Below are 143329 nucleotides of genomic sequence, written 5' to 3'. Positions count from 1 at the left end.
TGCCATGACGGATCCGTTTTCTAGTGTGTCAGATGGTGTAGGAGAAAACGGATCCGTCCCCATTGACTTGAATTAGGGGCCACGCCGGATCAGTCTTGCTCCGCATCCCAGGACGGAAAGAAAACTACAACATGTTGCGGTTTGCTCTCCGGTCTGGGAACGCAACTAAACGGAACGGAATGCATTTTGGAGCGCTCCGTTCTGTTCAGTTCAGTTTTGTCCCCATTGACAATGAATGGGGACAAAACGGAAGTGTTTATTTCCGGTACTGAGACCCTATGACGGATCTCAATACCGGAAAAACGCTAGTGTGAAAGTAGCCTTACGTTCGTGGGCATGAGCCCTTATAGACCGTTTCCTTCTCCGTTCAGGTCTAAAGCTCAGTCCAGAATTCTGCTGGTTTCCTGCTACCAGAGAGCAGTGCATTGTGGGAGCTGAGATGACAGTTTAGGTCAGGGGTGGAGCAGTCTATTTCCAAGGTCAAGCAGCAGAATTTTGAATGCAGCTCTGGATGTGACTGAAGAGAACTACATGTAATAAGAAAGCAAATTTCCTCAACATTTTATGCAGATATTGGCTGAAAACATCTAATGTGTATGGGGGCCTCCCGGGGGCTTAAGGATCGGACAGATGGTGTTCAAGTGCTCGATCCTTTTGTTTCCCGTTTTCGTTTCAGGACACATGCATGCTTGGGCATGCTGAGCGAGCATGCATGTGCACGGGGGAATTGCACCAATTGCATTGCAGTTTAATGGAATCAATTGTTCCCTGTTATCAGACATTTAAGACTGGGTAGAGCGCCTTCATTATAGGCACCCGCCTTGTATCTCTTCTTAAAGGGCTTTCCACCATATCTCTTCTTAAAGGGCTTTCCACCATATCTCTTCTTAAAGGGTTTTCCACCATATCTCTTCTTAAAGGGCTAGCCACCATATCTCTTCTTAAAGGGCTAGCCACCATATCTCTTCTTAAAGGGCTAGCCACCATATCTCTTCTTAAAGGGCTAGCCACCATATCTCTTCTTAAAGGGCTTTCCACCATATCTCTTCTTAAAGGGCTTTCCACCATATCTCTTCTTAAAGGGTTTTCCACCATATCTCTTCTTAAAGGGTTAGCCACCATATCTCTTCTTAAAGGGCCAGCGACCATATCTCTTCTTAAAGGGCTTTCCACCATATCTCTTCTTAAAGGGTTTTCCACCATATCTCTTCTTAAAGGGTTAGCCACCATATCTCTTCTTAAAGGGCTTTCCACCATATCTCTTTTTAAAGGGCTTTCCACCATATCTCTTACTAAAGGGCTTATCCACCATATCTCTTCTTAAAGGGCTTTTCACCATATCTCTTCTTAAAGGGTTAGCCACCATATCTCTTCTTAAAGGGCCAGCGACCATATCTCTTCTTAAAGGGCTATCCACCATATATCTTTTTTTTTTTTATCTCTTCTTAAAGGGTTAGCCACCATATCCTTTCTTAAAGGGCCAGCGACCATATCTCTTCTCATAGGGTTAGCCACCATATCTGTTATTAAAGGGCCAGCAACCATATCTCTTCTTAAAGGGCTAGCCATCTTAACTCAAACAGAACTGTCTCTCTAAACACATATACTGAGGTCAATGGGGATCACTGACAAAGATAGCCTTTTACAATGATCTTTGTTTCCTCTCTGCGTTGCCGGAGGATTCGCCTAATTTATGATGACGAGTAGTTTTTACTCCTCTTTTATGCCTTTTGTTCAGGCGTAAATGATAGTAAACTTGCTGGAGCCAAAGTCCTGGGCCCCACTACTCTGAAGTGGCGAGGATGGCGTAAAAAAACTAAAACGTCCACGGACATTTAAAAAGTCGCAAAAAGTGGTCTTCAGTCGAAAACTGGCGTAAAAGCTATAATAAATGACCCCCTAAATATATATATTTTATGAGCCTTAACCCTTCCGTCCTGCAGCGAGGGATAAGCGTGGCCACTTTCCTGTGCCTGCGATTACCCGGCGCTGTGTCATTAGCAGGGATCTATTGATTGATTGTTTAGCCGCAGCTATTAGGAATCATGCAGGGTAATTGACAGCGATTGGCGTCCTGCCTGAGGGAGCAGTCGGATGTAATTCTTCACAATTACCTCAAATGATTCATGTAAAAGGTGTGAGATCTGCAGTGACGCCGCGGAAAGGTTCAGGATTACCGTATATTACCGGGATGTCTCAGGAAACGCAAGAGTTCTCCACCTGTCCTGCAGAAAGAGCCCCGGTTATAATGTCTACACAATACAGCGCCACAAGACACTGTAATGTGCAAAATATCGCCATAGAGTGCTCACATAATAGTGTAACACAGTGAGCACGTAATACCGTACTAGAGTGCAAGCACAATGATGATTCCATATAGTGCCTACATAATGGTGCCATACTGGGGCACACTTACTTTTGCTTTTTACGCCGTCCTTAGTTCCCCCTTGCGCTCCCGTAAGATTAGTCTAATTTGTAAAGGGACGCGCCCTTTGTCATAAATTTGGCGCATCTGTGGCAGTCCTTGCAACTGGCATCGTTTTTTGCTAACATTTATGCCTGTTTCCTGGTGTAAATATAAATAAATTTGCAGAGGCTGGAGTTCTGGGTCCGACATAGCCCCCCAGCCTGCCCAACTGGCGGACACGGCATAAAAGCCGCCTGTGTGACAAAATATTGACGCTCGGCCGGTTAAAAAAGGGGACTTGCATCTATTTTACACCTAAAATAGTTGCAAGTCCCTTAGTAAATGAGCCCCACTGTGTCTTCAGAATAATGCCGTACTATATCTCCATAACAGTGCTATACAGGTCCTACATAATGGTGCCGTATAGTGCCTACATAATAGTGCCAAATAGTGCCTACATAATAGTGCCATACAGTGCCTACATAATGGTGCCATACAGTGCCTACATAATGGTGCCATATAGTGCCTACATAATGGTGCCATACAGTGCCTACATAATGGTGCCGTATAGTGCCTACATAATAGTGCCATATAGTGCCTACATAATAGTGCCATATAGTGCCTACATAATAGTGCCTACATAATGGTGCCATACAGTGCCTACATAATAGTGCCTACATAATGGTGCCATACAGTGCCTACATAATAGTGCCTACATAATGGTGCCATATAGTGCCTACATAATGGTGCCGTATAGTGCCTACATAATAGTGCCATATAGTGCCTACATAATAGTGCCATATAGTGCCTACATAATAGTACCTACATAATGGTGCCATATAGTGCCTACATAATAGTGCCTACATAATGGTGCCATATAGTGCCTACATAATAGTGCCATATAGTGCCTACATAATAGTGCCATATAGTGCCTACATAATGGTGCCATATAGTGCCTACATAGTAGTGCCATATAGTGCCTACATAGTAGTGCCATATAGTGCCTACATAATGGTGCCATATAGTGCCTACATAGTAGTGCCATATAGTGCCTACATAATGGTGCCATATAGTGCCTACATAGTAGTGCCATATAGTGCCTACATAATAGTGCCATATAGTGCCTACATAGTAGTGCCATATAGTGCCTACATAGTAGTGCCATATAGTGCCTACATAGTAGTGCCATATAGTGCCTACATAATGGTGCCATATATTCACAAATAATTCCATACTATATATACATAATGGTTCCATACATTATCTACATAATAGTGCCATACAATGCATACATATCAATGCCATACAGTGCTTATGTAATGGAGCCTTCCAGGGTCTACGTAATGGTGCGAAGAAAATAAATGTGGGGTTTAGTGAGCACATCCCAGTGCGCAGGTGCACATCGCCATGGCTGGCAGCACAAACACAATGCAACAGCACTCTGCAAACACAAATAACAAAGTAAATACAATAGTGCCGTACTCACTGTAGAAAAGGTAAAATGCTAATGCTGCGTTATAAAATGTGAGATTCTTGGCAAATACATTTTGTACAAAATTATTTGTGCCTGTCCGCCAACGACAAGGCGAGCTCTTTAGGACAGGAAGCTACACTAAATACCATCTCCACTGGTGCCATACCGGCCTCCATTAAATTCAGGGGATGCAGGCTGCACACGCATGCCGAGCCCACAATATATTGTACCTCTTTGGTGCCTCACTGGCCTCCATTATGTTCAGGGAGAGCAGGTTCCACAGGTACGTAGCATTCCTTGAAATTAATGGTGGCCAGTATGGGACCAGGGAATGTAGTATTTAGTCGTAGGTTCCTGTCCTATAGAGAGTGCCTTGACGCCGGCGGACAGGCACAAATAATTTTGTACAAGATTTTGTACAAAGTATTTGCCAAGATTCTACATAAAAGTGTCATAGATTGTCTACATAATAGTGCCTTGAACTAAGCACACAATAGTGCCTTGCAGTCATATATTAGGTATGTATAGGTATACAGGTACTGGTTGAGCAGGTGGCGGCACTGCTACTGTACTGGCATAAAGAGGTAAAAACCCTAAACAGCAGATTCACATTTTTTTGTTTAGTAAAGACTAAATTAAGAAACATAAGTGTTGATCGCCACCTAGTGGTAAGACTATGTAACAGTCCTATATCCCCTATGATCATAAAGCTATGGCGTGTTCTACATTACTTCTCCCTAGAGCCCCGCCTGTCCTACACGGTAACCACACACGCATACATGTATGCTCCACAGAGTTTCAAATAACGGAAATTTTGCCACTGAACATCTGATTTTTCTATATAATAATAAGCCGCTACCTAGTGTATTTTATATATTTTTTTATGTGGATTAGACCTGTCAATTAAAAGTTATAAGAACTGATCAAATAAAGCAGTTCCCAGATAGGGCCACACAAATAACAGTGCCCATATAGTGTCACACAGTGCCAAAATAGTGCCATACAGTGCCTAAATAGTGTCTGACAGTGCCCATATAGTGTCACACAGTGCCAAAATAGTGCCATACAGTGCCTAAATAGTGTCTGACAGTGCCCATATAGTGTCACACAGTGCCAAAATAGTGCCATACAGTGCCTAAATAGTGTCTGACAGTGCCCATATAGTGTCACACAGTGCCCAAATAGTGTCCCACAGTGCCCACATAGTGTCACACAGTGCCCAAATAGTGTCCCACAGTGCCCACATTGTGTCACACAGTGCCCAAATAGTGTCCCACAGTGCCCACATAGTGTCACACAGTGCCCAAATAGTGTCCCACAGTGCCCACATAGTGTCACACAGTGCCCAAATAGTGTCCCACAGTGCCCACATAGTGTCACACAGTGCCCAAATAGTGTCACACAGTGCCCACATAGTGTCCCACAGTGCCAAAATAGTGCCATAGTGCCCAAATAGTGTCACACAGTGCCCAAATAGTGTCACAGTGCCCACAGTGCCCTCCGACCTGACAATGTCTATGGGAATTAGGGCCGGTTGGCCTCTGTGCCTTAGGTTCACATGGAGTATTTTCTATGCAGAAAAAAAACATGTTTTTATCATTTTTTTGGTGTGATTTTGGAGAAGATCTTCATTCCTGCCCATTTTAAATAGGAATTCCAGAATCTGTGTCAAGAATGGACATTGAAAACAACAGGAGACGCTTTCTGCACAGATTTGGACAGGTTTTCCGCACGGAGTTCGCTCTGAAACCCACATTTAAAATCCTGTGTCTGAACATACCCCTACACAGTAATGCAATTCATTCTGAAGTTCACAAAAGCTCCACTAGATGGCGATGAAGTAAAGGGAATGCTGTGTTTCCATCACATATGGATTCATATGAGTGATCCCTTTAAATTTGTAATCTATTCAGTGTTTATGAAATAAGTGGCGCCTCCCGCGGTGCGAACAATAAAGTGACATGAAAATATGAGTATGCCGAGTACGCTCCCAGCGTGTGCGATGGAGGTAGACTGTCCGAATTAATTCCAGGCATGGAGACAATTAGAAGCGGTCCAAGACTTGCAGCGTCAGATAAGACATCGTTAGTGAGGGGTATCATTTATAATTTCGTGTTCTCCACACGCTGTTTTGTTTAACCTAATAATGGCGCTACTGAGTGCACACAGGAGCGGCAGATACAGTAAGGGCTCATGCACACAAACGTTATTTGCATACCGTATACCATTCATTTCAATGGGTCCTCAAAAGATGCGGACAGCACTCTGTGTGCTGTCTGCATCCGTTGCTCCGCAAAAATTATGAGGCATGTCCTACTCTTGTCCGTTTTGCAGACAAGAATAGGCATTTCTATAATGGGCCTCCTGTTCCGTTCCGCAAGTTGTGGAAGGCACACGGGCGGCATACGTTTTTTGTGGATCCCCAATTTGTGGACCGCAAAAAACTGTGCGGTCGTGTGCATGAGCCCTGACTGCTGGGCAGATGGCATTCATATAACGGTAAAACGGACGAATCAATATCCCCACCATATACAGTACCGCCACATTACCCCAAGGGTGCCGCCATGTACTTCTCATACAGAAAGCCTATGCTCTACGTATAGAATGCAGCCACATACCGCATTCATATAGAGCTGCCACATACCCCACACATATAGTGCAGCCACATACCGCATTCATATAGAGCTTCCACATACCCCAAACATATAGTGCTGCCACATACTGCATACATATAGAGCTGCCACATACCCCACACATATAGTGCTGCCACATACTGCATTCATATAGAGCTGCCACATACCCCACACATATAGTGCTGCCACATACTGCATACATATAGAGCTGCCACATACCCCACACATATAGTGCTGCCACATACTGCATTCATATAGAGCTGCCACATACCCCACACATATAGTGCTGCCACATACTGCATACATATAGAGCTGCCACATACCGCATTCATATAGAGCTGCCACATACCCCACACATATAGTGCAGCCACATACCGCACACATATAGTGCAGCCACATACCGCATTCATATAGAGCTTCCACATACCCCACACATATAGTGCTGCCACATACTGCATACATATAGAGCTGCCACAAACCCCACACATATAGTGCAGCCACATACCGCACACATATAGTGCAGCCACATACTGCATACATATAGAGCTGCCACATACCCCACACATATAGTGCAGCCACATACCGCACACATATAGTGCTGCCACATACTGCATTCATATAGAGCTGCCACATACCCCACACATATAGTGCTGCCACATACTGCATACATATAGAGCTGCCACATACCGCATTCATATAGAGCTGCCACATACCCCACACATATAGTGCAGCCACATACCGCACACATATAGTGCAGCCACATACCGCATTCATATAGAGCTTCCACATACCCCACACATATAGTGCTGCCACATACTGCATACATATAGAGCTGCCACAAACCCCACACATATAGTGCAGCCACATACCGCACACATATAGTGCAGCCACATACTGCATACATATAGAGCTGCCACATACCCCACACATATAGTGCTGCCACATACTGCATACATATAGAGCTGCCACATACCGCATTCATATAGAGCTGCCACATACCCCACACATATAGTGCAGCCACATACCGCACACATATAGTGCAGCCACATACCGCATTCATATAGAGCTTCCACATACCCCACACCTATAGTGCTGCCACATACTGCATACATATAGAGCTGCCACAAACCCCACACATATAGTGCAGCCACATACCCCACACATATAGTGCTGCCATATAGGCTAGTTTCACATTAGCGGTTTCAATTCCACTATTGAGATCCGTCATAGGGGGGAAACGCTTCCGTTTTGTCCCCATTCATTGTCAATGGGGACAAAACTGAACCGAACGAAACTGAGTGCACCAAAATGCATTCTGTTCCGTTTGGTTGTGTCCCCATCGCGGGCAGAAAAACGCTGCAAGCAAGACACACATTGTGTGTCAGGACAGATCCGTTTTCTCTGACACAATAGAAAATGGATCCGTCCCCCATTGACTTTCAATGGTGTTCATGACGGATCCGTCATGGCTATAGAAGACATAATACAACCGGATCCGTTCATGACGGATGCATGCGGTTGTATTATTGTAACGGAAGCGTTTTAGCAGATCCATGACGGATCCGCAAAAAACGCTAATGTGAAAGTAGCCTGACCTGATTCATATAGTGTAGCCACATACCCGCACACATAGTGCAGCCATATACCTCATTCATATAGTGCCGCCACATACATTCAGCATCACTGCCTATCTAGACCAGCTGGGTGATACGCTATGTGTAATGGCGTCTGACTGATAAATCTGCCTGGTCATACAGGGATCCCGCCGCTGTCACATCTGCAGGCATCAGTCATGTGAGGCTCCAATCGCCCACCTGACGTCAAGATTTCCAGGCACGTAACGCAGCCTGATGGATCTTCAGAGGTAAGTACCTGAGGCTACTGTGGAGACATGTAGAGCAATACTGCTATAAAACAGCCCAGCGTATGGGGCAGGCACTGATAGGGCAATGTATGGGGAGGGGAAGGGGTTAACTGAGGAATGTATAGAGAGGGTTAAAAGCGCAATAATAGGGGGAAAATTCAAGGGGGTTTTTATATCCAAAAACCCTCCAGAAATCTGCCTGCACACATGGAGGGGCAGGAAAGTCACCCACAGAGCTGGGGGTCTATTCAGCTGGAGACCCTTCCCCCCGGTGCTGGGGTCTATCGGGCACTCTTTGATTGGCAGTATTGTTTGTGGAGCACCGTCCCTGACTGCGCTGATATTGACTTGCTCCACAGTTTTGGGGATGTACTGTCGCTGATTGGGGGCAGGGACTTGATAGAACTGTATTCACATTGGTTATAAGGCTCTTGATTTGCTTGCACTGTTTTTGGTAAGCATAGCGGCACTGATTTTGGGGTGCACCGACTTTCTGGAACTGTTTTGGGGGTATCCTGGCACTGATTAAGGGGAACTGACTTGCTGACACTATTTTTTGGAGGCATAGTGGCACTGATTATGGGGGCAAGGATATCATGGCACTGATTATCGGGGCACTCACTTTCTGGCACTGTTTTTTTGGGAAGGTGTACTGGCACAGATTACAGACACTGTTTTGGGCACAGTGTCACACATTATTTTGGCACTCACCTGGAACCTTTTGGGGGTGTCCTGGCACTGATTATGGGCACTGACTTGTATGCACTCTGTGGGCACACAGTGTCACTAATTATTTTGGCACTCACCTTCTGGAACTTTTTGGGGGTGTTCTGGCACTGATTATGGGCACTGACTTGCTTGCACTGTTTTGGGCACACAGTGGCACAGTTTACTGAGGCACTTACCTTCTGGAGCTTTCTGGGGGTGTCTGGCACTAATTATGGGGGTACTGATTTGTTGACACTTTTCTAGGGGCAAAATGGCATCGGTTCTGGAGACTAGATCTGTGTTTGTTGATTGCTGGGACTCACATGGATCCCCATAATGGGAGCGACTGTTCCCTGTCCCTTTGGAGTACTGGTATTACTGGTCCAGATGTGCTCATTTCTGATCTATGGCAGTGAATAGGATATACTGAAATCACCAGCTAAAGTTAAATATCGTAAATGACAGCACTTATGTAACCCCTTCACTGCTGTCATTACTGGATTCAGTGGGGGCCAATGTGATGGGACCTCACTATGCTTGCTGACTGTTTCCAATATCAACCATCATAACTGGGAAACCATTACATGCTCCAGCAGCCTGTAGTTCCTCTGTCTGCAGCCTCTCCATAAATGTTGAGAAACCTCCTCAGTCCATGAAAAAGATCTGTCAAGAGTAATATACTAAGTAGAAGAAGGAGGAGGGGAGAGGAGGGAAATGCAGGTGCAGTATCTCAGTGTGGCTGATGCTGTGAGAGGGGAGAGGAGGGAAATGCAGCTGCAGTATCTCAGTGTGTCTCATACTTTGAGAGGGGAGCGGAGGGAGATGCGTCTGTAGTATCTCAGAGTGGCTGATGCTGTGAGGGGGGAGCGGAGGGAGTGGCGGCTGCAGTATCTCAGAGTGGCTCATACTTTGAGAGGGGAGAGGAGGGAGATACGGCTGCAGTATCTTAGTGTGGCTTATACTGTGAGAGGGGAGAGGAGGGAGATGCGTCTGCAGTATCTCAGTGTGGCTTATACTGTGAGAGGGGAGAGGAGGGAGATGCGTCTGCAGTACCCCTCAGTGTGGCTCATGCTGTGAGAAGGGAGAGGGGGGAGATGCAGCTGCAAAGAGACGGGAGAGGACTTCTGATTGGTTAGAACACACATCACTCCAGGAAGAGCCTGCCCACGGGAAAAATGAAAGCCATTTCTCCACCATCCTCCTATTTTTTGACCTTCTAGTTTCAGCAGGGGTGGGGGGAAATGAAGTATGGAAGCTCCCGCCGCTCCACCATCTTCTGCTCATACGATTACCTAAAAACAGGAACTTATCCCACAGGAAGGAGCAATCATCCAAACTGCTTGAAGGCACGTAAGGCGGCTCATAGGTCACAGCAACCACTTAAATGTACGGTCAGAAGGGTCAGTGATGAGAGGAACAGGAGGGGTCTTCACTGAGGAGCGTGCTCCGCTTGCCTCGCGTCTTGGGCTTTTCCTCTTCGGGCTCTAATGGCGCAGTTATCACTGAAAGGTCAACCATGAGTCCCATCAATAAGAAGATGCTGCGGCTGCTGGTGACGATTGCTCTGCCTTCCTCGGGGATGACAGGATTGGAATCTCGTATCTTGAACCAGTCACTTCACGTCTCTGCTGTTCCTCTCCGAGACGTCTACTACATTCATATCTCAGCAGCGTGCAAGATGGCCACCCCCATCACTAAAATTGTTGATTGCACTACACATGATTCTATGAGCAAGATGTGTAGTCATTCCAGACCCAATCTTAAAAGTGGAAAATTCCTTTAAGTGGAAATCTTTCTTTAAGGGTAAGTTCAGATTGCTGGATTTCTGATGCACTTTTTCATGCTCTAGTGTAATAATAAATATAGGTAAAAAAAAAAAAAGTTTCCTAAAGTTGTGTTCTTTTGTTCAGAAATTTTGGCGAGTCCTAAAGAGGTTATGAGAGGCCACCACCATCAACAAAAGCTATCAGGGTTGCCTTTTAAGTTTTGCAATTGGTCCTGTTATACCCAAAGGCCTTGCAGCCATATAGGAATAGGATGTCCGACCATGAAGGGCAACCTGGGGTGGAGTTGTGGGGAGGCCTGACATTGGGGTAAAATGGGGTGGACTTGACATTGGGCTGCGGAGTGTCTGACCTTCTGACCTGGGGTGGAATGTAGGGGTCTGACATTGGGGTGGGGGGTGGTTGACCTGGTGTTGTGTGGGGTCGAACATTGGGGTGGGGGGTGTATGACCTGGGTTGGAGTTATAGAGGGCCTGACAGTGGGCGCGGGGGGTGGCTGACCTGGGGTAGAATGTAGGGGGCCTGACATTGGAGTGGGGGCTAGATTACCTGGGGTGGAGTTGTAAGAGGCAAGGCATTTGGAGGGGGGATGTTGGGGGTAGTGGAGTTGTGGGGGGCCTGACATTGGAGTGGGGGGAGCTGACCTGGGGTGGACTTGTGGGAGGCCTGACATTGGGGCGGGGGATAGCTGACCGGGGGTGGAGTTCTGGGGGGCCTGACATTGGGGTGGAGGGTGGCTGACCTGGGGTGGACTTATGGGGGACCTGACACTGGGGTGGAGGGTGGCTGTCCTGGGGTGGAATTTTGGGGGGCCTGAAATTGGGGTGGAGGGTGGCTGACCTGGGGTGGAGTTTTGGGGGGCCTGACATTGGGGTGGAGGGTGGCTGACCTGGGGTGGAGTTTTGGGGGGCCTGACATTGGGGTGGAGGGTGGCTGACCTGGGGTGGAGTTTTTGGGGGCCTGACATTGGGGTGGAGGGTGGCTGACCTGGGGTGGACTTGTGGGGGGGGGGGGGACATTGGGGTGGAGGGTGGCTAATCTGGGGTGGAGTTTTGGGGGGGCATGACATTGGGGTGGAGGGTGGCTGACCTGGGGTGGAGTTTTGGGGGGCCTGACATTGGGATGGAGGGTGGCTGACCTGGGGTGGAGTTTTGGGGGGCCTGACATTGGGGTGGAGGGTGGCTGACCTGGGGTGGACTTGTGGGGGGGGGGGCGGACATTGGGGTGGAGGGTGACTGACCTGGGGTGGAGTTTTGGGGGGCCTGACATTGGGGTGGAGGTTGGCTGACCTGGGGTGGACTTGAGGAGGGCCTGACATTGGGGTGGAGGGTGGCTGACCTGGGGTGGACTTGTGGGGGGGGGGCGGACATTGGGGTGGAGGGTGGCTGACCTGGGGTGGAGTTCTGGGGGGCCTGACATTGCGGTGGAGGGTGGCTGACCTGGGGTGGAATTTTGGGGGGCCTGACATTGGGGTGGAGGGTGGCTGACCTGGGGTGGAATTTTGGGGGGCCTGACATTGGGGTGGAGGGTGGCTGACCTGGGGTGGAGTTTTGGGGGTCCTGATATTGGGGTGGAGGGTGGCTGACCTGGGGTGGAGTTTTTGGGGGCCTGACATTGGGGTGGAGGGTGGCTGACCTGGGGTGGACTTGTGGGGGGGGGGGGACATTGGGGTGGAGGGTGGCTAATCTGGGGTGGAGTTTTGGGGGGGCATGACATTGGGGTGGAGGGTGGCTGACCTGGGGTGGAGTTTTGGGGGGCCTGACATTGGGATGGAGGGTGGCTGACCTGGGGTGGACTTGTGGGGGGGGGGGGGGGGGGGGCGGACATTGGGGTGGAGGGTGACTGACCTGGGGTGGAGTTTTGGGGGGCCTGACATTGGGGTGGAGGTTGGCTGACCTGGGGTGGACTTGAGGAGGGCCTGACATTGGGGTGGAGGGTGGCTGACCTGGGGTGGACTTGTGGGGGGGGGGGGGGGCGGACATTGGGGTGGAGGGTGGCTGACCTGGGGTGGAGTTCTGGGGGGCCTGACATTGCGGTGGAGGGTGGCTGACCTGGGGTGGAATTTTGGGGGGCCTGACATTGGGGTGGAGGGTGGCTGACCTGGGGTGGAATTTTGGGGGGCCTGACATTGGGGTGGAGGATGGCTGACCTGGGGTGGAGTTTTAGGGGGCATGACACTGGGATGCTGCTGACCTGGTGTCTCTGGGCATCTGCCTAGAGGACCTTCTCCAGCACAGTACTCGTGTACCAGTAGGAAGTCCAGACCTTTTGCACGCTCCCTTACACTTGTGTTGGGGGAGCAGTCACGGGTTAGATAGCGTGTTTAGGGTGAGGGGTCGCTGTGTCGCCCCAGTTCTCTCCGTCTCTTCTGCACCGCCAGTAATTACTCATCTGGATATTATAAAGGATTTCCCAGCTCTGGTATGCCGGTGATATCCGCATTATAAATAGACGCAGGGAGATAAGCGGCAATTATTTTTGGTTTGCTCTACATTTTAATTTGCAGTCAGGATCCATTTTTGCATGATTGCCGTCCTTCCCTGAGCGAGAAACCCAGAGCTTTGATCTGAGGCAGAATGAGTCACATTCCACACGGTGCGGAGGATAATGACTCATCATGGCACATGCATCCTCTGCCGGGCGAGAGCTGCGCCCCAGACCCCTTCATCCCGCTCCCAAAATACTACTTTCTGTAATTAAAGAGCAAGCCCCTCTAAATCCCCAGATCTGAGAGATATCTCTTCCTGGGAAAGCATTTTGCATGCTGTTACGGCAGCCATATTGGTAGTCACTCAGATATGGACGTGCTGCATGCAGTGACACCATTTTTATGCTCTATTCACATCCAGAGCTGCAGTCACGCTTGCTTCTAGGTTGTTAGTTCTCATGCTAGGCTCTCCCCTGCTTGTTCAGTCTCTGTAGAGTGCTATGAGGTATGCAGTGCTTGCTCCACATACTGTATACTAACCCCCCACAATGCACTTCACCAGGGCAGCCGTGGCAGCGAGCAGAATTCTACTTGCAGCTCTGGATGCGACTAGAGTATTATTTTATGTGAAATCATTTTAAGGGTTTTCTGTACATGAAGTTTAAACCCTGTATAGATATTCCACTTTTCTATATATTTGACTCCATGTTCAAAATCTCTGCTTGCTGTCAATCAACAGCAGCATTCTTGTTTTCACCCAGAGGCTACAAACCTGTACAGACCCAGAGCTTCACCTAGCTGAGGGTTTGCTACAATGATATCCAGTCTAGACAATCCCCTGTGTGCTGTACAATCTGATGCATTTTTACCTGCACTGATACATTGTAGCGAACAATCAGGAACGGAGAGATAGGTGCTGCCCATGTGTTCAGGATCACTTTGTACCAACCTGTCCGCTAGGTGAAGTGCTAGGGTTAAAGGGTTCTGTGTATGGAAACCGTAACTGCAGCTATTTGCTGACAGCAAGCAGAGATCTTGAATAGGGTGAGAAACTGAAACACAAAGGGGGACATTTATCAATAATGGCGTAATTTGCGCCCAAAAAAACACTAACCTTACAAATCAAAAGTGGTGATTTGTTTCACCTCTTATATTAAAAGGCGCGCGCCGCTTTTTGCCGCTTTTATAAAACGTGACTTTTTAAAATAAAAATGAATTATTTTAACACCAATAAAATATGACTTTTTTTAAACAGAAATGCGCCATGTCAGCCAACACTGCCCGACCGCACTTGGGACTTGTTCTAAAACATATTTGAGACTCTTGAAGGGTGATGAATGAGGCGCAATATGCGCCAATTTGATAGCCCCGCCCACTTTGACATTTATAACTCATTTCTGGCGTGATGCATTCTTTATGGTGAAAATTCTGGAGAAAACTGTGGATATATTTGGTGCAAATCAAAACATTTTTATCTATTTTTTTGGTGCATTTTACGCTTTAATTCTGGTGCAACATGCTTAGTAAATGTCCCCCAAAGTTGCGTAGAGTTGCCCTGTGCACAGCTGGAGGCTGTCGGGGACGGTCGAGGACTGACTCTCCTACATGACCCTGTATTGTGCACATGGTGCCGCCAGCCACGGGGGGGGAGATGCAGCACGTCCCCGCCATCCACTGCAGCAGAAGTTTATTCCGCTCGCGGGCTCCAGGGATCTTCGTGGCCGGGTGATGGGGGCGCCCGCAGCTCAATTACTTTTTCTTTTTGCCTTTTCTTCTAGATAAATTTAGCAGAACGTGAGAGTCATTTTTCACGCTGGGTGTGAGTCATTCTCGTGCCTCAGACGTCAGTCTTAAAATCCCGTCTGCTTCCTCTGCGGCATCCTCCAGAATACAAAATACCTCCGCCGTGCCTCAGGACCGAGCGCTCGATACAATCACCCTGGCGCAGTAAACACTTCCATTGACTATCACTATGTGGTGTAACTGAGGTCTACCGTGTCTGCACAGGGGCGCTGCGAGACTGCACTCCTACTATGTATATGGGGGTCTCCACACTCCCCCCCAGTGCCAGATGATGGGGGGGGGGGGGGGGGGTAAGGATTGTGCATGTTGTATTTCAGCTCGCTTCATCATGTGGGAGATAAGTTGCTGTCAGAGGTGTTTGCGGGAGACTGGGGTGTTTGACTCTCGCCATTGAGAACACGCATACACGCGTGGCCGAGCTGAACATGCATGTGTATGGGGAAGTCAGGAAGAACAGATGTCAGCCATTCTTAAGTGTAGGGAGAGAATTACTGACATCATCAGTGCAGTGACATCAGAATAGTGACACCTTTCTAATGTGACATCATCAGTGCAGTGACATCATCACTATAGTGACATTTCTTAATGTGACATCATCAGTGCAGCGATCATCAGAGTAGTGACACCTTTTAATGTGACATCATCAGTGCAGCGATCATCAGAATAGTGACACCTTTTGATGTGACATCATCAGTGCAGCGATCATCAGAATAGTGACACCTTTTGATGTGACATCATCAGTGCAGTGATCATTAGAATAGTGACACCTTTTAATGTGACATCATCAGTGCAGTGATCATCAGAATAGTGACACCTTTTGATGTGACATCATCAGTGCAGCGATCATCAGAGTAGTGACACCTTTTGATGTGACATCATCAGTGCAATGATCATCAGAGTAGTGACACCTTTTAATGTGACATCATCAATGCAGTGATCACCAGAATAGTGACACCTTTTAATGTGACATCATCAGTGCAGTGATCATTAGAATAGTGACACCTTTTGATGTGACATCATCAGTGCAGCGATCATCAGAGTAGTGACACCTTTTGATGTGACATCATCAATGCAGTGATCACCAGAATAGTGACACCTTTTAATGTGACATCATCAGTGCAGTGATCATCAGAATAGTGACACCTTTTGATGTGACATCATCAGTGCAGTGATCATTAGAATAGTGACATCTTTTAATGTGACATCATCAGTGCAGTGATCATCAGAATAGTGACACCTTTTGATGTGACATCATCAGTGCAGTGATCATCAGAATAGTGACACCTTTTAATGTGACATCATCAGTGCAGTGATCATCAGAATAGTGACACCTTTTAATGTGACATCATCAGTGCAATGATCATCAGAGTAGTGACACCTTTTGATGTGACATCATCAATGCAGTGATCACCAGAATAGTGACACCTTTTAATGTGACATCATCAGTGCAGTGATCATCAGAATAGTGACACCTTTTAATGTGACATCATCAGTGCAATGATCATCAGAGTAGTGACACCTTTTGATGTGACATCATCAATGCAGTGATCACCAGAATAGTGACACCTTTTAATGTGACATCATCAGTGCAGTGATCATCAGAATAGTGGCACCTTTTAATGTGACATCATCAGTGCAGTGATCAGAGTAGTGACACCTTATAATGTGACATCATCAGTGCAAGGATCATCAGAGTAGTGACACCTTTTGATGTGACATCATCAATGCAGTGATCACCAGAATAGTGACACCTTTTAATGTGACATCATCAGTGCAGTGATCATCAGAATAGTGACACCTTTTGATGTGACATCATCAGTGCAGTGATCATTAGAATAGTGACACCTTTTAATGTGACATCATCAGTGCAGTGATCATCAGAATAGTGACACCTTTTGATGTGACATCATCAGTGCAGTGATCATTAGAATAGTGACACCTTTTAATGTGACATCATCAGTGCAGTGATCATCAGAATAGTGACACCTTTTAATGTGACATCATCAGTGCAATGATCATCAGAGTAGTGACACCTTTTGATGTGACATCATCAATGCAGTGATCACCAGAATAGTGACACCTTTTAATGTGACATCATCAGTGCAGTGATCATCAGAATAGTGACACCTTTTAATGTGACATCATCAGTGCAATGATCATCAGAGTAGTGACACCTTTTGATTTGACATCATCAATGCAGTGATCACCAGAATAGTGACACCTTTTAATGTGACATCATCAGTGCAGTGATCAGAGTAGTGACACCTTATAATGTGACATCATCAGTGCAATGATCATCAGAGTAGTGACACCTTTTGATGTGACATCATCAATGCAGTGATCACCAGAATAGTGACACCTTTTAATGTGACATCATCAGTGCAGTGATCATCAGAATAGTGACACCTTTTAATTTGACATCATCAGTGCAGTGATCATCAGAATAGTGACACCTTTTAATGTGACATCATCAGTGCAGTGATCAGAGTAGTGACACCTTATAATGTGACATCATCAGTGCAATGATCATCAGAATAGTGACACCTTTTAATGTGACATCATCAGTGCAGTGATCATCAGAATAGTGACACCTTTTAATGTGACATCATCAGTGCAGTGATCATCAGAATAGTGACACCTTTTAATGTGACATCATCAGTGCAGTGATCATCAGAATAGTGACACCTTTTAATGTGACATCATCAGTGCAGTGATCATCAGAATAGTGACACCTTTTAATGTGACATCATCAGTGCAGTGTGCTGCAGTTTCCCTAATTGACAGGTAGCTTGGGGGGTGTCGCTGAGCAGAGGAGACGTGTGCTTCCCAGAGATCAGATCCTCCCTCCATTCACAAAGTGATCATACCCTATCGATATGTTATAACATTATGAGATAGGAATATCCCTTTAAATGAATCTGGGAAACTTGTTTGACAACCACATTACAATGCACCCATCTTTCCTATAGATCTGCAAGGCAGATCTGACTACATGTACCGTCATAGAGTGAGTGCAGATGACCTTCAGCACCTTGTGATTGATGAATTTAGGGCTACAAATAGATGTTCATCTGCAGGTGACAGTCTGACTTAAAGGTCATCTGGGAAAATGACATTTCAAGGAATAATTTGCTTTCGCCTCATCCTTTAGCACAAACGAAAACAGAATATTGGCAAAAACGTTAACATTTAAAGTAACTCGCAGAAAACTAGAAAAAAGAAAATATGTATTTAAAGTGATGCGCTAAATGGTTACTAATTAGTATTATATTTTTTCACGCAATTTTGAAAAGTTAAAAGAAGACTAAACTCTGGATACACTTCTAAGATCAACCCCTGATTACACCTTCAACCAATGCTAGCACCAAAGAAAAATATACTGCTCCTATTTACAAGAATATAACTACTATAATACTGCTCCTATTTACAAGAATATAACTACTATAATACTGCTCCTATGTACAAGAATATAACTACTATAATACTGCTCCTATGTACAAGAATATAACTACTATAATACTGCTCCTATGTACAAGTATATAACTACTATAATACTGCCTCCTATGTACAAGAATATAACTACTATAATACTGCTCCTATGTACAAGAATATAACTACTATAATACTGCTCCTATGTACAAGAATATAACTACTATAATACTGCCTCCTATGTACAAGAATATAACTACTATAATACTGCTCCTATGTACAAGAATATAACTACTATAATACTGCTCCTATGTACAGGAATATAACTACTATAATACTGCTCCTATGTCCAAGAATATAACTACTATAATACTGCTCCTATGTACAAGAATATAACTACTATAATACTGCTCATATGTACAAGACTATAACTACTATAATACTGCCTCCTATGTACAAGAATATAACTACTATAATACTGCCTCCTATGTACAAGAACATAACTACTATAATACTGCTCCTATTTACAAGAATATAACTACTATAATACTGCTCCTATGTACAAGAATATAACTGCTATAATACTGCTCCTATGTACAGGAATATAACTACTATAATACTGCTCCTATGTACAAGTATATAACTACTATAATACTGCCTCCTATGTACAAGAATATAACTACTATAATACTGCCCCCATGTACAAGAATATAACTACTATAATACTGCCTCCTATGTACAAGTATATAACTACTATAATACTGCTCCTATGTACAAGACTATAACTACTATAATACTGCTCCTATGTACAAGAATATAACTACTATAATACTGCTCCTATGTACAAGAATATAACTACTATAATACTGCTCCTATGTACAAGAATATAACTACTATAATACTGCCTCCTGTGTACAGGAATATAACTACTATAATACTGCTCCTATGTACAAGAATATAACTACTATAATACTGCTCCTAGGTACAAGAATATAACTACTATAATACTGCTCGTATTTACTAGAATATAACTACTATAATACTGCTCCTAGGTACAAGAATATAACTACTATAATACTGCCTCTATGTACAAGAATATAACTACTATAATACTGCTCCCTATGTACAAGAATATAATGACTATAATACTGCTCATATGCAGGGCCGTCTTTAATATTGATTGGACCCTGGGCAAAAATTTACTTGGGCCCCCTGGATCCTGCCTTCCCACACCCTAGCAGGCAATCACGCCCTCCACCACAACACACACACAAAAAATCCACACACCTGGTAGAGTCCAGTGAATGACTGTAAATACTTCCAGTTCTGAAGACTCCAGCGGCTCAGGATCAGTGCTCTGGGCAGCTGGGCTCAGGCTGGAAGTGGGCACCGCTCTGCAGGAAGGAGACCAGGGCTCGGCTCACCCTACTGTTACAGTGCACCCCAGCACCCCACAGTATTCAGTATAGCACCCTATAGTATACAGCACCACACAGTATGCAGTTTAGCACCCCACACTATACAGTACCCCACAGTATATAGTAGAGCAGTATAGCAGCCCACAGTATACAGCACCTCACGGTATACAACACCTCACTGTATACAGCACCCCAAACTATACACGATACAGCCCCCCACACTATACAGTACAGCAGTATAGCACTCCACACTATACCGCACCCTCAGTATACAGCACCCACACTATACAGTACAGCAGTATAGCACTCCCCCCCACTATACAGGCCCCCCCACACTATACAGGCCCCCCACAGTATACAGCCCACCACACAGTATACAGCCCACCACACAGTATAGAGGCCCCCACACAGTATACAGGCCACCCCCCCCCCCACAGTACACAGCCCACCACACAATATACAGCCCATTACATAATATATAGCCCACCACACAATATACAGCCCACCACACAGTATACAGCCCACCACACAGTATACAGCACCCCACTATACAGTAGTTTACAGTATATTAACATAACAGCCCCTGTCACCTTTTTCTGATGTAATCTTTACACAAAAAAAGCTCCACAGTTAACTTCTGTAGGACCTGTGATGACCTCATAGCCATGTGACCAGTAATTGCTAGGTTACTGGTCACATGGTAATGATGTCATTAAGGTCCTAGATCAAAACTCATTAAGGTCCTAGAATTAAGATCATTAACACAGTACGATCATGATGCCTGTGTAGCCACAGCCTGACACCCGGGGAAGTAGCTAGCAGGGCTCAAGAGGCAGCTGCCTTGGGCCCCCCAGGAGCAACTGGGCCCAGGGCAGCTGCCCCTTTTGCCCCTTGGTAAAGACGGCCCTGCTCATATGTACAAGTATATAACTACTATAATACTGCCTCTATGTACAAGAATATAACTACTATAATACTGCTCCTATGTACAAGAATATAACCACTATAATACTGCCTCTATGTACAAGAATATAACTACTATAATACTGCTCATATGTACAAGTATATAACTACTATAATACTGCCTCTATGTACAAGAATATAACTACTATAATACTGCTCCCACGTACAAGAATATAACTACTATAATACTGCTCCTATGTACAAGAATATAACTACTATAATACTGCCTCCTATGGACAAGAATATAACTACTATAATACTGCCTCCTATGTACAAGAATATAACTACTATAATACTTCTCCTATGTACAGGAATATAACTACTATAATACTGCTCCTATGTACAAGAATATAACTACTATAATACTGCCTCGTATGTACAAGAATATAACTACTATAATACTGCCTCCTATGTACAAGAATATAACTACTATAATACTGCTCCTATGTACAAGAATATAACTACTATAATACTGCCTCCTATGTACAAGAATATAACTACTATAATACTGCTCCTATGTATAATAATATAACTACTATAATACTGCCTCCTATGTACAAGAATATAACTACTATAATACTGCTCCCACGTACAAGAATATAACTACTATAATACTGCTCCTATGTACAAGAATATAACTACTATAATACTGCTCCTATGTACAAGAACATAACTACTATAATACTGCTCCTATGTACAAGAATATAACTACTATAATACTGCTCCTATGTACAAGAATATAACTACTATAATACTGCTTCTATGTACAAGAATATAACTACTATAATACTGCTCCTATGTACAAGAATATAACTACTATAATACTGCTCCTATGTACAAGAATATAACTACTATAATACTGCTCCTATGTACAAGAATATAACTACTATAATACTGCTTCTATGTACAATAATATAACTGCTATAATACTGCCCCCTATGTACAAGAATATAACTGCTATAATACTGCCTCCTATGTACAAGAATATAACTGCTATAATACTGCCTCCTATGTACAAGAATATAACTACTATAATACTGCCTCCTATGTACAAGAATATATCTACTATAATACTGCCCCTATATACAAGAATATAACTACTATGAAGGGTAAAGCGGCCAGGAGAGCTCACTCGACCCTTATCTGACATCCGCTTGTACTACAAAGCCTCCCAAATTAATAGAGGACTTGAACTACTAGAAGATCAGCCAACGTCATTGTGCTCACATCTAGAATCTACCCTCCTCACCTATAGGGAAAAGCTCACCCTATTGGGTATTCGCCTTGCGCGTTCAACTCTGTCAATGTATCCCCATTATGGAAAGCAATGTTGACAGAATGGTCCAAGCTGTATATAACTAAGGAATTGAGATCCCCACATGCACGCCTCCCCTTACCCCTATTACAAGCTCATCTTCACACTGATAAATTAGCTCCCTCAGGCATATGGACGACCCTCCAGGGACACACCCTGGGAAGGATCTGCAGACCCAGCGGAGAACTGGATTGAGATCCTATTCCAGATTTGCCCCAAATGGAGAAGGCCTCTTTTCTTAACCTAATAGGCTTTAGAAACGATATTCGGAGGCTTTGTCTCTCCCCGCAGCGGTTCCCCTACCTGGCTGAAAGGAAAGTTAGGCAGCAAACCTCCTGCTCGTAAAGCATTGTCTTCCATGTATAAGGTACTACTCTCTTCCACACCCCCAGCCCTTCCTCACTTAGGCGCCTGGGAACAAGAGCTCTCCACTACGTTCACCGCGCCGGAGAAGGCGTCGATACTAGCTAACTCCCACGGCTTCTCACGCTGCATCACAATCCAGGAAAACTCATTCAAACTCACTACGCGGTGGTACAAAACCCCGGTTTTCCTACATAGATTAAATCCGGATATACCGGAGGTGTGCTGGAGATGTGGAACAGAACCAGGTTCACTGCTACATATTTGGTGAGACTGCCACAAAATGCGCCCCTTTTGGTCCCAAATCGAGCGACTCATTAACCAGTTCTGTACCACATGAACACTGGTACGGCTGGATCCTAAGCTGGTCCTGCTCTGGTGCCCCAATTCCTCTCTTACCCCCTCTAGCAATAGCCTCCCAACGATGCTCATTACTTCAGCAAGGCTTCTAATTCCAATACTCTGGAAATGTGAATCACCTCCTCTTATTGATTCTTGGATAGAGAAAACAGACAAACCTTATAGATTCGAGGAACTCGCATTCTGGGAAAAATGTGACAGACAGAAATTTTTAGATATCTGGCAACCTTGGAAACAGTTTAGAAAATGTCCTTGAATTGCTAGCGATCAGCCCCCCCCCCCCCCCCCCTTCCGTGTCTTGTCTTCCCTTGTCTGAATTGTTTTTACAAACACTAGCATTTAGCTCTCAGGTAACTCCTTATGACATGGATATATACTAGCGATATTGTCTATCTCCTCTGGCACGAATCCTGATTCTGCTCTGTTTTCGCTTTACATGAGGAAAATAAGTGCTGTTATATATTGTATCTGACACCTTTGTCATCAGAATATGTGATACATAATGCCATGAATGTTATGGAATTAATTGTTACCTATGCTGAATGTCAACTTATTCTCTAATAAAAAGAAAATTGGCAAAGAATATAATTACTATAATACTGCTCCTATGTATAAGAATATAATTACTATAATACTGCTCCTATGTATAAGAATATAACTGCTATAATACTGCTCCTATGTACAAGACTATAACTACTATAATACTGCTCCTATGTACAAGAATATAACTACTATAATACTGCCTCCTATGTACAAGAATATAACTACTATAATACTGCTCCTATGTACAAGAATATACCTACTATAATACTGCTCCTATGTATAAGAATATAACAACTATAATACTGCTCCTATGTACAAGAATATAACTACTATAATACTGCCTCCTATGTACAAGAATATAACTACTATAATACTGCCTCCTATGTACAAGAATATAACTACTATAATACTGCTCCTATGTACAAGAATATAACTACTATAATACTGCTCCTGTGTACAATAATATAACTACTATAATACTGCTCCTGTGTACAATAATATAACTACTATAATACTGCCTCCTATGTACAAGAATATAACTACTATAATACTGCTCCTATGTACAAGAATATAACTACTATAATACTGCTCCTATGTCCAAGAATATAACTACTATAATACTGCTCCTATGTACAGGAATATAACTACTATAATACTGCTCCTATGTACAAGAATATAACTACTATAATACTGCTCCTATGTACAGGAATATAACTACTATAATACTGCTCCTATGTACAGGAATATAACTACTATAATACTGCTCCTATGTTCAAGAATATAACTACTATAATACTGCTCCTATGTACAAGAATATAACTACTATAATACTGCTCCTATGTCTAAGAATATAACTACTATATTACTGCTCCTATGTACAAGAATATAACTACTATAATACTGCTCTTATGTACAAGAATATAACTACTTTAATACTGCTCCTATGTACAAGAATATAAATACTATAATACTGCCTCCTATGTACAAGAATATAACTACTATAATACTGCTCCTATGTCCAAGAATATAACTACTATATTACTGCTCCTATGTACAAGAATATAACTACTATAATACTGCTCCTATGTACAAGAATATAACTACTATAATACTGCCTCCAATGTACAGGAATATAACTACTATAATACTGCTCCTATGTACAAGAATATAACTACTATAATACTGCCTCCTATGTACAAGAGTATAACTACTATAATACTGCTCCTATGTACAAGAATATACCTACTATAATACTGCTCCTATGTATAAGAATATAACAACTATAATACTGCTCCTATGTACAAGAATATAACTACTATAATACTGCCTCCTATGTACAAGAATATAACTACTATAATACTGCCTCCTATGTACAAGAATATAACTACTATAATACCGCCTCCTATGTACAAGAATATAACTACTATAATACTGCTCCAATGTACAAGAATATAACTACTATAATACTGCTCCTATGTCCAAGAATATAACTACTATAATACTGCTCCTATGTACAGGAATATAACTACTATAATACTGCTCCTATGTACAAGAATATAACTACTATAATACTGCTCCTATGTACAGGAATATAACTACTATAATACTGCTCCTATGTACAAGAATATAACTACTATAATACTGCTCCTATGTACAAGAATATAACTACTATAATACTGCTCCTATGTACAAGAATATAACTACTATAATACTGCTCCTATGTACAAGAATATAACTACTATAATACTGCTCCTATGTCTAAGAATATAACTACTATATTACTGCTCCTATGTACAAGAATATAACTACTATTATACTGCTCTTATGTACAAGAATATAACTACTTTAATACTGCTCCTATGTACAAGAATATAAATACTATAATACTGCCTCCTATGTACAAGAATATAACTACTATAATACTGCTCCTATGTCCAAGAATATAACTACTATATTACTGCTCCTATGTACAAGAATATAACTACTATAATACTGCTCCTATGTACAAGAATATAACTACTATAATACTGCCTCCAATGTACAGGAATATAACTACTATAATACTGCTCCTATGTACAAGAATATAACTACTATAATACTGCCTCCTATGTACAAGAGTATAACTACTATAATACTGCTCCTATGTACAAGAATATAACTACTATAATACTGCTCCTATGTACAGGAATATAACTACTATAATACTGCTCCTATGTACAAGAATATAACTACTATAATACTGCCTCCTATGTACAAGAATATAACTACTATATTACTGCCTCCTATGTAAAAGAATATAACTACTATAATACTGCTCCTATGTCCAAGAATATAACTACTATATTACTGCTCCTATGTACTAGAATATAACTACTATAATACTGCTCTTATGTACAAGAATATAACTACTTTCCCTCTCCCCGTCCCTTTTTGTCATAGTTATGGAAACGCTGCTATGCAAGATTAGACAAGACCCCGCAATTGAAGGCATCAAGATGGGCTCTTGTATGCATACCACCGCAGCATTTGCCGATGATCTATTGATTATGACCACCAACCCCACGATTTCTTTCCCACGGCTCCATTATCTGTTCGAAGAGTTCGGGTGGATATCTAACTTCAAGATTAATTATAGCAAATCCATGGCCCTGAATGTTTCATGCAAATCATATGTAGTCAAGGACCTTAAACGCGCCACCTCCTTTGCTTGGGCCCCCCGTGATATTAAGTTTCTAGGGATACGAATCTCGGCTAACCAAGATGACCTATTTAGTCTGAACTATGGCCCCCTACTCAAAGATATTAGAACACATCTACAGTCCCTTAAACTCCCCTTCATCTCCTGGATGGGAAGGAAGAACTTCCTTAAAGCCTTCATTGTACCCAAACTTCTATATTTAATTCAGACACTACCAATTTGGCTACCCCGCTCCTTTTTTATGGAAATACGCCGTGTGTTCTCTTTGTTCATGTGGGCGGGCAAGTCCTCCAGGATAGCGTACTCAATATTGACAAGAGAAAAGAGATTTGGGGGCTTTGGTATGCCCGACATCCAAACTTATTACACAGCGTCGCTCCTGAACAGGTGCTTTTCTCTCCTCTCACGCCAACCCCCGAATCTTTGCGTACAACTGGAACGTGCTCTTCTCACCTACAAAGAAGGACTTATCCTATGGGGAATCCGCACATGCACCCCGAATAACACGTTTGCCTCTCCCATTTGGAAAGGTATGTTGGTGGAATGGGCCAAACTGTATAAATCCCGAGACATCAGATTCCCTAATATCCACCTCCCCCTACATCTACTACAGAACTATATCCACCCCGATATACTCAGACCCTCCGGAGTCTGGAGCATACTATCTGACCTTACCTTACAAGATATAGCTTCCACGTCTGGGGACTTGGCATGGGACAAGATTCAGGTTCTGCCAAAGGTTAAAGCCCTCTCCTTCCTTTCTATTGGGGCCTTTGGCCGAGATGTTAAAGCCCTCAAGCTACCTCCCCCCACTGATGATACACCTACTTGGCTAGAAAAGAAGCTTTGTGTTCCCGAGTTACCGAAAAAGCCCCTCTCGACACTCTACAGGGAGCTGCTCTCTTCTACTCATCCAGCACTGCACTTTATGTCTGCCTGGGACAAGGAGCTCGCAATCCAACTGACTGAGCCGGAGAAGGCCTTTATCTTAGCCCATTCACATGGCTTCAACCGATGCATCAAAATTCAGGAGAATTCCTACAAGTTACTGACCCGCTGGTACAAAACGCCAGAATTCCTACATAGGCTAAACCCTGATATTCCATCGCAGTGCTGGAGGTGTGGAACAGAAGTCGGCTCTTTGTCACATATATGGTGGTCTTGTAGTAAAATTCGCCCCTTTTGGTCTCAAATAGAGAACACAATTAACCGGATATGTGCCTCTAAGGTACGTCTGGATGCAAAACTAGTACTCCTCTGGTGTCCCAACGATTCCCTTACTCCTGCCAAAGCTGACCTCCCAACCATGCTTCTTACTGCAGCGCGTTTGTTGGTACCCCTCCTCTGGAAGAATGACTCACCACCCTCAATGTTAATGTGGACCGAGAAAACAGATCAACTGTTTAGATTTGAGGAATTAGCCCATTGGGAAACTCGCACACGTTCCAAATTTCTCAAACTGTGGCGACCATGGGAGAAATACCGCAACCCCGAGTGAATTGGAAGAACTCCCTCTCCTCCTCTACCCACCCAATTCTACCCCTTCTCCCAACCCCCCACCCTCCAATCTTGTCTGTGTCTTTTCTTTCATTCGTTGTTACTAAATTGTTTATACTCACTATGTTAGTAGATCTGATATGGTCTGTGAGAATATTGGCACCCATTATGCTGCTGCCATCTGCGAATGGCTTTATATTGATGCATGATTTTTTGTCCAGACCATATGCACTCTCAATAAAAAGAGTTTTGGTTAAGAATATAACTACTTTAATACTGCTCCTATGTACAAGAATATAACTACTATAATACTGCCTCCTATGTACAGGAATATAACTACTATAATACTGCTCCTATGTACAAGAATATAACTACTATAATACTGCTCCTATGTACAAGAATATAACTACTATAATACTGCTCCTATGTACAAGAATATAACTACTATAATACTGCTCCTATGTACAAGAATATAACTACTATAATACTGCTCCTATGTACAAGAATATAACTACTATAATACTGCTCCTATGTACAAGAATATAACTACTATAATACTGCTCCTATGTACAAGAATATAACTACTATAATACTGCCTCCTATGTACAAGAATATAACTACTATAATACTGCCTCCTATGTACAAGAATATAACTACTATAATACTGCTCCTATGTACAAGAATATAACTACTATAATACTGCTCCTATGTACAAGAATATAACTACTATAATACTGCTCCTATGTACAAGAATATAACTACTATAATACTGCTCCTATGTACAAGAATATAACTACTATAATACTGCTCCTATGTACAAGAATATAACTACTATAATACTGCTCCTATGTACAAGAATATAACTACTATAATACTGCTCCTATGTACAAGAATATAACTACTATAATACTGCTCCTATGTACAAGAATATAACTACTATAATACTGCTCCTATGTACAAGAATATAACTACTATAATACTGCTCCTATGTACAAGAATATAACTACTATAATACTGCTCCTATGTACAAGAATATAACTACTATAATACTGCTCCTATGTACAAGAATATAACTACTATAATACTGCTCCTATGTACAAGAATATAACTACTATAATACTGCTCCTATGTACAAGAATATAACTACTATAATACTGCTCCTATGTACAAGAATATAACTACTATAATACTGCCTCCTATGTACAAGAATATAACTACTATAATACTGCCTCCTATGTACAAGAATATAACTACTATAATACTGCTCCTATGTACAAGAATATAACTACTATAATACTGCTCCTATGTACAAGAATATAACTACTATAATACTGCTCCTATGTACAAGAATATAACTACTATAATACTGCTCCTATGTACAAGAATATAACTACTATAATACTGCTCCTATGTACAAGAATATAACTACTATAATACTGCTCCTATGTACAAGAATATAACTACTATAATACTGCTCCTATGTACAAGAATATAACTACTATAATACTGCCTCCTATGTACAAGAATATAACTACTATAATACTGCTCCTATGTACAAGAATATAACTACTATAATACTGCTCCTATGTACAAGAATATAACTACTATAATACTGCTCCTATGTACAAGAATATAACTACTATAATACTGCTCCTATGTACAAGAATATAACTACTATAATACTGCTCCTATGTACAAGAATATAACTACTATAATACTGCTCCTATGTACAAGAATATAACTACTATAATACTGCTCCTATGTACAAGAATATAACTACTATAATACTGCTCCTATGTACAAGAATATAACTACTATAATACTGCTCCTATGTACAAGAATATAACTACTATAATACTGCTCCTATGTACAAGAATATAACTACTATAATACTGCTCCTATGTACAAGAATATAACTACTATAATACTGCTCCTATGTACAAGAATATAACTACTATAATACTGCTCCTATGTACAAGAATATAACTACTATAATACTGCTCCTATGTACAAGAATATAACTACTATAATACTGCTCCTATGTACAAGAATATAACTACTATAATACTGCTCCTATGTACAAGAATATAACTACTATAATACTGCTCCTATGTACAAGAATATAACTACTATAATACTGCTCCTATGTACAAGAATATAACTACTATAATACTGCTCCTATGTACAAGAATATAACTACTATAATACTGCTCCTATGTACAAGAATATAACTACTATAATACTGCTCCTATGTACAAGAATATAACTACTATAATACTGCTCCTATGTACAAGAATATAACTACTATAATACTGCTCCTATGTACAAGAATATAACTACTATAATACTGCTCCTATGTACAAGAATATAACTACTATAATACTGCTCCTATGTACAAGAATATAACTACTATAATACTGCTCCTATGTACAAGAATATAACTACTATAATACTGCTCCTATGTACAAGAATATAACTACTATAATACTGCTCCTATGTACAAGAATATAACTACTATAATACTGCTCCTATGTACAAGAATATAACTACTATAATACTGCTCCTATGTACAAGAATATAACTACTATAATACTGCTCCTATGTACAAGAATATAACTACTATAATACTGCTCCTATGTACAAGAATATAACTACTATAATACTGCTCCTATGTACAAGAATATAACTACTATAATACTGCTCCTATGTACAAGAATATAACTACTATAATACTGCTCCTATGTACAAGAATATAACTACTATAATACTGCTCCTATGTACAAGAATATAACTACTATAATACTGCTCCTATGTACAAGAATATAACTACTATAATACTGCTCCTATGTACAAGAATATAACTACTATAATACTGCTCCTATGTACAAGAATATAACTACTATAATACTGCTCCTATGTACAAGAATATAACTACTATAATACTGCCTCCTATGTACAAGAATATAACTACTATAATACTGCTCCTATGTACAAGAATATAACTACTATAATACTGCTCCTATGTACAAGAATATAACTACTATAATACTGCTCCTATGTACAAGAATATAACTACTATAATACTGCTCCTATGTACAAGAATATAACTACTATAATACTGCTCCTATGTACAAGAATATAACTACTATAATACTGCTCCTATGTACAAGAATATAACTACTATAATACTGCTCCTATGTACAAGAATATAACTACTATAATACTGCTCCTATGTACAAGAATATAACTACTATAATACTGCTCCTATGTACAAGAATATAACTACTATAATACTGCTCCTATGTACAAGAATATAACTACTATAATACTGCTCCTATGTACAAGAATATAACTACTATAATACTGCTCCTATGTACAAGAATATAACTACTATAATACTGCTCCTATGTACAAGAATATAACTACTATAATACTGCTCCTATGTACAAGAATATAACTACTATAATACTGCTCCTATGTACAAGAATATAACTACTATAATACTGCTCCTATGTACAAGAATATAACTACTATAATACTGCCTCCTATGTACAAGAATATAACTACTATAATACTGCTCCTATGTACAAGAATATAACTACTATAATACTGCCTCCTATGTACAAGAATATAACTACTATAATACTGCTCCTATGTACAAGAATATAACTACTATAATACTGCTCCTATGTACAAGAATATAACTACTATAATACTGCTCCTATGTACAAGAATATAACTACTATAATACTGCCTCCTATGTACAAGAATATAACTACTATAATACTGCTCCTATGTACAAGAATATAACTACTATAATACTGCTCCTATGTACAAGAATATAACTACTATAATACTGCTCCTATGTACAAGAATATAACTACTATAATACTGCTCCTATGTACAAGAATATAACTACTATAATACTGCCTCCTATGTACAAGAATATAACTACTATAATACTGCTCCTATGTACAAGAATATAACTACTATAATACTGCCTCCTATGTACAAGAATATAACTACTATAATACTGCTCCTATGTACAAGAATATAACTACTATAATACTGCTCCTATGTACAAGAATATAACTACTATAATACTGCCTCCTATGTACAAGAATATAACTACTATAATACTGCTCCTATGTACAAGAATATAACTACTATAATACTGCTCCTATGTACAAGAATATAACTACTATAATACTGCTCCTATGTACAAATACTACTATAATACTGCTCCTATGTACAAGAATATAACTACTATAATACTGCTCCTATGTACAAGAATATAACTACTATAATACTGCCTCCTATGTACAAGAATATAACTACTATAATACTGCTCCTATGTACAAGAATATAACTACTATAATACTGCTCCTATGTACAAGAATATAACTACTATAATACTGCTCCTATGTACAAGAATATAACTACTATAATACTGCTCCTATGTACAAGAATATAACTACTATAATACTGCTCCTATGTACAAGAATATAACTACTATAATACTGCTCCTATGTACAAGAATATAACTACTATAATACTGCCTCCTATGTACAAGAATATAACTACTATAATACTGCTCCTATGTACAAGAATATAACTACTATAATACTGCCTCCTATGTACAAGAATATAACTACTATAATACTGCCTCCTATGTACAAGAATATAACTACTATAATACTACCCCTATGTACAAGAATATAACTACTATAATACTGCTCCTATGTACAAGAATATAACTACTATAATACTGCCTCCTATGTACAAGAATATAACTACTATAATACTGCTCCTATGTACAAGAATATAACTACTATAATACTGCCTCCTATGTACAAGAATATAACTACTATAATACTGCTCCTATGTACAAGAATAAAACTATTTACAGATTATAGAAAGTAATGAGTTCCCTGTGGGGCTTTTATAACAGACCTTCCCTTTAACTTTGCCCCCATTACAGTTCATGAATACCCCTGAAGGGCTGTATATTAGATGCCAGTTCACTCGGCGGGATGATTCCGTCTGCTGCCCCCATCCTCTACTGCATCAAGTTTAGTCGTCGCCTGGCACGGTAGCATGGAGAATGCGTGCACTGATGCTTTGCTTTTCGTCTGCTGGTGGCGGAGGGCTTTGTGCCCCCATTGGCTGCTTGCATTTCACGCTGCCCAGGATCACACAAAACCCTGATTGTAGCTCGGCAGAGCAGTGATTGGAGAGACTGCGAGAGTCATTGACAGAGACAGGAGCAGAGGCAGCAGCATCGCAAGGTATTTACTGCTAGACTTTTCTGGGAGGGGGGGGGGGGGTAAGACTATTTGGGGACAGTTAGAGGCTCGGTATGTCAATTCTACATACATATATCTTCATCCCTTAGCAAAGGGCCAACATACCTGTCATAGGGACTTATGATGGTCATTTTCAATCAAAATGACTATATTACTCTCCAGTATCAGCAGAGCTTGTGCCAGACAATAAACTCAGCTCTGCTACATACAGCCTGAGAAGTTACAATGTAGACAGAGCCCAGGTCCATTGCATGTGAGTCCTCCAGTGTAATGTCTAACAGAGGGGGTTATAATGGTCTAGTTGGATGTGACTTGCTATAGTCGACTGCAGTTTGATGCCTGTTAATCCCCCTTCCGCCATACCGTGCTCTAGAAGATGGGAGAGCTGTTTGCCGGGGGTTTCACACTATGGAGCTCTTGGTCACTGGAGGTCATATTCACGTTCAATTCAGCAGCTTAGATCCACAATATAAGGGGCAAGGAAGCCGTAATAAAGCCCCAAAGACGCAAACTTTCTTCAAAGTCGCGTCCACGTAAAAATTTTATGGGGAAATCGCATCGTCCGGACGATGACTAGAAACATTGCAAATGGTTTATATGACATTTTCAGCTTATTTCTCTTGGAAAAGCCAAGTAAAGATGACACCTATGCTGTGCTGTGGAAAGCTGGGCTCTCAGTAGGGTAGTCAGAGCCCCGCCCACCTTTCTAAATTTGCTACAATTTGGTAAACAGCCAAAGTTGTAACAATGTTGCAGTTCTCTGTGCATCACTTAACCCCTCCTGCAGATCTATTATATGTGACTACAGCTGTATACATCACAGGGTATGGTTTAGTTCCTGCAGACTCCACAGGTGCATGCTCAGCCTATAGGTCTGTCAGCAGTACCTAAAGATAATTACTGTGAGGTCACGTAAGCGTTTCTTTAAGACTTACCCAGTGTAATACAAACTTATTATTACCCACAAGCAGCAATTTTTCCATAATACTCCATGTGGTTGTTACAGTTTTAGAATCCTTTATCGGTTTCACAGTGTGTAGTTCTGCTGTTTGACCAGCAGATGGCACTGCTGCAATTTAACAGTGGAGAAGTCTCAATGTACAGACCATTCCATCATGCTTCCATATATGTGCACAATGTCTACTGTATTTCCAATGGCACAAACAAAACAGATAACCATAATGATCTTGCCCTGATCTATAACCATAATGAACTAGCAGAAGTCTAAACCACCCCAGTAAGATAAAATTACACAGCCCTAGAGGGATGGAGATCAGAAAGTAGGGGGGGGGGGGCTCATCGTGCACCTGGATGGGGTCTATAAGGATTTTTTTCGTTTCCTTACTTGTGGACTTGTATCTTATAGGGCTCCAGAAAGATGGATGAGCGGCAAAACTGGTTCCATTTGGGTCTGTGCATCTACAATGACTCTAATTTGACTGGCACTGGTACTCCATCTGCAGGTATTTTATATTTGGTGCCTTAAAGGGGTCTTCTGCTCCTTAATTAGCAACATAACACTGCTGGGACCCCCAGGGATACAGAACTCCAAATCCCCTACTTCCCTTCACACAGTCATTATATAATCCAATAGTTTTTGCCTGCAGCCACCACTAGGGGGAGCTCATTGCATGCAGATGAATACAGGTCAGTACACCTCTGAGCTCCCTCTAGTGGTGGCTAGAGGTAGAACAAATTTGATCATTGAACTCTATGTCTAGGCAGAGGATTTGGAACTGTATATTATAAAGATATAATATCAGATGAATCAGCAAGAATTACGGACCCTATTTAAATAGATAGACTTATTTCCCAGTATAAATGCCGCTCCTTCCCCCGGCTGTCTAAGCTCGGACCCCTCTCTGCAATCTGTGATCTGCATCTGATTTCTCGCAGAGATTAAAGAACCAGGGGTGAGAAACCGCAAGATGATGGCATCCAATTTTCCTCAATCCTCGTATGACGCTGTCTCTGCGCCTCCCTCATTAAGTCTTCCAGAAATCTCAGAGCCTGTCTGTAATTAGCTGCAGCACTGGAGACGATGCAGATATTATCCAGTAACACAAGGGTTAAGGAGACAGATGTCTATTAGTGCTGTCAGCAGGCAGCCTTCCATATTGAGCATATACCGTATATATCTGCAAAGCATCCCCAAAAGTCTTCAGACTCTCACTTTTTTCACATTTTATGTTGCTCTTTGTGCTAAAATAAAAAAATAAAAAATAAACATTAGAAAAAAACTAAAATCTTGCATTGACATAAGTATTCAGCCCCTTTATTCAGGACTTAGCTGAAGCCCCTTTTATTCCAGCCTCCAGTCTTCTTGGGGATGAGGCCACAAGGTTTGCACGTCTCGATTTGGGGATTTTTTGCCTTTCTACCCTGCAGATCCTCTCCAGCTCTGTCAGGTTGGATGGGGGCCGTCGGTGGACAGCCATCTTCAGGGCTCTCCAGAGATGTTCTGTTGGGTTCAGGGCTCTGGCCGGGCCACTCAAGGACATTCCCAGAGTTGTCCCTCAGCCGCTCCTGTGTGGTCTTGGTTGTGTGCTTAGGCTCATTGACTTGTTGGAAGGTGAACCTTCAGCCCAGTCTGAGGTCCACAGCTCTGGAACAGGTTTTCATCAAGAGTATCTCTGCACTCTGCTCCATTCAGCTTTCCCTCCACCCTGACCGGTCTCCCTGTCCCTCTAGACGCTGCCATCGCCATGCTTCACGGTAGGGATAGTATTGGGCAGGTGATGAGCAGGGCTTGGTTTCCTCCAGACACTTAGAATTGAGGCCAAAAAGTTCAATCTTGGTTTCATCAGACCAGAGAATCTGGTTTCTCACAGTCTGTAGAGCTCAGAGACAGGAGTGTGTGGAGACGTAGATCTGGAAAAGGGTAGAAAAGATTACCGCTGCACTGAAAGTTTCCAAGAGCACAGTGGCCTCCATAACTCTTATGGAACAAGTTTGTAACAACCAGGACTCTTCCTAGAGTTGGCCGCCCCACCAAACTAAGCAATCTGGGGAGAGCTGCCCAATGGTCACTATGACTGAGCTCCAAAGACCCTGGGCTTTTTTTTTTTTAATAAACCCCAGATGGATTTGCAAGTGTCTTTTACTGAGGAGAGGCTTCTTTCTGACCACTCTGCCATAAAGCCCAGGCTGCAGTGATGCTTGACCTTCTTGAAGTTTCTGCCATCTGCACACAGGGTCTTTGGAGCTCAGTCATAGTGACCATTGGGCATCTCTCCCCAGATTGCTTAGTTTGGTGGGACGGCCAGCTCTAGGAAGAGTCCTGGTTGTTACAAAACTTGCTCCCTAAGAGTTATGGAGGCCACTGTGCTCTTGGAAACTTTCAGAGCAGCGGTAATCTTTTCTACCCTTTTCCAGATCTACGTCTCCACACACTCCCGTCTCTGAGCTCTACAGGCAGTTCTTTCCTCTTCACGGCTTGGTTTTTTAAATGCCAGCTCGTAGATCTTATATAGACAGGGCCGTGTCTTTCCAAATGATGTCCAGTCCACTGAATATGCCACAGGTGAAGAAACATCTCAGAGATGATCCAGAGAAATGGGAGGCCCCAGAGTTAAATGTCAAGTGCCACAGCAAAGGGGCTGAATACTTATGTCCGGGCAAAATTGTAGTTTTTCCTCTTTAATGAATTAGCAAAAATGTATAAATTCTGTTCATTTTTATTTTCCTCACTTTTAACTGGGTTGATCAGCAACACAGAGTATTTCAGGGGATCAGGGCAGTGACCTGTAAGGTCGGTGTTCCCCCCAGTACTAATGTAGGGAGATTATTTCAGCCAGAGCCGCGCTATATGTCCGGCCAGACGTGTCTTTCTTGGGTCATCCTGCGACTTAATCGTGCAGAACGCTCGGTGCAGGATGAGTCAGCGGCTGCGTGCGTCTGATCCCTCCGTGTTGACAGCCCGCGGTACGTCTCCCGCAGACATACCGCAGGCTGCGCACCACCATAAAACGGTCAAATGAAGAGGATAAGGAGATTCTTATTAATACATATTACCAGCCGCTCCTCTCAGGCGATACGGAAAATGTCTACGGAGGGGGAGGGACGACGAGCCACATCCACTTAACTGGAACTTGATGATGGGGGACGCAAAAAATCTCAGTTTAACCCCTCCATCCCCTAATAGCGACATTCCTGCATGGCAGTTCAAAGTTAGGCCGAAACCTTCAGAGCAGGACGTGCCGTAGTCCCGGACCTCCTCCTGTACGTGGGACGGATCAACTGTCGGTCAGAAACATCACACCTATTAAACCAGACATACTGCCTGGTTGAGTAAAATTATTTCCAGCAGGATCATCCCTATCGGGCAGTACGTTCAGTTTAACTGGGTTGATCCTGCCGACAAATGCTCTTTCAATGAGCGCTACTCAAAAAGTCCCTTTAGTGCACATAAAAAAATGTAAAAGACGTTTGTGAATCTGTTACTTCTCTGCTGAGACACGAGCAATTGGAAGTTACAGGCCCAAAGCCTGAAGCTGCACTACTGAGAGACTCTGCCTGGTGATTACAGGTATAGTGTTGTCATGGACACCATGTGTGGCTCCAGATCCCCATCAGTGTCCGTGACGGCCATGATTCAGGACAGGAGGATGTAGATATAGATGGAAATCGCCTCACGAGGTCACCATGACAACCCTGCGCCTGACAGGAGCATCCATTCCTCCTTGCCCCCTTATTTTTAGGGTAGTGAGGCCTAATCTGCTCTGGAGCCCCATGGTTTCTGTCTGCACTGGGCCTTTACAGGCTCCATGTGAGGTGATGTCGGCCATTTTCATGCCCACCGGCTGGTGAAGCAGATGACGGGCACAGGACGACCATAAGACATCGCTCATTTGCATATAGATTGGGTTAGGGTCCGCGGGTCACAATGTCCTTTCATTAACCCCGAGGTCTGCGTCTTAATGGAGTTCACTGCCATGACAGATCCTGCAGATGGAGAGGAATTCACCAGACAGAGCCCCCAATCAAATAATCCTGTACAGCCGGTATAAGTTATACATCTTCCTGTATATAGTGATATGGACCATGCTAGTATAACCTGGGCATCTCCTGTATATAATTATATATGTACAGCCGGTATAAGTTATACATCTTCCTGTATATAGTGATATGGACCATGCTGGTATAACCTGGGTATCTCCTGTATATAATTATATATGTACAGCTGGTATAAGTTATACATCTTCTTGTATATAGTGATATGGAGCATGCTGGTATAACCTGGGCATCTCCTGTATATAATTATATATGTACAGCCGGTATAAGTTATACATCTTCCTGTATATAGTGATATGAACCATGCTGGTATAACCTGGGCATCTCCTGTATATAATTATACATGTACAGCTGGTATAAGTTATACATCTTCCTGTATATAGTGATATGGACCATGCTGGTATAACCTGGGCATCTCCTGTATATAATTATATATGCACAGCTGGTATAAGTTATACATCTTCCTGTATATAGTGATATGGAGCATGCTGGTATAACCTGGGCATCTCCTGTATATAATTATATATGTACAGCCGGTATAAGTTATACATCTTCCTGTATATAGTGATATGGACCATGCTGGTATAACCTGGGCATCTCCTGTATATAATTATATATGTACAGCCGGTATAAGTTATACATCTTCCTGTATATAGTGATATGGACCATGCTGGTATAACCTGGGTATCTCCTGTATATAATTATATATGTACAGCTGGTATAAGTTATACATCCTCTTGTATATAGTGATATGGACCATGCTGGTATAACCTGGGCATCTCCTGTATATAATTATATATGTACAGCTGGTATAAGTTATACATCCTCTTGTATATAGTGATATGGACCATGCTGGTATAACCTGGGCATCTCCTGTATATAATTATATATGTACAGCTGGTATAAGTTATACATCTTCTTGCATATAGTGTTATGGACCATGCTGGTATAACCTGGGTATCTCCTGTATATAATTATATATGTACAGCTGGTATAAGTTATACATCCTCTTGTATATAGTGATATGGACCATGCTGGTATAACCTGGGCATCTCCTGTATATAATTATATATGTACAGCTGGTATAAGTTATACATCTTCCTGTATATAGCGATATGGAGCATGCTGGTATAACCTGGGCATCTCCTGTATATAATTATATATGTACAGCTGGTATAAGGTATACATCTTCCTGTATATAGTGATATGGAGCATGCTGGTATAACCTGGGCATCTCCTGTATATAATTATATATGTACAGCCGGTATAAGTTATACATCTTCTTGTATATAGTGATATGGAGCATGCTGGTATAACCTGGGCATCTCCTGTATATAATTATATATGTACAGCTGGTATAAGTTATACATCTTCTTGTATATAGTGATATGGAGCATGCTGGTATAACCTGGGCATCTCCTGTATATAATTATATATGTACAGCTGGTATAAGTTATACATCTTCTTGTATATAGTGATATGGACCATGCTGGTATAACCTGGGCATCTCCTGTATATAATTATATATGTACAGCCGGTATAAGTTATACATCTTCTTGTATATAGTGATATGGAGCATGCTGGTATAACCTGGGCATCGCCTGTATATAATTATATATGTACAGCTGGTATAAGTTATACATCTTCCTGTATATAGTGATATGGAGCATGCTGGTATAACCTGGGCATCTCCTGTATATAATGATATATGTACAGCTGGTATAAGTTATACATCTTCTTGTATATAGTGATATGGACCATGCTGGTATAACCTGGGTATCTCCTGTATATAATTATACATGTACAGCTGGTATAAGTTATACATCTTCCTGTATATAGTGATATGGACCATGCTGGTATAACCTGGGCATCTCCTGTATATAATTATATATTTACAGCTGGTATAAGTTATACATCTTCTTGTATATAGTGATATGGACCATGCTGGTATAACCTGGGCATCTCCTGTATATAATTATATATTTACAGCTGGTATAAGTTATACATCTTCTTGTATATAGTGATATGGACCATGCTGGTATAACCTGGGCATCTCCTGTATATAATTATACATGTACAGCCGGTATAAGTTATACATCTTCTTGTATATAGTGATATGGAGCATGCTGGTATAACCTGGGTATCTCCTGTATATAATTATATATGTACAGCTGGTATAAGTTATACATCTTCTTGTATATAGTGATATGGACCATGCTGGTATAACCTGGGTATCTCCTGTATATAATTATACATGTACAGCCGGTATAAGTTATACATCTTCCTGTATATAGTGATATGGACCATGCTGGTATAACCTGGGCATCTCCTGTATATAATTATATATGTACAGCTGGTATAAGTTATACATCTTCCTGTATACAGTGATATGGAGCATGCTGGTATAACCTGGGCATCTCCTGTATATAATTATACATGTACAGCCGGTATAAGTTATACATCTTCTTGTATATAGTGATATGGAGCATGATGGTATAACCTGGGTATCTCCTGTATATAATTATATATGTACAGCTGGTATAAGTTATACATCTTCTTGTATATAGTGATATGGACCATGCTGGTATAACCTGGGCATCTCCTGTATATAATTATATATGTACAGCTGGTATAACCTGGGCATCTCCTGTATATAATTATACATGTACAGCTGGTATAAGTTATACATCTTCCTGTATATAGTGATATGGAGCATGCTGGTATAACCTGGGCATCTCCTGTATATAATTATATATGTACAGCCGGTATAAGTTATACATCTCCCTGTATATAGTGATATGGACCATGCTGGTATAACCTGGGTATCTCCTGTATATAATTATATATGTACAGCTGGTATAAGTTATACATCTTCCTGTACAGTACAGACCAAACGTTTGGACACACCTTCTCATTCAAAGAGTTTTCTTTATTTTCATGACTTTGAAAATTGTAGATTCACACTGAAGGCATCAAAACTATGAATTAACACATGTGGAATTATATACATAACAAAAAAGTGTGAAACAACTGAAAATATGTCATATTCTAGGTTCTTCAAAGTAGCCACCTTTTGCTTTGATTACTGCTTTGCACACTCTTGGCATTCTCTTGATGCGCTTCGAGAGGTAGTCACCTGAAATGGTCTTCCAACAGTCTTGAAGGAGTTCCCAGAGATGCTTAGCACTTGTTGGCCCTTTTGCCTTCACTCTGCGGTCCAGCTCACCCCAAACCATCTCGATTGGGTTCAGGTCCGGTGACTGTGGAGGCCAGGTCATCTGGCGCAGCACCCCATCACTCTCCTTCATGGTCAAATAGCCCTTACACAGCCTGGAGGTGTGTTTGGGGTCATTGTTCTGTTGAAAAATAAATGATGGTCCAACTAAACGCAAACCGGATGGAATAGCATTCCGCTGCAAGATGCTGTGGTAGCCATGCTGGTTCAGTATGCCTTCAGTTTTGAATAAATCCCCAACAGTGTCACCAGCAAAGCACCCCCACACCATCACACCTCCTCCTCCATGCTTCACGGTGGGAACCAGGCATGTAGAGTCCATCCGTTCACCTTTTCTGCGTCGCACAAAGACACGGTGGTTGGAACCAAAGATCTCAAATTTGGACTCATCAGACCAAAGCACAGATTTCCACTGGTCTAATGTCCATTCCTTGTGTTCTTTAGCCCAAACAAGTCTCTTCTGCTTGTTGCCTGTCCTTAGCAGTGGTTTCCTAGCAGATATTCTACCATGAAGGCCTGATTCACAGTCTCCTCTTAACAGTTGTTCTAGAGATGTGTCTGCTGCTAGAACTCTGTGTGGCACTGACCTGGTCTCTAATCTGAGCTGCTGTTAACCTGCGATTTCTGAGGCTGGTGACTCGGATGAACTTATCCTCCGCAGCAGAGGTGACTCTTGGTCTTCCTTTCCTGGGGCGGTCCGCATGTGGGCCAGTTTCTTTGTAGTGCTTGATGGTTTTTGTGACTGCACTTGGGGACACTTTCAAGGTTTTCCCAATTTTTCGGACTGACTGACCTTCATTTCTTAAAGGGTTTCTACCACTTCAGTTTGACCAAATTAGCTTTCAGACACTAGCGATCTGCTAGTGTCTGATCTCCATAACCATGCAATTCTCAGACCTTTGTTTGGAGCCGTTTCATAAAAAAACTAACTTTTATTCCTATGCAAATGAGCCTCTAGGTGCTATGGGGGTGTCTTTTCAGCACCTAGAGGCTCGGTCTACTCACACTGTATGCCCGCCCATCTCGTCTTGAATGCCTGCCTCCATCTCAGCCATCGGACGAATTCTCGCGCCTGCGCCGTTCACTTCTGTCATCGGCGCAGGCGCAGTGAGTAAATGATACGCTCCTGGTGCCGGATTCCTCACTGCGCCTGCGCCGACTACGCCACAGTGAGGAAGCCGGCATCAGGAGAGCGGCCTTCACTCACTGCGCCTGTGCCGAAGACAGAAGTGAACGGCGCAGGCGCGTGAATTCTTCCGATGGCTGTGATGGAGGCAGGCATTCAAGACTAGATGGGCGGGCATACAGTGTGAGTAGACCGAGCCTCTAGGTGCTGAAAAGACACCCCCATAGCATCTAGAGGCTCATTTGCATAGGAATAAAAGTTAGTTTTTTAATGAAACGGCTCCACACAAAGGTCTAAGAATTGCATGGTTATGGAGATCAGACACTAGCATATCGCTAGTGTCTGAAAGCTAATTCGGTCAAACTGAAGTGGTAGAAACCCTTTAAAGTAATGATGGCCACTCGTTTTTCTTTACTTAGCTGCTTTTTTCTTGCCATAATACAAATTCTAACAGTCTATTCAGTAGGACTATCAGCTGTGTATCCACCTGACTTCTCCACAACGCAACTGATGGTCCCAACCCCATTTATAAGGCAAGAAATCCCACTTATTAAACCTGACAGGGCACACCTGTGAAGTGAAGACCATTTCAGGTGACTACCTCTTGAAGCTCATCAAGAGAATGCCAAGAGTGTGCAAAGCAGTAATCAAAGCAAACGGTGGCTACTTTGAAGAACCTAGAATATGACATATTTTCAGTTGTTTCACACTTTTTTGTTATGTATATAATTCCACATGTGGTAATTCATAGTTTTGATGCCTTCAGTGTGAATCTACAATTTTCATAGTCATGAAAATAAAGAAAACTCTTTGAATGAGAAGGTGTGTCCAAACTTTTGGTCTGTACTGTGTATATGTACAACAGAAAAATAATGAAAATTTACTTAAAATCAGCTAATTAAAATCAGAAATTGCTTTTGAATTATGGTTCAACAAAATAACTTTATAAAACAAACTACTCTGGACAAAAATGATGGTTCCCTAGAAAAGACTGAAAATAATTTGACCCTAGGAACATGTCAATCAGCATCACCGGTGTCTTCAAACTTGTAATCAGTCAGTCTGCCTATTTAGAGGGTGAAAAGTGGTCACTGTGCTGTTTTGGTATCATGGTGGGCAGGCTCTGACTGGCCCACCAGGGAGGTGGGGGATTCCTTGGTAGGCCCCCAGTCTCCTGCATCGGGAGATAAGACAAAGCAGTAATTATTTATCTTTTCTCAGGAGAGATAATTATTGTAACCACAAGGTGGCAGTATCACACAGTGATGCAGCCTCCTACTGGTGTACATTGTACAGGAGGCCCTGCAGTATCTTCTTAACCTCCCGGCTGCTGGCAGTGAAGGAGGAGAGAACATGTCTGGCCATCCTCCTGCTGTCAGGAATCTGTGGCTGCTGGAGAGAAGGACTCCTCTGTGGTGCTGGGCTGATTTCTCAGGTGTGTGACAGTAGTGATCTGTAGAAGAATGTAAGGGGGAAATAGGGGATTTTGGCGGGATTCTGAAATAGGGGAGTGGCATTGGCGGGATTCTGCCCTAAGTCCCCCCAATGCCTCTGCTTTAGGTGCACCCCGATTAGTGCCCCAGTTCCAGATGCCCCCCAATGCCCCCACTCTAAATGCACCCCTAATGTTACCCCTTATCCAGTTGAACCCCTAATACCTCTTCTCCAGGATCACTACTATTACCCTGCCTCAGGCGACCCTAATGCCTCTGCTTTAGGCTACTTTCACACTAGCGTTCGATCGGATCCGTCTGCATTATATTGGCAAAAAAAAAGTGTGAAATTAGCCTGAGCGGATCCGTCCAGACTTTTACATTGAAAGTCAATGGGGGACGGATCCGCTTGAAGATTGAGCCATATTGTGGCATCTTCAAACGGATCCGTCCCCATTGACTTACATTGTAAGTCTGGATGGATCCGCACGCCTCCGCACGGCCAGCAGTTTTCCGCCTGCTGAGCGGAGCGGAGGCTGAACGCCGCCAGACTGATGCAGTCTGAGCGGATCCGCATCCATTCAGACTGCATCAGGTTTGGACGGAAGCGTTCGGGTCCGCTCGTGAGCCCCTTCAAACGGAACTCACGAGCGGACAGCCGAACGCTAGTGTGAAACTAGCCTTAGGTGCACCCCTATTATTGCCACAGCTCAAGATGCCCCCACTCTAAATGCACCGCTAATATTACCTCTTCTCCAGTTACCCCTGCTCCAGGATCCCCACTGTTACCCGTATTTACTATTTACAGGCATCACTGCTGCCATGTTAAGATATACTGGTGATGGAGTGGTGGAGGATTTAAAGGAGTTGTCCAGGTTTTCAAGTTATCCTCTCCACACCATCGAGCATAACTATATGATTAGTGGGGTCTGATTCTGCGACCCCCACGGATCCCAGGAACGGGTCCTATTCCCCTTTTTGATGGTCGGACAGGCCACACATATGCCCTGCTGCTCCATCTATTCTCTCTGGGACCACTGGAAATAGCCAGCGCTGTACTCCGCCATCTCCAGCGAACCCATAGAGAATGGATGGGGAGGCAGGGCATATGCTCCACCTGCCACTCGATCCAGAAGGGGGATTAGTGGGGGCTCCAGCGTTCAGACCCCCACGGATCACTTAGTTATCCCAGATCCTGTGGATAGTGGATAACTAGAAAAGTGGACACCGGCCCTTTAACAGGCGAGCATTTCTATTTTAGTTTGACACATATTTTGGGCCAGATTTTTTATTATTATTACATTTTTTTTACACCCAAAGAAAACCTTTAAGGATAGGGAATGTGAAAAGGTCCAACAGCTATGACACGACAGGTGATAAGTGTCTGATTGGTGGGGGTCTGACTTCTGGGACCCCCATGATCCAGGAAACGTGGTCTTAGACCCTTGTTCACATAGATTGGCGGTAATGTAATGTCTCAGGACCCCTTTTTTCATGATCAGTGGGTGTTCCAGCAGTCAGACCCCAGCAATCTGATACTTCTCACCGATCCTGTAGATAGACGAGAGGTCATTATGGTCGGACAACCCTTGTAAATATACTGTAGATTATGTGCAATCTGAGGAGGTTACGATTTAGTAAATTTCATGGCAGACATTTATGCTTAAAGGGTTTGTCTCACTTCAGTAAATGGCATTTATCATGCAGTTAATACAAGGCACTTACTAATGTTTTGTGATTGTCCATGTTGCCTCCTTTCCATCACATTATACACAGCGCGTATCCGCGGTTATTACCACCGTGTAATCCAGCAGCGGTGGCCGTGCTTACACACTATAGGGAAAGGCTGGAAGTGCCTTGTCTGATGTGCTTATGTGACTTGTCAAAAAGCTCCAGTTTTGTCTCATGTATCCAAAGGACGTTCTTCCGGAAGCTTTTTGGCTTGTCAATATGCATTTGGCAAGTTTCAGTCTTGTTTTTGTATTGTTCGCTTTAAACAGTGGTTTCCTCCTTGGTCGTCTTTCATTAATTTCACATTGGCTACGAACATGGCGGATGGAGCAGCCTGACACTGATGTACGTCGACCTCAGAGTTCACCTCTAATCTCTTTGGAAGTTGTTCATTTTATCCGTCTCTTCTATTTGTCATCAATTTTCCTCTTGCGGCCACGTCCAGGGAGGTTGGTTACAGTCCAGTAGACCTCAAACTTTTGTATAATATGTGCAATTGTTGTAATAGGATCATCCAGCAGTTTGGAGATGGTCTTATAGTCTTTACCTTTAATATGTTTGTCTGTCATTTTCATTCTAATCTCTCCTTAGCTTTCTTTGGCCCATGTTCAGTGCAGTACCCACCGTGATGCTAAACAGCACAGTGACCACTTTTCACCCTGTAAATAGGCAGACTGACTGATTACAAGTATGAAGACACCTGTGATGCTGATTACAGGACACACCTTACTTTAACATGTCCCTAGGGTCGAATGATTTTTGAACATTGGTGCCTAGCAGCGCTGGGGTCCTAGGTTCGAATCCGACCAAGGGCAACATCTGCACGGAGTTTGTATGTTCTCCCCGTGTTTGCGTGGGTTTCCTCCGGGTTCTCCGATTTCCTCCCACAACCCAAAGACATACTGATAGGGACCTTAGATTGTGAGCCCCATTGGGGACAGTTGGATGCTAATGTCTGTAAAAGCGCTGTGAAATATAGTAGTGCTATATAAGTGCATAAAATAAATAAATAAATCAAAAAAATATATATATCTTTTTTTAGGGGTACCTTCATTTTTGTCCAGACCAGATTCATTAGTTTGCTTTTTTTATTTTTTATTATTCTGTTGAACCAGAATTCAAAAGCAGTGTCTGATTTCCATTAGCTGATTTTCAGTACATTTTTATTTATTATTACTTTTGTCAGTTTTGAGTTATTTCAGTGACCATTGTAGGTTTTTCTTTCTTTAACGGAAGGGTACCAAGAATTTTGTGCACGTGTGTGTACATACAGTATGTATATATATATATCTCTATATACACAGCTACAGGATCACATTTTACAGTTGCCATGACAACCGATGGAACGTGCCTGTAGAGAGTCTCACAGTGTGGACGGAGGAGAACGTCCTGGTGCTGCCCAGCCCACAATGGAAATTCATACCACGGCAGAAAATAGGAATTTACCCAACAGGAGAAGCAACGTGAGGGCTGGAAACCAAACCCCAATTTAATATAATTGTGTGTATAATAATAGAGGGGGATAATATTTATTTATTTATATTATTATACAAGTGTATAAAATAAATAAATAATGCCCCATGGAGGGGGGGGGGGGAGAGACGGACGCACATGACTGCGCCAAATCAGCTCTATTTATAGTCAAATGGGCCCATCCTCAAAACCGTAGATACCTCTTTGCATATTTTTTTTCCCCCATGGAGCATTGCCAAGTGTTGGGACACAACCAGTCTCCTTAAAGGGGTTGTCTCATCATGGACAATGGGGGCATATCGCTAGGATATGCCCCCATTGTCTTATAGGTGCGGGTCCTCACCTACATCGAGAAAGGAGCCCCGCAAGGTGGTGGCTTGAGGACTCCACTACCAAGCCGGCTCCCCATAAAAGTAAATGGGAGCGTATCGCGCATGCGCGGCCCCCGCTCCCATTCATTTCTATGAGGCCGACGGAAATAGCCGAGCCAGCGCTCGGCTATTTTCGCCGGCCCCATAGAAAATGAATAGAGAGCGGATGCGCATGGGCAGTGCGCCCTCCTATACTTGCGAGGCTCCGTTCTCGATATAGGTGTGGATCCCACACCTATAAGACAATGGGGGCATATCCTAGCGATATGCCCCCATTGTCCATGATGAGACAACCTCTTTAAGCAGTACCTTCCCTAAAATAAGCCCTACTTGATAGATTTTGCTACTGAGACATGCAGTTGTTGGAAGTACTTGGCCTGCCCATAATGAGGGATAATTCCCGGAAGGTTTGGGTCAAAAGGTATTTCCGAAAGTGCATGTCTGAGCCGCCTTCCAACACCACGAGCTGGGACCTTCCCCCATTATAATCAGCACTGCTTACAGACACCGGCAAATAGTTCTAGATCCTGGCACCTATAAAGACATTGTAAAATCCATGTTTGTTGGAAAGGCTTCTTGAAAAAAAAAAAAACGGATGACAGAGCATCCTGCTGCGCGGACCCCCAGCGATCAGCTGTAATCTGCAGGAGAACCTGGCAACAGGTCTTCAGTTACCCTGCAGCGCCTCTACAGGGGAAATGAAGTATTACTACGGAAATCAATGGGCTGTCCCTGTAATGTACGGACCCCCCCTCATCCTGCTATTGAATAGCGGCCAAGACCCCCCCCCCCCCCCTCTATTAATTCAGAATTTCCAAATAGGAAATTTTAAATTAGGAGAATAGGACAATCCCTTTAAGCCAAGAAGCTGAACCTCTGAATACTGATCTAATATGGAGACCTCCAGGGATGGTGGTAGGAGCACCTTCACTGCCCTAGATGACCAGGTAAGCTTCTATTAACCCCTTCACTGACACACACCACCCGGGATGTCAACAGAAGTTTGAACTAATCCCCCTCACCATCCTGAATCACTAGGGATGTTACCATTAAAGTTTTCATTAACCTAGACCCCCAGTGACACTGATACCAGTTGGCCATTACACCTAGAGGCTCAGTTCTCTCTGCTCTCTGCATTTTGATTGGCAGGGCCAGGTGTGATCACTTTTACACTGCCTGGTCCTGTCAATCAAAGGGCAGAGGGTGCAGAGCCTCTAGGTGTAATGGTAACGCCCCCGTTGCTCCTAGAGGCTAATTTGCATATGTTAAATCATCATTTTTCTCAGCAATGCGGGCACATATGAACATGGGACCAACACAGATGCCTTCAGCTGCCAAGTGCACATATAACAGGTCAGCCAGTGTCATAGATACAAAACTGCTGACAGATGCCCTTTAAGTCATAGGCGTAATTAACCCCGAATTTCATCAGCACCTAACGACCAACTTCCTGTGAGATGTGTAAATGTGAAACATAAATAGAAGTTTTAGTTAATCTTATTCCCAAGTTCTGATGAGATAGCATCGCCTGTTTGCCTGGCCCCGCTTATCTTTTATGAGCGGTAAGCCTCAGTGCACCATCAGGTGATATGGAAGAGGATTTTTCACTTGTTTTTTTATATTGAAGAGGTCAACAAACATAACCTTGCCTGAGAGCCGCAGGATTTATAACATACCGCCACAATGAGATATATCCGACCATAAAAACGACTTCATGTAGGAAATTCACTGCCAGGATTCCGGCTTCCCTTCCTTTTACACAAGGAGACGATTGTAAAAACCTAAGCATTAAAGGGGTTGTCCGATTTTTACTATTCATGACCTATCCTCAGGATAGATAATCAATGTCAGATCGGCGGGGGTCCAACTCCCGGAACCTCCGCCAATCAGCTGTTTGTAGAGAAAGCATCGCTGCCACCTCTGCTCTGTTTACCTGCTCGCCGCAGCAACTGCGTTGGTGAGGGGGTGTAATTACAAGTATGGCGTCCCCATTCACCTCTACTTCTATTCACTTGAACAGAAAGGAGCCGCCCCATAGAAGTGAATTTAAAATGTTAAATTTTTTAAAATACACGGATAGGAATACCAGACTAATTCACCGAAGTATCACGCAGTATTATAGTAGTTATATTCTTGCACGTAGGAGGCAGTATTATAGAAGTTATATTCTTGTACATAGGAGCAGTATTATAGTAGATATATTCTTGTACATAGGAGCAGTATTATAGTAGTTATATTCTTGTACATAGGAGCAGTATTATAGTAGTTATATTCTTGTACATAGGAGGCAGTATTATAGTAGTTATATTCTTGTACATAAGCAGTATTATAGTAGTTATATTCTTGTACATAGGAGCAGTATTATAGTAGTTATATTCTTGTACATAGGAGGCAGTATTATAGTAGTTATATTCTTGTACACAGGAGGCAGTATTATAGTAGTTATATTCTTGTACATAGGAGCAGTATTATAGTAGTTATATTCTTGTACATAGGAGCAGTATTATAGTAGTTATATTCTTGTACATAGGAGCAGTAATATAGTAGTTATATTCTTGTACATAGGAGGCAGTATTATAGTAGTTATATTCTTGTACATAGGAGCAGTATTATAGTAGTTATATTCTTGTACATAGGAGCAGTATTATAGTAGTTATATTCTTGTACATAGGAGCAGTATTATAGCAGTTATAGTCTTGTACATAGGAGCAGTATTATAGTAGTTATATTCCTGTACATAGGGGCAGTGTTATAGTAGTTATATTCTTGTACATAGGAGCAGTATTATAGTAGTGATATTCTTGTACATAGGAGGCAGTATTATAGTAGTTATATTCTTGTACATAGGAGCAGTATTATAGTAGTTATATTCTTGTACATAGGAGGCAGTATTATAGCAGTTATAGTCTTGTACATAGGAGCAGTATTATAGTAGTTATATTCCTGTACATAGGGGCAGTGTTATAGTAGTTATATTCTTGTACATAGGAGCAGTATTATAGTAGTGATATTCTTGTACATAGGAGGCAGTATTATAGTAGTTATATTCTTGTACATAGGAGCAGTATTATAGTAGTGATATTCTTGTACATAGGAGCAGTATTATAGTAGTTATATTCTTGTACATAGGAGGCAGTATTATAGTAGTTATATTCTTGTACATAGGAGCAGTATTATAGTAGTTATATTCTTGTACATAGAAGCAGTATTATAGTAGTTATATTCTTGTACATAGGAGCAGTATTATATTAGTTATATTCCTGTACATAGGAGCAGTATTATAGTAGTTATATTCTTGTACATAGGAGCAGTATTATAGTAGTTATATACTTGTACATAGGAGCAGTATTATAGTAGTTATATTCTTGTACATAGGAGGCAGTATTATAGTAGTTATATTCTTGTACATAGGAGCAGTATTATAGTAGTGATATTCTTGTACATAGGAGGCAGTATTATAGTAGTTATATTCTTGTACATAGGAGCAGTATTATAGTAGTGATATTCTTGTACATAGGAGCAGTATTATAGTAGTGATATTCTTGTACATAGGAGCAGTATTATAGTAGTTATATTCTTGTACATAGGAGGCAGTATTATAGTAGTTATATTCTTGTACATAGGAGCTAGTATTATAGTAGTTATATTCTTGTACATAGGAGGCAGTATTATAGTAGTTATATTCTTGTACATAGGAGCAGTATTATAGTAGTTATATACTTGTACATAGGAGCAGTATTATAGTAGTTATATTCTTGTACATAGGAGCAGTATTATAGTAGTTATATTCTTGTACATAGGAGCAGTATTATAGTAGTTATATTCTTGTACATAGGAGACAGTATTATAGTAGTTATATTCTTGTACATAGGAGGCAGTATTATAGTAGTTATATTCTTGTACATAGGAGGCAGTATTATAGTAGTTATATTCTTGTACATAGGAGCAGTATTATAGTAGTTATATTCTTGTACATAGGAGCAGTATTATAGTAGTTATATTCTTGTACATAGGAGCAGTATTATAGTAGTTATATTCTTGTACATAGGAGCAGTATTATAGTAGTTATATTCCTTGTACATAGGAGCAGTATTATAGTAGTTATATTCTTGTACATAGGAGCAGTATTATAGTAGTTATATTCTTGTACATAGGAGGCAGTATTATAGTAGTTATATTCTTGTACATAGGGGCAGTATTATAGTAGTTATATTCTTGTACATAGGAGGCAGTATTATAGTAGTTATACTCTTGTACATAGGAGCAGTATTATAGCAGTTATATTCTTGTACATAGGAGCAGTATTATAGTAGTTATATTCTTGTAAATGGGAGCAGTATTATAGTAGTTATATTCTTGTACATAGGAGCAGTATTATAGTAGTTATATTCTTGTACATAGGAGGCAGTATTATAGTAGTTATATTCTTGTACATAGGGGCAGTATTATAGTAGTTATATACATAGGAGGCAGTATTATAGTAGTTATACTCTTGTACATAGGAGCAGTATTATAGTAGTAATATTCTTGTACATAGGAGCAGTATTATAGTAGTGATATTCTTGTACATAGGAGCAGTATTATAGTAGTTATATTCTTGTACATAGGAGCAGTATTATATTAGTTATATTCCTGTACATAGGAGCAGTATTATAGTAGTTATATTCTTGTACATAGGAGCAGTATTATAGTAGTTATATACTTGTACATAGGAGCAGTATTATAGTAGTTATATTCTTGTACATAGGAGGCAGTATTATAGTAGTTATATTCTTGTACATAGGAGGCAGTATTATAGTAGATATACTCTTGTACATAGGAGCAGTATTATATTAGTTATATTCCTGTACATAGGAGCAGTATTATAGTAGTTATATTCTTGTACATAGGAGCAGTATTATAGTAGTTATATACTTGTACATAGGAGCAGTATTATAGTAGTTATATTCTTGTACATAGGAGGCAGTATTATAGTAGTTATATTTTTGTACATAGGAGCAGTATTATAGTAGTGATATTCTTGTACATAGGAGGCAGTATTATAGTAGTTATATTCTTGTACATAGGAGCAGTATTATAGTAGTGATATTCTTGTACATAGGAGCAGTATTATAGTAGTGATATTCTTGTACATAGGAGCAGTATTATAGTAGTTATATTCTTGTACATAGGAGGCAGTATTATAGTAGTTATATTCTTGTACATAGGAGCTAGTATTATAGTAGTTATATTCTTGTACATAGGAGGCAGTATTATAGTAGTTATATTCTTGTACATAGGAGCAGTATTATAGTAGTTATATCTTGTACATAGGAGCAGTATTATAGTAGTATATTCTTGTACATAGGAGCAGTATTATAGTAGTTATATTCTTGTACATAGGAGCAGTATTATAGTAGTTATATTCTTGTACATAGGAGCAGTATTATAGTAGTTATATTCTTGTACATAGGAGGCAGTATTATAGTAGTTATATTCTTGTACATAGGAGGCAGTATTATAGTAGTTATATTCTTGTACATAGGAGCAGTATTATAGTAGTTATATTCTTGTACATAGGAGCAGTATTATAGTAGTTATATTCTTGTACATAGGAGCAGTATTATAGTAGTTATATTCTTGTACATAGGAGCAGTATTATAGTAGTTATATTCATGTACATAGGAGCAGTATTATAGTAGTTATATTCTTGTACATAGGAGCAGTATTATAGTAGTTATATTCTTGTACATAGGAGGCAGTATTATAGTAGTTATATTCTTGTACATAGGAGGCAGTATTATTGTACATAGGGGCAGTATTATAGTAGTTATATTCTTGTACATAGGAGGCAGTATTATAGTAGTTATACTCTTGTACATAGGAGCAGTATTATAGCAGTTATATTCTTGTACATAGGAGCAGTATTATAGTAGTTATATTCTTGTAAATGGGAGCAGTATTATAGTAGTTATATTCTTGTACATAGGAGCAGTATTATAGTAGTTATATTCTTGTACATAGGAGGCAGTATTATAGTAGTTATATTCTTGTACATAGGGGCAGTATTATAGTAGTTATATACATAGGAGGCAGTATTATAGTAGTTATACTCTTGTACATAGGAGCAGTATTATAGTAGTAATATTCTTGTACATAGGAGCAGTATTATAGTAGTTATATTCTTGTACATAGGAGGCAGTATTATAGTAGTGTCATGGTCTTACCTCCTTGCTGTTCCCTTCGTTTGACATGTGCTGGCGGCCATCTTGGTTTCTGGGTTTTCTTGTAGCCTCCCACCCTGCGGCTCCTCCTTCCCACTGGGAGGAGCTGGATGCCCAGCTCATATATATAGGAGGTCTGTGGCTTCAGTTCCTTGCTTGGTCCTCCTGTGTTCACATGCTTCCAAGACTGCTGCTGCTTCTGGTTTCTGATCCTGGCCTCGTCTGACTACCCCGTTGGTTCCTGATTCCGGCTTCGTCTGACTACCCCGTTGGTTCCTGATTCCGGCTTCGTCTGACTACCCCGTTGGTTCCTGTTCCTGGCTTCGTCTGACTACCCTTCTGGTTCCTGACCTCTGTCTCCGCAAGACCCTGCTTCGGTTTAGCCATCCGTTCGGACTTTGCTTACGGCTTGCTCTTCAATAAAACCTTCTTATTTTCCACTTATCTCTTGTTGTACGTCTGGTTCATGGTTCCATGACATTAGGACCAAGCCATGAATTCTGACGGTACAGGGCCACCCTCGCTACCTACGCTGGTTGCCAGACTTGATCAGCAGGATCACCTGTTGGGTCGGTTCGCTGTGGCGTTGCAAACCCTGCTTGAACGCACGGCTCATTTAGCTTCCGTTGCCGATGGGTCGGTTGTCGCTCCTGGGCCCGCTCCTACTGCCGCTCCGGTTGTTGCGCCAGAGTCTACCCTGACACCTGTTGCTGCGCCTGTGGTGTTTCAGGGTATGACCGGTTCTGCCCCCCTTCCACAGCGCTTTGGGGGAGAGCCAACTCAGTGCCGAGGTTTCCTTAACCAGGTGGGCATTTACTTCGAGTTGCTGCCACATGCCTTTCCTACTGAGAGATCAAGGGTGGGCTTCTTGATCTCGCTGCTCTCGGACAAGGCCTTGGCCTGGGCCAGCCCTTTATGGGAGAACAACAATCCGGTGGTTGCCGAGTTTTCCGGTTTTGTTGCTTCTCTTCGGAAGGTATTCGATGTGCCGGCTCGTGCTGCCTCTGCTGCGAAGCTCCTTATGTCCATCAGACAGGGTTCACGATCCGTAGCTGAATACGCCATTGAGTTTCGTACCCTGGCAGCAGAGGTGGGCTGGAATAATGAGGCTCTGGTCGCTGCTTTCTCTCATGGTCTCTCGGATGCCTTGAAGGATGAGGTTGCAGCTAAGGACCTACCAGTGGAGCTCGAGTCTCTTATTTCTTTCCTGATTTTGATTGACACCAGACTCAGGGAGAGACCTTCCTTTAAGGAGAGCCTGCGGAGGTCTCCTAACAGATTGGCGCCTACGTTTGCTGTCCCACCCGTGCCTCCCTCTCCTCCCACGCCTCCTGGGGATGACTTGTCTGGGGGTGAACCCATGCAGCGGGGGTTTGCTCGCCTGTCTGAGGGGGAGAGGGTACTCCGGAGACGCGAGGGCCGATGCATGTACTGTGGTCTCGGTGGGCATTTTCGGTTGGCATGTCCGAACCGTCCGGGAGAACGCTCGCACCTGAGGTCCTGTCGGGGGCAGATCTTGGGTGGAGTCTCCTCGTCCCCGGTTTCCCGTGTTGACAAACCACTGATCACGGTTGTCCTCTCCTGGGTCGGGGGCTCGGTGACGACCCAGGCGTTGGTGGACTCTGGTGCTGGTGGTTTGTTCATTGATAGAGTGTTCGTTGCCGCCAATTCCATTCCTCTGCAGCCTCGAGGTTCCCCACTGGCTCTTGAGGCGATAGACGGCAGACCCCTTCTGCCGCCACACGTGACTCATGAGACCCTTCCAGTGGGGATAGCCATTGGTGCCGTTCACAGAGAGTCGGTCTGTCTCCAGGTTATTTCGTCTCCACACTACTCGGTGGTCTTGGGGTACCCCTGGCTCCAGAAGCATAATCCGACTTTCGATTGGAGATCGGTCGAGATCCTCTCGTGGTCACCGCAGTGTGGGGCTAGTTGCATCCATGGGCCTGTCAAGTTGCTGTGTACTTCCTCGGACTCTCTGTTGCCTCCTGAATACGAAGAGTACCGGGATGTATTCGATAAGGTGCGCGCGGTTGCCCTACCTCCGCACCGCCCATACGATTGTGCCATAGAGTTACAATCCGGTGCCGTTCCTCCTCGTGGCAAAGTCTATCCACTGTCGGTAGCGGAGAATGAGGCCATGGAGGAGTACGTGAGGGAGGCGCTTTCACGCGGACACATTCGCAAATCCTCGTCCCCGGCAGGGGCTGGATTTTTCTTTGTGAAAAAGAAGGGCGGCGAGTTGAGGCCTTGCATCGATTACAGGGGTCTCAATCGCATCACGATCAAGAACGCTTACCCGATACCCTTGATTTCCGAGCTGTTCGATCGCCTCAAAGGGGCCACGGTCTTTACCAAACTCGACCTGAGGGCGGCATATAACCTGGTAAGGATCAAGGCGGGCGATGAGTGGAAGACCGCGTTTAACACCAGGACCGGTCATTATGAATCCTTGGTTATGCCCTTTGGGTTGTGCAATGCGCCCGCAGTCTTCCAGGAATTCATCAACGATGTTTTCCGTGACCTGTTGCAGCAGTGTGTGGTGGTCTATTTGGATGACATCTTGGTATATTCTGCATCCATGGAGGCCCACATTCTGGATGTCAGACGAGTGTTGCAACGCTTACGAGAGAACAAGCTGTTCGGTAAGCTTGAGAAATGCGAATTTCACCGATCCCAGGTAACCTTCTTAGGTTACATCATTTCCGCTGAGGGGTTCTCCATGGATCCTGAGAAGGTTTCGGCTGTCTTACAGTGGCCCCAGCCCAGTGGGCTTCGTGCCCTGCAGCGCTTTTTGGGCTTCGCCAATTATTATCGGAAGTTCATCAGGGACTTTTCCATGCTAGCCAAGCCTCTCACGGATCTGACCAGGAAGGGCAGTAATCCTCAGGTCTGGCCGCTCGAGGCCATCCGAGCTTTTGAGGCTCTAAAGTCCGCCTTTGTGTCGGCTCCGATTCTGTCGCATCCCAACCCTGGGTTGCCTTTTGTCCTCGAGGTGGACGCGTCTGAGACGGGAGTAGGCGCCCTCCTGTCTCAGCGTAGAACACCAGAGGGTCCTCTGCTTCCTTGTGGGTTTTACTCCCGGAAACTGTCTTCCGCGGAGTGCAACTATCAGATTGGTGACAGGGAGTTATTGGCCATCGTGCAGGCCCTTAAAGAATGGAGGCACTTGCTCGAGGGCTCGGTGGTTCCGGTTCTCATCCTGACGGACCACAAGAATCTGACCTACCTCTCTGAGGCCAAGAGATTGACACCACGTCAGGCCAGATGGGCTCTGTTCTTGTCACGTTTTAATTACGTGGTCTCCTACCTACCCGGCTCCAAGAACATCAGAGCGGATGCCTTATCACGGCAGTACTCCGAGCTGTCCGGGGAGGAGTCGATTCCGACTACGGTCATACCCCCGAATCAGATCCTGGCCGCTATTCGCACCAGCCTGACTTCTCCTCTGGGTGAGCAGATTTTGGCGGCTCAATCTGGTGCTCCCTCTGGGAGACCCAACGGCAGATGTTTTGTGCCTGAGGAGTTGCGCACTCGGTTGTTGCGAACCTACCATAACTCCAAGGCCGCGGGGCACCCTGGAAAGAATCAGCTGTCCTGGGCGGTTTCACGTCTGTTCTGGTGGCCTTCTCTACGTTCCGACATCGCCGCATATGTAGCGGCATGCTCCGTTTGTGCCCAGAGTAAGTCCCCTCGGCACCTTCCGTTGGGCCTTTTGCAACCCATAGCCACCGGGGAGCGTCCATGGTCACACCTGGGGATGGATTTCATTGTGGACCTCCCTGCATCCCGAGGCCATACGGTCATTCTCATGATTGTGGATCGGTTTTCCAAAATGTGCCACTGTGTTCCTCTCAAGAAGTTACCCTCTGCACAAGAGTTGGCCTCGATTTTTGCCAGGGAGGTCTTCCGGTTGCACGGTTTGCCCAAGGAGATTGTGTCGGATCGGGGGAGTCAGTTTGTGTCCAGGTTCTGGCGCGCCTTTTGCTCCCAGTTGGGGATTCATCTCTCTTTCTCCTCGGCCTACCACCCTCAGTCCAATGGGGCCGCAGAACGATCCAATCAGGCCTTGGAGCAATTCCTTCGTTGCTATGTCTCCGATCACCAAGACAATTGGGTTGACCTCCTGCCTTGGGCTGAGTTTGCCAGGAACACGGCGGTGAACTCTTCCTCTGGGACGTCTCCCTTCATGGCCAATTATGGGTTCCAACCTGCCGTGTTACCGGAGGTATTCTCTCCCCAGGATATTCCGGCTGTGGAGGATCACCTTTCCGTCCTACGTGCTTCTTGGGTACAGATCCAGAGGTCCCTTGAGGTCTCTGCGCAGCGCCAGAAACTCCAGGCTGATCGCAGACGAGCGCCCGCTCCTTCCTACCAGGTCGGAGACCGCGTATGGTTGTCCACCCGCAACCTCAACCTTCGAGTGCCCACTCCCAAGCTGGCGCCTCGCTTTGTTGGTCCCTTCCGAGTGCTTCGCAGGGTAAACCCGGTAGCCTATGCCCTTGCGCTTCCTCCTGGCATGCGGATCTCCAACGTGTTTCATGTCTCCCTGTTGAAGCCACTGGTGTGTAATCGTTTCACTTCCTCGATTCCTCGGCCTCGTCCGGTCCAAGTGGGCAATCGTGAGGAGTATGAGGTGAGCAATATCCTGGACTCACGCCTGGTCCGCGGCCGGGTGCAGTTTTTGGTCCATTGGCGTGGTTATGGTCCAGAGGAGCGTTCCTGGGTTCCCTCCGCAGATGTCCATGCTCCTGCTTTGCTCCGAGCCTTCCACGCACGCTTCCCTCAGAAACCGTTCCTTACTCCGCGGAGGAGGGGCCCTTGAGGGGGAGGTACTGTCATGGTCTTACCTCCTTGCTGTTCCCTTCGTTTGACATGTGCTGGCGGCCATCTTGGTTTCTGGGTTTTCTTGTAGCCTCCCACCCTGCGGCTCCTCCTTCCCACTGGGAGGAGCTGGATGCCCAGCTCATATATATAGGAGGTCTGTGGCTTCAGTTCCTTGCTTGGTCCTCCTGTGTTCACATGCTTCCAAGACTGCTGCTGCTTCTGGTTTCTGATCCTGGCCTCGTCTGACTACCCCGTTGGTTCCTGATTCCGGCTTCGTCTGACTACCCCGTTGGTTCCTGATTCCGGCTTCGTCTGACTACCCCGTTGGTTCCTGTTCCTGGCTTCGTCTGACTACCCTTCTGGTTCCTGACCTCTGTCTCCGCAAGACCCTGCTTCGGTTTAGCCATCCGTTCGGACTTTGCTTACGGCTTGCTCTTCAATAAAACCTTCTTATTTTCCACTTATCTCTTGTTGTACGTCTGGTTCATGGTTCCATGACAAGTAGTTATACTCTTGTACATAGGAGCAGTATTATATTAGTTATATTCCTGTACATAGGAGCAGTATTATAGTAGTTATATTCTTGTACATAGGAGCAGTATTATAGTAGTTATATACTTGTACATAGGAGCAGTATTATAGTAGTTATATTCTTGTACATAGGAGGCAGTATTATAGTAGTTATATTCTTTTACATAGGAGCAGTATTATAGTAGTGATATTCTTGTACATAGGAGGCAGTATTATAGTAGTTATATTCTTGTACATAGGAGCAGTATTATAGTAGTGATATTCTTGTACATAGGATGCAGTATTATAGTAGTTATATTCTTGTACATAGGAGGCAGTATTATAGTAGTTATATTCTTGTACATAGGAGGCAGTAATATAGTAGTTATATTCTTGTACATAGGAGCAGTATTATAGTAGTTATATTCTTGTACATAGGAGCAGTATTATAGTAGTTATATTCTTGTACATAGGAGCAGTATTATAGTAGTTATATTCTTGTACATAGGAGCAGTATTATAGTAGTTATATTCTTGTACATAGGAGCAGTATTATAGTAGTTATCCTGTAAGGTAGGTATATTATTGATGTAGTTATTACAGTAAGTTCTTGTAGCCATACGGTTGGACTCTATGGTGTGGTACATAATTGATGTATGATGTGATGTGCACAGAGTTGTCCATGTTTTTAGGTATGACATGCAGTGCATATTGTTGGATGTGAATAGTTAATCCCTCCTGTATGTGCCCCAGGTCCGGATGTTTTTCACAAGGCATGTTCCTTTATCTTTTTCGTTATGTGATGTAACCATGGTAACAGCAGAATGCTCTCCGAACCAGGTTAAATTTTCTGTTGCCATTCATGTCAGCTCAATATGTCACCTCACAAAATTTCATCTAAAAAAGACAACTTTTCAATCACTTGAACAATGTTGATTTTGTAATATTAACCCCGAGGGATCCTCTGCAGAAAGTGGGGGACCTGAGCACCAGGCAGAATAATGTTTGGAGATGGGCAGAGTTTCCCTTTAATGGTACCTAGTGCTGGAATATAGCATGGTAGAAAGGGGCAATTGGAAGAAGCTTCCAACAGCTAGCAAATCCCACCACTATGTGTGACATGGCCGCGAGAGGGGTCATCTCCGGACCACCCACAGGCCTTATATTGTCAACATAGGAAAAGCTAGGAAGACGCCTAAAGGGGAGAATTTCCCCGATTTATTCTGCAGCGTATGATAGAGACGCCCTCGCTTGTTCTCCCTGCTCAGTGATAACAGATGATATACAATGATATGCTCATAAGATCGGACGCTCGGACACATATTGATCTCCTCGAGGACAGGGATCAATGTCTGTCAGACGCAGGTAATTCTTTGTGTGAAGGAATATGAATAAAAGTCATGTCTTTTGACAAATACCATAAATTACACAATTATACTGTGAGTAAGAGTGGAGAAACGGAGCCCCTGTGGTCACCAATGACAGGACACATTCAGCTTCATGTCAAACACTGAACTTAGCAGAGGTGAAAGAGTGTTCACTTCATCTGCAAAAGGGTGTGAATCCAGTCACTGTGTATATACATGACATTACTTATTCTGTATTATACTCCAGAGCTGCACTCACTATTCTGCTGGTGCAGTCACTGTGTACATACATTACATTACTTATCCTGTACTGATACTGAGTTACATCCTGTATTATACTCCAGAGCTGTGCTCACTATTCTGCTGGTGCAGTCACTGTGTACATACATTACATTACTTATCCTGTACCCTTTACATCCTGTATTATACTCCAGAGCTGCACTCACTATTCTGCTGGTGCAGTAACTGTGTACATACATTACATTACTTATCCTGTACTGATCCTGAGTTACATCCTGTATTATACTCCAGAGCTGCACTCACTATTCTGCTGGTGCAGTCACTGTGTACATACATTACATTACTTAACCTGTACTGATCCTGAGTTACATCCTGTATTATACTCCAGAGCTGCACTCACTATTCTGCTGGTGCAGTCACTGTGTACATACATTACATTACTTATCCTGTACTGTACCGTTACACAGGTACCATACTCTTACCGATCTGACCGTGCCGCAGCTCCATTTCATTACTCTGCTCTCACTGTGTTACATCATTGCCTCTGCTGCAAGCAATGGAAGCAGAAATCTGCTCTGACCGGACAGATGTGAACGTCCCTTGTGAGGCCTGACCTTTAATAACATTTAATGAGTGAAGGTTCCCTCTAGATATCAGCGCGTTCCCCTCAAGCGCTGCGCACACGCCCCGTACAGATGTCTCTGTGTAATATGTGAACATCAACAAGGAGGTAATTAGGCAATTCACAGGAAAGTATCGCAGGAGAAGCCGGCCGCCTGTCTGCAGAACGTGCGTTCTGTTACCAGCACTCGGCAGGCGGATTGTGGGCTGCAGCGGTAATCGCGGGCAGGCGGTATGTGGGTATACTAGCTAAACTAGTCTCTGGGGAGGTTATGGTGATGCCCAACCTCCTGCCAACCAGTACGTCACCCATGTATCAGTGCGGTTTAATTGAAGCTGGCGCGGCGCTCACTTGGTCCCTGCAGGTAAATCTCTAACACCCTGGAGTCATGTTTGTGGTCATACATCGTAGGGACAATATGGCGTTACATGGCAGTCATTCAAGCAAAACTGTACCCAACCCCCTCCCCAAATGACGTCCATCTTCCATAACTGTCTGGGACCAAGTACTGGATCCTTACAGATCACAGGATTGTGCTGTTCCTCTATTATTCCTTCTAGAGAGTCCATCTACAACTGGGTATCACCTTACGTAGACTGCCCAATCTCTGCAGATTCATTGTGTACTGACACAACCCTTTTCACAAGGGGGAATGGGTATTGCCCAGTTGTCAATGTATTCAAACATTTCCAGAAGGAATAACAGAGGAATAGAGTCCTAAGGAAAGGTACTCCAGTATTAGGAGAGTGGATGGGTCCTCAGTAACTTGTCATCTACATTATGGATGGTGGCTCCAGTGTCAGTCATGCTCCGCACTGTAGACTCTGTAATCCTTTAATCACTAAATCTTGCTGATTCAGATTTGTTTGTCCACACAGTGTTCAGTAGAAGACAGGAACACGACAGTATCGTCCTTCCAGTCATTTTTGGAATCATATGTTTGGTGGGCACCATCGGTAACTGCATCGTCATCTACACGATAACCAAGAAGCCAAAGGGGAACCACAACATCGCCGACATCTTCATTGTAAGCCTGTCGGTGACCGACCTCCTCTTCTTGCTTGGAATGCCATTTTTGATCCACCAGCTACTGGGCAATGGCGTCTGGCGTTTTGGGGCCACCATGTGTACAATCATTACCGCTTTGGATGCCAACAGCCAGTTTGCCAGTACCTACATCCTCACCGCCATGTCAGTTGACCGCTACCTTGCCACAGTACACCCCATCCGCTCTTCGTACGTGCGGACAACCTGTGCGGCAGCCATGGTCATCCTGCTGTTGTGTCTCTGCTCATTGATCACCATCATCCCAGTCTTCATGTACACCCAACTCATCGAGCTTCCAGATGGCAACGCCGGCTGCGGCATCATCCTGCCCAACTTGTCCATTGATATTTACTGGTACACCCTCTACCAGTTCTTCTTGGCTTTCGTCATCCCTCTACTCATCATCTGCGTGGTCTACATCAAGATCCAGAAGCGTATCTCATGCGTGGTGGTCCCTCTACCCCAAAGAAATTTCCGAGTCCGATCCAAGAAGATCACGAGAACGTCTGTGACTATCTGCTCTGCCTTCTTCATATGTTGGGCTCCATATTATATCCTACAGCTGGTGCACCTCAAGGTGGAAGATCCCACAGTCGAATTTCTATATGCCTACAACGTGGCCATTAGCCTCGGCTACGCCAACAGCTGCATCAACCCCTTCATATACATTGTCTTGAGCGACACCTTCAAGAGGCATCTGATTAAGGCGGTGTGCCCGGGGCACCAGCAGAGAAGAGGGGAGCGACATGCCACCAGCGAGGTCAGCCCATCCGTCAGGATATGCTCGGTACCAACTCAAGAGACCTCCTTAAGCATGATGTACTCCAACAATATAGACAATTATATCTCTCTGTCCGTTTCCGTTCCATGAATAAACCAAGCTTAAAGGACTTCAAAGCTACCAGAACGATCTTCTTTTCAATTCCTAAAGAACATGCTGCTTCAGTCAGCTCTAACTTTTTTCCCAGACTTTTATTGCCCCATCTCAGAGGAGGCAAAACTAGGGGCATATACAAAATTCACAGGGCCCCATAAACTCAGAATGGGCCCCACTGAGAGCTGATGTCCACCTTTAAATTTTTAGGTCTAACATCCTGTGATCATCAAGTTTGTAATATACTTACACAGGAAACTCAGACTTGATAATTGATAAAATTCTGTCTGCCTGCAGCCACCACTAGGGGGAGCACACTGAATATGGAACTTAATGGTAGCTGTATACATCTGTATGCAGTGAGATCCCCCTAGTGGTGACTGCAGGTATGAGAAACAGGTTAATATCAAGCCCTCTTCTGCCTTGGGTCACCTAGAAGTCATGCGTCCTGCCTTTATGGTAGACACCTGCTCTTGAGGGCAACTGATTCTTATTGTGGCGGTCGAGGGAGTCTTATAGGCGATGCTCCATGGGCAAAAAAAAGTATGCAAGTTAGCTCTCCTCCAGAAGGAAGAAAACGGTCTCTCTAGTGCCACCTGTAGGTAGCTACTCTATAAATCAATGTTTTTCCTTGTGGAGATCCAGCTAGATAAATGAAGAAGGTCACAGACGGTAAATGAAGGAGGTCACGGAAGGTAAACGTTCCGTCTCCTGTGGTTGGTTGACCACAGCGATTGGGACACAGATTTATATATTGTGTCAATATGAAGGACATTTCTTTGCAATTATATTGCAGTTTCTACTTTGCACATTGTCTCCGCTCCGCAGGTGTCGTTCTGTAACGCCGCCATCTCTGTGTCTTTCAGTGTCACCTTGTAACGGGGGAAGCGCGCGCAGCTGCAGCTTTTGTGTTCAGAAATAACTGTACGATCTGTGCATATTTTGTATGGAAATGATTAAAAAATTAGATGAATCACCACTGACGAGAAATTGTAGTCATGATCTACAACGAGATGGGGGCGGTGCACTACTTTTCCTTAAAAAAATGGGGTCCTGGGTTCAAATCAGAACCCATATTGGCACGTATGATCCCTCCTCCCACACCACAGCCCAAAAACATAGGTTCACTGGGCACCAGAACAGTAGAATGGGACCGGGACAGTAGAATGGGACCGGGTTGTAGCACCAGGCACAGCCACCCATGCCAGCAAGGCGCTGTGTCAGTGAGCACTGGCAGCCTTCATCTTAAGTCATGTACTCAGCCTCATGAATAACCTGGCTGGATGCCAATCACACCGTCGCAGTGCCCAAAGGATTGATAATGTGCAGAGAGTCCTGCTATCCGCTGCTCTGCTTGTGCGTCAGTCTCCACTATAGTTCTGGCATTTTATTCACGAACCAGGACGCTCAGGATGAGCAAAGCAGCACACCACCCCAATGCTGATGCAGTGTTTCCTACATGACAAGGAAGATGACTGGCACGGATTTCCTTTTTTTGTGTCCGTCCCAGAGAGGGTTACATGATGTTTATGTCCACAGGAAAGGAAATTATAGCCCTGAATCGGCGAATATGGGCACACAGAGGACATGTCATGTGGTGACGCCTGCGTCCCTGTAATTACCGGGCGCTTTCACACGTGTGCTGCTTGTATTATGATGCATAAAAGCCCCAAGATAATTCAGGAACATCTGCCGCGGCGCCATAGGATGCAGCCATACAGCGGGGGACAGAATGGATGATTCACGTTTGATCACATGTACACCGCTATATGGTTACCACATGCCAGAAACAGCCATATGCCCTATAGGACGCTATAGGGTAGGCCGGGACACAGTGGAGAGCCGCAGGTTGCTTAAAGGGGCAGATCAGCTGTTTTTGGATGAGTGTTACAACTAGGGACGAGCGAATCGACTTCGGATGAAACATCCGAAGTCGATTCGCATAAAACTTTGTTTCAATAATGTACGGAGCAGGAGCTCTGTACAGTATTAGAATGTTCAGAAATTGATTTATACTGTAAAAAAACATTTCGGGTTCGGTTCTAAGTTTTTTAATAAAATAAATCAATTTCTGAACTTCAGCTCATCCGAGCCAATACATTCTAATATTGTACGGATCGCTCGCTCCGTACAGTATTGAAACAAAGTCAACTGCGAATCGACTTCGGATGTTTCATCCGAAGTCGATTCGCTTACCCCTAGTTGCGACCTCTTCATACTATTCCAAGCACAGCACCGTACATCGCGTAGTGGTTGCGCTTGGTATTGCAGCTCAGCCCTATTCACTAGAATGGGACTGGGCTGCGCAAAGGTCATGTGACCGATGGATGTGATGTCACTGGCCTAGGAAGAGGCAGCAGCGCTCACGCATGTGCTGTGGACCCAGGGTTTGGGGAATTGCACCCCCCACCGATCAGATACTGATGGATAGGTCATCGATATTAAATGAAGCTTAATGCAATAGACTTTGTGTTGCCATAGCTTTCCATTTTCAAGATCTCTGCTTGCTGTCAGTGAATGGAAACATTCTCGTTTACATCCAGAGGCCGAAAAACCTGTACAGACCCAATGCATCTCACGGCTGAGGATTTGTCGCAGTTTCTATCCTATGAAATCTAAACTAGCTGCGCTGATACACTGCAACAAAGTACCAGAGAAGAGAGATTTGTGCCGCGAGGTCTTTCGCTCACAGAGCCTGGGAATTGCGCTACCATAGGCACAGAGTCATGAGATATATTAAATTAAGCCCCCGCCAGTCCTCTAGGTCTAGACGTAAAAGGCCGCACTGCGGAGCTTTCTGCCCATTCTGCCATCTTGGCGTCTTGCCTCCCTCCCCGCTCTCAGTCAAGCCGAGGACTGAAGTCGGAAAATCTGACATTATTAGTGTTTCTGTGCGGGGCGCGGATCAGGGAGTGACATTTAATATAATGACAGAGCGTAATCTGATTGTGCGAGGGGCACCGAGAGATTATTACTGCGTCCTGATGGGCAGAGTAGTTGTCACCCGCGGAGAACAATTACTGGCATCTGCAAAATTAGACTCAATCCACGTGTTATCCTCCAGATCTACTAAGAAACGAAGGCGGTGTAAACATTGGGGTCACCTAATCTCGTAGCACCATAATGCTGCCACATAATGCCATCATGTAGTATGGCTATGCTACTATGCAGCATGATACTGCCACCATATACCTCTATAAAGTTACTCTTTACCTACATAATGCAGCAATATAGTCCTACGTATGCCGTGCCTAATGCCATCTACAGCATCATAATACCGTCATATGTTATCACAGAGCCATCATATAGCTCCAGGATGCCCTCACAATGCCATGAAATAGCCACATGTCATAATACAACCTCACAGTGCCATGACACACGCTCGCTAGGCCACCACCATATAGCCCGGTAATGCCACCCGTTTTGATGCGGCCATTATGCACACTTCTGATGATCTCACAATGATATACCGTAATATAGCTATTTAGAACCAGCATATAGATGCAGCCATTTAATGCCTCCTAGGGCCATCATATAATGCCATATTGTTCCCACATAACCCCACAATACCACCATTTATCCTCTGAGACACCATATAGCAGCATACTTCCTCATATAACCCTACAATACCACCATATATCATCATAGAGACACCATATAGTGCCAAATTACCACCATAGATCCTGGGGCAATCATGTGGCACCATAATGTTCTCATTTAAGACCACAATACCAAAATATATCTTGATGTAGTGTCATACTACTCCATATAACCCCGCCATATATCCTCCTGGAGCCATCATGTAGCACCATACTGTTCCCATATAACCCCACAATGCCACCATATATATATACTTAAAGAGACACCACCATATATCCTCTGGAGCCATTATGTGGCACCATACTGTTCCCATATAAGCCCACAATACCACCATATTTCATCCTAAAGCTATGATGTAGTGTCATACTACCCCCTATATCCAAAAAATGCCACCATATATCCTCCTAGAGCAGGGATGCTCAACCTGCAGCCCTCCAGCTGTTGTAAAACGACAACTCCCATCATGCCATGCTGTAGTCTGATAGCTGTAGTCTTTCTGGGCATGCTGGGAGTTGTCGTTTCGCAATAGCTGTCCTAGAGTAACCATGCTGTTCCCATTTAGCCGTGAATGTCGCCATATATCCTCTTGGGGCCATCCTGTAATACCGCTCTTCTCCATATAACCCCACAACTCCACCATATATCCTCATAGAGACACCATATAGTACCACAATAATATCATATATCCTTATAGAGCCAACATGTGGTGCCAAACTTTTCCTATATAACCCCACAATGGCACCATATATCCTCCTGGAGTTATCCTGTACTACCATACTACCCCATATAACCCCACAATGCCACCATATATCCTCATAGAGATACTATATAGTACCGCAATGCCACTATATATCCTAACAGAGACACCATATAGTACCACAATAATATCATATATCCTTTTAGAGCCATCATGTGGTGCCATACCGTTCCCATATAACCCCACAATGCCACCATATATCCTCCTAGAGTTATCCTATACTACCCTATATAACCCCACGCCACCATATATCCTCATAGAGACACTATATATTACCACAATGCCACCATATATCCTAGAGCCATCATGCGGTGCCATACAGTTCCCATAAAACCCCACAATGGCACCATATATCCTTATAGGACCATCCTGTAGCAGTCTCCCCATCATACCTTATATCCACTTTAGGTCTCAATACGAATAATTAAACAAAATTGTGGAGTCCGCACACCTTTGTGTAATGGTGGGTGCTCGCAGAGGACTGCAGTCGTGATATATATAGAGGTAATCCACGGCACACCAGATGTCTTTTTTGGTTTGCAGGTTTATTACAAAAAATACAGAAAAAATTGTCAATATATGACTAATTGCGCCATAATAGTAGTACAAGCATATGTATCATATGTTAGGCCATAATGTATCCCTATACGAATAATAACCTGATAAGTTACACGATTGCCCAATTTCACGTCATGCCCTGAAGTTTTCATACCCAGAAGTTTGCAAAACAAAATTTCCGATCTTGCACAAAGAAGTCATTTGCGTTTCGCTCCGTCAGGCTGACTTCACAGATTAGCTGCAGCCTTTGTTCCTGCGGGTAACACTCGTTTGCAGAATGAATGCGAATAATTGCAGAGAGACGCTGTATGCCCGCTGTACACAATGCTGGAAATGATCACAGGACCATCACTGTCCTCAGTGTCTACAGCTGAGGGCTGGAGGAGCTGCCCCCCCCCCCCACCCCCCCCAATCCTCCGTGGCGGCTCATTGAGAAATCTATTACAGGGGACCTCAAATTTTAACCCCTTCGCTTTAATCCATAATGGAAAACTCGAAGCAAACTCGACTCGTAGGAGCTGTCCAGTGCTGAACCCCGCTCATACTGAAATCCACAGGTAGCCCCTCCATATGCCTGGTGAATGCAGGCGGTCCGGAACCAGTTTGGTGTTGGCAGAGTCCGCTGAGCGATGGTGGCCACCTGTGCTGACTGGAAGTCTACACCACATGAGCCTCACAGAGCCAATTATGTCTAACAATGGGGTCAAGAAAAACCTACAGTTTTATTAGTCCGTGAACCTTCATTATATATGAATATCATACTTTTTGGATGCACCCCTCTAAAAGTGAATGTGCACCATTACACTCCCTTTCTAAACTATTATACTCAAAATGCATGAATTAATACACCAATATAGCAGTCTGAGCAGTTGTACTGGTACAGAGCTCCAAATCCCCTGCATAACCATAGAGTTAGATGATAAAAAGGTTTGCTTCTTGCAGCCACCACTAGAGGGAGCTCAGGAGCTTACTGCATACAGATATATACAGCCACCACTAGGGAGAGCTCAGGAGCTTACTGCATACAGATATATACAGCCACCACTAGGGAGAGCTCAGGAGATTACTGCATACAGATATATACAGCTACCACTAGGGGGAGCTCAGGAGATTACTGCATACAGATATATACAGCCACCACTAGGGGGAGCACAGGAGATAACCGCATACAGATATATACAGCCACCACTAGGGGGAGCTCAGGAGCTTACTGCATACAGATATATACAGCCACCACTAGGGGGAGCTTAGGAGCTTACTGCATACAGATATATACAGCCACCACTAGGGGGAGCTCAGGAGCTTACTGCATACAGATATATACAGCCACCACTAGAGGGAGCTCAGGAGCTTACTGCATACAGATATAAGCCACTACTAGAGAGAGCTCAGGAGCTGACTGCATACAGATATATACAGCCACCACTAGAGGGAGCTCAGGAGATTACTGCATACAGATATATACAGCCACCACTAGGGGAGCTCAGGAGATTACTGTATACAGATATATACAGCCACCACTAGAGAGAGCTCAGGAGATTACTACATACAGATATAAGCCACCACTAAAGGGAGCTCAGGTCTTACTGCATACAGATATAAGCCACCACTAGAGGGAGCTCAGGTCAAACTGCATACAGATATAAGCCACCACTAGAGGGAGCTCAGGAGATTACTACATACAGATATATACAGCCACCACTAGAGGGAGCTCAGGAGCTTACTGCATACAGATATAAGCCACCACTAGAGGGAGCTCAGGTCTTACTGCATACAGATATAAGCCACCACTAGAGGGAGCTCAGGAGCTTACTGCAAACAGATATAAGCCACCACTAGAGGGAGCTCAGGAGCTTACTGCATACAGATATAAGCCACCACTAGAGGGAGCTCAGGAGCTTACTGCATACAGATATAAGCCACCACTAGAGAGAGCTCAGGAGATTACTACATACAGATATAAGCCACCACTAGAGGGAGCTCAGGTCTTACTGCATACAGATATAAGCCACCACTAGAGGGAGCTCAGGAGCTTACTGCATACAGATATAAGCCACCACTAGAGGGAGCTCAGGAGCTTACTGCATACAGATATAAGCCACCACTAGAGGGAGCTCAGGAGCTTACTGCATACTATTCATGCACTGAACCAGTGTGCACTGAGCTCCCTCTAGTGGTAGATGCAGGCAGACAAGTTTATCATTTAGTTTCAAGTTTCTGCAGGGGATTTGGAGCTCTATATCAGAAGAACAGGCGCTCTGCCCTCTATAGAGATTTAGATATAAATCATCATGGCCCCCAAAAATGACACTGTGTTAGAAAGCGGACTGTCACTTTATAGGATAATTTACGAGTACCCGATCCTAAAGAGAAGGAATATTTAAAGGAAAGTTTCAAATTTCCTCAAGATACTGTATATTAATGAATTCATTTTAAAGAAGACCTTTCACCACTCCTGACATGTCTGCACAGTCTGAAAAAGGCAGCGCTGATTGGATAGAGCGAGTCTGTGCAGGTAAACACCCCCAACTGGTACCACCCCTCTGTACCCTTACTGCAGACTGCTAGCAATTCATTCATAACTTCTAGTAGAAATAATAAAGGAACGGCACAACATACAGACATAAGAACAGATGATCCGGGATTGTTATTACATGGGGGATGTAAGGAGTGGTGACAGGTCCTCTTCAAACCTAATTAGATTAAGGACTTGTTCACACGACCGTGCCGTGTTTTGCAATCCGCAAAACATGGATGCCACCCGTGTGCCTTCCACAATCTGCGGAACGGAACAGGAGGCCCATCATAGAGATGCCTATTCTTGTCCGCAAAACGGACAAGAATGGGACATGTCTTATCATTTTTGCAGTTTCACGGAACGGACCAACTCCATGTGCTGTCCGCATCTTTTGCGGACCCATTGAAATGAATGGTTCCGTATACGGAATGCAAAATACGGCCCGTATACGGAACGCAAAAAAAGGTTTGTGCGAACGAGCCCTAAAAAAGAAGATAACGCTGGATATTTCCTTCTTAGAGGGCACACCCGAAAAGTAGGAAGGAAGGTGGAGGTGTTTATAACTAAGGCTATTCCTTTACAAACTAAAAAGCGGTAGGTCTGTCTCCGTCCTACAACAGCCTCTGACCAGCCGAATAGGTCCCCAGGGGTAATCGGTTCTGCGAGACCCAGCTGTCTAACACAGACTTACCTCTGCTGGTGTTGAAGGGGTTAATTCGACAACAATTTTAGGCAATGGTGTAAGGTATGATTTTTGATAATTAGGTTTTCGATTATAGCTGAGAAAAATCATAATGCTTTGAAGTGGTTTTTATAGCTAACTTATCAGAAATGGCCCTTTTTCCCCAAGTAAAATACTGAAGCCAAAGACAGAAATTATGTGTTAAACGCAAAATGACTTTTTCTAACAAAATTGATTTCAATTTATTTTAAAAGGTATGTTCACCCTGGAACGTTATTATATATTGTTAAGCTAAAGAGGTCTTTCCGTTCTGAATAATTTCACAATATATCTTTATTGTGGGCAGAGCTCCAAATCCCCTGCAACAGCAGTGCATAGTAAAATGATATAATTATAGCTGCCTGAAGCCACCACTAGGGGGAGCTCAGGCGCTTATTGCATACACATATATACTGCCACAACTAGGGGAAGGTCAGGAGCTTACTGCATACAGATATATACAGTCACCACTAGAGGGAGCTCAGGAGCTTATTGCATACACATATATACAGTCACCACTAGAGGGAGCTCAGGAGCTTACTGCATACAGATATATACAGTCACCACTAGAGGGAGCTCAGGAGCTTACTGCATACAGATATATACAGCCACCACTAGAGGGAGCTCAGGAGCTTACTGCATACAGATATATACAGCCACCACTAGAGGGAGCTCAGGAGCTTACTGCATACAGATATATACAGCCACCACTAGGGGGAGCTCAGGAGCTTATTGGATACACATATATACCGCCACAACTAGGGGAAGGTCAGGAACTTACTGCACACAGATATATATAGCCACCACTAGGGGGAGCTCAGGAACTTACTGCACACAGATATATACAGCCACCACTAGGGGGAGCTCAAGAGCTGTATATTTATGCACCTGATCTGTAGAGGTAACCAAGCAGCCCGCGGGGTGTCCATGAGGTGTGTGCTCCTGCAGGCAACTGGCAAAGTTCTGTATGCAGCTTTGAAAGTGGCTAGAGTATAAGATGTAACCCTGAATGCAGTAACAGATAAAGAGATGCAAAGTGTATGCACTCGCACACATAGATTTGCAATGTATATATAGTAAGAGGATCAGGCTCATCCTCCGTATACAGAATATTATATGCCGGTGAGGGCGGTAGAAAATCTTATTATAATTCATTAAAGGTCCGTTACGTGAAGGAAAAGCCGAGAGAGAGAAAAATTCTAAAGAGATGATGAAATTTCATTAAAAGCTTTAAAAGCTGAACAAGCTGGACCCTCTGATCTGTGCTGTGAGGACCATCCAGGGCTGCAGGTTTTATGTTAATCTCTGGGACGGTCCCCGCGGAGAGAAGACCGTAGAGTGCTGCATCAAATAAAACCGCTAATGAGAAAATCAAAATTACGTCAGGTGATACATAAAGAAATCAAAGTGAATGACTGATTATCTTGTGATAACGGCGCCCATCAGGTGGTGGGATTTATTAGGCAGAAAATGGACAGTCAGTTCTCGAAGCAGGAAGAATGAGCAAGCGTGAGGATCTGAGCAACTGTGACGAGGGCCAAATTGTTATGTCTAGGAGACTGGGTCAGAGCATCTCCAAGACGGCCGATCTTGTGGGTTGTTCCCTATATGCAGTGGTTGGTACCAACCAAAAGTGGTCTAAGGAAGGTGATCTGGAGCCAGGGTCATGGGTACCCAAGGATCATCAATGCATCTGGTCAGATTCCACAGAAGAGCTATTGTGGAGTAGATTACTGACAACTTTACCACTGGTGGTGATTGAAGGGTGTCAGGACACCCTTTGGTACACACATGGCACTGTATCTTGCTGTGTATGAGGTTGGTCAGAGTGCCCATGCTGACCCCTGTCCACTGCCAAAAGTTCCTACAGTGGGCACATGAGCATCATAACCGGAACATAGAGCAGTGGAAGAAGGCGGCCTGGTCTGATGAATCACATTACATCATGTGGACGGCCAAGGGCATGTGCGTCACTTACCTGGGGAAGAGATGGCACCAGGTGCACTATGGGAAGAAGGCGGCCTGGGATGATGAATTTCATTACATCATGTGGACGGCCGAGGGCATGTGCATCACTTATCTGGGGAAGAGATGGCACCAGGTGCACTATGGGAACAAGATGGCCACCCTACCTTGCTCTGGGCAATGTTCTGCTAGAAACCTTGGGTCCTGACATCACGTGGCTGTGACACGTACCGCCTATCTAAACATGGTACAGGCATGTACCCCCTTCATGGCAGCAGTGCCCCCCTAAGGGCAGTGGCAGCACAAGCGCTAGAATAAGGTGACCTTTTGTGATGGGTGACACAATTTCAATAGAGATGAGCTGCAATACCAGACACAACCTGCAGGCAGTCGTGGTGACATTTTTGGAAGAAAGCCGCCATAAAATCTAATCTTCGAAACCCCTTTAGACACAACGTGGCCTCAATCTTAAAGAGGTATTCCCATCTTAGACAGGTGTGTGTCCAACTCTGGGACCCGCTGCTATCTCCAGAACAGCCCCCCAAAGTGAAGGACAGCACACTATTCAAGCACAGCCACCCTCCATTCACTGCTATGGGAGTTCCGAAAACAGCCGAGTGCTCGCCTGTCACGGCCATGGTTATGGTCGTGACTCCTGAACCGCATGCGGTTGTCAGCGGTCTTTGGTTTGGTTGTCAATCACAGGTGAGGGCTGTGGTATTTGCCTCACCTGTGGTTGGGCTGGCAACAGTTTGTATGTGGCAGCATAGCAGTCTGAGCTGTGTCAAGGCAGCTTGCTATGTTGGGCATGCGGTTGCGTGTGATATGTGTTATTGTGTGCACTTCCCCTTTAAGTGGTGTTTTCCCTTCCCTGGTGGTGGAAGGGTTAACTCCCTTTCTGTGTGTGTGAGACACTGGGTGTGTCTGTGTGTGTGTGGCTACTTAGGCCTATAAAGCCTCTGTCTTTGGCATGTCTCAGTGGGTTGCTTCAGCCATGCTTAGCTAGAGCAGCCTCCTGTGCATTCCATCTGCCAGTGGGGGCCACCCTTGTGGTCATAAACTAACTGTGACTCTTAGGTTTATGTTGATGTCCACTTGATGTTTTACTTTGTTATGTTATACACCTATGGATCTGGGTTCCTGTGTGTTTGTGTGTGTGCTGTGTCCATTTGTGTTTGGGTGCGGACACTTGCTGTCTTGCACGGGATCCAGTCTGAGTGTCTGTGGCAGGTAGGTGTGGAAGTGCTTTTCAGCCTCCTGCCATATCCATAGGCTGTTTATGTTCCTTTCCCTGCAGCTTGGCCAGTGAGACTCCTGTTCCTTCGTGTCCAGAAGGAACAGGTCGTCTTACCCTTCTCCTTGTTCCAGGGCAATCCTGAGGGCTAGTAGGGACCCCAAGGCATCCGGTGTATGAGTCCTCCCACCTTCAGGGTTGACTCATATGGATAGGAGTCAGGGTCAGTTTAGGGACGCGATAGGTGACCTGCTCCCTAATACTGTCGTCCTGGTCAAGCAGCTCGTAACATCTTCTGGCATCGCACGGCTGAGGGTTTTCCCCATCCTCAGCCGTGACATCGTCTTCACTTCGGGGGCCCTGTTCTGGGGATAGGAGTTGGTCCCAGAGGTGGGACCCACACCTGTCTGACACTGTATGCCACCAATGCATGAGATCGGTATAAGCCTTTAAGTTTTCAAGAAAAATACACAATAAAGTATGTCAACCATAAATGGGAGTAGAACACAATAAAATGACATAAGCCTCACACAAAAAAACCTAACAAATCCCATAAAAAAAAGGCGCAACAAGCTGAGAGAAGGGATTGTTCGCACCACCCAACAACTGGATTAGAAAAATCCTCCCACGTGATGTGAAACAAAAGACCCCGTGTTAATATTCATAGAGAAGTCGTCCAGAAAGTGTATGAAGAATAGAAGAACATAAAAGGAAATAACAAAGCAGAGTTAACGAGGAAGAAGAGAGAAGGGGAACTAGACGTGGGATGTAGAGGAGGGATCTGACCGGTTGCCTTATTCATCATCATCCAGTTCAGCTTTTTGGATGGAGACTCCCCCATGACTGAAATTTTGGATCAGTTTATGGGTTGCTTTGGGAATCCCCGTGGAAGGGCGACTGAATGAAGTCTTATCTCCGAAATCAAAAATTTGTCGTTGTGTCTGCCACCTGTTCTTACCTCGGGCTAGCGTCCCACTCTCCCGCCTTCCGGCTCCCCGTTTACTGCCACTGTCCTCCTGCAGGGACCTCTTCTGGTGTGCATGCTGATTTCTGGTTCTTAAAGGGCCAGTCTATGACAATGCTAGGCTTTTAATAGACCCTCCGCTCCTCTCCGGGTCTAAGGAACAAGGTCCCATAGATTCCAATGCTTTGCTAAATCTGCTGTATTTTCCTCTCCCAGCTAGTTATTTGACCAGACTTCTGTCTGTACCGTCTGACTACGACTACGTCTCCTGCCTTTGTACTACTGCATCCACTAAAAAAGTCTACTTCTGTCCAGATCCCTGTTAAAGGGGGAAACCATTATAGTCAGTTCCTGGGTTGAGCCCTATGTCCTATCCCTTACAACCTCGAGGGTCTGCACCGCCTCTGCTGGCCGGGGTACAGTATTCAGCTTATCTACAAGTGCCTAGGCTGATCTGGCCCCAGTTTTTTACCTTTCCCCTGTAACCTCCCTTTAAACCTCCGCCTCTCGCTATTCACAACGTGTTTGCAGCCCCAGAGCTGATTTCTGTCATTATTTGGCTGCTTTTCAATTTCTGCCTTCAGACTTTTCTATGCCCTGTTTTCCGCCTTGATGGATTTTTATTATATCTTTTGTTTATGAACTTTCAATATAATTATCAGGAATAATGACATCTTCTGAACACTTTTTATTTTTTGCTAATTTAGATACCAAAACAATACAAGCGCTATTCTATTTAACCCCTTAGAACCCAGGACAGTCCTAAAGCATGCGGGCACAGATGAGCTTCCTGTTTCTAAGGGGTCATGATGGAAGGGCTCAAATCTTCTGGCACTTACAAGGGGTGGTCCAGTCCCTCTTTCCCAACTGATCTGACACTGGACGAATTGCTGCTGGAAGCCAGGACATGTGCACAACAACTCAGGGGGGCATGTCCTTTCTGCTTCAGCTTTCTCCCTGTCACAGTTCAGGGGCATGTCATTTCTGCAGCCGCTATATCCCTATCACCACTTAAGGGCTTGTCTTTTCTGCTGCTGCTCTCTCCCTATAACAGCTCACAGAGGTGTGTCCTAATGGCTTCCTCCCTAGCACAGCTCAGGGTGTGTGTCCTTTCTTCTGCAGCTCTCTCCCTATAACAGCTCAGAGAGGTGTGTCCTAATGGCTTTCTCCCTAGCACAGCTCAGGGTGTGTGTCCTTTCTTCTGCTGCTCTCTCCCTATAACAGCTCAGAGAGGTGTGTCCTAATGGCTTTCTCCCTAGCGCAGCTCAAGGTGTGTGTCCTTTCTTCTGCTGCTCTCTCCCTATAACAGCTCAGAGAGGTGTGTCCTAATGGCTTTCTCCCTAGCACAGCTCAGGGTGTGTGTCCTTTCTTCTGCAGCTCTCTCCCTATAACAGCTCAGAGAGGTGTGTCCTAATGGCTTTCTCCCTAGCACAGCTCAGGGTGTGTGTCCTTTCTTCTGCAGCTCTCTCCCTATAACAGCTCAGAGAGGTGTGTCCTAATGGCTTTCTCCCTAGCACAGCTCAGGGTGTGTGTCCTTTCTTCTGCTGCTCTCTCCCTATAACAGCTCAGAGAGGTGTGTCCTAATGGCTTCCTCCCTAGCACAGCTCAGGGTGTGTGTCCTTTCTTCTGCAGCTCTCTCCCTATAACAGCTCAGAGAGGTGTGTCCTAATGGCTTTCTCCCTAGCACAGCTCAGGGTGTGTGTCCTTTCTTCTGCTGCTCTCTCCCTATAACAGCTCAGAGAGGTGTGTCCTAATGGCTTTCTCCCTAGCACAGCTCAGGGTGTGTGTCCTTTCTTCTGCAGCTCTCTCCCTAGCACAGCTCAGGGGGCACTTCCTTTCTGCTTTGGCTTTCTCTCTAGCACAGCACAGAAGGCATGCTCTTTGTGCTGCAGCTCCCTCCCTGCAACTTTCACAGCTTCTGACAGTAGATAGGGCGACAGCTGAAGGGTGCCACTGAGCATGTGCGACCACCTCAGTGAGCTGGACATACATAAGGAAAAGAACAAACAGCAGGTGCAGCTCTACAGATTTGCACATTTTATTGGATAACTGAGGGGCTGTATTACATTTTTAATCACATGCAATTACAAACATATTCAGATCCAGGAGCTGGTTTAAAAAAATGTAGAATATTTTTTGTGGGACGACCCTTTAATATATTTTTAATGTACATTTTAATAAAAGCAGAGAAGAATCCTTTCAGCATCTAAATGCTGTAATGATCAGTGACTTCAAGGACCTTGGAGAACAAAAATCTTTTTCATCATTAGAGACTTCTATAGAAGACATAAAAGAGGAGACAAAAAACAATAAAATATATTCCGCTCTCGTACTACCTGATTTAGCAGAATTAATGAGATTGAAAGGAGCTGTAATCATGGTGAACGAGGCCGTGGATGCCCGGAGACATCTTGTACTATGGAATAATAGGGACATTTTTACCATTAAGACGCTATTTTGAATAAGTAGTGCTGACACATTCAGCAAGTTCTTCTGTGATTTTATGGAATAATCATCAGGATCGCCCCCTTTTTGTACCAATATGTGAAAAATTTGACTAAAAGGAAAAACATAATTATTGAGCTGCGGTGAAATGGTGTGCACCATATGTGATCACAGATGATCCCAGGATCTCTGCTAGTAACATAGTAACATAGTTTATAAGGCCGAAAAAGACATTTGTCCATCCAGTTCGGCCTGTCATCCTGCAAGTTGATCCAGAGGAAGACAAAAAACCCTGTGAGGTAGAAGCCAATTTTCCCCACTTAAGGGGAAAAAAATTCCTTCCCGACTCCAATCAGGCATCAGAATGACTCCCTGGATCAGCGACCCCTCTCTAGTAGCTATAGCCTGTAATATTATTACACTCCAGAAATACGTCCAGGCCCCTCCCGAATTCCTTTATTGTACTCACCATCACCACCTCCTCAGGCAGAGAGCTCCATAGTCTCACTGCTCTTACCGTAAAGAATCCTCTTCTATGTTTGTGTACAAACCTTATTTCCTTCAGACGCAGAGGATGTCCCCTCGTCACAGTCCTGGGGATAAATAGATGATGGGAGTGATCTCTGTACTGACCCCTGATATATTTATACATAGTAATTAGATCTCCTCTCAGTCGTCTTTTTTCTAAAGTGAATAACCCTAAGGCTACATGCACACGACCGTGCCGTTTTTTTGCGGTCTGCAAACCGTGGATCCGCAAAAAACAGAAGCCGCCCGTGTAGACATGCCGGACAAGAATAGAACATGCTATATTTATTTTTGCGGGGCCTCGGAACGGAGCAACGGATGCGGACAGCACACGGAGTGCTGTCCGCATCTTTTGCAGCCCCATTGAAGTGAATGGGTCCGCATCCGAGCCGCAAAAACTGCAGCTCGGATGCAGACTATAACTATGGTCGTGTGAATGGCCTAATGTTGATAATCTTTCAGGGTCCTGTAGTTGCCCCATTCCAGTTATTACTTTAGTTGCCCTCCTCGGGACCCTCTCCAGCTCTGCTATGTCTGCTTTGTGCACAGGAGCCCAGAACTGTACACAGTCCTCCGTGTGTGGTCTGACTAGTGATTTGTAAAGTGGTAGGACTATGTTCTCATCACAGGCATCTATGCCCCTTCTGATGCAACCCATTATCTTATTGGCCTTGGCAGCAGCTGCCTGACACTGGTTTCTACAGCTTAGTTTGCTGTTCGCTAAAATTCCTAGGTCCTTTTCCATGTCAGTGTTACCCAGTGTTTTACCATTTAGTATGTACGGGTGACTTGCATTATTCCTTCCCATTTGCATAACCTTACATTTGTCAGTGTTAAACCTCATCTGCCTCTTATCTGCCCAAGCCTCCAGTCTATCCAGATCTCTCTGTAGCAGTATATTGTCCTCTGTAGTGTATATATATACCGTATACTGTCCTCTGTAGTGTATATACCGTATACTGTCCTCTGTAGTATATATATACAGTATACTGTCCTCTGTAGTATATATACCGTATACTGTCCTCTTCAGTGTTAATTACTTTACACAGTTTAATGTCATCTGCAAACATTGATATTTTACTATGCAAGCCTTCTACAAGATCATTAATACATATATTAGAGAATAGGGCCCAATACTGACCCCTGAGGTACCCCACTAGTGACAGTGACCCAATCTGAGTGTGTACCGTTAATAACCACCCTCTGTTTTCTATCACTGAGCCAGTTACTTACCCACTTACAGACGTTTTCTCCCAGTCCGGGCATTCTCATTTTATATACTAACCTTTCATGTGGTACAGTGTCAAATGCTTTGGAGAAGTCCAGATATACGACATCCATTGATTCGCCGCTGTCAAGTCTAGAACTTACCTCCTCATAGAAACTGATTAAATTAGTTTGACATGACCGATCCCCCATGAAGCCATGCTGATATGGCGTTATTTGCTTATTTCCGTTGAGATGCTCTAACATAGCATCCCTCAGAAAACCTTCAAACAGGTTACCCACAACAGATGTTACACTTACCGGCCTATAGTTTCCAGGCTCTGTTTTTGGACCCTTTTTGAATATTGGCACCACATTTGCTATGCGCCAATCCTGTGGGACACTCCCTGTCAGTATAGAGTAGGGTTGGGCAATATACCGGTGTTAACGATATACCGCAGTATTAAGAAATGGGGATATGGCGATATCACAGTTTCTTAATTACCGTGGTATATTAGTGACGTCATAGGACAGATGGCACTTGCGCTGCCAGTTCTCACTCCAACCGTCCCTTCCTCGTTCCTACTTTACCTGGACTCCACCCACCGACCCGAGAACTGGCACTCATAGGCCACGCTACGGCCACCCTGAAGGCCAAAACTTTAGCAGCCAATGAGAGAGGAGAAAAGACAACAGCATCCTCACAGGCCAGCTGCAAGCCAGGCCTGTACCATTGTCCACAGCGGGGGAAAACACATGCGGACTAGGGTAATGAATAAACATGTCTCCTAGGTAATACCATCTCCTATCCTATCTTACCATCTATTGGCAGGCTCATCGGTTTTTGCAGCAGCCCCTGCATATGGCAGTGCCAGCTCTAGCGTTGAGAAATAGCACGCAAAACAAAAATATACCACTTTACCATTTACTGTCCCCCATATACACATGAACGCCCGCCCCCTCCCCATATACAGTGTACCACACCCGGCCACCCCTGTATACAGTGTACTCTGTACAGTGCACATAGATGGGGATGTACTAGACCCAAGGGGAATATACAGGTCATGAGTCCCACCAGTATAAGCCCATACAGTATAACGTCTCCTTGTGGCCCCCATACAGTATAACGTCTCCTTGTGGTCCCCATACAGTATAACGTATCCTTGTGGCCCCCATATAGTATAACGTCTCCTTGTGGCCCCCCATACAGTATAATGTCTCCTTGTGGTCCCCATACAGTATAATGTCTCCTTGTGGTCCCCATACAGTATAATGTCTCCTTGTGGTCCCCATACAGTATAACATCTCCTTGTGGTCCCCATACAGTATAATGTCTCCTCCCATACAGTATAATGTCTCCTTGTGGTCCCCATACAGTATAATGTCTCCTTGTGGTCCCCATACAGTATAATGTCTCCTCCCATACAGTATAACGTCTCCTTGTGGCCCCCCATACAGTATAATGTCTCCTTGTGGTCCCCATACAGTATAATGTCTCCTTGTGGTCCCCATACAGTATAATGTCTCCTTGTGGTCCCCATACAGTATAATGTCTCCTTGTGGTCCCCATACAGTATAATGTCTCCTTGTGGTCCCCATACAGTATAATGTCTCCTTGTGGTCCCCATACAGTATAATGTCTCCTTGTGGTCCCCATACAGTATAACGTCTCCTTGTGGCCCCCATACAGTATAATGTCTCCTTGTGGCTGCCCCCATACAGTATAAAGTCTCCTTGTGTTTTTTTTTCTTTTAAACGGGTATTTATCGCGATATATATCGTTATCTCAATAAATTTCTTATTATCGTTATCGTCTGAATATTTTTGATATCACCCAACCCTAGTATAGAGTCCTTAAATATCAGAAATAAGGGTCTGGCTATGACATTACTTAATTCTCTTAGGATACGGGGGTGTGTGCCATCTGGTCCTGGTGATTTGTCTATTTTAATCTTTTTAAGATGCCGCTGTACTTCTTCCTGGGTCAGACAGGACACTTTTAATGAGGGAATTAACTTTTACATTCTACATTTAATCTGACAGTTTATTTTCCTCAGTGAATACAGTGGAGAATTTTTTTTTTAATACAGACGTGGACAAAATTGTTGGTACCCTTTGGTCAATGAAAGAAAAAGTCACAATGGTCACAGAAATAACTTTAATCTGACAAAAGTAATAATAAATTAAAATTCTATAAATGTTAACCAATGAAAGTCAGACATTGTTTTTCAACCATGCTTCAACAGAATTATGTAAAAAAATAAACTCATGAAACAGGCATGGACAAAAATGATGGTACCCCTAGAAAACACAGAACATAATGTGACCAAAGGGACATGTTAATTCAAGGTGTGTCCACTAATTAGCATCACAGGTGTCTACAACCTTGTAATCAGCCATTGGGCCTATATATATGGCTCCAGGTAATCACTGTGTTGTTTGGTGATATGGTGTGTACCACACTCGACATGGACCAGAGGAAGCAAAGGAAAGAGCTGTCTCAAGAGATCAGAAAGAAAATTATAGACAAGCATGTTAAAGGTAAAGGCTATAAGACCATCTCCAAGCAACTAGATGTTCCTGTGAGTACAGTTGCACATATTATTCATAAGTTTAAGATCCATGGGACTGTAGCCAACCTCCCTGGACGTGGCCGCAGGAGGAAAATTGATGACAAATCTAAGAGACGGATAATCCGAATGGTAACAAAAGAGCCTAGAAAGACTTCTAAAGAGATTCAAGGTGAACTTCATGCTCAAGGAACATCAGTGTCAGATCGCACCATCCGTCGTTGTTTGAGCCAAAGTGGACTACATGGGAGACGACCAAGGAGGACACCATTGTTGAAAACGAATCATAAAAAAGCAAGACTGGAATATGCCAAACTACATGTTGACAAGCCACAAAGCTTCTGGGAGAATGTCCTGTGGACAGATGAGACAAAAATCGAAGTTTTTGCCAAGGCACATCAGCTGTATGTTCACAGACGAAAAAATGAAGCATATCAAGAAAAGAACACTGTCCCTACTGTGAAACATGGAGGAGGCTCTGTTATGTTCTGGGGCTGCTTTGCTGCGTCTGGCACAGGGTGTCTTGAATCTGTGCAGGGTACAATGAAATCTCAAGACTATCAAGGAATTCTAGAGAGAAATGTACTAGCCAGTGTCAGAAAGCTTGGTCTCAGTCGCAGGTCACGGGTCTTGCAACAGGACAATGACCCAAAACACACCGCTAAAAACACCCAAGAATGGCTAAGAGGAAAAAATTGGACTATTCTAAAGTGGCCTTCTATGAGCCCTGACCTCAATCCTATTGAGCATCTTTGGAAGGAGCTGAAACATGCAGTCTGGAAAAGGCACCCTTCAAACCGGACACAACTGGAGCAGTTTGCTCATGAGGAGTGGGCCAAAATACCTGCTGAGAGGTGCAGATGTCTCATTGACAGTTACAGGAAGCGTTTGATTGCAGTGATTGCCTCAAAAGGTTGCGCAACAAAATATTAAGTTAGGGGTACCATCATTTTTGTCCATGCCTGTTTCATGAGTTTATTTTTTTACATAATTCTGTTGAAGCATGGTTGAAAAACAATGTCTGACTTTCATTGGTTAACATTTATAGAATTTTAATTTATTATTACTTTTGTCAGATTAAAGTTATTTCTGTGACCATTGTGACTTTTTCTTTCATTGACCAAAGGGTACCAACAATTTTGTCCACGTCTGTAGCTTTGCTTTCTCCTCGTCGCTCTCTGCAATTCCCCCCTCATTGCTCTGTAGAGGGCCGACACCTTCAGATTTATACTTTTTACCATTTATATAATTGAAAAACATTTTAGGGTTAGTTTTGCTCTCTTTGGCAATTAATCTCTCGGTCTCTAGTTAGGCTGCTTTTATTTGTTTTTTACATATTCTATTTTTTGTCTAGTTTCTCAGTGCTTCCTTGCTACCTTCCCGTTTTAGTGATTTAAATGCGTTCTTTTTGTCATTTATTGCTTTCTTTATAGTTCTATGATAACTATGTTTTTTTTTATTGTTCCTTAACCTTTTTTCCCATAAAGTATGTACCTCTCACAATCAGATTTTAGGATTGGTCACTATTTCCCAGGTGTCCCCCGACCTGCCCATCTGTTGTTCTGTCAGGTCTATTGGTTAACACTAAGTCCAGTATGGTCGTCCCTCTAGTCGGGTCCTGAACCAGTTGGGAGAGGTAATTGTCTTTAGTTATTGCCAAAACATGGCTGCTTTTTGTCCCCCTGAAACTGCGCCACACTTGTCCATGGGTTGTGTCTGGTATTGCAGCTCCACTGAAGGGAATAGGCCTGAGCTGCAATACTGGACACAACCTGTGGACAGGTGTGGCGCTGTCATAGAAGAAATCAGCCAAGATTTTCTACTCCTGGATAACCCCTTTTAAAGGGTCTGATCCGACCCTGCTCCAGATTGGGTCACAACACATTTTCTAAAAAGTTGGAGAATAGCCAGCAGCTGCCCGCTGTCTGTATGAACCAAAGGGTTCACAAAATTAATACATCCCCCCGCATAGAGTGATGGCATACCGCTAGGATATGATTAGGGGTAGTCCGACCTCTGGGACCTCCACAGATCCTGAGACTGAAGAAGCTGCGGCATTTACTGGTGGCCAGGAGCGCTGCTCTGCAGGAAACTGCAGCCATTCGGTTTACTTGAATGATACGGTGTCGTATTTCCCCTGCATGGTGGGTGGCTCAGGCACCGCTGTGCAGGGAAAGAGTTGGCCGCAGTGGAATCAGCGCTGCAGCCCTTTCATTGTCAGGTTCGTGGCACATCCTAGTTGGGAATACCCCTTTAAGACAATGACGTCAGGGCGGTTGTCACAGAGAAAACAGGTTCGGTGACGATCAATTACTGCTCGCTAACAATCATTGGCTTCATGAACATGATGCAAAGACGAAGATATCATTGTTTAGAAACTTTAGGCTTTAATTACAAAAAAGATATACAATACAATAAAAGTTACATAAAATAAAAATACACAATGATATCAGAAAAATCAGGTACAATTAGTGACACATCTTCACCCCCTCCCAGTATGAGACACTAAACTCCCACTCCATACACTAGGAATCTACAGACCACATAGGAAATGCCAGGTTGCCCCTAAAACATGGATGCCGAGTGTTAAAGGGAACCTCCAATATTTAGCAATTAAAACTTAAAGGGGTGGCACACTATGGAAAGCCCTTTGCAGAATTCCCTGTATGGTGTGGGCCTTCTATATCAAACTCCCCTTTTTTAACCATTGCATATCGAAAGGTTCTGCAACATTTGATTAAACTTTGAGTTTAAATTGCTTTCACGTTTTCCAAATCCCTACTTGCTGTCAGTGAAAGGAAGCTTTCTTTGAAATGCACTGCTCCTGTGTCCTGCTGCACTAGGCCAGGATGGGTTTAACTCTTTTTTTTTATTGCATCAGCGCATCTACAATGAAAAAACATAAACTTTGCAAACCGTCTGTATTAGGGTACTTTCACACTAGCGTTTTTCTTTTCCGGCGCTGAGTTCCGTCCTAGCGGTTTAATACCGGAAAATAACTGATCAGTTTTATCCCCATGCATTCTGAATGGTGAGCAATCCGTTCAGGATGTCTTCAGTTCAGCCATTTTGGCTGATCAGGCAAAAGAGAAAACCGCAGCATGCTACGGCTTTATCTCCGGCGAAAAAAAAACAAACGGAAGACTTAGGCTACTTTCACACTTGGGTTCGGAGCGGATCCGTCTGGTGTCTGCACAGACGGATCCGCTCCTATAATGCAGACGATGGGATCCGTTCAGAACGGAACCGTCTGCATTATATTTCGGAAAAATTTCTAAGTCTGAAAGTTACTCAAACGGAACTCACAAGCGGAACCCCGAACGAAAGTGTGAAAGTAGCCTTATCTTAAGGCCGGATCCGGCATTTTTCCCCATAGGAATGTATTAGTGCCGGTTCCGGCATTCAAAATACCGGAATGCCGGATCCGTCCTTCCGGTCTGCACATGCGCAGACCGAAAAAAAGTTGAAAGAAATAAATGCCGGATCCGTTTTGAAAGACGGATCCGGCATTTCAATACATTTTTTTGACTGATCAGGCATTTTTCAGACTGATCAGGATCCTGATCAGTCTTACTAATGCCATCAGTTGGCATACACTTTGCCGGATCCGGGAGGCAGTTCCGGCGACGGAACTGCTTGCCGGATCACTCTGCCGCAAGTACCCTTAGAAATGTTGTTTTGTGTCTACAGCTACAGGCAGACCTATGCATCGTCATGGTAACAGACAACAAACAAACCCTGTGTAGTCTGGCAGTCTATACTCGCCTGACATATATTTGGTACATTAGCAGAAAACTGGGGACAAGTAGAAGGGTGTATCAGGGTGTGAACCATCAGACTACAGAGGGTTTATGTGTTGTCTGTTACCATGGAGACGTGTAGATCTGCATTGCGGCTGTAGACACAAAGTGGTGGGGAATTTTTCAAGGGAACCTGTCACCTGGATTTTGTGTATAGAGCTGAGGACATGGGTTACTAGATGGCCGCTAGCACATCCACAATACTCAGGTTAATTTGCATATGTATCAAATATTTTTTTTTTTACAGAATAAAAGCACACAGAGCTATGGGGCCTGGATATTGCGGATGTGCTAGCGGCCATCTAGCAGCCCCTGTCCTCAGCTCTATACACCAAATCCCGGTGACAGGTTCCCTTTAGTGAAGAATATTTGCAAAGTTATTTTTCACATTTCTTTTTAGAAGCACTGAGCAATTATTTTTTTTCTTTTTGAGGGGGATCAAAGACAATTTGACGTCAATGGGACGATGTGTCTGACAACCTGGAGGAAAGTGGGATTTAACCCCGTAAGATCTCTCCGCAAAGAGTCAGAAGCTGCTGAGGGCGATTGTTCAAAGGTCTCAGGGAACAGGGGGCACATCGATGCCTGCATTATTGCTCATGCCCTGGCACTGCATGCTGGGAATAGCGGAGTGTAATAGTTGGCGGTCATATTCGGCATTAGAAGATAACAGTCTGATGATTATCATTAATTAGCGGGTAATTAATTCACCTCCTGAGGCCGTTCAGTGCGCAAAAGGAAAGGGAAAGCTGAAAAATCCAATTACCCGCCAGCCCTTGGCACCTGGATATACACGGCACAGGTAGAGCTGGCACAGGGACCACTGCCCTCCTGCCAAATCCGCTACACGGCCGTCAGACCGCAATCTGAGTAGAAGGACCGTGATTGACAGCTTCAGGTCCTCTTTTCCCAGCAGGCTTTGCAGCAGTGAAACCTCTGCGTGTCTCATTTATGGCCCATGTTATACAGCGATCTGGAGAAGTGAGCGGGTTTAGGGAATGTTCACGCCATGGAAATTTCATACAGATTTCGGAGCTTATGACGCTCCCCTTGCGTGTAGTTCCTGCACGTCCCATGTTTATTATCTGGGCGGACGCAAGGGATTAGGGCAATCCGCAGAAGGGGGGGGGGACACCTTCAGATTTCTGCTCCGGAAAATACACATTGGACTTTAATCCGCTAGTTAAACACAGGGTAGGGCCAGATTAATCTGCATGCGATATTTGGCTCTGGAGTTCATCCTGCTACAATGAAAGCGGTGAAATCCTTGACAAGAATGGAGATGATTCAGGTGCAAAGTCCACAGCAATGCCATCCTGTGTTAACCCATCCACATTTAAAGGCAATGAACACCCCCCCCCATGTGTAATATTTTTTTTATGATTGCATTTTACTCATTTTGGGCTAAAGATATTTTTTTCAATTGGTCTTTATTAAATATTTTCTGCGGTTTCTGCCATAAAGGGTTCATTCTTTGTCTAGTGGGGAACATCTTACTTTCCCTTTCACTTATCTCTTATCTTTGAACAGCTAACAGCTCATAAACACTTATTTAAAGGGGTTGTCCAGCTGTTAATATTGATGACCTACCGTCAGGACATCAGATATTGATGACGTAGCCTGACATTAGGTCATCAATATTAACGGCCGGACAACCCCTTTAAGCCATATTCTTAAAATCAGGACATGGCCCTATTGAAGTCTATGGGTCAGCAAAAATACTGAATGCTATCCGTTTTTTTGCGGCTCCGCAAAAAAAAGGATAGCATTCAGTATTTTTGTGGACAGCATACGGCCGTCTGAATGAGCCCTTAGTAAGATAAGAGTTCAGCCGTCAGCTGAGCTTCTTGACGGGAAACAGCATGGTACTAGAGAATCTCATGGCTGTACAGACAAAAGGGCTGACATTTTTTAATAACGACCAATTGAAAAAATTATTTTTAGCTCAAAATATGTACAATGCAATAGTAAAAAAAAAAATGCTCCCAAAGTTGTCCATAGCCTTTAAGATTTTGCCCTACCTATCTAGTATTGAGTTATGTATTAATCTCAAATCACATTCAAAGATACGTGTAAAAACCCCTGATGGTTGCCCTTAGAAACGGCCCGAGGTCTCTCTGCACTCTGCTGCCGGTCATGTGATCTGCCTCACAGTCATGTGACCTTCCACAGCCAGCAGTCTCTGAAACTTAGCTTTGGGTGGGACTAGAGTACAAGTCAAAAGTCAGTAAAAGATACATCAATTATTTAGAAACTTACTCAACCTTACATGTAGATTTTTGATGGACTTCAGTTCAGAAGTGGAGTCTCCCTTTAAGTGGGGGGTCACCGATCTAACTTGTAGTTTTGGTGAAATAGGACAACACGGAGAGCGGGAAAAGCGTCCTCGGATGTGCTGACCCTGAGAACTGCACTTTGCACACAAAAACAATGCAAATCTTGCTAAAACCAGCACTCAAGAGCTGGAATCTCACAGGTGCACAGGGTTCGCTTTGCTTTCCGAGGTTCACCTTTTGGCCGGCTTATATTTAACAGCAGGAGACGCTGCTCAGATCGGCATATTAATAGTCCTCCCTCTCCAGATGGACGGCGTGTGCCCTGCGCTGAATATTCAGCATGCCCTCCCCCCTGATGGGAGCCGCAGGCCGGAGATCATGGGTATTACGGGTTAGAGGTTACCACTGAGTTTGGAGCTTCGCTGGAACTGGTGGTGTAGCCGAGTTTCTTCAGGTCCTTGGTCACCACGCTGAAGGAGAGGGTGAGGAATCCTTGTGAACGGACCCTTGTGACTACAAAGAGAGAGAAGACGTTGCTTATAATGTGGAGAAATGGAGGGTCTCGAATGCTGGGGTGTGGCCTCTGCGACCCCCTGTGATCAGCTGTTCTTGATGTAGGATCTGACTATGTAATGCAGAGGGAGTCGCACTTTGCAGCAGCTGTGCTTTCTGGCTATGGTCTGGTTGTGGTCTGCTGGGAAGCATCCCAGGTGGTCAGGAATTGGTGGCGTCAAGCAGCTCCCGAAAGGGGCTAGATTATATATTTGTATCCCTGCTATAGGCCCCTCTACAGGTATATATGTTGCTGGTCCATATTACACAGATAATTAGGTAATTGCTATTTCAGCAATTCCCCCACCCCATTCCCCTAAAGTAAAGCTGCCCCGTCATGCACTTGGCCAAACACTACGTTTTCAGAGGAACCGGACCACCGCCTAATGTCTATGGCAGATGTCAGGGCAGAGAAGGATCAGGTGGTGGTGGTGGCTTTCTCCACTCTCCCCATTCAGATCACATGCACACTCAGCCGGGCTGAGCATGCATGTGTATGGAGGGATTCAGGGGGGGATGCATGCTTCTCTGTGTGTAAAGCCGCCGGGGATGTGTATAACGGTATATCATGTCGGCTTAGCGCTCAGGATCAAGAAGCCTCTGCCAGCACAGAAAGCCAAGACTGTGTCCTCCTCCGTTCTCGTTCCCTCAGCAGCTCCTCCACCGCATGTCGTCACTGTATGTCTCATGTCATGAGTGTGGGGCGTCTGTTCTGGCTGAATGTGCCCAAGTCTCTGCTTATGCAAGACCCCCACCCCCTCATAAAGAGAAAACGAGCCCGTAATATTACATTCTCCAGCTTTTCTGATCTCAGCCTGCCCAGATAAATCCTCTGCCTGTAGTAGAGATGCTATGTGGAGCTGTGCCACCCTAAGTGTACTGGCATCCATTCTGTCTGTCATCCAGCTTTCCTCGAAACAGATTTAACTAAGAAAAGGCTAAATTCCTTAACCCCCCTCCCCCCTCCCCCAATTAGCCGGAGAGCTGGCATCTGCATAGATGCCCACTGATCAATCGATGGGCATCAAGTAATGCTCCATTTCTGAGCACTTAGAACCTACTCTAACTGCGGACCCTGCCGCTCGGCTCGCCATCCGTGAAACCATGGGACTATACTAGATATTATTTAACCCCCGCCATACTGCCTGGGCGCATTCAAGCCCTGCCGCTTGGTGGTCACATTGATAAACCTAAAGCTGTAAACTCCCCTGACCCTCAGACGAACTGATGCCCTGTACGGAGATGGAGGCAGTGAATGATGCCCGTCTGCTTGGCTTACCATCTGTGGTGGGTGAGCGAGGCTGCGCCTAATGACTTAGCGGCCCGATGCCATGTTGTGCAATTAAAGACGTGTTTCATTCACTTATAATGGATGGTCGCGCTCTGCTTCAGCGCTAGTGGATTAGACAAATAAGGGCGAGCTTACGCCGGCGCTCTAATGTCTGGCGGAAAAGTCATCTTTGGTGAAGGTGACCTTCCCTCTACAAGGAGATAATTAACTTCTAATGTTGAGCATGATGGGTTGAACACCCGACTCTAGCAGGTGACACCAGCAGGAAGGCCGCCTTCACATTCAGAGACCACCAATATATTATACATATATTCTGTAAAGATAAATCTGATGGAAACCACCAACAAGCTGCTGTTGACAGATCTATTATTCAATATATTGCGTCTCTGTTTAGTACACTGAAGGGGGAATCCAAAAAAATGATTTTACGGCACTTTATTCATTTTCTGGATCTCAGCATAAGATGCAATTTTTAACAAGTGCTCAAAAATAATGAGTCCAAAATTAATCAGTCCCTCGTAGCTAGTTCCAGATCTGAACCAGATTCCGAGGATTCCTGAATAAGGGCCATGCCATCTGCGCTACTGAGGCTGGGAGACGCCGCTTATGACGCCTCTCACAGGCCCTGCCTACAGAATATGACAAGTCTGCTCCATGTGCCTCTTTCTGTATTCTCATCTGAGACAATGGTGGTAATCGCCAGGATATGCCTCTATTGTTTGATGGGTGTCGGTCCCACCGCTGGAACCCGCACCTATAATCGACAACAGAGCCCTGCAAAGTTGTGGTTGGAGGACTCTGGTCCGACCACCACCAAGCGCTCTCCCCATAGAAGTGAATGAGAGCGCATTAGCGCATGACTGATCACTGCTCCCATTCACTTCTATGGGCCCAGCGCTTGGCTAATTTCGGCAGCCCCATAGAAATGAAGGGCAGCTGCACATGCGCAGTGCGCCCCCCACCACTTTCGGGACTCTGTTTAGGAGATAGGTGCGGGTTCCAGAGGTGGGACCAGCACCTATCAGACAATGGGGGCATATCCTGGCGATATGCCACCATTGTCTCAGATTAGAATACGCCTTTAAGGGAGAAGGGCCCCTGAGAAATGTCCAGCTTTCTCAGGGGCCCTTCCCCCCTAATGACCAGTGCTTCAGCAACAGTGTACCAGTCTCTGCCAAGGTGTTTCTCAGTTTAGTATCTCTGGCACTGGACCCTATTTGTTTTCTGACCTACGTCTACCTGTCTGCTGCTGGTCCTGACTCCTTACTTGTCTTGTAGTGCCTGAACTCTGCCAGGCCCCACCACAGCCTGTTCACAATAGTGAATGTACTCTAGTCTGACCTCTGCCCGTCTGACTACATCCACTGCCTTTGTATCTTGTACTGGTGTCATCTGTTCAGGGTCACATCCACAACTACTAAAGGAGACTACTCCAAGATTCCCTGTATGGGGGTTAAAGGGGAATCCCACCCAGTTGATCCACATCTTCTCTAGTAGGTGGGGATTCAGCTTATTCACTAAAAAATGGAAAACTCCTTTAACAATAAGGCTAGGAACTGTCTTACCTTCTCGACCATCCCCTTGAGCTACAACTTTCGGGTCTGTGAATTCTGGACGGTGACCTGTGAGCCAGCTGCGAAGGAAAGATAATGACATATAATAACAAGTAAAAGTAAAACATGAGAATATACACCTTAAATCACTCTCAGCAGGCAAGAAAAGATTTAAAGGAGCTCTCTAGCTTTCAAATACTTTATTAGGGATTTACTAAAGGGAGTTCTCTATTCAAGACTCTCATCTATTAGCCAGAGCAGCTACAAAGAGGACCCGACAGGTTTGTGTGCTACATGAATAGCCTATTGATTTCTATAAGAATTGTGTAATTCCTCTTTTCCCCTGCGGTGGCGCTGCAGGGAAATTGAACAGTTACTGCTCAGGTTACATCACAGCTGATCACTGGGAGTCAAATTTACAGAACATTTAGAACCTTCTTACAAAGAAACCAAAAGTGGACCTAAATGTATGTAAACTGTCAGAAGAAGAACATATTAGAGTTCGGTGATGCCGTCACACCCATTTTCAAAATTAAAAAAGGCAGATCAGGGAGAACAACACATTTCATTTTGGGTAAAGTAAATGCCCCCTTTCATAGTTTGGTCCACTTACAACAGGTGTTTATAGCTGAGTCTAATGGTCTCCCGGCATAGCTTGGAGAGCCAGGGCTGTGGCCCCTTCATTTTCAGGATTGCTGGGGGTCCCAAAGGTGAGAAGAACCCTACCGATTATAAGCTCAAGGAATAGGCTATCATTACGCCATCACTTTATGGGGTGACATACCCCTTTACTCCCTACAGAACGTCCCCATGGCCCAGTTAACAGTGAGGCTCATCTTCCATTTCTTCCAGGAAGAATGATCCCCCGGGAAGAATTATCTGCTACTTGCATCCATTGCAGCAGGCCTAATACTATACACAAAGGCGGCCGCCCCTTTAATCTCAGAGCTTATTTGTCTTAATGCAGGTATTTACGTATTCTGAATGACGCTGTCGGTGCTAATGGAAGAGTTCACACACGGGGAACATTTACTAATTTACCAGTGATGTACGAGACGGAGGATTAGATACAGGAGGAGCTGCTGTCATCACCTCGTTATAGACGATGCCGGGAAGAAGAACCTTTATAGTCAGGAACCAATCTGTCCTCTTCAGTGCTGGAGTAAGTGATGGCCAGGAGGAGGTGACCGCCTGGAGGAAGCGACTGTTAGGGAAAAGTGACCGCCAGGAGAAAGCGACCACGTGGAGAAAGTGACTGCTGGGAGAAAGTGACCACCAGAAGAAAGCGACAGGCAGGGGAAAGTGACCTCCTGGAAGAAGTGCCTGTTAGCATTACATGACTGTCAGGATTATGTGACCGTTAGGATAACGTGACCACTAGGAGAAAGCGACTGCCAGGTGAAAGCGACCGCAAGGTGAAAGTGATCACCTGGAGGAAGCCCTTGTCAGGAGGAAGTGACCTCGATCACTGAGGGACAAACAATCGGTCAGAATGAAATGGACGGTCAGCAGTATTTTCCTGAACTTGAGGTAGGAACTGATCTTCACATTTTGTGTTCTCTCCAGGAGATATGTAGACTCAGAAATCTCTGTACTACATACGAAAGAAACCAAAGAATGATGTCATAAGAACAGCTATGATATCACAGCTGTGTTCAGGGGAGGATCAGAAATAGGCGATCCCTCTGGAGGATGGGTTATGGGGGATTCTTCAGCAAGATTGGGGGGAGAATGCACAGGACAATGGGAGTAGGGTAATTACTTCTGGAAAATTGGGAGACGGGCGCTACCTCAGAGACACGTGGGGAGGGTCATCTCCTCAAGAGGAGGGGTACTTCCATACTTCTGCAGCTTCACTATTGCCACGGGAGATAAAGTGCCAGCATAATTTTTCGCTAGCCTCACCCTGGACAGTCCCGCCGACAGAAGCGGGGGATCCAGGAAGCTGTATGGCGGGTACTCGTTTACTACGATACATTAATAAAGAGCCAATCAGATTGCAACTGGATGATACTTTAATCTTAACGTGCTAAACAGACTGCAAAAAGAATCAGATCTGTCAACAGCAACGTGCCGATGGGTTCCCTGTATGATTTTCTACACAGGATGAAAAAAAACGAAGAAACATAAGTAAAAGAATTTATAAATGTTGGATATAACATGTATTGACTATAAAGTCAACGGTAATTAAAGCTGGAGCGTCACTTATTCTAATCTTATTTACATCCACACGAGTTTCCGTGTAAAACCAGTAAAAAAAAGAAGAAAAAAAAACGCAACACGTCAGACACGATATTTATCGGAATGGAAAATGAGATCAAGCAGGCTGCATCAGGCAGCACAGAGGAGAATGAGAGTAATTACCTGTCAGCTCCGCTATCGCGCGTCCTGCGGCGCGCTGACTGGTTTACAGATTGGTTGTGTCCTCACAGGACGGATTGGCACGGCCGCTCCATGACCCGAGGAAAGACCTAAGTGCTGGAAGGAGGAAAGCGCTCAGCAGGCAGATCCCGGCTGTCCTCCGACGTCAAACTTCACAGACGGCACAAAATACGTGTAGAAAGGAATTCTGGGTATTTCTGCCGCCTTCTCGACTCAGATATCAGAAAAGGTCGGCGGCTGCAATGTCAAGACCAAGTGCAGCTGGAGGATGACACTGTAAGGTGCTGTTCACATGAAGCCTCTTTGGTAGACGCTATGATATGATTCGGATGGACTCGCCGGTGTGCGACGGATTGGACACTACGTTCTGATTTCCGTAGAGCCCAATCGGATATGAATGGCCTATCGTGAGGATAGTCCATCAATATCCAAATCCTGAAAGGCGTGGTCTTATCTTAGACATTGGTGGCATATCGCTAGTCAGACACCTATCTCTAGAATGGGACACCCAAAGTGAGCGGAGAGCAGCCGCACATGCGCAGCCACCCCTCGTTCTATCGGACTGCCGAAAACAGCCAAGCACTGGCTCGGCCATCTCTGGCAGTCCCATAGAAGGGAATGGTGATGCGCTTGCCTGTTGCACTATCCATTCATTTCTCAAGGACTACTCAAAGTAGCCGAGCGAGCTCTCTCTGCAATTTTCAAAACTCCCATAGAAATTAATGGAGAGCATACTGAGCATGCGCTCTCTTTCACTTTCGGGGGCCTGTTCTTTTTTTTATGATTGCATTTTACTCATTTTTGGCCAAAAATAATTTTTTCAATTCGCTTTTTTTTTTAAAATATTAAGCCGTTCTGTCACAAAGGGTTAACTGTTTTTCTAGCTGCTGTGACTGGTACTTTCACTTCGTGCTGGTCATTAGGGATGAGCGAATCGACTTCGGATAAAACAGCGAGCGCTCCGTACAGTATTAGAATGTATTGGCTGCTATGAGCTAAAGTTATTACTTTGTGAAGTCTCGCGAGACTTCGGGTAATAACTTCATAAATTGATTTCTACTGTAAAAAAAAACATTTCCCGAACTCAGGTTCGGTTTCAAGTGTTTTTGTACAGTAGAAATCAATTTATGAAGTTATTACCCGAAGTCTCGCGAGACTTCACAAAGTAATAACTTCGGCTCATAGGAGCCAATACATTCTAATACAGTATGGAGCGCTCGCTCCTTACAGTATTCAAACAAAGTTTTATGCGAATCGACTTCGGATGTTTCATCCGAAGTCGATTCGCTCATCCCTACTGGTCATCTAATGACCCTTATCTCTAAACTACTGAAAGGTCATGAATACTCATTCTTATCAGTAAGATAAAAACTGAGCTATAATGAGTGTTTAGGAGGTCAGAGAGCAGAGATAAGGAGTCCGTCAGCTCCTGGTCTGACGGAAAAGACAAAAAAATCCAAAGGCTGCTACTAGAGCATCTCAGCTCTGTACAGAAAAAAGGCTGACATTTTTAATAAAGACCAATTTAAAAAAAGATTTTTAGCTTTAAATGAGTACAATGCAATAATAAAAAATAAATAAAAATTGCCCCCAAAGGTGTACATAGCCTTTACGCCACTGCCGGTACTGTCTAGCAGCGGAATTTGCCCCACTCAGCACATGCATGTGTATGGTGGAGAGGACACAAATCTAAAATATATGGCCAGCTTAAGGCTCCGTTCACATCTGTGTCGGGTGCCTCGCTCGCCGATTTCAAGAAGAGAGCTGCACGTGGCGACACTTGTACTGTTTCGAATGACAGCCACCACGTCGGAACCCCAACAACGGGACTGTCAGCCATTGCCGATGCAACCGATTCATATGAAGGAAACCATGACGCAGAGCTGGACAGAACTGTGTCCCTATATTTTATAAAATTCTGTCTGTAAATATCTACTTTAAACTTCACTTTTTGATGTTGTAATGCGCTTTTCTACCTGAGGGGGCAGTGCAGGAAAAGGAAGCAGAAACACTGTGGATCCGCAGCCACAATCAGCTTGGGGTTCAAAAGGCAAAGGTGTGAAAAAGCCATAGCGGACAGTCCGTGTACCCCGATACCATTCACTTGCCCCTTCTAGTAAAAAGGTTAAAACAAACTCTGTGGATTATTTTGCAAATGATGATAATGGTCCTCCTGAATGAGAATGGCAGATGATTACGCCGCTACTGCGCTGTGTTCCTTTGTAGTAGATTGGACCTATTGTTCGTCTATTTAATTAATCAGCAGGATCGTTGTGAGCTGGCGCTCGTTAACAGAAGGGCAATCGATGAGAAAACTTTGCATGTAGAATTTATTCCAGGCGACTGCGTACAAAATACTTTCCTGCCCATAACTAGACAGGACCGCGGTACCGATGTCTGAAGACCACGGGGTCACTGAAGGTTACAGTTAGGTGGCCATGGTGGATAATCTACCAAAGTATAAGGGGCGGCAACAACCCTGTTTCCTAAAGGTGTCTGCATGGGGTTCAAGAAATCGGTTATGTTGGACACTTTTTGTTGAATAACCTAATTCCCACCTGAGAGAAGAGGCGCCCAAGGCACCGGAAGCAGTTGCCTTTTCTCCATCCATTGGCATTAAAGGCCCTGAACACCTTATTTTATTGCATTCTACTAATTTTGGGCTAAAAATTATTTTTGAAATTGGTCTTTATTAAAAAAATGTCAACAGCTTTTGTGATACAGGGGTTATATTGCAGTCTATTCTGCAGACTGTCACTTTGTTTACTGTGAGTCCCGTCAGCTGACAGCTCACGTGTAGCTTTTCTGTCTGATGTCCTGAACTCATAAACACTTATATAAGCAATATTCTTATCAATTTGGTTGTAACGATTGTTTATAAGGTCAGGAGATCAGAGATAAAAGCTACACATGAGCTGTCAGCTGACAGGACTCAAAGTAAACAGAATGTGAGTCTGCAAATGGACTGAAATTTAACCCCTGTATCACAAAAATTGTTAAGAAAGGCCAATTGCAAAAGGGATTTTTAGCCCAAAATGAGTGAAATGCAAACATAAAAAATTGCCTCGAAGGTGCCCATAGCCTTTAATAGCCAGAAGACCAAACATGGCGGATGATGTTGGATTTGATGAGGATATATTACATGAATTTGTCTCCTGCGGTTGGATCTCTTTCTGGAATTAAAGGGGAAGTTTCACTTAAAAAAAACCTTTCCTTTCACCCTATTGGGGCATATGAATGTCATGGGGATCCCTCTTGTGGATCCAATCCATTGTATCAGCAGTAAGAGCGATCGGCCAGTCCACTGACTTTGGAAGGCATTTTAATAAGAAATATCTAAGTACTGCCTTGCCAGGACCTTACTCCTAACTAAGTATCCTTATCAGAGGAACTACAACTCTACTACTCCTCAGGGTAGTCTCAGGAGGTCCACAAAAGGTAACTTTAATTTGCCCCTTCCTGTCAACAGAGCCTGAAATGCCGAATCCTGCAATTAATATTTATGCAATTGTCCAATATACCACTGTATGCTCAGCATTTAAAAGCAGGTATAGGATGATGGGGCTACGTCCAATCTCCCCAGGGTGATGGTGGTCTGTGATAAAGTCACGCGCTGGAATCATGACCCTCATCATTTGGTCTTCTAGCTTTAATAGCCACCTCATCATCTATTGCTTACTGCAAGTTCTCAGCAGCAATTTGTTGGCCAGTTTTTGAAAGCTACTTCTGCCAAACCGCTAATCCACCTATTAATGCGAGCAGCGCCCCAGCCGGGTTTGTTTGAAGGGGATCCGAGACTTGTCACTGCTGATGGAGTAACGTTCCAGATCTAAACGGGGTAATCGCAGCTCAGCCAAAGCGTTTTCACTGATCCTGCCGACCGTCCACTGGGAACTTGAAAATCATAGTAGTAATGTAAAATCTCCGATACTAAGTCCCTATGCCTGCAGCGGTCACTTCTGTTTCCATTACTATGAGGAAACCTTATCCGCCTGTCACTGAAGAGAATGCCAACCCTTGGTTGATTGATGAGGATGATGCTTCCTATGTCATTCACAGTGCGATACATGTGAGGCGTGATGCTGCCCAAGAGACCCAAGAGTTTCCCCTCCGATGACACACATGTTCTAGTTCTTTCTCCGATGACCCGAGTGCGCTAGTTTCCCCTCCGATGACACACGTTCTAGTTCTTTCTCCGATGACCCACGTGCGCTAGTTTCCTCTTCGATGACCCACGTGCGCTAGTTTCCTCTCCGATGACACACGTGCGCTAGCTTCCTCTCCGATGACCCACGTGCACTAGTTTCCTCTCCGATGACCCACGTGCGCTAGTTTCCTCTCCGATGACCCACGTGCGCTAGTTCCCTCTCCGATGACCCACGTGTGCTAGTTCACTCTCCGATGACTCACGTGTGCTAGTTTCCTGTCACGATCAGTGTCGGGGAAAAACTCTACACTGAACACAGGAGGGAAGGGGAACAGTAACCGGGCCTGGAAACTAGGGAAGGAACAGGTCACCTCCTAAACAATCCTAATCCGGGCCCTAACTACCTATCAATATGAATATACCTTGAAGGTAGGAATATTCATATGCAGAATACCTAGGCCCTTATTTCCCTATAAGGTCCTGGAATAAGGTTAGGACCAGAGACAACCCATTCCTCCCCAGATGGACAAATGGAAGTCTCTGTCTCAGGCCCAGATACAAACAACAGGGAAAATAACAAACACAATACAATAAGAAAAGACAAGACAGCTTAAAGTAGAAAACTGGTAACTCCAAAAGCACCACAAAGTACAACTGACCAGCTAGTTAGAAGACAGGAGGAAAATCTATAAACCGCACCTCCATGAGTGAGAAGCGGCTACTTATGGGGAAGGTAAATTACCAACAAGCAATACCTGAAGCAAGGGGTGTGGCATTCACCAAAACACAGACACAATAAGATCCACAAGGAACTTGTTAATTTAACCCACGTGTTGCCAGTCTCTCTGATCTCCTGGTACCTGCCACGGGAAGGTCCGTAACAGTACCCCCCCTTCTACGGGTGACCTCCGGGCACCCAGGACCGACCTTATCCGGGTGAGATCTATGAAAGGCATTCACTAAACGATTGGCATTAATGTCGGATGCTGGCACCCACATCCTCTCCTCCGGTCCATAACCTCTCCAGTGGACAAAATATTAAAAGGTATCCATGGAGAACCTCGAGAGTCAACAATTTTCGCGATTTCGAATTCCAAATTACCGTTCACCATGACCGGAGCAGGTGGCAAGGGAGATGGCTGTAAAGGTTCCACATATTTTTTCAACAAAGACCTATGGAACACATTATGAATTTTCAGGGCCTGAGGAAGCTCAAGACGAAAAGCTACAGGATTAATAATGGCCGTGATCTTATATGGGCCGATAAACGTTGGACCCAACTTCCAGGAAGGTACCTTCAACTTAATGTTTCTTGTGGACAGCCACACAGAATCACCCACACTTAGGCTGGGTTCAGACCTGAGCGTTTTACAGCGCATTCCTACGCGCTGTAAAACGCTCAACAGGCAAGAACCAATGATTCCCTATGGGAATGGTTCTCACCTGAGCGTTTTACAGCGCGTACGATCGCGCTGTAACATGGCCGACGCCCCAAGAAGTACAGGAGCTTCTTTGGGGCGTCTTGTCGCGCGTTCCCGTACACAGACTTCAGCGGGAACGCGCGACAATGGGCATTCGCTTGTCTCTGTATGCGCGATTGCAAACGCCCGTACAATCGCGCATACAGAGCGTACGTTCAGTACGCTCAGGTCTGAACCCAGCGTTATGTCCGGACATTTATATTTGTTGCCCATTATTTTCAAGCTATTTTAAATTTTTCGCCATATCGATGACAATGATGACGAAAAATGTTCTTCCTCAGGGATACCAGAAGTATTAGAACCAGAAAATGTGCCAAACTGCGGGTAAAACCCATAGGCCCCAAAAAACGGCGACTCAGCAGTGGACTCCTGACTACGATTGTTTATGGCAAACTCTGCCAAAGACAAAAAGGAAGACAAATCCTCCTGGTTCTCAGATACAAAACATCTCAAGTAAGTCTCCAGACTCTAATTAGTGCGCTCCGTCTGTCCGTTCGACTGAGGATGAAAAGCCAAAGAAAAGGACAGTTGAATTCCCAGACGAGTACAGAACGCCTTCCAGAACCTGGAAACAAACTCAGTGCCGCGATCTGAGACCACGTCAGAGGGAATGCCATGGAGTTTCACAATGTTGTCAACAAATACCTGTGCAAGGGTTTTAGCATTAGGTAGACCTGGTAATGCAATAAAATGTACTATTTTACTAAAGCGATCAACTACTACCAGAATAACTGTCTTTCCTGAAGAATTAGGTAGATCAGTGATAAAGTCCATGGATACACGAGTCCATGGTGTGGACGGAATGAGTAATGGAAGAAAAGATCCAGAAGGTCGAGTACGTGTCACCTTGGCACGTGCACAGGTAGAACAGGCTGAGACACTTAAGCCACCCCGGCCACCAGAACTACGAAATATGAGGTTGGCAGTGGACCTACTCCCATTATGTCCTGTAAGAACCGTACAATGATGTTCCTCCAACACCTTGTGAAGAAATCCCGGTGGCACAAATAGTTTCCCAGAGGGACACAAGTCCGGTATGTCTCCCTGCACCTCTAATACCTTCCCCTCAAGGTCAGGGTAGAGGGTGGATATCACCACCCCTTTAGACAGTATGGGACTTGGACTTTCAAAATCACCACCTCCAGGAAAACTATGTGACAAGGTGTCCGCCTTGACATTCTTAATCCCAGGACGATAGGTGACAGTGAAATTGAATCTGGTAAACAAAAACAGGGCCCATCTGGCTTGTCTTGGGTTCAGTCGCTTGGCCGACTCCAGATAAGCCAGATTTTTGTGATCAGTGAATACCGTGATCGGATGAATCACTCCTTCCAACCAATGACGCCATTCCTCAAAAGCCAATTTAATGGCCAGCAACTCTCTGTTACTCACATCATAATTTTTCTCAGCGGGGGATAGTTTTTTTTTTTTTAAATACACATGGTCACCATTTTCCAGGTGATGGGCCCTGTGACAAAACTGCTCCTACCCCCACCTCGGATGCGTCCACTTCTACAATAAACGGTTGTGACACATCTGGCTGCACCAGTATTGGAGCAGAAGAGAAGCAATAGCAGTAAAGGCTTGCAACGCCGAATCAGACCATACTGTCACGGATGGTGTAACAGAAAACAAGAAGTTACAAATAAGGATCCGACTGGCTTGATCCGAAACTAAGGAACAAAAGGGTGACCCCTATTTAAGCCCTGAAACTCTCCCTGTCTTCTCAGCCCATGCAAAGATCTCTATGATAGAAAATTGCATGCCCTCGTGCCTCGACTGTATGACACCTGAACACCTTATAATAGTGAGGGGACACGACCACCGGCTCCCTACACTTAATACGGAGGGAGTCAGGGTCACCTAGGATCAAGCAAACAGGAAAACACAAATCAATGAACAGACTTATCTGTAGAAGGATCAGTAGTAGCATCCAGCATGTACACACTCCAGGAAGTTGTATAAACCGCAAAGTGATGCAGTATGGGAAGGGATTTAAAGGGAAGCAATCAGTGCAACTACATGACAGCTGAGAGAGGCTAACGAGATGACAAAACGAAAGCAAAACAAAAGAACCTCAAGCAGGAGGTTCTGAAGAACGTCTGTCAGAGCTTCTCAGATGTCTGGTGGTGACACATACAGAGACATCCGTCCCTTTTTTAGTCATGTCCGTTAAAGGTTTTACTATTATCGAATAATTCTTAATAAATTTTCGGTAATAGTTGGTGAACCCTAAAAACCACATAAGAGGATTCAGATTCTCGGGTCGATTCCACTTTAATACAGAAAAGACTTTCTCAGGATCCATTCAGAAACCCGAAGATGACAGCAGGTATCGTAAATACTGCCCCTCGTGTACAGGAAAAACACACTTCTCTAATTTTGCTAACAATGTATTATCCCTTAGGATCTGTAACACCTGTCTGACGTGATTCTGATGTGTCTCCATATCAGAAGAATAAATTAGTATGTCATCCAAATACACCAGGTGATGAAAGATGTCATTCACAAAATGTTGGAAGACCGCCGGGACATTGGTCAACCCGAAAGGCAAGACCAGGTTCTCAAAGTGCCCCTCAGGAGTATTAAAAGCCGTCTTCCATTCATCCCCTTCCTTGATCCTAACCAGATTATATGCCCCTCTTAAGTCCAACTTGGAGAACACCTTGGCATCAACAATCTGGTTAAACAAAATCGGGAATCAAAAGGAAGAGGATAAGGATCACGGACAGTAATCTGATTGAGTTTACGAAAACCCAGACATGGCTGAAGACCTCCATTAACAAAAAAAGGACCCTGCAGCCGCTGGAGACTTGGAAGGTCTTATGTGCCCTTTCTTCAAACTCTCGGCAATATATTCTCTCATGGCCTGCCTTTCAGGTTCAGAAAGATTATACAACCTAGATTTAGGCAATTTAGCCACGGGAATAAGATTGACAGAGCAATCATATTGCCGATGCGGAGATAAATCCTGACATCCACTCTCAGAAAACACATCGGCAAACTCGGATATGAAAGAGGCTACAGCCTTAGTAGTAACCACAGAAAAGGATGTATTGAGACAATTATCAATGCAATAGTCCCCCCAATCCAGAATCTGCCTAGCTTTCCAATCGATAGTTGGACTATGCTTGGTAAGCCACGGTAAACCCAGAAGCATAGGTGCAGGGAGATCTTCCGAGACAAAACACAAGGTAACTTCTTGATGAAAGTCACCCACTCTTAATCTGATATCATGCAAAACCTGCGACAAGCACCTCTGAGTAAGAGGGGCAGAATCAATAGCAAATACAGGAATGTCTTTTTTTAATGTACTTGGTGATAACCCGTGCATGCGGGCAAACTGAGCATCAATCAGGTTCACCCCGGCCCCGCTGTCGATAAATACTTCCATTCCCACAGTTTTTACTCTAGCGCCATCTCGGCAGTCAGGAGAAATCAGGTACTACCAGCAAAGGAAAAATGCACATTCTCCGACTCCGCACTCACACCTCCGATAGTCAGATGGGATTTAGACGTCCCTTTTTGCCGCTGAATGCCTGGACAAATATTGATAAAATGTCCCCTTTGACCGCAGAAAAAAAAAACATACTCCCTGCTTGCGACTCCTACTTTTGCAAGCAGATCCCGGAGTCTCTCCCCCTAATTGCATGGGTTCATCCCCAGGTATAAGCACAGGAGTCTCCTCACCCAAAGAGTCAAAGGAATACGGTACGTTATGTAATAGAACGTCCTGAGAGAGTGGGCCCTTAGATCTCTCACTCAGGCGTCTATCAATACGTACAGCCAAAGACATAGCGGCTTCCAAAGACTCAGGATTCTCATGAAAGGCCAAAGCGTCCTTCAGCCTCTCAGATAATCCTGGCTGCGGAGAACCGGATTGTTCCACTACGTATCCGTAGCCCACCTCCTAAATTCGGAACAATAGATCTCCGCAGAGCGCTCTCCCTGAATCAGGCTGCGGCCAGGGAGGTTCGGTCCAGGTCATCATAGACGAGACCTAAAGCTCCGAAAAATGCATCTACTGAACGGAAAGACTGTGATCCGGTAGGCAGAGAAAAAGCCCAAGACTGGAAGTCCCCTTTAAGCAACGAAATAATCAAATCCACTCTGGCTCTCGTCCCCAGATAAGTGTGGACGCAGCTTAAAGTACCATTTGCACGCTTCCCTGAACCAAATGAAATTATCACTCCCCCCCGAGAATCTATCCGGGAGAGCAACTTTAGGTTCAGGACAGGTCAGGTAACCACTACTAGGATCAACCAACAGTGGTCTCTGCATCTGTGAGACGGTCGTGCGGAGGTCATCCACCTCCAGAGACAGCCCCTGTAGCTGTCCGGTCAGCGCAGCGATAACATCCATGGCTGAACTGATACAGACAACAAAATGACGGTTATTTGGCGGTTTATAATGTCACGATCAGTGTGGGGGGAAAACTTCACACTGAACACAAGAGGGAAGGGGAACAGTGACTGGGCCTGGAAACTAGGGAAGAAACAGGTCACCTCCTAAACAACCCTAATCCGGGCCCTGACTACCTATCAATATGAATAGACCTTGAAGGTAGGAATATTTATAGGCAGGATACCTAGGCCCTTATTTCCCTATAAGGTCCTGGAATAAGGTTAGGACCAGAGACGACCCATTCCTCCCCAGATGGACAAATGGAAATCTCTGTCTCAGGCCCAGATACAAACAACAGGGAAAATAACAAACACAATACAATAGGAAAAGACAAAACTTAGCAGAAAGTAGAAAACTGGCAACTCCAAAAGCACCACAGAGTACAATCGGGAAGAAAATCTATAAACCGCACCTCCATGAGTGAAAAGCGGCTACTTATGGGGAAGGTAAATTACCAACAAGCAACACCCGAAGCATGGGGTGTGGCATTCACCAAAACACAGACACAATAAGATCCACAGGGAACTTGTCAATTTAACCCACGTGTTGCCAGTCTCTCTGATCTCCTAGTACCTGCCACGGAAATGTCCGTGACATTTCCTCTCTGATGACTCACATGCGCTAGTTTCCTCTTCGAAGACCCACGTGTGCTAGATTCCTCTCTGATGACTCACTTGCGCTCGTTTCCTCTCCGATGACCCACGTGCGCTAGTTTCCTTTCTGATGCCCTACGTGCGCTAGTTTCCTCTCTGATGCCCTACGTGCGCTAGTTTCCTCTCCGATGATCCATGTGCGTTAGTTTCCTCTCCGATGATCCACGTACGCTAGTTTCCTCTCCGATGACCCACGTGCGCTAGTTTCCTCTCCGATGACCCACGTGCGCTAGTTTTCTCTCCGATGACCCACGTGCGCTAGTTTCCTCTCCGATGACCCACGTGCGCTAGTTTCCTCTCCGATGACCCACGTGCGCTAGTTTCCTCTCCGATGATCCATGTGCGTTAGTTTCCTCTCCGATGACCCACGTACACTAGTTTCCTCTCCGATGACCCACGTGCGCTAGTTTTCTCTCCGATGACCCACGTGTGCTAGTTTCCTCTCCGATGACCCACGTGCGCTAGTTTCCTCTCCGATGACCCACGTGCGCTAGTTTCCTCTCCGATGACCCACGTGCGCTAGTTTCCTCTCCGATGACCCACGTGCGCTAGTTTCCTCTCCGATGACCCACGTGCGCTAGTTTCCTCTCCGATGACCCACGTGCTTTAGTTTCCTCTCTGATGACCCACGTGCTTTAGTTTCCTCTCTGATGACCCACATGATCTAGTTTCCTCTCTGATGACCCACATGCGCTAGTTTCCTCTCTGATGACCCACATGCGCTAGTTTCCTCCCTGATGACCCACATGCGCTAGTTTCCTCTCCGATGACCCACATGCACTAGTTTCCTTTTCGATGACCCACGTGCGCTAGTTTTTGGATGACACTCTCCGATGACTGACATCCACCGGTTCCAGCATGCATCAAACAACAATTCTATACCCACATAGTGCACACGTGCAGGTCTTCTTCTGCCTGAGTGATGGAATACCCCTTTAGGAACAGCAGCTTAATAAACTACTCTACTGTAAGAGGAGTGTAATAAGAATTCTGTTTATCACTCACAGTTGTAAAATATTAACGATTCCTTTAACAGCTCTAAATGCCGGAAGATAAAAAATTTAAAATGGAAAAATGTTCTTAAAGAACACGTCGCAGGCGCTTGGAGCCTCCCCTGCTGGGTTTAAATCTGCTAGAATTTAGAGGCTGGCATGAAGAACTGTCACAAGCGTTTCCCTGTGATAAAGTTCATTATAACAAAGCGGCATATGAGACCACACAGGATGGCGTGGGAGCCGAGCAGCGGCTGATTTCCAATTTCTTACTGTTTTAGGTATACAGCTCCTATGCATAACGTGGAGTCTACACTGCCTCCAGTATTATCAAGAAAAAGAAGTGGAGTAACATGAAGGTTGGATCAGACTACACAGGGTTTGTTTGTAGTCTGTAACCATGGAAACATACAGGTCTGCATAAGAGCTGTAGATACAGATTAACCTAAACTCTTTACAATTTATTTTTTAGATGCATTGGATCAGAGGTCCCCGAGTTTTTGTAGGCTGTGATCCATCTTTAATCGGTACCCAAACCTCATGTACCTTGCCAGCTATGATATTATGGGGCACTAGTGGCAGCGTATTATTTAGTTACCCTTTAAAGGGCTTCTGTCACCCCACTAAACAGTTTTTTTTTTTGTGTACTTATAATCCCTATCCTGCGATTTACCCATACATAATGTGATTAATCATTTTGGTTCAGTAGATTTTGCTAAAAACGTACTTTTATAATATGTTAATTACCTGTCTACCAGCAAGTAGGGCGGCTACTTGCTGGTAGCAGCCGCATCCTCCTATCATAATGACGCCCCCTCCGCATGTTGATTGACAGGGCCAGCGAACGGGATCGTTCTCTGCTGGCCCTGCCTGTTTGCATTCAAAATCTGGCGCCTGCGCCGCGGCCGTACCTGTCTTCAGTCGGCGCAGGCGCACTGAGAGGCAGGCGGACGCTCGCTCGGCCGCTCCATCCTCAATGTGCCTGCGCAGGGTGTAGATGTGACGTCATCGGCGCAGGCGCATTGAGGATGGAGCGGCCGAGCGAGCGGCCGCCTCTCAGTGCGCCTGCGCCGATTGAAGACAGGTACGGCCGCGGCGCAGGCGCCAGATTTTTTATAGATAAATCGCAGGATAGGGATTATAAGTACACAAAAAAAAAAACTGTTTAGTGGGGTGACAGAAGCCCTTTAAAGGGTAACTAAATAATACGCTGCCACTAGTGCCCCATAATATCATAGCTGGCAAGGTACATGAAAGGGGAGCCGAGAGCCACATGTGGCCCCTAAAGACTGCACCGGGGAAGTTATAAATGATCGATAAATAATATGCAATTACATCGTAGTTTAAATTATTAAAAAAACAAAAAACGCATCTCCCAAAATACAATGAAGCAAAGTAAAGTGCATTATGGGATCTCGGCTTAACTGATGGACGGCCATGTGTCTGCATACATTTCTGACTGAGGCAAAGTGACAACCAGTAAAATTGTGAACACAGCTTTGGTTGTAACTAGAGCACAAGCTATGTTAAAGCGGGCCCATCGGAAGCCTCAGCAGACAGCTGTAGACCCTGCGTATGTTGTTTTACCTCTCCATGCTGGATGAGTGGGCTGCTCTTGTGACAGAAGGCTAAACCAATCAGATGTCTTACCCGGTCTGGGTAGGAAGCTGCTGCAGCTGCATCTCCCCTCCTCCCCTTCTTCTATTTACTATTTTACACTTAATGGATTTTTGGGTGACTGAGGAGTAGGGCCGGTTTTAGACAAAATGTGGCCCTGGGCAAAATCAAAATTGGGGCCCCAAATCTTGTAATAATGTATTAACAACACAGTTACATTCTCCGGCCCTCCCTTACAGATTTACACCCCATAAAGCTTATGGGGTGTAACAGTTCTTCACCCTCATGGCCCCAGAATATGCCACATGCCCCCTCCCCTCACAGCAATTAGTTCCCCTCACTCACGGCATCTGAAAGTGTTTGAGGGAAGAGCGAGCATCGGACGTCACTGGGCTCGGCGCATGCCCAGTGACGAAGATGAAGCTGCCGCCCTCAGTCTCCTGATGATCGCACAGGCGCAGCCCTCAGTGGGTACTGCGCCTGTGCGAGACTTCGTTCGGCAAGAGGGAGGGGGAGGAGAGGAAGGGGAGGCTGTGGCAGGCTGGGGGCGGCGGTTAGGAAGTAAAAGGAAGGCGGGCTGGGCACTGAAAAAGGGGCGGGACTGGGCTCTCTCAGAAGAAAAAAACGCCCCTCTGGGCACCTTCAGGACGCATTTCCTCATTGATCAAACTCGTTTTTTGAACTAACTGCTGGACGGATTTCAAGATTGAACAGCACAGCCTAATCCAGGTAAGCTGTGCTGCATGGCTGGTTTTAAATCGTTTTTTGCCTTAGGGGAGGTGACAGAATCCCTTTAAAAACCGGAAGCGCGGGATTCCGCTTCAGGCGCGCTTTCCCCCAGCGGAGATCAGGGAAAGCACCCTGTTCTATAAATAAGCCGCTGCCTGTATGAGGCTTCCAGGCTCATTGTTAGTATATCCCAGCTCAGGCCACTAGATGGCAGCACTGAACTGTGATATGGTGATTTCCATACAGAATAATGGAGCAATTGTGGTCCACTTGGGGGACTTAACAAAAAGTTAAAAAAAAGTTTGGAAAATATATATAAAAAAAATTTAAATCACCCCCATCCCCCAAAATAAAAAGAAACAAAAAAAATAAAAAATTTGCATTACGGGCATCGACGCATGCGAAAACGCCCATACTATTAAAATATTTTAAAAAGTTAGCTCATATGGTGAATGGCGTAACACACCCCAAAATGGCATTGTCAAAAAATGAGCCCCCACACATCTCCATAGACATAACTAGAAAAAAAGTTATGAGGGTCAGAATACCGGGATGAAAAGAAAAAAAAATTTTTTTTTACGAAGTGAGTCCTGATGAGGCGGAGCTTGCTGCAGTGAGCGGGCCTATAGACGCTCTGAGCCGGGGGGGCTGTTAGGGTTGCCACCTTTCCCAACAAAAAATACTGGATACACAAGTTAAAAAGGTTGGTGTGGGTTAATACGGGTGTTATTTGATCACACTTTACGTTTTGCTCCAATTTTTTTTCTCAATCACAATAAAAATCTAACTTTTCATTGTTGGGGACACTCTGTGTATTTAGGTTTTATTTAGCCTCTATTTTTAAAATGTTTCTGTGCGGATTCAAACTCCCAACCATCTACATTAAAGGCAAGAACCTTAACCTCTGTGCTATAGAGCTCAATGCTAAGTCATTGCTGAAAAAAGCAATGACTTAGCATTGAGCTCTATAGCCCAGTGGTTTAGGTTCTTGCCTTTAATGTAGATGGTTGGGAGTTCAAATCCCCACAGAAACATTTTAAAAACAGAGTCTAAATTAGACTTATATACACAGGTAGTCCCCAAGCATAGTGACCGTGCAGGGTCAAAGGGGCTTGATCTGTCACTCTTGAAATTAGACTTCACCACACATCAAGTCATTTCCCCTTTAAGTAGCTTTGCCTGTGAATGGAGAAGATCATCAGGCTCTGCAGGTTTAAACCATGATATGCCATAAAAAAAAATGCTAATGTAGGTCTCCTCCACTTGCAGAGGGGGGGGTGAGATGGCACACGACGCTCTGACACTTGCGTATTGGTGAATGTTCCTGTCAGGCTGCTCAGCCATGACGGCATATCATAGGCAGGATCGCATCACTACCATCTGTTGTAGAGCAGTGCGGTAAGGCCACGCCCCCTCACCCGCTAGACGGCTCTGCAAGTGTTGGCAACCAGTCCTGCTCACATTCTAGGGGAGGCTGCTGGCCGTCATTTGAAATCATTCCTGGAGAACCCCTTTAAATGATGACAATGGAAATGCTCGCACAGCTCCGCCATCGCTTCGCAGTAACGCCCCCACAGTTGGTCGTGTTATTTTCCCCATTTTCATGTGGAGTTTGCAATCACAGAAATAAATTGGCCTCAATTTTCAGTTCCTATCACTTTCTGGACAGTGTGACCTCCCGGTGTATTGGCGGGCAGCTTTGTTCAGTCAGCGGCGCTGTCCGTCATTCTTTGTGTCTTCTGGAACAAATGCAAAACAGACTCCTTAGAATCACAGCCGGGGATCATATCTATGGCGGCCGTGGGATAATGACACAAGAAACACAATGCGCTAGAAAGACGGCGCGAACAGCCCGGGTGATTAAAAAGAGACTGCTCCGTACAGCAACGGAATCTCTGTCCACCTTAAAGAGGACCTGTCCGCTCCCCTGACTTATAATCTTCTATCCCCCCCATGAACTAACAAGTCTGAAGCGTCTATAAAACAGCATTGTGCCGATCCTCTGTTATTCCTCCTGGAAATCATTACATTGTCAACTAGTGTTACCATGTTCCCTATCACCTGGGTGTATCCCACCTCTGCCAGACTGACTGGACAGTGTTAGGGTCCATTCACATGACAGTCCGCAAAACATGGGTAACGGCCATGTGCATTCCGCATTTTGCGGAAAGCACACAGCCAGCACAGAGATAATGTACACAGTGATGTCACTGTACAGGGATAATACACACAGTGATGTCACAGTACAGGGATAATACACACAGTGATGTCACAGTACAGGGATAATAAACACAGTGATGTCACAGTACAGGGATAATAAACACAGTAATGTCACAGTACAGGGATAATAAACACGTGATGTCACAGTACAGGGATAATAAACACAGTGATGTCACAGTACAGAGATAATAAACACGGTGATGTCACAGTACAGGGATAATAAACACAGTGATGTCACAGTACAGGGATAATAAACACAGTAATGTCACAGTACAGGGATAATAAACACGTGATGTCACAGTACAGGATAATAAACACAGTGATGTCACAGTACAGAGATAATAAACACAGCGATGTCACAGTACAGGGATAATAAACACAGTGATGTCACAGTACAGGGATAATAAACACAGTGATGTCACAGTACAGGGATAATGCACACAGTGATGTCACAGTATGGGAATAACACCTACTACCCTGTTAGAGACACCCACGGATCCGGCTTCTAGTATAGAGGTTTCCATATACAATGGGCACTATCTGAGTTTCTGTTGCTGCGCCGTTACCTCGTCAGTAGATAACAGGTTGTCACACGCTGCAGACAAAGTGACAAATCACAATCCCCACCTACCAAGCATTATAAATACCACAGGAGGACGTCCAGTGCGGTACACAGACGTCTCCCGGTCCCTCTCTGTGGGATTTCACGCCTGCCCTTTACCGAGTCCTCCCACACAGCCCGGATACCACGGACACCGCTCCGCCACCGCCCCACTGCTGAGAATCTGCGCAACCACTTCCCATCTTCACTTCATTTGCAATATTTCAAAAAGACCCCCTGGGACTTCAGCAAGTAATAATAAAGCAGCAATGGCATCCTGCAGCGTCCATCAGGGGCTTATATCTGGTGAAAGGAAATCCATGGAGATGAAGTGGGCTATTACTGGAGAAAAAATCACCGCCACTCACTGCCGGAAACAGGGCAGGGGGCCGAGAACATGGAATGTGCTCAAAAATGGTATGGAAATGAAAAAACAAAAACACTGAAAATTCTGCCACTGTTCTTACAGCGTTCCCTGTGCAGACTCAATGTCACTGCGGGCCGGCCGGGCGGCACCCCTCACATAGGGTTAATCATCATACCATTCATCATACCACATATTATGAGCCCCACGGCGACACCACCGAGGCACACGAGGCTCGCGCCTCGCTGTGTACAGCCACGTGTCGGTCCCAGCGCCGGTGCGCTACCACAGATTCATTGCGTGGTTTTCAATACGGTTTTACACAAGATGGCAGCTTGGCAAATGTTCCAGCAGCGCCATGTAAAAGGGTGGCCATTTCCCCAAGGAATTATGGGAAGGAGCAGGAATACAGCTGCAGCCATTGTGCCGTTTCAATGGCATTTGAAGGAAATGGATTCTCTGCAGAGGACCTCTTTAAGGCCCCTTGCAGGCGAGCAGCGCAGCTCCCGGCCTGACCTCCCAGCACTGACGGGGGTCACAGCATTATAGTGATTTATGATGCTATGTAACCCTTGCAGTCCTGGAATGTATTAGATGACACTAACAGCATTATGTCAGTGTCATCTAATATATTTCCAGAACTGTAAGGGTTACATAGCATCATAAATCAATTTAATGCTATGAGACCCCCGTAAGTGCTGGGAGGTCAGGCCGGGAGCTGCCCTGCTTGTCTGCAAGGGGCCTAAGTTTCTTGAGCAAGAAGTGGATCCGAAAGGAAGAGACCCTCGCTTTATACCTCTTATTCCTTTTGAATGGAAAGCTGGACTGCACCAAAAACTGCCAAGTGTGATCCCGGCCTAAAAACTTAGGTCCACCTCTGAATACTAATGTGCAGCGGTCAGACATCTGTTCTTCTGAGCTGCAGATCCCCTGCCCAGACATAATACTGCCTACCTGTAGCCGCCACTAGGGGGAGCTCACTGCATACAGTTTGTGCACTGAACTATAAATCTGCAGGGAGCTCATAAGCTCCCCCTAGTGGTGACTGCAGGCAGCCAGAATTTTATAACAATATAGTAAAGAACGCAAACCAGCAGGATCAACCCCAGCAAACCAGGCTGCTGTCTGGTAGAGTTGAGCCTGCTGATTAAAATGATGCCTGAAAATTGGTTTGCGTTGTAAGACCGAAGCGGCGTGGTCAGCACCAAGGACTAGACCCCGTCCCTCGGGGCACTAAAGCCCTTATCTGCATAAAGAATACAAGTATTTTTATCTTGGGAACGACACAACCGATTTTCACAAGACAGACCTCTATTTGCTCAGCAGGATTAACCCTACCAGGCAATATGCCTGTTTTAGATCTTGCTGGTAGGAGCTCTTTAAAGGGTACCTATAGTCATAGTAATACATCAGAGGTAATGTTTGGAGAGGGTCCTGGTGCCGAGACCCCACCGATTGCTCAAACGAAGGGACAGAAGTGCTGAACTGATGGCTGTGCCCCTTCTGCTTTGTTCAGATCTCCTCGGGGGTCCATAGAAGACATGGGTCCTTACATCACATGCTCCTAGGAGAGCCGAGCAAAGCCAAATCAAGGCCGTAGCGGCCCAGAGCTCATCTCAGCGACCGGTGGGGGTCACAGGACCCGGATCGAAACTTCTGACATGTCAAGAGTTTGAAGAAACGACAGGTGCCCTTTAAGAAATGAATGATGGACCAGTCAGTGTGCACGGGCATGTTCATTGTGGTGCGGTATTATAGATCAGGGTCGCAGACTGTAACGGTTTGGAACAAAACGTCTCCTCGCACTGAGAATACCAATGTTTTATTCATCGGCAGCCGGCGTGCAGCATATTCAATGCATGAAAGGAAAAAAACATGAAAAATGCCAAGCATTTTGTAGCTATTGCTATATTCTCTCTCGCTTATAATAAATCAGAACTTTATTGGTTCGGCCTCAGACATAACTTGACATGGCGGTGAAATGCGGAGGACTCCATGTACTGTATTGTTCAGAGGTATTCAGCTCAGTGAAGATGAAATGCCCCGTCCTGTGCCCTCTCTAAACATGCAATTAAAACTGACTCATCCGGCCGAGGTCCTTTCTTGCTCCCTCCTGGGGCTGATAATAATGAGATAAAGCGCGTGTCTGTACTCTGTTCTGTCTGCCCAGATTCAGAGGACACAAGACAGCGTAGATACAGAGTCATTCTTCAGTGGTGCAGACTGGTCTGCGGAGGGTGGACTGACCGGTGCTCATCGTTGTCTATGTCCATTCTCCAGGATACAAAGAAGGTCTCACATCTGCCGAGTGATGGCTTATTATTAACAGGGACAGGTTGTGTGTTAAGCAAAGTAACACATGAGGAACCGCAAAGGCGCTAAATTATAACTAGAAACCAGTGACATCACCAAAGAACTGGAAACTGGTGCTAATATCTGACCTCTGGGAACCAGTGACATCGCAGAGGTAACATCCAACCTCTGGGAACCAGTGACATCACAAAGGTAATATCCAACCTCTGGGAACCAGTGACATCACAGAGGTAATATCCAACCTCTGGGAACCAGTGACATCGCAGAGGTAACATCCAACCTCTGGGAACCAGTGACATCACAGAGGTAACATCCAACCTCTAGGAACCAGTGACATCACAGAGGTAACATCCAACCTCTAGGAACCAGTGACACCACAGAGGTAACATCCAACCTCTGGGAACCAGTGACATCACAGGGGTAACATCCAACCTCTGGGAACCAGTGACATCACAGAGGTAATATTCAACCTCTGGGAACCAGTGACATCACAGAGGTAACATCCAACCTCTGGGAACCAGTGACATCACAGAGGTAACATCCAACCTCTGGGAACCAGTGACATCACAGAGGTAACATCCAACCTCTGGGAACCAGTGACATCACAGAGGTAACATCCAACCTCTAGGAACCAGTGACATCACAGAGGTAACAGCCAACCTCTGGGAACCAGTGACATCACAGAGGTAACATCCAACCTCTGGGAACCAGTGACATCACAGAGGTAACATCCAACCTCTAGGAACCAGTGACATCACAGAGGTAACAGCCAACCTCTGGGAACCAGTGACATCACAGAGGTAACATCCAACCTCTGGGAACCAGTGACATCACAGCGGTAATATCCAACCTCTGGAAACCAGTGACATCACAGCAGTAATATCCAACCTTTGGGAACCAGTGACATCACAGAGGTAATATCCAACCTCTGGGTAGAAGCGACATCACAAAGGTACTATCTGACCTGTGGTAACCAGTGATATCATTAAGAAACCAGTAATGTACCAGTAACAGGAACCAGTAACATACTATACAGCCTTTGGAAACCATCATTAAAGAGGGTTTCCAGGCTCTGGATACTGATGATCTATCCTTAGGGTAGGTCATTAATATCCGATTGGTGAGGGTCCAACACCCCCCAACCCCACCGATCAGCTCTTCCCTTCAGACTCCTGCTCTGGAACTGCGCTGTGATTGAAGAGGGAGGCATAGCTCCATTCAAAGTGTAATGGGCATGCCGGATTACTGCAGCTCATCTACCATTCACTTCAAAGCGACCTGAGGCGCAGAACCCCAGCATGGCGAATACACTCCATTCAACAACGGAGGCTTCAGGAAAGAGCTGATCGGCGGGGGTGCAGACTGGCACACTCTGATCCACGCCTGATATGCATTTGTTTCATATATCAATCATTAAAATAAAATAAAAAATATTACCGGAAGCAGAAAAATATAATAATGGGAGGTGAATGATGCTCGCCTTTCTTTCAGATTTTAATGAGGCCCCCCACATCACTGAGGTGTCTGCAGCTCACAGACTACGGGTTCTGCATCGCACACTGGCATCTTATATTCTCAGCACCTGTAGGGTAAAGCCCTGGCACAGACTATACCTGCTGGTGACAGTTCCGCGTACACAGAGGGGTAACCTTGTCCCTTCTTAGGTAGATCACAAATACTGACCGGAGCAGGCAGTCGTCATATGTAAGAGATGTGACACTACTTTACCTGGTGAACTTCTGAAGCCTGGAGGAAGACTCTGGGACAAACATGGGAATCGTCTTTTTATGCCTGGAAAAAAGAGAATAATGAAATAATGCAATAAAAAAATAACAGAAGCACAGCAAATAAATATTAAGACGAGGTATGTCTGCCAACAAACCTGCTGACTGCTTCCACTAACGACCAGCAAAAATAAAACTATTCTGCTGGTGCAGTCACTGTGTACATACATTACTTATCCTGTACTGATCCTCAGTTACATCCTGTATTATACTCCAGAGCTGCACTCACTATTCTGCTGGTGCAGTCACTGTGTACATACATTACATTACTGATCCTGTACTGATCCTGAGTTACATCCTGTATTATACTCCAGAGCTGCACTCACTATTCTGCTGGTGGAGTCACTGTGTACATACATTACATTACTTATCCTGTACTGATCCTGAATTACATCCTGTATTATACTCCAGAGCTGCACTCACTATTCTGCTGGTGGAGTCACTGTGTACATACATTACTTATCCTGTACTGATCCTGAGTTACATCCTGTATTATACTCCAGAGCTGCACTCACTATTCTGCTGGTGCAGTCACTGTGTACATACGTTACATTACTTATCCTGTACTGATCCTGAGTTACACCATGTATTTTACTCCAGAGCTGCACTCACTATTCTGCTGGTGCAGTCACTGTGTACATACATTACTTATCCTGTACTGATCCTGAGTTACAGCCTGTATTATACTCCAGAGCTGCACTCACTATTCTGCTGGTGGAGTCACTGTGTACATACATTACATTACTGATCCTGTACTGATCCTGAGTTACAGCCTGCATTATACTCCAGAGCTGCACTCACTATTCTGCTGGTGGAGTCACTGTGTACATACATTACATTACTTATCCTGTACAGATCCTGAGTTACATCCTGCATTATACTCCAGAGCTGCACTCACTATTCTGCTGGTGCAGTCACTGTGTACATACATTACTTCTACTATCCTGTAGTTCAGTGTGTGACGGCTCCTGAATTCTGAATGACAGTGACTCAGTCTGTCTACTACTCATATTTAGAAAAGTACTAATCCTGGGAACCTTGCTCTTAAAGGGCACCTCCACCCCCCAAATCCTATTATGCATGGACGCACTGATACACTTACCTGCCTGGAGTAAAGGGGAGGTGAACTGCTCCGTAGCCCCTCACTACATCGTTCCCAAAGACGTCCGGTCCGTAGACGCTGACCACGATCTGAGGCCCTGAAACACGACAGGGGTGTGAGGTGAGGGGCAGAGTTCCTTAACATTTGCTGACTGTTCCTGCATCACAGTATGGAACATAGATGTTATGCTGTGCTCACTGTGGCCACCTGGTGTCGCTTTATGGAAACACATGGTTTTACGGGACTCATATCCTATTACCAGGATAAGCCTTCAATATCAGGTTTGGCAAGGGGTACAACTATCGGTATCACAGCCGATCAGCTACCTGAGGGGGCCACAGTGCTCGGACCACCGTACATTGTATATTCACTTGAAAGGGACTGAGCTGCAGAAAGGCCACGTGCCCAATGGACGTGACATCACAGGCCAGGAAAGGTGTCGCAGCGCCAACTCAGGCACATGACCACCGAAATCTGGCCCCCACTAATCAGATATTGATGACCTATCCTGAGGACAAATCACTAATATCGGAGTCCTGGACCACCCCTTTAAGGCGAATTCACATCCTATAAAGTGATGGCATATTGTCAGGACATGCCACCACTTTATGGTCGGACCAACCTTTGGGACCCCCGCCAATCCTGAAAATGAGGGGGTGCAGAGTTAACCCCGTGTGTCCCTAAGTTTTCCCTCCACAGCAGGGTGCTGGCTGCATTAAACTTGAATGTGGTGCATCCCCTTTAATCCCAGGATCAGTGGGGGTCCCAGAGGTCAGACCCCCACCGATCATAAAGTGATCACATCCTTGTGACCCTCCATGTGTGCTGCAGCCTGAAAGAAGTGCCTGTACCGATGCACTGTAGCAAGCCTACAGCTGTGTGAACTGGACTGGGGGTTGTCTCATCCGAGATACTGATGGCATATCGCTAGGAAAGGCCTACAGTGTCAGAGGTGGGACCTGCACCTATCTCCAGGACAGGGCCCCCCAAAGTGAAGGAGAACGCACAGAACAAGCGCAGCCATGCTCCACTCACGTCTACGGTAGTTCCGAAAATAGCAGAGCGCCGAGCCAGCACTCTGCTATGTCCAGAACTCCCATAGAGGTGAATGGAGAGGTGGCCTCCCATGCGCGGTGCGTTCTCCTTTAATTTGGGGGGCCCCATTCTACACAAAGGTGCGGGTCCTAGAGGTGGTGATATGTCACCAGTGTCTCAGATGTCACAACCCCTGTAAACAAGGATGTTCTCATTCACTGACAGCAAGCAGTGATCTAGCAAGCCATGAAGAAAATACTAACACATAGTCTGTTAGAGCGTTTCCTGGTCTATGAGGAATAAAAATCTGCAGACAGGGTGCAGCCGAGCAGCGGGGGTGTCTATAGGGGAGCGTGCTCAGTGAGGAGGCCCCGGGTCCGGTAAAGTCTCAGCAGGATCTGAAGTAGCGAGCGCAGATCAGACGGCGGGACGTGCGACCTCTCGGGTGGCTCTGCAGAGCGCGCTCATATCTAATCAGCCTGCAGCAGACGGATCCCTGGGAATAACACGAAATACGAGGGAGGGCCACATCCCAGGACTGGCGTGGGCATGCTTTACATCTGTGCCCGCTGGATGCCCACTAAGCTGAGCGTGTAACTTCAGTAGAAGGGAATGTTCACATTAGCATACAGCACCGAAACGTCACAGATATGAGGACCGAGCCCCATCACAGCCTTCTGTGCCAGGCAAGATCCCCCCAAAGGGGTACAGATGTCACTGGGATTGAGTATTCTCCTGGACGGCTCGCTATCGGATATCGGATAACCCCTTTACGTTTTTGCTGTTGCCTTTGAGTCTCCACTGGGACCTCCACGGATCCTGAAGGTTCCACTGTTCTCCTTCAGTGTTGCCGGGGCCCCAGCCAACTGCTGGCACAGGGAAGTTGGGCGAGGTAGCTCTTAGCATCTTGCAACTGCGTTTAACGATGTCGACTACAGGACTGAGGGAGATCTTTCCCGTTGTCTAACTGCTGAGATGCTGCGCTCGCTATAGACTGCGGCATCTGAGGGGTTTAACTGCCTGGATCGGAGTTCTCTCTGATCCCGGCAGAGAAAGCTGGGTGCCTGCCCACCTCCTGCCGCTGCCATGCCATGACCTTCCTGCCCTGACATAATAGTACATCCTACAGTGTAAATCGTATTTCAGGCTACGTCCGCACTCATCTGGGGATGAGATTCAGCGAGTCGTGTGGTTACTTGGTTGCTTAAAGGGGGACGCTTAGTCATGGGCTTTTTCTCTGCCGACCGGATTGCAATCTCTCCGGTCGGTGGATGCATTTTCCAAAGCTCTGGGTCTCATCTATGATGACACAGATCGGACCTCCCTGGCCGAGACCTCCGTCAGGGAGAGCGTTCTGCTGAGATCTATTGCTCTGAGTTTAGGAGGTGGGCTACAGATACTGAGTGGAGCGATCCGGCTCTCCGTAGTCAGTTCTGTCAGGGACTATCAGAGAGGCTGAAGGACGCTTTGGCCTTCCATGCGAATCCTGAGTCTCTGGAGGCCGCTATGTCTCTTGCAGTACGCATGGAGAGAGATCTAGGGGCCCCCACTCTCACATAACGCATCGTCTTCCTCTGACACTTTGGGTGAAGATACTCCTGGGTTTATGTCTGGGGACGCACCCATGTAATTAGGGGGAGCTACTCCTGCATCTGCTTTAAAGGGAACCTGTCACCAGGATTTTGGGTATAGAGCTGAGGACATGGGTTGCTAGATCGCCGCTAGCACATCCGCAATACCCAGTCCCCATAGCTCTGTGTGCTTTTATTGTGTAAAAAAAACGATTTGATACATATGCAAATTAACCTGAGACGAGTCCTGTCCCTGACTCCTCTCACATACAGGACTCGTCTCAGGTTAATTTGCATATGTATCAAATCGTTTTTTTTACACAATAAAAGCGCACAGAGCTATGGGGACTGGGTATTGCGGATGTGCTAGCGGCCATCTAGCAACCCATGTCCTCAGCTCTATACACAAAATCCCGGTGACAGGTTCCCTTTAAAGGGACATTTTATCGATGTATGTCCATGCGTTCGGCGTCAAAAAGAGAAAAAAAATCTTGGAGGGGCAAGAGGGGAGTCAGAGAACGTGCATTTGTCTTTGACTGGTAGTACCCGATTTCTCCTGACTGCCGAGGTGGCGCTAGAGTCCAAGACTGTGGGGTTTGAGGTGTTTATCGACAGCAGGGCAGGGGTGAACCTGATTGATGCGCAGTTCGTCCGTATGCACGGGTTGTCTCCAAATGCATTAGAGAAAAACATTTCCGTTTTTGCTATTAATTCTGCACCTCTAAGGCCTCTTTCACACGAGCGTGTCCGGATAAGGTCCGGATGCGTTGCGGCAAACCCGCGCGAGTAGGTACGCAATTGCAGTCAGTTTTGACTGCGATTGCGTTCCGTTGTTCAGTTTTTATCGCGTGGGTGCAATGCGTTTTGCACGCGCGTGATAAAAAACTGAATGTGGTACCCAGACCCGAACTTCTTCACAGAAGTTCAGGTTTGGGTTCAAGGTCGTGTAGATTGTATTATTTCCCCTTATAACATGGTTATAAGGGAAAATAATAGCATTCTGAATACAGAATGCTTAGTACAATAGCGCTGGAGGGGTTAAAAAAAATAAAAAATAATTTAACTCACCTTAATCCACTTGATCGCGCAGCCGGGTTCTCTTCTGTCTTGTTCTGTAAAGAATAGGACCTTTGATGATGTCACTGCGCTCATCACATGGTCAGTCACATGATCTTTTACCATGGTGATGGATCATGTGACGGACCATGTGATGAGCGTAGTGACATCATCAAAGGTCCTATTCTTTACAGAACAAGACAGAAGAGAACCCGGCTGCGCGAACAAGTGGATTAAGGTGAGTTAAATGTTTATTATTTTTTTTAACCCCTCCAGCGCTATTGTACTATGCATTCTGTATTTAGAATGCTATTATTTTCCCTTATAACCATGTTATAAGGGAAAATAATAATGATCGGTTCTCCATCCCGATCGTCTCCTAGCAACCGTGCGTGAAAATCGCACCGCATCCGCACTTGCTTGCGGATGCTTGCGATTTTCACGCAGCCCCATTCATTTCTATGGGGCCTGCATTGCGTGAAAAACGCACAAAATAGAGCATGCTGCGATTTTCACGCAACGCACAAGTGATGCGTGAAAATCACCGCTCATGTGCACAGCCCCATAGAAATGAATGGGTCGGGATTCAGTGCGGGTGCAATGCGTTCACCTCACACATCGCACCCGCGCGGAAAACTCGCCGTGTGAAAGGGGCCTTACTCAGACGTGTTTATCTCAGATGGTGCGTGATATCCGATTAAGACTTTCATCAGGAATTCATCTCGTGTCTAGTGTTGGAGGGTCTCCCTGCTCCCCGCACCCACTTCAGCCTCAGTAATGCTGGGGGTCCCATAAAGTAATGGCATATTAACCCCTTTTAAAGGGGTTATCCGATTTCAGAAACATCCCCCCCATGTGCCGGGCCCCTCACAGGTAATACACTTACCCTGCTCCTGGTCCACGCACCGCGGCTGCTGATTCTCCCTGCACACCAATGAAAACATCCGGTGTCGGGGGGGAGCAGCCAATGGCAGGCAGGGACGGGGACGAGCCTCCCTAGCATCGCGGGTGACGCCACTTGCCATTGGCTGCTCCCCCCCGACACTGGATGTTTTTATTGTCAATTAGCAGCAGCGGGGACCAGGAGCAGGGTAAGTATGTTACCTGTGAGGGGCCCGGCACATGGGGGGGGGGGGGGATGTTTCTGAAATCGGATAACCCCTTTAATGCTGACAAGACTGCACAACTATGGGAGAGACAGGGAAAAGCAGTGCGTGTGCCCCACCTGCTGGCAGGATTGAGGCATGACATGGATTCACACAATTACAGATCAATCCTCCCATTGGAAACAGCCTCGGTGACGTATCCCACAGGGGACGCCCCCTTCTTTTCCTGCGCCCATTTTGCACACAATCTGTCACTCTACTCTCCTGCGTGCTTGAATCTTCTTTGCTATGCAATGCTTGTCATCTAACCTCATTCTACCACATAATGCGGGTTCTTGTCAGGTACCCCTCTGGCATCCACACCCGCTGGCACTATGTGATCACGCTGAGCAGGGCCAATGGGCTGACAGCGGGCAGTTGCTTAGATGCTGCGGTCACTGTTGAGGAGCCACTCTTCCCATTTTTGGCCATCCAGCACCACTACTTACAGCCGTACGGGTTGGTGCTTTTGAAGGTGATCTCCACAGGGAAGTTCCACACAACGCTCTGGTTCGCAGTTCTGTTCTTGGAAGCGATTTGGGAAATTCCTTCTTCCACCCCCTGAAAATGGGAAAAGTAAAGAAAATCTATTAGTGAGGTGACACCTGGTGGTAGAATTGAGCATTACAACTGAACACTCATGTAGATATAAACCATCAGATGTGAAGAGAGAATGGTGACATCCACAGTGTCCCCATAACAGTGACATCCACAGCGCCCCCATAACAGGGACATCCACAGCGCCCCCATAACAGGGACATCCACAGCGCCCCCATAACAGTGACATCCACAGCGCCCCCATAACAGTGACATCCACAGCGCCCCCATAACAGTGTCATCCACAGCGCCGCCATAACAGTGACATCCACAGCGGCCCCCATAACAGTGACATCCACAGCGGCCCCCATAACAGGGACATCCACAGCGCCCCCAATAACAGGGACATCCACAGCGCCCCCCATAACAGGGACATCCACAGCGCCCCCCATAACAGGGACATCCACAGCGCCCCCCATAACAGGGACATCCACAGCGCCCCCCATAACAGGGACATCCACAGCGCCCCCCATAACAGTGACATCCACAGTGTTCCCATAACAGTGACCTCCACAGTGTCCCCATAACAGTGACATCCAACGTGCCCCCCCATAACAGTGACCTCCACAGTGCCCCTATAACAGTGACCTCCACAGCGCCCCCATAACAGTGACATCCACAGTGCCCCCATAACAGTGACATCCACAGTGTCCCATAACAGTGACCTCCACAGCGCCCCCATAACAGTGACATCCACAGTGCCCCCATAACAGTGACCTCCACAGCGCCCCCATAACAGTGACCTCCACAGCGCCCCCATAACAGTGACATCCACAGTGCCCCCATAACAGTGACATCCACAGTGCCCCCATAACAGTGACCTCCACAGCGCCCCCATAACAGTGACATCCACAGCGCCCCCATAACAGTGACATCCACAGCGCCCCCATAACAGTGACATCCACAGCGCCCCCATAACAGTGACATCCACAGTGCCCCCATAACAGTGACATCCACAGTGCCCCCATAACAGTGACCTCCACAGTGCCCCCATAACAGTGACATCCACAGTGCCCCCATAACAGTGACATCCACAGTGCCCCCATAACAGTGACATCCACAGTGCCCCCATAACAGTGACCTCCACAGTGCCCCCATAACAGTGACATCCACAGTGCCCCCATAACAGTGACATCCACAGCGCCCCCATAACAGTGACCTCCACAGCGCCCCCATAACAGTGACCTCCACAGTGCTCCCATAGTAACAGTGACGGTTAAGTCTCCTTTCAGGGAAGGGATGCGGAGTACTTACGGAGGTGGGCGCCCAGTCATGTCCGTACACGTAGCAGTACTTGCAGTAGAGATCATCATACTCCGGGAACTGGCGAAAAATAAGACGAGAAGTGAGACATGGCAGACTAGGAGCAAAGCGCGGTGCTCGGGGAGTTGCTCATACCTGGAGAAGCAGAGCGCGGTGCTCGGGGAGGGGCTCATACCTGGAGAAGCAGAGCGCGGTGCTCGGGGAGGGGCTCATACCTGGAGGAGTAGAGCGCGGTGCTCGGGGAGGGGCTCATACCTGGAGAAGCAGAGCGCGGTGCTCGGGGAGGGGCTCATACTTGGAGAAGCATAGCGCGATGCTCGTGGGAGGGGCTCATACGTGGAGGAATAGAGAGTGGTGCTCGGAGGAGGGGTTCATACCTGGAGGAGTAGAGTGCGGTGCTCGGGGGAGGGGCTCATACGTGGAGGAGTAGAGAGTGGTGCTCGGAGGAGGGGTTCATACCTGGAGGAGTAGAGAGAGGTGCTCGGGGGAGGGGATCATACTTGGAGAAGCAGAGCGCGAAGGTCATGGGTGGGGATCATACGTGGAGGAGTAGAGAGTGGTGCTCGGGAGAGGGGCTCATACCTGGAGGAGTAGCCCATACCTGGAGGAGTAGAGAGAGGTGCTCGGGGGAGCAGCTCATACCTGGAGGAGCAGAGCGCGGTGCTCGGGGGAGGGGCTGATACCCGGAAGAGCAGAGCACGGTGTTCGTGGGGGGTGGGGGCTCATACCTGGAGGAGCAGAGCATGGGGCTTGGGGGAAGGGCTCATACCTAGAGTAGCAGAGCACGGGGCTTGAGGGAAGGGCTCATACCTGGAGTGCTCAGGGGAGGGGCTCATACCTAGAGGAGCAGAGCGCTGTGCTCGGGGGAGGGGCTCATACCTGGAAGAACAGTGTGTGGTGCTTGGGGGAGGGGCTCATACGTAGAGGAGCAGCGCGCGGTGCTCGCGGGGGAGGGGCTCATACCTGGAGGAGCAGAGCGTGGTGCTCGGGGGAGGGGCTCATACCTGGAAGAACAGTGTGTGGTGCTTGGAGGAGGGGCTCATACGTAGAGGAGCAGCGCGCGGTGCTCGCGGGGGAGGGGCTCATACCTGGAGGAGCAGAGCTTGGTGCTCGGGGGAGGGGCTCATACCTGGAGTGCTCAGGGGAGGGGCTCATACCTAGAGGAGCAGAGCGCGGTGCTCGGGGGAGGGGCTCATACCTGGAAGAACAGTGTGTGGTGCTTGGAGGAGGGGCTCATACATAGAGGAGCAGCGCGCGGTGCTCGCGGGGGAGGGGCTCATACCTGGAGGAGCAGAGCTTGGTGCTTGGGGGAGGGGCTCATACCTGGAGGAGCAGAGCGCGGTGCTCGGGGAGGGGCTCATACTTGGAGAAGCAGAGCGCGGTGCTCGGGGAGGGGCTCATACCTGGAGGAGCAGAGCCTGGTGCTCGGGGGAGGGGCTCATACCTGGAGAAGCAGAGCATGGTGCTCGGGGGAGGGGCTCATACCTGGAGGAGCAGAGCATGGTGCTCGGGGGAGGGGCTCATACCTGGAGGAGCAGAGCGTGGTGCTCGGGGAGGGGCTCATACCTGGAGGAGCAGAGCGCGGTTCTCGGGGAGGGGCTCATACCTGGAGGAGCAGAGCGTGGTTCTCGGGGAGGGGCTCATACTTAGAGGAGCAGAGTGTGGTGCTCGGGGGAGGGGCTCATACCTGGAGGAGCAGAGCACGGTGCTCGGGGGAGGGGCTCATACCTGGAGGAGCAGAGCGTGGTTCTCGGGGAGGGGCTCATACTTGGAAAAGCAGAGTGCGGTGCTCGGGGGAGGGGCTCATACTTGGAGAAGCAGAGCGCGGTGCTCGGGGAGGGGCTCATACCTGGAGGAGCAGAGCGTGGTGCTCGGGGGAGGGGCTCATACCCAGAGGCGCTCAGCAGTCCCCCCTTCTATACCAGCAATCACTGAACCCCACAATAACCCATCACTTCCTGCTAATCCGGCACTGGGGATTCAAACTCCGGATTAGAGGAAGGAGACCATGTCCAGGGGTGAATGGAGAGGAGTTCAGCTCTGGAGGTGCCAGACTGCCAGACTAGCGGCTTCTCCACACATTGACATGGACCCCGCTGTCCTCCTCTCCGCCCGCAGGCCCCGCCGGTACCACTAGGCCTCACCTCTCCGCTCTCTATCTGTCCATTCACATTCAGGAGGAAGACGCTAGCATTAGAAGCCATGGCCGGCACCGGGACCGGAGACCTGAAGAAAGTGGACTGGGAACGGACCTGGGACCACAATGTGGCGGAGATTCTGTACTGTGCGCGCCGTTACTAGGGGACGCGCCGACCATAGCAACCGGGACTACGGCAAGCCAGCGGGACAAACTTCCGGCAGCGTTCAGCAGTCAGGTCTCTGGGAGGCGGAGAGCTCGCTGGGCCTGAGGCTGCACACAGCGGTAAGGAGGCAGTGACTGGTGCAGCACTACTCTATGTAGCAGTGCCGGGTGGCGCGACTTATATAAAATGGTCGCTAAGCCAGGGCTCCACAGCGACATATCGCATGCGATGGGTTTTGACGCAATCTCTCTTGAGGTAATGTCGTGCACATTCCCATGCAGTATGTCACCTGCGATACCAGGAGGACGTTTTATGCAATTATCGCACTGCGTTTTCCTAGCCACGTGTGTGTACGGATAGGAGAGAAGACGCAGGGGATGAAATGTCCCTTATCTGACAGGATCCCCCCCCCCATTATATAATGCGGCTTGTCTGCTGGACCTGACTGTGAATGAGAGCTATCAGTTGTGTTCAAAATAATAGCAGTGTGTGAATAAAGCTCCAAATCCTTCCAATAGCTTTTATTTCCATACACACAAATACATTGGGAACACTACACGTTCTATTCCAAATCAAAACATGAAGAAAAATATATCAAATTTGTGTTGTTCCTCTAAAAAAAAATGAAGAAAAGTGAATATTAGACTGTTCAAAAATATAGCAGTGTTTGTCTTCTTCTTTACAAACTCAAACACTCACTATATAAACTGAGAAATGTCTGAGGATTTCCTTTCCTCTGAATCCCGTCACTAATATCTCGTTGTATAACCGCTGTCTCTGAGAACTGCTGGACGTCCGTGCTGCTCGGAGTCACCACCTTCGGGCCCCTGTGACCAGGTTCTCCAGCCCAGGATGATCGGACTACATTCCTACAGTTCTTCTCTATTTCTTGGTTTTGCCTCAGAAACTGCATTTTTGATGTCGCCCCACAAGTTTTCTATTGGATTAAGATCCGGGGATTGGGCCGGCCGCTCCATAACGTCAATCTTGTTGGTCTGGAACCGAGATGTTGCCCGTTTACTGGGGTGTTTGGGGTCGTTGTCTTGTTGGAACACCCATTTCAGGGGCATTTCCTCTTCAGCATAAGGCAGCAGGACCTCTTCTAGTATTCTGATGGATTCAGACTGATCCATGATCCCTGGTCTGCGATAAATAGGCCCCACACCGTAGTATGAGAACATCCCCATATCATGATGCTTGTCCACCATGCTTCACCGTCTTCACCGTGTACTGGGGCTGAATTCAGTGTTTGGGGGTCGTCTGACAAACTGTCTCCGGCCACTAGACCCAAAGAGAACCATCTTACTTCCATCAGTCCACAGAATGTCTCTTTAGGCCGTCAATGTGCTCTTCGGCAGATTGTAAGCTCTTCAGCACAGGTCTTTTTCCACAGTGGGACTTTGCGGGGGCTTCTTGCAGATAGCTCGGCTTCACAGAGGCGTCTTCTAATAGTAACAGTACTCACAGGGAACTTTACACCTTCTTTCATCTTCCTGGAGCTGATTGTTGGCGGAGTCCTTGCCATTTTGGCTTTTCTTCTATCCATTTGAATGGTAGTTTTTCGCTTTCTTCCACGTCTTTCAGGTTTTGGTTACCATTTTAAAGCATTTGCGATCATTTTAGCTGAGCAGCCTATCATTGTCTGCACTTCTTTATATGTTTTCCCCTCTCCAATCAACCTTTTAATCAAGGCACGCTGTTCTTCTGAACAATGTCTGGAACGACCCATTTTCCTCAGAATTTCAGAGAGAAATGCACTGTAACCAGAATGCACAACATTTGCTGCCTTCCTTCCTTAAATAAGGGCAATAATTGCCACCTGTTTTTCAAAGAATGAATGACCACACTCATTGAACTCCACACTGCTATTATTTTGAACATGCCCCTTTCAATAAGTGATTGAATTACAGAGAATCAGCAGCATGCATGTCATGACTGTTGGATTTCTATTACTCTACTACACCTGCTAGTAAATTATTTGCCATGTAGAAATATCATTTCTACCAAAAACAGTGATTGATCAGGTTAGTGATGTCTGACTGCTGTTATTTCGAACACAACTGTAGATGGTGAAGAGGAGGTAAAGCACTGCCGGGCACCGCTGCTGCTCCATTCATATAATCTATACCCTATCTGTCCGTCCTTGTATCCAATAAAAGTTTTTACTGATTGTCGGTGCGGGGTCAGTTGCCATAGACATAATACTCAGCACGTCCCAAAGAAACTGACAGGAACATTTGACTAAAAGTTAAAATGTATGGCCCGAAACCACTGATATATTCTACATAACACTGCGAATACATCACATTACTTATCCTGTACTGATCCTGAGTTACATCCTGTATTATACTCCAGAGCTGCACTCACTATTCTGTTTGGTGCAGTCACTGTGTACATACATTACTTATCCTGTACTGATCTCGATTTACATCCTGTATTATACTCCAGAGCTGCACTCACTATTCTGCTGGTGCAGTCACTGTATACATACATCACTTATCCTGTACTGATCCTGAGTTACATCCTGTATTATACTCCAGAGCTGCACTCACTATTCTGCTGGTGGAGTCACTGTGTACATACATACATTACTTATCCTGTACTGATCTCGATTTACATCCTGTATTATACTCCAGAGCTGCACTCACTATTCTGCTGGTGCAGTCACTGTGTACATACATTACTTATCCTGTACTGATCCTAAGTTACATCCTGTACTATACTCCAGAGCTGCACTCACTATTCTGCTGGTGGAGTCACTGTGTACATACATTATATTACTTATCCTGTACTGATGCTGAGTTACCACCTGTATTATACTCCAGAGCTGCACTCACTATTCTGCTGGTGCAGTCACTGTGTACATACATTACATTACTTATCCTGTACTGATCCTGAGTTACATCCTGTATTATGCTCCAGAGCTGCACTCACTATTCTGCTGGTGGAGTCACTGTGTACATACATTACTTATCCTGTACTGATCCTGAGTTACATCCTGTATTATGCTCCAGAGCTGCACTCGCTATTCTGCTGGTGCAGTCACTGTGTATATACATTACATTACTTATCCTGTACTGATCCTGAGTTACATCCTGTATTATACTCCAGAGCTGCACTCACTATTCTGCTGGTGGAGTCACTGTGTACATACATTACTTATCCTGTACTGATGCTGAGTTACCACCTGTATTATACTCCAGAGCTGCACTCACTATTCTGCTGGTGGAGTCACTGTGTACATACATTACTTATCCTGTACTGATCCTGAGTTACCACCTGTATTATACTCCAGAGCTGCACTCACTATTCTGCTTGGCTGAGCTTCTGGTCAGTGGATAGTTTTTCTTACATTACCTGGTATAAAGATGACACTTCCCAGAATGTAAGTCACATGGAAAGCTGGGAGATTTCAGCTCTGAAGGTGAAATTAATGATCATTACCTATGACAGTCAGTATTATTTGTGGCCGGGCCCCCATGTTAATATTGTTTTGACACGGGTCTTCTGTGGTGGACGTATAGATGATGGTGAAGATGAAGATTCCAGTGTAATGTCAGCATTGTGGCCCTGGGGGCCAAAATTCCCCTCTGCCATATTCCAGGGGTTCTGATCGACGATATACAAGGCTATCGGTGTTCGATTAAAGTGCCTTCCAATGTAAAGTGAATGGGGGATGAACAATACTGACATTTAATACTCTTTTGGTGCATGTCATACCGATTTGCCTTATGTATACTGCCCCGTGGGTGGTACACTTGGCACCAGTTTTTATTTATTTTTTTGAGCCAAAAATTGTGCCCGCTGTTAAGAAACGCCGCACAATTTTATTTCAAGACACGGAGGCGAATATTTGCTTAAGGCCTCTTTCACACGACCGTTTTTTTTTTCCGTTTTGCGGGCCGTTTTTTGCGGTCCGTATACGGTCCGTATACGGAACCATTCATTTCAATGGTTCCGCAAAAAAAACGGAATGTACTCCGTGTGCATTCCGTTTCCGTTTTTCCGTTCCGTTTAAAGATAGAACATGTCCTATATTTGGCCGCAAATCACGTTCCGTGGCTCCATTAAAGTCTATGGGTCCGCAAAAAAACGGAATGCATACGGAAATGCATCCGTATGTCTTCCGTATCCGTTCCGTTTTTTGCGGAACCATCTATTGAAAATGTTATGCCCAGCCCAATTTTTAATATGAAATTACTGTATACTGTATTTGCCATACGGAAAAACGGAACGGAACAACGGAACGGAAACGGAAGCACAACGGAAACAAAAAACGGAACAACGGATCCGCGAAAAACGGACCGCAAAACACTGAAATGGACATACTGTCGTGTGAAAGAGGCCTAAGGGTCCATTCACACGTCCGTTTTTTCTTTCCTGATCTGTTCCGTTTTTTCAGGAACAGATCAGGACCAGATCTGGACCCATTCATTTTCAATGGGTCCTGGAAAAAAATCGGACAGCACAATGTGTGCTGTCCGTTTCCGTTGTTCCGTTCCGCATGTCCGTTTAAATATAAAACATGTCCTATTCTTGTCCTGAAAAATCGGATCCTGGTACAATACAAAGTCAATGGATCCGCAAAAAACGGATGACATTCGGATGTCATTCCGTATGTCATCCGTTTTTTGCGGATTCCGTTCCTGGAAACACATAACAAATTATTTTTTTTATTATTTTTTTTTTTCAATTATTTTTCAAAGAAATCCAAACAACTTTATTTGATTATTGAAATGTATACATGTTTCCGTTTTTTGCGGATCCGCAAAAAACGGATGACATACGGAAACATTTTCAGGAACAACGGATCCGCAAAAAACGGACCGTTTTTCAGGATGAAAAAAAAACAGGACGTGTGAATGGACCCATGACATCAGTGTAACCATGGTAATAACTCCACCCCCATAGCCCCTATATAAGGCGCATCACCACATGGACACTTCCTCTTTCTTTGCTGCTTCACAGATAAGTACATGGTTATAATTTTTTGATCTGTGTTGGATTTAATCTGTATAGCATCATTGCCGTGTTTTTATTATTAACCCTTTATAAAGATAGGGTTCTCGTTTGCGGACGTCATCCTTGGCGTCCGTTAGGTTGAAAGGACTCATTTGTCTTCCTTTTGTCTCTGGGATTCCTTTTTCCCCCCTCTCTTTTGTTCTTCCCCCTGTCAGGGCTCTCCTTGTCGTTTTTTCTGTTTCTCTTGTTATTGCTTATTTTCATTCGGCCGTGTTGGTACCGCCGGGTTTCCGGTGCTGGTGCCCGGCGCTTCGATCTTTTTCCCTTATTCTGTACTGTGCTCGGCCATTTCCCCCCCCCCCCCCCCCACTTTCCTCTAGGCCTTACCTTTTTCGCCGCTTCTTCCCGGGCTGCGCGCGCTCGTAATCTCGCGAGGTGCGGGATTTTCGGGCGCCATCTTTACTTCGGTGGCTTCTGGACGCCGTGATCTCGCGAGATCGCTGACGTCACCCTGTTAGCATCCGCTCATTGGCCCTCACTTCTAGGAGGTGGAGACTTCGGGTTTCCACTCCTTTTCCGATTCCCGGGTTTTTTCTTTAGTGCCTTCCGGCTACCGTTACGGATCGACTGCATCTTCAGCGCCGCACATTCTGTCTGGTATTGTAGTCCTGTTCGTTCCCCTGTTGATTCTGTTGGGGTGACTCATTCCTGCAGGATTTTTTCCATCATGTCCTTGGTGCCAGCTTCCCCTGCCGCTTCTGTCCAGGACAGACACACTAGTCAGGCAGCTCCCACCACCCCCCTCAGGGTTAATGAAGCACCCGCTACTGTAGTGCAGGCTGCTCAGTTACAGCAGTCTATATCTGATGCAATTGTTGCGGCAATGGGGACCATGTCGGCTTCTCTGACACAGTCCATATCACACGCCCTTAAGACACATCCAGTTTCGGATATGCCCCCTCCTGGCCTCCAGAACACTCCTGAATGATGGCTCTGGCCCATCCATTGAATGCGTGAACAAGTCACGCAAAAGAGCTAACCCGCGCCCGGCAGAAAGGGTGCGATCTTGGAAAACCGCCCGGGCTCTCCCGGATCCGGTATCAGATTCAGACGCAGAGTCTGTTGAGGAGGCAGGTGAGGATTGGTTTACTCACTCAGGGGACGAGTTAGCTGATATTGCAGTTGACACTGCCTTAGATGACCCGTCTCTGACAACGGGTGTCATTACTGAGCCGCTTGATAACGTCAAAGACGCAGTTATAGACCCCTTGGGGGATCCTCTATTTAACCCTGACCAGCTACACCACCCACGGTCCTCTGAGTGGCTTCCGGCCACCCATGTGACCCAGTATCTTGAGGCTAGGATCCGCACGCCTCTTTCCAAGGAGGCTCGCAGCAAGCTGCGCGCGGAATGCCCCCGTCCCTTAATCCCTTAACAGGATATGTGAGACCCCTACCGTGGACCCTAAAGTGGTCCAATTTCTGGCAAAAACCGGTTTCAACCCCCGCAAGGGGCTTGATTCTGCGCTCAAAGCTTGCCAGGACAAACTGCTTGATCTAACCGGCCCACTGGCAAAAATCTTCGATTTAGCCGAGGCCGCTAGAGTAGCGGGCACGCAGGTCGACCCAGAGGATCTTAGCGGCTGGGCCCAAAGGGCTATATGTTTAGTGGGCAATGTAAACACCTCCATTGCCATCGAGAGACGTAAGGCCATCTTGATGAAGATTGAGCCCAAGTTAGCGAATCTATCTGAGTCTGGTAAGGAGGCGCAAGGCCTCCTTTTCGGAGATCCCTTTATTAAGGAATTAGGAAAATATGTTGGGGCCTTTACGGCCCTTGATAAGGCGCAGAGTTCTATGCGCCGCGTTTTCCAGTCTCGTTTTTCATCCAGGGCCGGCAGTCTCAGGGGCCGACTGTCCGGCCGCTCCAATTTCCAGCCCAGAGGCACGGGCAGAGGCTCCTTTAATTATCGCCAGTCCCTTCAGGATCCCAAGTACCAGCCAACCTTCTTCCCCTCTCGTGGAGGTTCTTTCCGTTCCAGAGGGTTCCGAGGCGCTCCAGGATCCAAACGCCCATACGGTAAGCCGTCTCTGTGTGTCTTATCCGATCTCGCTACAGGTTGGGGGAAGGCTCCGTTTCTTTTTCCATGCGTGGTCAAGGATCACCTCAGACCAGTGGGTTCTCTCCACAGTCCAGGGGTTCACCATCGAGTTGGTGTCCGCCCCAAGGAACCTTCCTCCTATCCCGAGAGTTTCTTGTTCAAACCAGATACAGACACTCTTAGATACAGAACTTGCCTCCCTCCTCCGGAAGGAGGCTATAGAGGTATCCCCCGAACCTCACACGGGAATACTGAGCAGTATTTTCCTAGTGCAGAAGAAAGGCGGCCAATTCCGTCCAGTCATAAACCTAAAGAACTTGAATGTCTTCGTTCGCTACAGACATTTCAAGATGGAGGGCATCCATCTGTTAAGGGATATGCTTCAACCAGGAGACTGGTTCGTCAAATTAGATCTAAAGGATGCATATCTCACTGTTCCAGTGGCCCCTGCATCCCGAGGTCTTCTCCAGTTCCTTTGGGGAGACAGCATCTGGCGTTTTACCTGCCTCCCGTTTGGTCTGTCGTCTGCCCCATGGTGTTTTACGAAACTCATGAAACCGGCAGTGGCCTGGCTCAGAGGGAGAGGAATTCGTCTGATCATTTATTTGGACGACATCCTGATTATGGCTCAGGATCCGCCCCTTTTACTGGGTCATCTGAGGTTGACCCAAGATCTTCTTCAGGGCTTGGGGTTCATTCTCAACCTGGAGAAGTCTTGCCTTTTGCCGGCCACTTCCATAGAGTTCCTGGGGTTTACCATAGATTCAGGGAGTCAAACGCTCAGTTTGCCTGCGTCCAAGGTCAAGGCGATCCGCAAAGAGATCCGCCATTCTCTCACTCTCCCGCAGGTGTCTCTCCGTCAACTGGCTCACCTGATTGGTCTTCTAACTTCTTCCATTCAGGCGATTTTCCCAGCCCTTCTCCACTATCGAGCCCTTCAGAGGCTCAAAATTGCTCACCTCAGGGCGGGGGCCTCATTCTCGGACACTCTGATCTTAGACACGGAAACCAGGCACGAACTGGTGTGGTGGATCCACAATTTATCTGTGTGGAATGGCCGAGCCATTTTCGGTCCCAGTCCCGACCTTGTCATCGAGTCGGATGCCAGCCTCATGGGATGGGGGGCCCATTGTCATGGGGTGTCCACGGGAGGAGCGTGGTCCCCCGAATCACACCTGCATATCAACGCTCTCGAGCTTTTAGCGGGATCTTTTGCGATCCGCAGCTTTGCCCACGGGTCAGCTCGGGCGTGTGTTCGGTTACGGATGGACAATGTCTCGGCTGTCCGTTACGTGAACTGCCTGGGAGGGACGCGCTCCAGAGTACTGTCTTCTCTGGCCAAAGATTTTTGGGAGTTCTGCCTGTCCAGGGGGCTATCAGTGGTGGCCGAGTACCTTCCTGGGTTACACAACACGTTGGCCGACTGGAGTTCTCGTTGTCTTGCAGATTCCAGGGACTGGAAGTTGGATTCGGGGGTTTTCCAGGATATTGTATCTCTTTGGGGCCCATTGTCCATCGATTTATTTGCGTCGCGTTTGAACGCACAACTCCCCAGGTTCTTCAGCTGTGGATGCCTTCCTCCAGCCCTGGGGCGGGTCTCTACCTTACGCCTTCCCTCCGTTCGCGCTCATCCCACGGGTGCCCGCTCAGGTGTGTCGCCAGCAGGCCCAGTTGGTGCTGATAGTTCCTTACTGGAGAACGCAGTCTTGGTTCCCTCAGCTACTTTCCCTTCTGTCGGAAGAACCTCGGCTCTTGCCATCCTTCCCGCTCCTCCTGCTCGACCCTTACGGCCGTCCTCACCCTCTACTCCTGGACGGATCACTTCATCTTCTCGCCTGTCGAATTTCAGGGGTTCCTGGGACTCCTCCAGCTTTTCGGCGGAGACTAGACGTCTGTTGGAGTCTGCATGGGCCCCAGGCACGAGACGAGCCTATCACGCTGTGTGGGACGTCTGGAGTCGTTGGTGCGATTCTCGGGACTTGGATCCCGTACTTGCCCCTGTGACGGACATTCTTCAGTTCCTCACTTCTCTGTTTGAGGCGGGGAAGGCTTACCGTACTCTTAATGTGTACCGGTCTGCCATTTCCTCCAGGCATACAGGTTTTGACGGTGCTCCCGCCGGCCAACATGCTTTGGTGTGCAGGTTGTTGCGCGGCTGTCGTTTAGTGCGGCCTCCACGACCTTGTTTTTCTTCCACTTGGGACGTGGCGTCAGTTCTCAGGTTTCTGGAGGGTTGGCCTTCCAACTCCATGTTGTCTCTCCGGCAGCTTTCGGCCAAATTAGTGACCCTTTTGTGTTTGATTTCATGTAAACGCGTCTCTGACGTCCGGGCTCTGGATATTGATGCTCGCTATTTTACGCCGGAGGGAGTTTTGTTCAATATTTCTCGGCGCACGAAGACGGGCATTAAGTCCGTGGCTTATCTGTCCTTCCCTTCCTCTCTGCAATTGTGTCCGGTGGCTTGTCTCAGGGAGTACGAGGCTCGCACTCTGACTTCTCGCTCGGGGAATGATCCCCAGCTATTCATTTCCTTCCGCCGCCCCTTTGCGCCGGTTTCAAGCCTCACACTATCCCGATGGGTTAAATGGATCCTATCCCTATCGGGTATCGACACGTCCATCTTTACCGCGCATTCGGTGCGCGGGGCAGCGGCTACCTCTATGTCCGTGGCTGGTGCTCGTTTAGAGGATGTATTACGTTTGGCGGATTGGTCCCGAGTTGCTACCTTTCGGGAATTCTATTTTAGACCTGTTCCTCACGCTTTTTCCTCCGTGATTGCTCAGCTTTAAACTAGCAAATATGAGCCTCCGTGTCTTGAAATAAAATTCAGGATTTTCCTAAGTCAAGACGTAAAGTCATGATTTTATGAAAGACACGGAGGCGAATATTTCCCTCCCATTGTTTTGTGCCCACCCATCTGGTCTGGGGTATCTCGTGACCTTCTTGGAATGTTACATATATGTGTTATTTAATCTCTTATTGTTTCCGTAGGGAATGAGTCCGGGTGTGGTTTCCATACTCGGTTCGTTGGTATCCATATTACCATGATCTTATATTCTCTCTTCAGGTTGATCACCCTCGTCAGCTGTTTCCAGGTTTTCACCTTTCCTGCAATCCAGTTTTGGTTGTTCACGGCTGAAGTTCGGGCTGTCTGTTGACCGTTCAAGGTTCCAGGTTCTCGTCAGTTGAAGTTCACAAAGAAAGAGGAAGTGTCCATGTGGTGATGCGCCTTATATAGGGGCTATGGGGGTGGAGTTATTACCATGGTTACACTGATGTCATTTTCTTCAGTTATCTTTGCTGCTAGTGTTCAGTAAAGAAAGAGTTAAGCAAATACTCGCCTCCGTGTCTTTCATAAAATCATGACTTTACGTCATAACTTAGGAAAATCCTGAATTTTACTACAAGACACGGAGGCGAGTATTTGCTTAACTCTTTCTTTACTGAAAAATAGCAGCAAAGACAATTGAAGAAAAAAACCATAAGAATATCCATGGTGACAGCTCCACCCCTTCTACCCCTATATAAGGGACATCACTGGCTGGACACTTCCTCTTTCTTTGCTGCTCCAGCTCAGATAAGTGGTCTAAAATTTCTTTCATTTTGATTGTCTTATTAATTTCTCCTTTTTAGTTTCTGAGGGGTACCTTTTGGAGATTGTGTTTGGTTTATATCCTTTACCCCAGTTCCTTCTGGAACAGGGGTTCTTAGTGTTATCTTTCAGGGTCATTTCCTTATTGTGTACCCTGTTGATTTGTCCCGGCTTGCAGGGGTTAATTGTGCCGCTTGCGGTCCCTCCCGTTTCACCCCTGTGACACCGGGTCGGTCTCCGGCTGTTCGGTGCCGTTTCGATAGCCCCTTAGTTATATTTCGGCCATTTTGACTACTGTTGCTCCTTCTCCTTACCTGTGCCTTCCCGCGCTGTTTTCCCGGGCTTCGGCGTCTCACATCTCGTCGGACGGGATTCTCAGGCGCCATCTTTGTTTTCTCCCCTCAGACGCCGAGATCTCGCGTTTCTTGGCGAGATTCTCGGACGCCATCTTTCTCCTCCCTCTCTTCCGATTGGTCTCTCTCTGGAAGGGGAGGGCTCTTGCTCCTGCGCTCCTCGTCGGCTCATTGCTCCACAGTGCTGTCCGCATCGCTCGTCGGGTTCCTGCTCTCTTGCCAGCGTTTTTTCCTCTATCTGTTGGGGTGACCTACTCCTCAGGTACATATCTCAAAATGTCTTTGGTCCCTGTGTCCCCTGCCAGTTCGGTACCGGTGAGAAGATCCAGTCAGGTCTCACCTTCCCCCCCTCATAGGGTTAATGATGCCCCTGTTCAGGAGTTGCAGGCTGCTAATCTCCAGCAGTCTATTTCAGATGCAATAGTAGCTGCTATGGGGACAGTTTCAGAGTCCTTATCACACACTATATCCCAGGCCCTAAGGGCTCAAACTAACCCAGTTATGCCCCCTCCTGCCTCCAGAACAAATGTGAATGTGGGTTCTGGCCCATCCAATGAATGCGCAGTCAAATCGCGCAAAAGAGCTAATTCACGCCCGGCAGAAAGGGCACGTGCATGGAAGACCGCCCGGTCCTTACCGGAGCAGGTATCTGATTCGGACGCAGAGTCCGTTGAGGAGGCGTATGATGATTACCCCCTTTACTCTGGGGAAGATAATTTACATGATGTGGCAGTGGATCCTGCTATTGAGGAGGACCCGTCTAAATCAGCGGGGACCGATATAGACCCTCTAGAGTCCGGCAAGGACACTATTCTGGATCCCATGGGTGACCCCCTATTTAATCCGGACCAGTTACACCATCCTAGGTCCTCAGAATGGCTTCCCGCCACTCATGTGGCGCAATATTTGGAAGCAAGGATTCGTACTCCCCTCTCCAAAGAAGCTCGCAGTAAGCTTCGGGCAGAGTGCCCACGACCCCTGATCCCCCACAGGATTTGTGAGACGCCTAGTGTGGACCCAAAAGTGGTGCAATTTCTAGCTAAAACGGGGTTCAACCCGCGTAAAGGCTTCGACTCTGCATTAAAAGCCTGTCAGGATAAATTACTGGATATGACAGGTCCGCTGGCCAAAATTTTTGACCTAGCCGAATCTGCTAAGGCAGCGGGCACCCAGGTAGATCCTGAGGATCTTAGCGGTTGGGCCCAAAGAGCGATTTGCCTAGCAGGCAATGTTAATACTTCTATAGCCATTGAAAGAAGAAAGGCCATTTTAATGAAAATTGAGCCTAAATTGGCAAATTTATCCCTGACGGAATCCGGGAAAGAGGCGCAAGGCCTATTGTTTGGGGACCCCTTCATAAAGGAGCTGGGGAAGTATGTTGGCGCCTTTACGGCCCTTGATAAAGCGCAGAGCTCTATGCGCCGCGTCTTTCAGGCGCGTTTTTCCTCCAGGGCCGGCAATCCTAGGGGCCGATTGTCCGGCCGCTCCAACTTTCAGCCCAAAGGCACGGGCCGTGGCTCCTTTACTTATCGACAGTCGCTGCAGGACTCCAGGTACCAACCCACCTTCTTTCCGTCCCGCGGAGGTCCTTCCCGTTCCAGAGGTTTCCGTGGCACTCCGGGCTCAAGGCGCCCATATGGTAAGTCCTCCTTGTGTGCCGCCCCTGAGTTCCCAGCAGGTTGGGGGAAGACTCCGTCACTTTTTCCATGTGTGGTCAGGGATCACCTCAGACCAGTGGGTCCTGTCTACGGTCCGGGGTTTTACCATCGAGCTAGTATCCACCCCGCAGGGCCTTCCCGCTGTTTGGGGGGGTCCGACCTCGGACCGGTCGCTCCTAAATTCAGAACTGTTATCCCTTCTATTCAAAGGGGCCATAGAATTGTCTCCCCATCCCTTCACAGGGGTTTTGAGCAGTATCTTCCTGGTACAAAAGAAAGGTGGCCAGTTTCGGCCTGTCATAAATCTCAAACATCTAAATGTCTTCGTTCGCTACAGGCATTTCAAGATGGAGGGCATCCATCTGCTCCGGGATATGCTTCTGCCGGGAGACTGGTTCGTCAAACTGGATCTGAAGGATGCATATTTAACGGTCCCAGTAGCTCCTCCATCTCGAGATCTCCTTCAGTTCTTATGGAACGGCCAGACTTGGCGGTTTACGTGCCTCCCGTTTGGCCTGTCATCCGCCCCGTGGTGCTTTACGAAGATCATGAAGCCGGTAGTGGCTTGGCTCAGGGCGAGAGGGGTGCGTCTAATTATTTATTTGGACGACATCCTGATCGTGGCCCAGAATCCTTCCCTTCTGTTGTATCATTTAGAGATGGCCAAGTCCCTGCTTCAGGGGCTGGGTTTTGTTCTCAACCTAGAAAAATCATGTCTGGTCCCGGACACCTCGGTAGAGTTTCTCGGTTTCTCCGTGAACTCTTTGGATCAGTCCCTCAGTCTGCCCTTAACCAAGGTCAAATCAATACGCAAGGAAATTCGGCATGCTCTCTTGCTTCCTCAGTTATCTCTCCGTCACCTTGCTCGCCTGATCGGTCTCCTCACTTCCTCCATTCAGGCGATATTCCCTGCCCCTCTTCATTATCGGGCTCTACAGAGGCTGAAGATTGCTCACCTTCGAGCAGGGGCCTCGTATTCAGACACTCTTGTCCTGGACACAGAGACCAGGGACGAGTTGATGTGGTGGATACACAACTTGTCGGTATGGAATGGTCGAGCGATATTCGGTCCTCTTCCGGATCTGGTCATCGAGTCAGATGCCAGTCTGAGGGGGTGGGGAGCACACTGTCAGGGAGTATCCACGGGTGGAGCATGGTCTCCGGAGGAGGCTCATCTTCACATCAATGCTCTCGAATAGAGATGAGCGAACTTCTGTTTTAAGTTCGGCGTCTAAAGTTCGGGGGCGGGTTAGCGGAGAATCCCGATCTGGAACCGGATATGGATTCCGACTTCCGTTGTGGTCCGTGGTAGCGGAATCAATAATCGGCCATTATTGATTCCGCTACCACGGACCACAACGGAAGTCGGAATCCATATCCGGTTCCAGATCGGGATTCTCCGCTAACCCGCCCCCGAACTTTAGACGCCGAACTTAAAACAGAAGTTCGCTCATCTCTACTCTCGAACTCTTAGCGGGCTCTTTCGCGATCCGCAGCTTTGCTCAGGGGTCCGTACGGGCGTGTATTCGCCTTCGTATGGACAATGTCTCTGCGGTCCGTTATGTGAATTGCCTGGGGGGAACGCGGTCCAGGGTTTTGGCCTATCTGGCCAAGGATTTTTGGGAGTTTTGTCTTTCCAGGGGAATTTCGGTGGTAGCGGAGTACATTCCAGGACTCCACAACACATTGGCCGACTGGAGTTCTCGTTGCATTTCGGACTCCAGCGACTGGAAGTTGGATCCGGGGGTCTTCCGAGGTATTGTGTCTCTTTGGGGCCCATGTTGCATCGATCTGTTCGCGTCTCGCCTGAACACGCAACTGCCCAGGTACTTCAGTTGGCATCCGGATCCTCAGGCAGAGGCCGTGGATGCTTTCCTCCAGAACTGGGGGGGTCCCCTCCATTATGCCTTTCCTCCGTTCGCTCTCATCCCTCGGGTACTCGCCCAGGTCCGTCGCCAGATGGCTCAGTTGGTCCTTGTGGTTCCCTTCTGGCAAACACAATCGTGGTTTCCTCAGTTGCTGCATCTTCTCGCGGAGGAGCCTCGGCTCCTGCCGTCGTTTCCACAGCTTTTGCTCGACCCTTTTGGTCGCCTTCATCCTCTTCTGCTAGACGGCTCTCTGCAGCTTCTAGCTTGCCGGGTTTCAGGGGGCCCTGGGATTCCTCTGAGTTTTCCACAGCAACCAGACAGCTGTTGGAGTCGGCTTGGGCTCCAGGCACTAGACGAGCCTACCAGGCGGCTTGGGACGTCTGGGTTCGTTGGTGCAATCCACGGGACTTGGATCCCGTTCAAGCCCCTGTAGTCGCGGTTCTTCAGTTTCTCACTTCTCTCTTTGAGGCGGGTAAAGCTTACCGTACCCTGAACGTCTACCGCTCGGCGATTTCTGCTAGACATTCTGGATTTGATGGTTGCCCCGCTGGTCAACACCCGTTGATCTGTCGGCTGTTGCGTGGGTCTCGGTTGTCGCGTCCTCCCAGGCCGCGTTTCTCTACCACTTGGGACGTTGCAACGGTTCTCCGGTTTCTGGAGGGTTGGCCCCTCAATTCGTTGCTGTCTCTTCGGCAGTTGTCTGCCAAGTTGGTGACCCTTCTTTGTTTAGTATCTTGTAAGCGTGTCTCGGACGTACGGGCTTTAGATATTGACGCGCGTTATTTTACGCCTCAAGGGGTGTTGTTCAATATATCCCGTCGCACTAAGACGGGTATCAAGTCGGTTACTTACCCGTCTTTTCCTTCTTCTCTGCAGCTGTGCCCCGTGGCGTGTTTACGGGAGTACGAGTCTCGCACCGTAGCTTTTCGCTCTCGGGATTCCCCGCAGTTGTTCATCTCTTTTCGTCGCCCTTTTTCCCCGGTTACCAGTGTTACGCTTTCCCGTTGGGTTAAGTGGATCCTTTCCCTCTCTGGTATTGATACTTCCATCTTCACCGCGCATTCGGTTCGGGGAGCGGCGGCTACCTCTTTGTCGGTGGCTGGTGCCCGTTTGGAGGATGTCATGCAGTTGGCGGATTGGTCCCGAGTCTCTACCTTTCGGGAATTCTATTTCAGGCCAGATCCTCACGTTTTTGCTTCAGTTATTGCCCAGCTTTAAACTTGCAAATAGGAGCCTCCGTGTCTTGTAATAAAATTAAGGATTTTCCTAAGTCATGACGTAAAGTCATGATTTTATTAAAGACACGGAGGCGAGTATTTCCCGCCCATTGCAGTTTCACCCTCCCTGCTGGGTTTTAGAGTCTTTGTACTGTTCGTTATTATTTATCTGTCTGTTACGGAATGTGAAGTACTTGAGCTGCTGTGCTTGTTCGGGAACATTGCAGTTGGGTGAGTTGCTGCCATGATGTTTGTTTTTCTCTTCCCTCCAGGTTGATGCACTTTGGTCATCCATCGTCTGATGTTCACCTTCCAGAGGTTCCGTTTGATTGTTCTACGGCTGCTGTTCCGGTTGTTATTGTCCGTTCCAGAGTCCAGTTTTCGCCGTTGAAGACTGCAAAGAAAGAGGAAGTGTCCAGCCAGTGATGTCCCTTATATAGGGGTAGAAGGGGTGGAGCTGTCACCATGGATATTCTTATGGTTTTTTTCTTCAATTGTCTTTGCTGCTATTTTTCAGTAAAGAAAGAGTTAAGCAAATACTCGCCTCCGTGTCTTTAATAAAATCATGACTTTACGTCATGACTTAGGAAAATCCTTAATTTTCGACTCTTCAAAACTGTCTAAAAGAAAGAGTAGTTTTGTTAAGTCTCACCCATGGTGCAAACAGAATTCATTTTGGTGCATTTTATTGATGAATTTGTCTAAAATGATTTATACAAAAAATATGCAGCAAATTCTGCCACAATAACAATATTAAATTAGCCCAAATATAAGTTAATACGGATCCTTTTTCATCATGTATTATATTCTCTGACCACTAGATGTCAGTGTTGTATTAGACTCGAGCAGTGATAATCAACCTGCAGCCCTCCATCTGTTGTAAAACTACAACTCCCACCATGCCCTGTTGTATGATGGTAGCTGTAGGCTGTCCAAGAATGCTGGGAATTGTAGTTTTGCAACAGCTGGAGGGCCACAGGTTTGGCATCCTTGGACTAGAGAAGTGATAGTCTACACCAGGGGTGTGAAAATCCTGGCCCTCCAGCTGTTGTAGAACTACAACTCCCAGCATGCCCTGATAGCTGTAGGCTGCCTGAACATGATGGAAGTTGTAGTTTTGCAACAGCTGGGGGGTTATAAGTTTGACATATGTAGTCTAGACTGTAATACTGCTGAATCCCTATAAACATGAACCTGAAATGATCTTCTATAGTGGTGATAAAAGCAACAGTTCATGCCCCTCTCTATTTACATCACACTTATCCCACATGACACCTTCTCAGTGTCAGCAAATGTAAATGCATAACACCAGATCAGCACAATCCCTCCTGAAAACTCTCTACTGCTGGCACAAGACGATTACTATAATACTATCCCATATGTGCAAGAGTATAACTACTATAATACTGCCTCCTATGTACAGGAATATAACTACTATAATACTGCCTCCTATGTACAGGAATATAACTACTATAATACTGCCCCTATGTACAAGAATATAACTACTATAATACTGCCTCCTATGTACAATAATATAACTACTATAATACTGCCTCCTGTGTACATGAATATAACTACTATAATACTGCCTCCTATGTACAGGAATATAACTACTATAATACTGCTCCTATGTACAAGAATATAACTACTATAATACTGCCTCCTATGTACAAGAATATAACTACTATAATACTGCCTCCTATGTACAAGAATATAACTACTATAATACTGCTCCTATGTACAAGAAAATAACTACTATAATACTGCCTCCTATGTACAAGAATATAACTACTATAATACTGCTCCTATGTACAAGAATATAACTACTATAATACTGCTCCTATGTACAAGAATATAACTACTATAATACTGCCTCCGATGTACAAGAATATAACTACTATAATACTGCCCCTATGTACAAGAATATAACTACTATAATACTGCTCCTATGTACAAGAATATAACTACTATAATACTGCTCCTATGTACAAGAATATAACTACTATAATACTGCTCCTATGTACAAGAATATAACTACTATAATACTGCTCCTATGTACAAGAATATAACTACTATAATACTGCTCCTATGTACAAGAATATAACTACTATAATACTGCTCCTATGTACAAGAATATAACTACTATAATACTGCTCCTATGTACAAGAATATAACTACTATAATACTGCTCCTATGTACAATAATATAACTACTAT

At 45.4% G+C, this 143329-nt stretch overlaps 2 protein-coding genes across 2 annotated transcripts; one reads left to right on the top strand and one right to left on the bottom strand.

Moving 5' to 3' along the window:
• The first annotated feature begins 26533 nt into the window (after positions 1-26533).
• Positions 26534-63061, top strand: LOC122945505. Its single transcript, XM_044304568.1, has 3 exons — positions 26534-27418; positions 34360-34456; positions 62004-63061. The coding sequence occupies exons 1-3, from the start codon at positions 26534-26536 to the stop codon at positions 63059-63061; spliced, it is 2040 nt and encodes a 679-aa protein (XP_044160503.1).
• A 24595-nt stretch (positions 63062-87656) lies between these two features.
• On the bottom strand, positions 87657-125366 carry B9D1 (B9 domain containing 1). Its single transcript, XM_044304144.1, has 7 exons — positions 125203-125366; positions 123050-123118; positions 121648-121759; positions 116392-116488; positions 115234-115296; positions 91615-91682; positions 87657-88719 (listed from the first exon to the last, which is right to left on the bottom strand). The coding sequence occupies exons 1-7, from the start codon at positions 125260-125262 to the stop codon at positions 88592-88594; spliced, it is 597 nt and encodes a 198-aa protein (XP_044160079.1). The 5' UTR covers positions 125263-125366; the 3' UTR covers positions 87657-88591.
• Between the last annotated feature and the right edge of the window lie 17963 nt (positions 125367-143329).

Source organism: Bufo gargarizans, chromosome 8 (assembly GCF_014858855.1).
Source record: "Bufo gargarizans isolate SCDJY-AF-19 chromosome 8, ASM1485885v1, whole genome shotgun sequence".
Classification (NCBI taxonomy): domain Eukaryota; kingdom Metazoa; phylum Chordata; class Amphibia; order Anura; family Bufonidae; genus Bufo; species Bufo gargarizans.
Note: the sequence above shows the minus strand (reverse complement) of the source record. Positions and strands in the feature narration are given on the sequence as shown.

Coding starts and splice junctions, on each gene's coding strand:
- B9D1 (XM_044304144.1), bottom strand. CDS start 125,262: ATGGCTTCTAATGCTAGCGTCTTCCTCCTGAATGTGAATGGACAGATA. Junction 116,489..121,647: donor AAGCACCAACCCGTACGGCT/GTAAGTAGTGGT, acceptor GTCGTGTTTCAG/GGCCTCAGATCGTGGTCAGC. Junction 88,720..91,614: donor TCAAGGGGATGGTCGAGAAG/GTAAGACAGTTC, acceptor CTCTCTTTGTAG/TCACAAGGGTCCGTTCACAA.
- LOC122945505 (XM_044304568.1), top strand. CDS start 26,534: ATGCCCGACATCCAAACTTATTACACAGCGTCGCTCCTGAACAGGTGC. Junction 27,419..34,359: donor ACCGGATATGTGCCTCTAAG/GTACGTCTGGAT, acceptor TGTATCTTATAG/GGCTCCAGAAAGATGGATGA. Junction 34,457..62,003: donor CACTGGTACTCCATCTGCAG/GTATTTTATATT, acceptor TTGCTGATTCAG/ATTTGTTTGTCCACACAGTG.